We start from the raw sequence: 144,179 nt of genomic DNA, 5'->3' as shown, positions 1-144,179 counted from the left end.
TCAAAAATTAATAAAAAGTCAATTAAATTATTACAAGTGATTTTGATAAAAAAAAAAAACCTGAACTCTGTCTGTAAAGTTTCTTGTCATGTGATGTTTCTGCCATGTCATAATGCAGTAAGAAGTCCCTCATTAAAAGCTGACATCATGCTTTTGGACTTTCTAGTGTACAGAATTATAGCCAGATACTTTGGTGTGTCTTGCCTGATACCGCTAAAGCAGTTTCTCTCCCATCCACTGGTTCCTGCAGCCTCTTACAAAATAATCATTCAAAAGTTTAACATTAATTAGAATTGCCAGGATGATGGCTCGGTATTACTGACTAGCCCTCTTTATATATTAACCTATTTCAAATAATCTGTATATCGCCATGTGCTCTGTGGCTTACCAGTAATGCCCTGGCATCTTAGTCCTCCAGAAACTGTTGGTTTCTCCATAACTCAGCCTTTTTTTCTCCTTGTATCTCTGTTTGGATTCCCTGACTGGCACTGTTCTGAGTGGCTATTGTTCAAATCAACTTTGTTTTGAACCAATAGTAATATTCACAGCTTGCAGAGGACATCCCACATCACAGAACTATATGTGAAATAAGCCTCTAATTTTTTTTTATTTTTTAAACACTGGAAACATTTATTTATTTATTTATTTATTTATTTATTTATTTATTTATTTATTTATTAAAGATTTCTGCCTCCTCCCCGCCACCGCCTCCCATTTCCCTTCCCTTCCCCCAATCAACTCCCCCTCCCTCAGCAGTCCAAAGAGCAGTCAGGGTTCCCTACCCTGTGGAAGTCCAAGGACCTCCCACCTCCTTCCAGGTCTAGTAAAGTGAGCATCCAAACAGCCTAGGCTCCCACAAAGTCAGTACGTGCAGTAGAATCAAAACCCAGTGCCATTGTTCTTGACTTCTCAGCAGCCCTCATTGTCCGCTATGTTCAGCGAGTCCGGTTTTGTCCCGCGCTTTTTCAGACCCAGTCCAGCTGGCCTTGGTGAGTTCCTGATAGAACATCCCTATTGTCTCCATGTGTGGGTGCACCCCTCGCGGTCCTGAGTTCCTTGCTCGTGCTCTCTCTCCTTCTGCTCCTCATTTGGACCTTGGGATTTCAGTCCGGTGCTCCAATGTTGGTCTCTGTCTCTGTCTCCTTTCATCGCCTGATGAAGGTTACTGTTCAGGAGGATGACTATATGTTTTTCTTTGGGTTCACCTTCTTATTTAGCTTCTCTAGGATCACGAATTATAGGCTCAATGTCCTTTATTTATGGCTAGAATCCAATTATGAGTGAGTACATCCCATGTTCCTTTTCTTGGGTCTGGCTTACCTCACTCAGGATAGTGTTTTCTATTTCAGTCCATTTGCATGCAAAATCCAAGAAGTCATTGTGAAGATCTTCACCAACCCCGCAACTGACAAAGGTCTGATCTCCAAAATATATAAAGAACTCAAGAAACTAGACTGTAAAATGCTAATCAACCCAATTATAAAATGGGACACTGAGCTGAACAGAGAATTTCAAATGGCCAAAAGACACTTAAGGTCATGCTCAACTTCCTTAGCGATCAGGGAAATGCAAATCAAGACAACTTTAAGATACCATCTTACACCTGTCAGAATGGCTAAAATAAAAAACACCAATGATAGCCTTTGCTGGAGAGGTTGTGGAGTAAGGGGTACACTCATCTATTGCTGGTGGGAATGCAAACTTGTGCAGCCACTTTGGAAAGCAGTGTGGTGGTTTCTCAGGAAATTCGGGATCAACCTACCCCTGGACCCAGCAATACCACTCTTGGGAATATACCCAAGAGATGCCCTATCATACAACAAAAGTATATGCTCAACTATGTTCATAGCAGCATTGTTAGTAATGGCCACAACCTGGAAACAACCTAGATGCCCTTCAATGGAAGAATGGATGAAGAAAGTATGGAATATATACATATTAGAGTACAACTCAGCAGCAAGCCTCTATTTTTTTTAACGCCATATCTGGTCTCCAGTATTCTGTTACAGCAGCAGAGAGCAACATAAGACGACCATTGAGGGACCAGTTTGAAGGCTGGCACTCACACTAGTGCACACTTGATTTATTGATGTGGATGCATGCTTTGAAGTAGGCTTTTGGGAACCAGCATACTTTTGAATCAAGAGCTGGAAAGAAGATGTTTTAATGTTCAAATTTTGGGTTCCATTTTTCTCATTAATTAGTTTTTATTGTTTGGCAGTTTCAAACATTTATATAATGAATTTTAGTTATTTTCACAATCCCCCCCTCCAATTCTCCTCTCTCATGCAGGTAGAAAGAATGTAAGAGACAAAAAATAGGGAGCTGTACAGGACAAAAGTATCTTTTGGACATGAAATAGCTGGTGGACTCCAGAACGCAGTGCAGCAGTATCTATCTGTAATGAAACCTACACATGATTCAGTCCTCAACATTCCATTAAGGATAAGGGGAGGCCTCTTCCTGAGGGCCTATTGGGGAAAGCAAGCATCATTCTCTTCAGTGGCAGAGTCACTGATAAGCTGTTTTAGGGTCCAGTAAATAACTTCCCATCCAAGCTAAGACAAGAAACTAATAAAACACAGATGATCACGCACAAAAAAGAAAAAAACTGAAAGTAGGAATGGGACTTGCTGTGAAGAAACGATCAATTCTTAAGGATATGATTATGGTGCTTGCTAGTCTTTTATACTTTGCAAAGAAATATGGAAAACAAATTAGTTATCTGTTATATATAGAACAACATTAACTTTACCAACCAAACCTTTTGCTAATGTTCACTATGTTAAATAGAAAATTATGGTTTCCATTACCATGTACTTGTCATATCTTTCTTAAAGCCTGATCAATTAAAACCTCAGAGAGAGAAATTGGGGATCAACCTAAAGACCCAAAAAGCAAAGCAGCCAACCACTGGCTCTTACCTCAACCTCAGTCCAAAATGGCAATCCTGCCTCCAGGAATCTCAGAAGAGACTGTGTCTGAGAGATGTCCCCCCACAATCTTATAATATCTCTAGGGCTGGGACTAAAGGCATGCACCCCTCCCTGGTTTCTATGGCAACTAGTGTGAATACTGGGATTAAAGGTGTGTGTCACCACTGCCTGGCTGCAAGGCTGACCAGTGTGGCTGTGTTACTTTTGCTGTGATGAAGCATTGTGATCCAAAGCAACTTGGAGAGAAAAGTGTTTATTTTACTTACACTTTCACATCGCTGTTCATCATCAAGTGACGTCAGGGAAGGAACTCAAACTCTCCAAAACTCTTAAGCCAAGAAGTGATCCAGGAGACATTTAGGGTTGCTACATACTGACTGGCTCCCCATGGCTTACTCAGCCTGCATTCTTATAAGACCCAGGACCACCAGCCCAGGGATGGCACCACTCACAATGGATTTGACCCTCCCCCATCAATCACTAAGAAAATTTTCTACAGGCTTGCCTGCAGTATGAGTTTTATGGAGGGAATTTCTCGGTTAAGCATTCTTCCTCTCAGATGCACTGTGTCAAGTTCACATAAAACTGGGCAGCAAGGTGTCTTTTTCATTAAAAATCAGTTAACCATACCCAAAAATATAATTTTCAAATTTTGGAGGGCAAGGACACTTTATGATGTAGTCTAAATTAACAAATACACATGCATCAACACACATATTACCTATCCTCAATTATTGAGAAGTACACTACAGACCTCTTAAGACATCTGTGATTTAGACAGTGCAACTATGGAAAAGCTATTCTGGCCAATGACTGTCATCAAATGGGGCTCCTCATATTGGATGGAGTAATTTTCAAGAAAATTACTGAATACCTGCTAATAAATCATTTCTACTATTGGGACATGTTTCAGGAAAAAAAACATGCTCAAAATTTTCAGATCAAGCAATATTTAGATTACAAAGGGTTATTTTGAAAATTGCATGAGTTAATAATTTGAAAGCACTTAAGACACAAAGTGCATGGCATAAAGCAACATTATTAGTATGTTTTGATAGTGGTGATTTTTATGCAAGCAGACACATGCCTTTTCATGATTATCAGTCGTATCAAACACTGGGATATACTGACATCCATATTTATGTCCAAAAGATGAATTTACTCAACTTCTGGGAATACTTTGGTTCACAGTTCTCAAAATGTTAATTCCAAATAGGAATTGCCCTCAGTTTCAGTCAAGGTCCCATCCACTTCCTGAGGGCAGCCTTTCCAGTATCTGGCCCTAATAGTTATGCCAAGTTTCAGCATCCTGTCTCAAGTTGGGGCACGTTTGAGAGGCTATGTTAGGTTCAGAGCCGCCCACAGAGTTGTCATGCGCTTTACTATAACTGCCTTCCCTCTGTTCAAGACCGTATTTCTCCACAGTGTTGTGTCCAAGAATGTTTATCAAAAGATTTGTGCGTGTGTGTGTGTGTGTGTGTGTACATTTCAACCTCAAATTTTATTTCCAAGGAAACAGGATAAGATGCCAATGTTATTAGGAAATTTTAAAATTGCTTAAACCAATGTGTTTATTTTTATTGATTTAAAAATTACTATACCATGGTATAAGTTTGAAAAAAGGTATACATAATTAAAAGTGTTTAAAGCTTTCTTCATTTTGATTAGAAAATTTAATGCTAGAGACTAATGACACAAATTATTGATTGAGCTGTTTTGTATGTTAAGTACTTTTTGGAAAAGGTAATGATTTACATATAATTAACTGAGGCATGTTCATCTGAACTATAGAAGCACAAAAAGCCAAGAAAGCTTTCAAGTCTCAAGATAGTTAGATGTGAGAGGGACATATTTGAACAAGTGAACTAGGTAAAATTTCCCTAGAAATTTCCTTAAAAAGATTATTGTAAAACCTTTTTTTTAAAAAAAAAAGATAAACTGAGCTCTCCTTGATCAAATTCACTTCCATATTTTATCACTCACTCCTTTATGAATAAAAGGAATAAAACTATCCTGCATCACAACCATTTCACACATCCTTTGTCTTAGTTAGGGTTTCTATTGACGCTAACACCATGAAACACCATGACCAAAAGGCAAGTTGAGAAGAAAGGGTTTATTTCACTTATACTTGCAGATCATACTTCTTCACTGGAGGAAGTCAGGACAGGAACTCAAGTAGGGCTGGAACCGGGAGGCAGGAGCTGATGCAGAGACCATGTAGGAGTGATGCTAACAGGCTTGCTTCCTCTGGTTTGTTCAGCCTGCTTTCTTGTAGAACCCAGGACCAACAACTCAGATGGCACCACTCACAAAATGGGCTGGCCCCTCCCGGGCTGGGCCCTCCCACATTGATTAGTAATTGAGAAAATGCCTTAAAGTCGGATCATTTCCTCTTCCCTTTCTTCCTTCAAATCTTCCCATATACCCCTCCTTGCTGTCTTTCAAATTAGTGGACTCTTTTTTCTTTCTTTCTTTCTTTCTTTCTTTCTTTCTTTCTTTCTTTCTTTCTTTCTTCCTTCCTTTCTTTCTTTCTTTCTTTCTTTCTTTCCTTTCTTTCCTTTCTTTCTTTCTTTCCTTCATCCATCTGTCCTTCCTTCCTTCCTTCCTTCCTTCCTTCCTTCCTTCCTTCCGTCCTTCCTTCCGTCCTTCCTTCCTTCCGTCCTACCTTCCTTACTAAACTACTTTTTGTTTTCAATACATCCCAATCGCAGTTTCTCCTCCCTCTATTCCTGCCATTCCCCCACCACTCCATCTCTCTCCCTCCTCCATGTCTACTTCTCCTTCATTCCCCTTCAGAAAAGAGCAGGCCTCCCAGGAATATCCACCCAACACTGTATAACAAGATACAATAAGACTAGGCACAAACTCTCATATCAAGGTTGGGTGTTGCCACCCAGTAGGAGGAAATGGGTCACAAGAGCAGACAAAAGAGTCAAAAACACCCTAACTACCACTGATAGGGGTCCCACAAAAACACTAAGCTAAGAACCATATTATATAGGAGAGGACCTAGCACAGACCCATTCATGTTAATTGATTGCTGCTTCAGTCTCCGTGAGCACCTACAAGCCATACTTAGTTTACGTTGGTGGACCATGTTCTCCTGGTATCCTCGAATCATCTGGCTGCTACATTTCTTTCTCCCCAGGATTCCTCAATCTCCAGAGAGAGGAACCCAATGGAGATCTCCAATTTGGGCTCTCTCTGTGACTAATGTTAGCTGTGGGTTTAGCATGTCCTCACATTAGCTGCTCTTGGTAGCCTCTTCGATGATGATTTGGTTAAGCACCAATGTATGAGTATATAAAGATTTCAGTGGCAATCATTTTATAGTTTTTTTCTATCATAAGTTTCTGAGCTGTATAGCCTCCAATTCCTGGTCATCCAAGTAGTATTGGGCATGAACTCCATCTCATGGTCATGGTTCTCAAATTAGACCCATCATTTCTTGGCTTCTCCTACAAGTTCAGTGTCTATGTGTTCATTGCTCTGTACATCTTGCAAGTGGGATAAATCATAGGTCAAACGTTTGGTGGCTATTTTGATGTTCTAGTTCCACTTCTGGAAACCTTGCCTGGTTAGACACTAAGGCAGGTTCAAGCTTCAGATCCTCGGTAACTAGAAGTCCTCACTAGGGTCAATCTCACAGAAAAATGAGAGTTTCTACTAGACTAAGTTTCCACATAACACACCCTCAAATGTCCTCTAATTCCAGTACTTTCTACCTCCACACCCCATAGAACCCTTCTTGTCACTTAGCCTTTCAAGGTTTGTGGATCACAGCATGACTTAACAGCCATTATCTATGTGCTCTCTTTTTTTTTTATCAATTATTGCTAAATGTATGTATGTATCTACACACATACACACATATATGCTTGTCTGCTTATCTGTATGTGCATCATGTACATATGGATGTCCACAGGAACCAGAAAGGAGTGCCTAATCACCTGAGACCATAGTTTCAGGTGCATTTTTAGCGTCCTGATATGTGTGCTGGGAACCGAACACATGTCCTCTGCAAAAGCAGAAAGTGCTTTTAACCCCTGAGCGATGTCTGCAGCCCTCTCCTTTCTTTTGATTTCCACTATGAAATACATAGCTGTGCTCCATCATGTACTCTCAATGTGACGCTCTGCATCACTACATCCTAAAACCAATCAACCAACTAACTGTGCATGGAAACCTATGATTTTAAGTGCAAATGGATCTTTCATCCTTATAAACTTCCTTATATTTTGTTACAGAGTAAAAACCTAACAGAATTAATGAAAACAAAAGAGAACATGATATATTTCTTCCCCCCTCTTTCTCTGTACAAATATGTGTCATGATACCTACATATATGTAAGAGAATAATTCTCACAACCTTAAAAATAAACACATTGTTGACACAGTTTGATATATTTTATTATATGCAATACCATATAGATCACCATAATTAGGACACAGAACTATTTCATCATTCTGAAAAAACTTTCTTACATTATTTTTCTTTTATAGTTACACTTTCTTTCCAAATCTAACTTTGGGCACCACTGACTGACCTGTCCATCACTATGATTTTGTTATTTTGAGAATGTCTTTTAAATAGAATCATACAATATGATAAACGAGACTGACTTTTTAAAATCAGGGCAATGCCCTCAAATTGCTGTATGAATTAACTGTTCTTTTTCACTATTATCGCCCCATGATGTGAATGTGCCACAGATCATTCTTTTCTTTAACTGAGGGCCTCTGAGTTGGTTTTAGTTTTAGGCTATCGCAAATAAAAGCTGGTATGTAAATGATTTTCTGTGAGATTAAGCTTTCATTTCTTTACATACTTAGTAGTTGGAGTTCTAGACTACAGGAAGAATATACACTTACTTAATACTACCAGGTTCATTGTGCCCTCTTATACTTCCATTTGCAACTTGTGAGCACTTGGCATCAAAAAATTTAATTTTATGTTTCATTTTATCTTGTATCTGAACTTAAGTATTTATTATCTGTGGTCACACTACATATTACCTACACCCCCAGAAGGCCATGATTTATTAACTAGTCCACTTTAATCCAACAGGGGAGAGGTGTCATGATTGTCCAATGCCACACAACTAGAAAGCACAATTTCTGCACTAAACTTCATTGCTTTTTGTGTCCTGGATATTCTAGTATCAAAGGTCAGAAGAGATGCACAGAGCAGTACCACAGGCGCTATAATGTGGGTGTGTAGGCTTCTTTAAGGAGACAGGGACAACCAGAACAGGGAAACACACCCAGAACTTGACTCCTGTAGAGAATAGAAACTGTTTGGGGTGTCTTTGTAGAATGGGGGTTTGGCTTTGAGCTTGGAACTCTCCCAGGAGTTGGGGGATACTCTGCCTTTTCCACCCTGAGGCCAGAGGACTCTGATAGTGCTTACAACTGCTGTTCCACAGTCCGGGACTATTGATCCCTTTCATTCTTATTACAGCACAGTCCTTTCCTCCTTGTCAGCTCTGAGGCACTCTACAAATTGAATCGCAACTGAACTGGCATGAGTTGATTAAAACTCACAGCAATCATGAGATCTTGACTGGCCACTTCGTTCAAAGCAATGTCAGTATTAGTTTCTGGACTAGCTGGCATTGTTAAGAGATTGAGCCTGAGGTGTGGGGAGAGCTAGGACCATGGCCATCTTGGCCTTCTCCACTCATGTATATTTCCCTAGTGCTACAACTGGTAAGGGAGGTTAGCTCCCTCACCCACCACAGTTGACAGGGTCAAGGCAGGAGGGTATCTTTCCCTCACCCTCACCATATTATGCCTTTTAATATGTGTATAATAACAACTCACTAGGGTATTGTATTTTCTCAATGTCCAACTATATCAAAGTAGAGTGACACTATATTTATATTATGTTTTGCACTTTTACAAATAATATCTTGGTGTAGGAGGTCCTTTTGTCTTTGTGTTGCTTTCATTGGTTAATAAAGTAACTGCTTTGGGCCCTTCATAGGGCAGAACTTAGGTAGGCGGAGAAGACAGAACTGAATTCTGTAAGGAAGAAAGCAGAGGAGAGAGCCCCCATGGAACCGCCAGAGTCAGACATGCTGAATCTTTCCCAGTAAGCCACTGCCACGTGGCAATATACAGATTAATAGAAATGAGTTAAATCAAGATGTGAGAGTTAGAGGCTAGAGCTAATGGACCAAGCAGTGATTTAATTAATACAATTTCTGTGTGGTTATTTCAGGTGTAAGCTAGCCAGACAGCCAGGACAAACAAGCAGGCCCTCTCCCTTGCAACAGTATCTTAAACATTTGTATTCATTCTCACAAGTATAGTAGAATGTGCTTCAAGTGGTAGAGCTGGTATCATATATTGAACTTGTAAAAGGCAACCAGATTATGTCTAATTCCACCAACAGGGGCTCAAAACAATGTGAAGTGGATAGGAAAGGTGAAGTGAATTTTCAAGGTTCTCTGTTGCACAATTATGCAATTGTCATTTGTTCCAGAATGTGGTATGGTTTGTCACATGCTGGAAATCATAATAAACGCTCATGATGTTTGACTATCCTTGAGTATTTCCCATTTAATAGGTGGCAATTTCAGTTTGAATCTTTAAATTGGCTAGGAATCTACTCAGTTTTTTGCTCTGTACTTTTAGGAAGTATTTCTTGATACTGAATGAAATTGCCTATAAACAAGTGAACAGTGTAAGTATTTTGGCATTGAGCTAAAATAGCTTGCTATATAGGTCCTGTCAATAATCTCATGCAATCCTCTGAGACAATCTGATAGACATGTATTTCTTTCCACACGGCAGGAACTCAGACATTTGAAAACAGTCATCCTTACCTCTCAAACGTATCTCAAGCTTAACATTCACATTTCCCCTTCAACCATTCTTAAAGTCAACTTCTTCACCATGCTCCTTATTCTCATGTGAGGCAGTCCTAGATTTATTATTGGGCAAAATACTAAACAAAACATTTCTATTATTTGGTCTATCTGTATCTACAGGAGAATAAATGAAATGTGTTTTTCATTGAGAATATAGTTTATGTCACTCAGACATTTGGAAAAATAGTTTGTAATCTTCTCATTTTAATTTTTCTTTTCTTTTTGGTTTTCCAAGACAATGTTCTCTGTGTCACCTTGGTTGTCCTGGAGCCTGCTCTGTAGATTAGGCTGGCCTCAAACTCACAGAGATCCATCTGTCTCTGCCTCCCAAGTGTTGAGATTAAAGGCATGTACCACTGCCCAGCTATATTCCGAAATCTTAAGCAAAAAATCTTACCATAAATTGTCATTATTTTTTAAGTATTACATGAATATTTTTGAAAATTTGCTACATTAAAGAAGATATATAATAAAATACCATGCCCCCCTGTGTTCTAGTTGGATGGGCTGTGATGTGTTCTGTTTGATACTTCTAAAAAGCACATTTCTTTACATGAATATAGTATTGTTTTGCATCGTTATACCATCATCTTTTCTAAAAGTCATGTTAAATTATGTTGCAATTTTCATACATTTATACATATCACTTTATGTTTATATTTTATATTAATTTTAGATTCAAAGAAGAATATTGCTTCATCAACTAGCATTGGTTTGCATAGAACAGCTCTCCACACACACCATCTTATGTTTTCAATAGCAGCATGTAAGTGTTCATCTATGGCAAATTCTTCCAGCCTATCAAACTCTTAGCGGCGGTTCAAGTATGTTAATGCACATCCAGTCCATATAATTGAATGTAGCTTTTAAAACTTTTACTAAACTTGATGCCTTAGAATGTTGTGATATTTTAATTTTTACAAATCTGTTTCCATTACCAGATTTTAACATTTAGTCATTGTTCTAAATCTCAACAGAGATATATGTGTGGACTATTCAGTAAATGTATGGCATTTAAACGAGAGTGAAAATCCCTGCCAGCTTGTTGGATTCTATTTATAATTTGAAATGTTAGCTCTGTCGGTTTTGGCAGCTCAAATTAGGACCATTTAAAAGTATACCCTTCCTGACTTTGAATCAGGTGTAATTTGGGTCAGTATAGGTTCTATGTCTTCATTCATTAATGAAACACAATATTGTCCAAGAGAAAATGTAGGTCTGTAAAAATGTCCTCTGGAGAGGATGGCTTTCATTCAAAAGTCACTGTCCTCTGTTGTTACCTTTTTCTGACAGTACTATCATCTAACTTGTCCTCCCGCCCTCTGACCCAACTTTTATGTTGAAGAATACCAGAATCCTACTGGCCCCAGGGAAATACTGTGTACTTTTTACTATTTTATTTTTCCATTTTCCTAGTAACCTTATCATGAGGAAAATTAGAATGCAGTCAGTTATTACAGGTAGTCATACTGTATTACATTGATTAATGTGTTCTATTATTGTGTTGGCTGGTTTTATGTCAACTCAAGTCACCTCCACTGAGACAATGCGTCCATACGATTGTCTGCTGTGGGGAAGACTGTTAGGACATTTTCTTAATTAGTGATTGGTAGGAAAAAACCCAGACCACTGTGGGTGGTACTTCCCTCGGGTGGTGGTCCTGAGGTCTATAAAAAAAACATGAAAAACAAACAAACAAAAAACCAGGTTGAGAAAGTCATGAGGAATAAGCCAGTAAGCAGCACCTTTCATGACCTCTGTATCACCTTCTGCCTCCAAATTTCAACTTTGTGTGAATTCCTGTCCTAACTTCTTTCAGAAATGGATTTCAATGTGGAAATATAACAAAATAAATTATTTCCTCCCAACATGTTTTTGCTCATGTTGTTTCATCATAGTAACTCCACCTAAGACAATCCACATTAAGATTTTTGCCAAGGATCAACATGGTCCTATCTTGGCATTACAGGTTATCAGGAAATCTTAGCTGAATGAACAAATTCCCAGTTAAACAAATTGAAGGGACAGTTGGTAAGTGATATAATTTCCACTTTATACCACTTTCAATACTTTGTCTATAACTGTATATTTGAGGCTTAAAATATTTTTCAAGTATTTTATTTTATAAATACCTTGAATATGATTGATTTAAATATATATGCAGTCACAGATTTACTTCCTCTACAAACAAAAGAAACAGGCAGAAACATTTGTTAATCAAACACTCTTTCTCTGATTACCTGACTCTGGGGAACATTGGGCTTTGCTTTGCTGAAACATGTCTTTCTGCTGCTGGCATGCTAACCCCGTGGGTATCCTTTGAATCCTGGTAATCCATATCACCACAGAGACTGTGCGATCTGTGATATAAAACCTACATTTTGGTTCAAATAATCACCCTGAAACGTATCTCAGACCTTCTTTACCCTCCTGTGTCCATTTCAGTATCTGTTATTCCCTCTAATTCAACTCAGACTTTCTCACCCTCTGTTGCTCAGTTCATCATCTATTATTTCCTCTAAACCTGACTGTGATGACTAATTTTACGTTCCCCAGATTGGGCTAAAAGATACAGAGATAGCTAGTAAGTATTCGAATGTTTATATTTCTGTAAGAGATTAGTCTTTGCATTGTTAGTTTGCCCCATCAGTGCCAGCAGGCCTCATCTAGTTGATCATGGACATGCCCAAACAGGTATTCTAATAACGGTTTCTTTTGGCATTATAAAATTGGTGTCCTTAGCCTGTCCTATACCAGAGCTGGTTCTGAACATCTGGACTTATGCTAGCACTCACAGTCGTCATTCTTGTGCGTTGGGGTAGGAGTGACATCATTGACCCTATGGGTTTTGAGGCCTTCAACCTTCAGCTGAATCATGTCACTTACTTTGTTGTAGAGGAGAAACACATGTGTAAAACAAAGAAAATAATTATTTTATGTGTTTGCAAATAAAGCAATATTACATTATAAAGCTTAGCTTCTTTTTTGTTTTATTTTGCTCCAAGATTCTTCAAGCAACGTTTTCATTTTAATTATTTTTCTCTCCACTCCTTCCTTCCTTTCTTTCCTCCTTCCCCTTATTTTCTTTCCTTTACCTTTCCATTTGCTTTTCTTTCCCTCCTCTTCTCCCCACTTAAAACTAGGAAGACTGCCTCTCCTGGCATTCTAAGTCAAGACTCCAAAATCATAACCTTAGCTGTAAGAATTACACCTCTAATGGAAAGGTATCCTGGCACCCAGGGGCCAAGAAATATCACAATCACACCACACAGAAAATTTCACACAAGAAATACCACAACCACATCACACAGCAAAACTCATACAAGAAATAATACTACAATCACATCACACAGCAAACTTCACACAAGAGGTTTATTGGGAGGGGAAAAAAATAGGAGGATGGCTGCTTCTGCTCAGGTGAGAAACAGCAGCAGACTGAACAGGATGCAGGGAAGTGGGTGGAACTTTCCAGGATGGAGACTGATGGGATTTCACATCCAGAGATTGGGCTTTTTACTCTGTAAGATGGGGTCAGGGTCCAGCAGTTATGGCAGTTAAGAGCACACAGTGGGTGGAACCTGGCAGTTAGAGGTCCTTGTGGGAGGGGCCTGGCCACTCCTGTGACTCAAGGGGCTTACATTTCTAGGCGTGGAGTTTCTGTTGAGAGTCTAGGAGAACATGTTCTTAGTTTTCTCCATTTCTGGCAAACATCAGTGTTCTTTGATCTGTGGCCATATTATCCCATTCCCTGTTTCTATGGTTAAAATCTCTCTTTTTGTCATATAAAAATGTTATTGAATTTACAGCTCACCAAATGATCCAAGATAATGTCATCCCAAGATTCCTAATAACATCTCTTCCCAATGAAATAATGTTCACAAGGAGTAAGATTAAGATATGGATTTTTATCTTATGAGGGTCATCATCAACCACTACTTCCTGTATAAGGCCTCATGCTCTCTCCTTTTCAAACTACCTCTTACTGCCTTAATAAAATCAAGAGACCTGTTTTTTCCACAGCATTTTAGTTTCTAAGTATTAAATTTCCACTTAAACCTTTATTCAGTAAATGTATTCTTTTGTTTCTGTATATCTGGAAATCTCTGTCCCTTGGGCAAATGGACACAATATCATTGTGGAAGGAATTCACTAACAGAAGAAAACATAGGCTTGCATCACTTAAATAAAATGGGAGTGCATTCTGAGAATTGCATTGTGAGGTCCTTGTGCCATCATCCATCATAAGCTATACTTACCCAGAACTCAAAGACATAGGTCAGTCACCCAACTCTTCTTCTCGAAGAAATCAAGAGATGGGGTAAACACCTATCAGAGATAATTCTGGCTCAGCACCGTACATTGTTTTACAGTAAAATTTTTCTAATTATCTTAAATTTATTTATATTTGTATGTGAGGGTGTGGTGAATGCCACAGCCTGTGTATGATCAGAGGACAACTAATGGAATTTGGTACTTTCCTCCCGTCTGTGGGTCTCAGAGACTGAACTCAGGTTGTTAGACTCAGCAGCAAGCACCTTTACCAACTGCACTATCTTTCTGGCCCAGTAAAGTTTTTAAATAAGTAGAACTGCACTCAAATGTGATAAAAAGCCCCTTGAAATTGTTGGTGTTATGAACTTGACAGGCCCTAGGGTCAGCAATGAGTCAAGCCTCTGGCTATGTCAATGAGAAAGTATCTAGTTTGGGTTAACTGAGGTGAAGATCCACAATAACTGTGGGCCACACCATTCTCCTGTGTAGGGTTCTGGACCGAATGAAGAGGAGAAAGCAAACTGAGCATAGGCACTCATCATCACTCTCTGCCTCCTGGACATGGAGGCAGTGTGACCAGCTGCCCCTTGCTCCGGTCCCATACCTTCCCTTTCATAGCAAATTCTAGCCCCAGAACTATACGCTGAAATCATATCTTTCTTCCTTGAGTAGCTTTTGTCAGGTCTGTTGTCAAAAGGATATAAGAAACTAAAACACATAGCAAATACATAAACCAGTGAGATATCTGTTATCAAGTGTGGACTATACTTTTATACAACCAACAGTACAGTGTGTTTTCTTACACCAAACTACCACAAACATGTAACAATTTTCCAATTGTCCAAACAAGTTACAATTTTAGGATAGCTGACATCACACAGCTATAGGAATTTTTTCTCTATATAATAATCTGATTAGGACTATGATCATTTATATGGCATGCTGATGACCAAAATATCATTATGTGGCACATGAGATTTCCATTTCTTGAGCTGGAGGAGAGATGGCTCAGCCGTTAAGAGCATGTGCTCTTCCTAGCAGAGGACCTGTGTCTGGTTCCCAGGGCCCACATGAGGCAGCTCATACCTGCCTATAACGCCCGCTCCAGAGGATCTACCACTCAGGCACATGCAGAAACATTAATACGTATTTTTAAAAATAGCTTCATCTCTTAGCCTAAAGATGCACATCTGCTTAGGTTTGGTTTAGTTTGCTCCATTTGTTTCCTGCAATCCCTTCAATAAGGGCGTGGCTGTTCTCAGACCCTTTTAAGTTTCCCTCCAACGCCTGGAATGGAAACCCCCATAGAAAATGATGCGATCTAAGCTTGAATTGTTAGGAACTGTCAGGATGCCTCTCCCCTCCCCCGCCCACTATTTAGGAATAGAGTTGCTTTTCATCACCATTTAACTTCTCTCTTGAGGAGAAACAGCTAGTTGGAGTTACTATTTTTTAGGTGCTATTTGTGTGGTTGTTTGAGTAGGTTTGGCCCCACAGACTTTTGTCTTTGAATGTTTGGCTTATAAGGAATGGCACTATTAGAAGGTGTGGCTTTGTTGGAGTGGGTGTGGCCTTATTGGAGGAAGTGTGCCACTGTGGGGGTGGGCCTTGAGGTCTTATATGCCTAAACTAGGCTTAGTGACACAATCTCCTTCTGCTGCCTGTGGGTCAAAATGTGGGACTCTCATTTCCTTCCCCAACAGCGTGTCTGCCTGCATGCCAGCATGTTCCCACCATAATGACAATGGACTAAACCTCTGAAACTGTAAGCCAGCCAAACTTAAATGTTTTTCTTTATAAGGGTTGCCATGTCCCTTCACAGCTCTACAACTTTAACTAGACAACTTTTGAGCCTGATTCGGTGCTTTAAATGCATGATTTCCATTATTCAGGGAATTCCTATGAGAAATGGTATCTCCATCTTATAGATAAGAGAATCACCTACCTGGAATAAGAAAATTAATTGTTGCCAAATGTCAAAATCACAGCACATTTGTCTTAAAGACTAGACTGGCTTTTATAGATATTTCTAAAATTGGGTAGTGTCTCATTATATAATACAGGTGATCCAGTGAGCAGGGATGAGGGGTGGGCTTCAATAAGCAGACCAAGGCTAAAGAAAGTACAAACAAGGGATATGAAGCCAACTGGTCACTTCCAAGTTACTTTGCTAACAGGGCTGTGACAGAACGACCATATCCTTTATCATGTGTGTCACACTAGCATGTTTGGGGACGTGGATGCTTTCAGTTTGCTGATGGCCTTCTTTAGCAGCAGCGCTCTGTTTTTGCCTGGGTTGTTGGAGAAGCTCAGTATATTTTAATGGTGTGGACAGGAATTAAACACCGCAAACATGGCTCTTTCACCATGTCATCATATGCTTCCTTTGTCACAAACGCAGCCAGACAGGGAGCTCTGCTCTCTCTGTCAACACTAAAGCAGTATGAGAAGCTGCACATGGCTCACCCACGATTAGCTGGTTCTGAGCAGAATTGTAAAACATCCATTATTTGTCCTCTCTTAGATTTTTTTTTTAAGTCTAACCTCATTTGGGAGCTTTAGATTCTTAACACTATTTTTTAGTGTTCACGCTACTTTCTATAATTATCCTTGGTACGCTATTGCTTTCTCCCAAGGTTTCTGCCACTTTCAATTAGCCGAGCAATTCCTCGTTGTTGGTCAGAGTCAGGTTCCCCAGTTGCTGTGCCAGGATGCTAAATCATAAGAAAAGCACGTGAAAAACTTCACTTTGCTTCTTAAAATTTTATCTCAAGGAAACTTTTAAGGGTGTTCAGTTATTTGAATTTCCTTTTCTGAGTATGGCATGGCTAGCAGTATTGAAAAATTGCATATGCTGTATGGTAATGTATCAACAATAAGTTATTTTATGAAGCATAGGCTGTGGCAGTAAATGAGATAGACATAAAACCTTCTGTATCAGCCGCAAGCTTCCTCTTGTCTATATGTGATTTTGGTTACTCTAAAACTCACTTCTCAGCCCACAAATTCACTCATAAACTCTAATGAACTGAAGGTATTTACATATGACTTTTTGATATAATCTCAAGCCAGAAAGTAAGAGGTTTTGTTAATTGAGAAAAATATTAACTGCCCACTGTCTGCTATTTTATTTACATCAGGGATTAAACACAGGATCTGATACATACTAATCGAGTGCTCTCCCTATGTGAGTGGTACAGCTCTGGAGCTGCAAAGGTATCCTGACTTCTCAGGAAGCCAGGCTACACCTAGAGCTGCAATAGGACAGCTCAGCCCTGGAGGGAGAGGTGTCCTGATTTGTGGGAAGCCAGGCTACCTGAAGTTGGGGTGTGGTGGGGAATTTTCTTGGTGGGATATAGCAATCCTGCTCTTCTAGAGAGCCCCGACAGCTAAGCTGTGCTCTGTTTGCCTAAGGGAGAGTTCTTCTGAGGCCTAGTATGTTATTTCTTCTGATACACCCTTCTAAAGGGGAAACCCCTGCAGAAATATCTCAATCTCTGGCTATGGAGAAAAGTTGTTACATTTTCTGCTCAGCCTTACATCTCAGCAATGTTTTTCTGCTCAGTCCCCTAAAGAACGGCTCAGCAAGATTCTTCTATTCTGCACAGGTGAATTAAGGTCTTCACCCAAGACTCTTAAGAGAGATTTCTTTGGGAAAGAGGAGTCCAAGTGAGTGGCTGTCTCTGTCAGGGTGGGAAAGGACAGCCTGAAACTGAACAGGTAGAGGGACTTACCTAGTGCTTCTTAGTAGTGGAGTTTTCCCAGAGAGAAGTTTTCCTGCTCAGGGATTGCTTAGTCGGTCAGGGGCAGAGATGGCTCTGATTTCAGGGCCAAACTGTATTTATTTCTCGGCTCTTTTTAGCCTTTTGGCTCTAATCTTAGAGTCAGGGCATATTTCTTTCACTGGCTCTGATTCTAGGAATAAAGTGTGGGGGTTTGGGGCACTGATTTTAGATCAGGGTGTTTCTTTGGTTTTGAGTTCAGACATAAAGTGTTTATTTTACTGGTTCAGGTTTCAGAACCTGGGTGTGTTCTTTCACTGGCTCTGGGTTAGAGTCAGGATGCTCAGGGATTGATTGGTTTCCTGCTCAGGGATTGGTTGGTTTCCTGCTCAGAGATTGGTTGGTTTTCCTGATCAATTATTGGTTGGTTTTTCTGCTCAGGTATTGGTTGGTTTTTTTGCTCAGGGGTTGGTTGGTTTCTTTGGCCAGTTGGTCATGGGCAGAGATAGCTCTGATTTCAGATCCTAACTGTGTTTCTTTTGCTGGTATTATTTAGTCTTTTTGCTCTAATTTTAGGGCCAGGGAATATTTCTTTCTGGCTCTGATTCTAGGGACAAAGTTCTTTGACAATGGTTTCTGAGTTAGGATATGTTTCTTTGATGCTGGGTTCAGGGATAAAAGTGTTTTTAACAGGCTCAGGTCTCAGATCCAGGGTGTGTTTCTTTCACTAGCACTGGTTTTAGAACCGGAGTGGGTTTCTTTGGTCCCTTTTCCCTACACTTCCACTGACCCACACCATATCTGCCATTTCTTTATGCTGAGCATCAAACACAGGGTCTCAAACATGCTCACCAAAAACTCTCTTGCTGACACACATTTGCAATCATGTCTGCTAATGTTTTTATTCATGCTGGGGATCACACAGGATTCTATACATGCTAACGAAATGCTCTGCTAACTTCTAAGTAAAATCAAATTTCTTCCAATAGTGAATACAGACAAGAGATCAGTATTACTACTGTACTGGTCACTTTTTTGCCCATTAAAAGTTATATTTTCCTATCACATTATCATAGTTATGAGTCTTAAGATACAACTGATAGTTTTTACTCCAAAATTTTACAAGTAGATCTTCCATTGATTAATAAAATTAACTTAAAAGTACATGCATACACTTAACATATTTATTGCTCTATCACACACAATTGATTATAATCTGATGTATTTTATTTTAGTACTGAAAAGTATTATTCTAAAGGGGGATCTCTAGACTTTATCAGATGTCAGTGATAGCTATGGCATGCACAAAGAGCTAAGAAAGTGTACTATACTTTCTGCTATTATGGTTGAGAACATATAGTCTGGTATCACAATGCTTGAATTTAAACACTGCTCTACTACATGTTTTAATTTTGATAAAATTATATTCTTTGGACTTGGATTCTTCACACGTAAAATGTGTATACTAAACACTTAGAGATCTTTTCATAAAGATGATGTAGTTTCTTTAAAAAGTGTAATACAATGCCAGGGACATGTTATTTATAATATCTACATAGATGATAAAGGTTCCATTTAGATCAAATTAACATTTATTATATATACAGATATTTTGCATTATATTGTCACTGACTATGATCTAGAATTGTATAATTTCATTGACTAGTTCCAAATGAATATTTGTAAATATATGTAAGATTACACAGAAGAATAATTCAGTGAACAGCTGTATAGTCTATCTAATTTTAGGAGAGAGAGTGTTATGTTAAGAATAACCAGAAGCAGGAGAGAAAAGTCAGTGGGTAAGAGTGATGGTTGTGCAAACAAGAGGACCAGTATCCACATAAACAGCCAAGTTGGGCAGCTTGTACCTGCAACCTCACCATGTACCTGTGACCTCACCACTGGGGGTTGGTGATGGAAAACAGGCAAATCCTGGCAACTCAATGTCCAGCTATCCTAGTCCATCTAACAGCTTTGGGTTCAGGGAGGAACTTGTGTCAAAGATGGAGGACGATGCCCACTGTCCTCCTCTGGGTGAGACTATAACACATACACTATACACATGAAGACAAAGGAAAAAGTAAACCCAAATTGATTATCAAGTTTTTTACTTTGATTTGTTTTTGTTCCTGTTAAACGTAAGTAGAATACTTACATTAATACTTTGTTAATTCTTTTTTTTTGTTTGAGTAATTTTACTAATAAGGCTCATTCATGTTCATGCATGTAAAATTAATTTTTATATTGCTATATTCTACTATATAAATATTCTCAACATATTTATCTACTTTCCTATCAAATTTCAGTAGGATTATTCCCAATTTTTTCTGGTTTATATGATACCATTGAGAATGTTCTTTTCCTTCTATGGTAATTTTTCCTGGGCCACAGTTACTGCTTGTCTTTAACTTTATCAGGAATGCCAAATTGTTTTCTGATTTGTACCAGTGTCAACTCCTATTAGAAATGTATAAATGTTCCAGGGATATTGTCAATTTAAAATTCTTGCTTTTCTAGATATATGAAATCATATATATATATATATATATATATACTTACATATATATATATGTATGTATATATATGGTTTATTAACTTTGTGTTCTGCTGTCTATCTATCTGAAGTATTTCAAGCTAGATTATGATTTCAGGTTTCATACTGTTATCCATTCTGTTAATAAGTTTGCCAAGTTTTTGCAAAACTGGGTTCTCTTGTCATTTAGATGGCTTAAATAATACACTTTTAGTGTCCCTTAACCAAGAAATCTAAAATAGTGATCAATTTTAATTTTCAGAGTAGTACTTACTTCTTATATTTTCTTTGTTTATTCATTTTCAGACTATTTTTCCTATTAATTTTTTATTCTTTATGGATTTCATATCACACATCCTGACCCCATTCATCTCCTTGTCCCTTTATTTCTACCCTATGGCCTTTCAACCTCCCCTGGAAATGAAAATAAATTGACATTTAAGAGAAAAACAATCTTACCATGGAAGCTGTAGTGTGCCACAGTGAGTCACACAGTACACCCTTTAGTCCACACACTTTTACTTGCAAGTGTTCATTGAAATGAGTCATTGGTCTGATCTGAGGCCTCTGGCTTCTGCCACACTACTGGGACTCCTCCTAGATAACCTGTTGTTGTCGTCCTAGGTCATGGAGATCTTACAGCTTTGGACCTGCAGGACCAGTCCCTTCACGAGCTCCTGCAGTTCATAGATGAGGTGAATGTGGGATGGGCCAACTCACAGCCCTGGTTCTGGGCCTGGGGGGTAGCTGGGTTGGCCAGTCAGCCAGCTCTTCCTCAGCCTCCCACCACATTTTGCTTTCCAGCTAGCTCACCCAGTGCAACAGGCAGCAAGGGACAGGGCCGGTTCTCTTGCTTTCACCCTTGGGGGCAGCTCACCAAGACCCACACCAGCAGGGTCAGCTCTACTGTGTTGCCTGGGAGGGGCAGGGACCACTTTCCTGAATGCTATAGTTGGTGAGGGCTAGAACCAGCTTTTTAGCTCTCCTACCTGTGAGGGGTGAGAAGTGAGGAGGGCATCTTTTCCTCTTCTTTTTCACCACCTGGTCTACAAGGGGGTGACCCAGTTGAGCTCTCCCATTCTCATGCCCTACAGGCTGGCTCACACCACCCTCCTACCTTCCCAACCCCCATCACAGGGTCAGTTCTATTGTGCTGCCCAAGTTACAGGCCATTTCTACTAAAAGGTTAATTTCTGATCATAGGAAACACATCTGTCTGCTCCCCCATTTCTTCAGTATGTAACAGTGTAACACTTGATTTTGTGTTACATCCTTGGTACAGTTTGCTTGTCAGCGAGTCAGGCAAGGGCCTGGAGATTGAAAGAACACACAAAGAGACCAGGGTCATTCGAAAGGAGATCAGCCGAATGCCAGTTTATTTAGACTTGGGGAAGTCCTTAAGTACCTAACTGCTACACAAGGACCTCCGCCCAGGCAGGTGGAAAATTGCCACACCAACAAAGGAGTTAATGCCCTACAGCTAATCACCAGGTGGGGCAGGAAGAGCACAGGAACAAACAGGATGCTTAGTTACCTGACCAGAAACTGTCTCCGAAAATGCACCCCAGGAACAAGGGCAGACCCCGGCCCTACAGGTCCCCCTTTAATATAAAATTATGACTAGGCCTGTCTTGGGTGGCATTGGATGTCAGGCAATACCCCTTACCCGTCATGGGAAAGCATCCAGGTCAAAACACATTTTTTGTCTTAGGTTGAGCCAGCCCCCCAAAAATCTTTTCCGTCATTGACAGTAAAATGCTTGCTATTTAGGTGTGAAGGAAGAGTTTGATCCTAGGACCTATACTTAAGTCAAAAACAACCCCCCCCCAAACAAAACAACAAAACCATACACACATACACAAACAACCCAAAAACTCAAGGCAAAGTTGCTATTGGTTGCGGACCAGCCAGCCTAATCAAGCTAGCAAGTTCCTGACCAAAGAGAGAGACCACAACTCAAAGAACACGGTGGGCAGCTCTTGAGGAAGGATGGCTTTGCCCCGCCCACCCCAGATCCCATGAAAATATGCACTATACAACTTTTACAAATTGTAATTAATCATTCCACTTCTTAAGTTCTAAAAACAACTAGGGAAAGCAACACGGACATAAAGATTCACAGGAATGCTACTGAATTACTGAGGGACTGCAGTACATCTTTAATTTTGAGACCGTTTCATGCAGCCCAGGCTGGCCTTGGACCCCTGATTTTCCAGTCTACTCTCCAACTGCTGGTTTAACTTCTGAAGAACTTTTCTCTCAAATTAGGAAGGTAAGAGTAATATAGGTTTTTTTCTTTTCTCTTTTTGGTTTTTCGAGACAGGGTTTCTCAGTGTAGCTTTGGTGTCTGTCCTGGAACTAGCTCTTGTAGACAAGGCTGGCCTCAAACTCACTGAGATCCTCCTGCTTCTGCCTCTCAAGTGCTGGGATTAAAGGCATAAGCCACCACCACCCCTCAGAACTTTTTCCTTACATACTTTTTTCAAAAATTTCCTTAGTATAGGAAGGTTTACAAAATCCATGCTGAGAATTAATGAATGCATTCTGAATTATCTTTTTCTTTGAGTGTAGGATCTTTTTTCAGGTCAAAGCAATTATACTGAACAAAATTTTTGCGTTCTTTACTTTGGATGTTGTAACAAAACTATAATAAATTGGGTGATTTAAATCCCAAAATCGGTTCTCATAGTGATCAAAGGTGGATTTGAAAGGGGCCCTCTTCATGGAGTAAATGACTTCCTGCTCTATTCTCACATGGTGCTGACTAAAAGGGAAACAGCTCTTTTGTCTCTGACAAAGGCACTAAACAGATCGCAGAGGTTCCACACTCATGAACCCTCCTCTAGCTTAAAGACAGACATTTTCCACTATTGAGACTAGTGGCTTTTTAGAACAATTACATAATCTTCCATTAACTGTACATGACAGAATATGACCAATATTTTACTGTTACTGGAACACAATTGTGCCTACTATTGCCTATAAAGAATTTTAAGTACAATTTTACTACAGAACCAAAAGCCCAAAAAACAAGGACCACATAGCCACAACTCACAAAGGAATATAAATCACAGAATAAAGCACATAATCACATTTAGTAATGAGGAAACAATAGAACTTTTTAAAGAGGTGAAACAAATCTATACATTTTGTAAAAGACAGGGATTGGACTTTGAAAAAATGATAGATTTTAATAATTGGAAGAGTTTCAGATCAGAGTGGGCACCGAGAAGTAGCTTTCTGTTGATATTTACATATATTTGATATCAATTCTCAAAGAAGACATTTTTAAGTTTTCACAAATCCCAAGTAGTAACAGCCAAGACTTTTATGAGATTGTACCCATGACTTCTTTGCCAAAAAGATCTTTAAATTGTTATCATAACATCTCCCCTTTCCCTTTCATAATTCCCTGTATCTGAATCTTTATCAAAGATCTCTACTGATTTAAGAAATGGAAAGTGGTAAATTCATTTTTTAAGAACAAAAATAGATAGGTGATAGATAGAAAATACTGTTTTATAGGATAAAAAGACTTTATGTAGCTATAATGTAAACATACACAAACTAATCTTTAAAATATTACTTGTTTAATAATTTTGTAATTTTGTAACAGAGATAATCATGTGACATTAAAGGATTTTAACCAAGGATTGGCAATCAATGTGCCATGCAGAAAAGAAAGAGTATAGGCTATAACAGTCTATTCAAAGTGATGATAGCAAAAACTGGATGATTTCTTTTCTTGTTTTCTGGCAGGAATGGATTCTACCTTGTTAATAATTCCCATCATATAGGAGGAGATGTTTTGTGAACCTCCATGAGGCTTCCAGGTTTAGGACAGCTACAAGACCCACAGTGTCATAAATGAAAGAGTAAGACTTCAGAGAATGTGATGTCAATGACAGGCTGAGGGCCACTCTCTTCCACCTTTTCTTCCTCAACTGCTTCCCCCAAATACCCCAGCAGACAGCCCAATCCCTCTTTGCCACACTCAACAATCTGGAGTTGGCCCCGGGCGTATTTACAACCTTATCTCTGGAGAGCAGAAACAGAATCCTTGGGGGGAGGTTCTGGATTGATCATCAACAGAAATCTATTTCACAAACTACTCCCCAAGGCCACTGGAGTTGAAGCAGCTTGTGACATTTCTTATCCTTTCTCTATCACCCCAACCTTGACCCAACTGAAAACTAACAAGGTATAAACTTTGTCTCCTGTACCCTTTTCAAACAGCCCCATCTAACTTCTTTAGGTGGCTCAGAACTGATTCCTAGGCCCTTGGGAATCATTTATAGGTTGGGCCATTTATAGGTTGAACAACATTACTTCTAGGTACTCTGTCAGGATGAAAACCACATTATGGTGATATCTTGTGGATAAGGGTTAAGGTAGGAAAAGTTTCGATAAGGCTTCTCAAACGCCGGATGAATTTCTGAATCAAAGATGCTCTGTGTAGTTATTTCAAACTTGCCTCCAAGGCTAATTCTCAACACAATAGAGTTTGCCAGTACATATTGTTTTGCCCCCCACCACCACCCCCAAATATGTTTTGGGACACCCCCTCCATGAATGTTTGAGAATTTCACTCTTTTCCGTGTTATCTTTCCTGTTTATATTGGAATTAAGTAGGTAGGACATTGAATTTTCTTCTTGGCTCTGCTCTTGGTAGATAACCACTGGCTTCAGTTGGCTTCTGTGGACAGCAAAGAACTTAATAAGGGTCAAATTCCACTGCACTAAGAGAGGTCAGCAGGACCTGGGTTTTTAACCAAGACTCCAAGGTACCGCGTAAGAAAAACCTAGACAGAAAGGACGCTGGCTGAGCTAGACGATTTCTGAGCTACCTAAGAATTAACAGCCACGGGTCACGCTTTATCCTCGCCCAACCGAGAGGGTGGTGCGAGGTCAGCTCCCACCCAGAGGGATCCCCCAGCTCGGGGCAGAGCGCCCAGCCTACCTAGGAACCCAGCGGGCGCGGCACTCCGCCCCCCCCCACCTACCTGCGCGCCTGCGCCCTTGCACTCTCAAGGTCAGCCCCGCCCCCCGCCCCAGCCTGGCCCCCGCGGAAGTCGCTTTAGAGGACGCCTTGCGTCGCCTCCTCCCTGCGTGGCGTGGGGTCGCTGGCGGTCAGGAGAGGGAGGAACTTCCTGTCCCGCGCGGGCAGGACTTCCGGCAGAGCCGGAAGACCTTTTCCCTCGCGGTTTGGAGAGGTCCGTTCTGCCGACCCTGGACGGGGAGATTCAGGACGCTGCCGGCGGCTCTCGAGTGTCGGTCTCACGACCTGTCCCGGCGTTATGGTGAGTCCTCCTGTGAGGACCAGAGTGACGGCCGTCGGGAGGAAAGGGCGGGGAGGTCAGTCCGTGAAAGAGTCGGTTGATGCCGCTGCGCTGAATGGAACCTGCGGGAGCGTTGGGGTGAACCGGCGGGACCCCCACCTGCCCGGAGTGCGCGCGGCCACGGCATGGACCCGTGGGGTCGCGGGAGGGGCGGGTCTGTCGGAGTGCCCTGTCTAGGTAGCCCCCATCGCTCGTGGCCTGTGGCACAGGTGGCCCCCAGATGACCTTGCTCAGCTCTTCACCTGTCCCTGTCACCTTCGTCACCTTTCCCGCTGCGGACTTGTGACCAAGATTTTAAGAATATAGAAGTACCTTTTGAACACTGACTGTATCTTTCTTGGAGACAAGCAACGCTAGGCACGTAAGATGAAATTGGCTTTTCTTAAAACTCTACTATTTGAGAACTGGAAATAATGTCATTTCTAAAAAGAAAATATCCAAGTTGAGTATTAACAGATTTAATCGGAAAGAAAATTTGTAAAGGTATTGTTTTGAGAAAAGAGCAATTGCAGCAGAGAGAATAGCTTCAGCCATAATATTTGCAAGTGTCTTAAAGGTTAGGTGAAAAAGATTTCATAGAGAGCCTGGTGTGGGAAGATAGGATGGAAAAGAGTATGGTAGGCAGTAAGCAGAGGGTGTTTTACTGTGAGGTCAGCCATCCTCAGAGTTCCTGAGCTGTTTTAGGCTGAAAGCAGGATAAAGTTTAGGGACATAGAAGGAAATTTTCATCAACTTTAGTTAAGAAGCAGTGGGTGTTGACTGATCACACAGTTCGGAAGTTAACTTATGAAATGAACAATGGAATTTTGACAGGCCTAGGTTTTGCTTTCTAGGAAAATGGGAGGAGGGCAAGTGGTTCTGGAACATAAGAGGATTTTGAAAGCAGACTCGATGTTTCCAAGATCACAGGGTTCTGGGAAAGTTGAACAGACAGCTGACACGAAAGATTTCAAACCCTCATCCGCAGACACTTCCATGTTTGATTCTTGCTTCATTTGGCCATGTCACCTTCTGTGTCCAACAGACTGTCCTCTAATTCAGAGATATCTCTGCCACTGCTTCCTGAGTGTTGGGATCAAAGGCAAGTGCCACCACTCCCAGTTTGGCCATGTCTGTTTTTCAGAGTCAAGTATTGCCAGTTTTAGCTGTTGTGTGTGATGATTTTAGAAGGACTTTCGAACTTTCTTGAGAATAAAATCTCATCTGGTTCCTGTTGCACTCTACCAGGTGACTTACATTTCTTTTAGATTTTTTTTTTAAAAAATGTTTTGTACCTCTGCATAATATGACTTAACTTCCTTAAGAGAGTTCTGTTTTCATTTGGCATAATGAAATTAGAAAGGGAACATTAGAACTGGAAGGAATCAAAATCTAGCCAACCTTCCCACCACTTCAAATTTTTCAGAAGGAAGAATGCAGAGTGTAGAAACAGGCAATGATATACTTGAGGTGATGTCTAATGAACTTGGTCTCACTTTCTTAAATGTAAAGTGAGTTTTTGACTTCTTAATCTAGAAAGTTCACGATAGAATATCAATAAAAATTTTCAATACATTCTAGTCACAGAGAAGTTGGATCAGAATGTGTTCCCTGCATTCTGAGATCTGTAAAACTACTCTGCCAGCTACAAAGAAGTAGGTATATTTCCAGCTAATCTTACGGTGATTTTTACAATGTCAGGCTGGGTAGTTAATTGTCTTCACTGTGACATTGACCTTGTTTTTGAGTTGTTTGACTGAAGTTAGTTGTTCACAGCTATAGAATTGATCATGTTTGTGTATGTAATTGCAGTCAATGCTTGGAATCCTGAGAATTGAATTTAGTGAGGATGGGCTGAATTTAGGATGTAGCTTAGTTGAATTAACAGTTTTTATTTTTTAAATTGCTAACCATACAGTCAGCACCTTCCATGAACTCTGAAGACCCAGAGTCTTCCCATTAGTTATGTGATTTTGGTAAGATTCCTCAGCTCTGTAAGAAGTTCTAGATTCGCTGGAGAGATGGCTCAGCGATTAAGAGCACTGGCTGCCTTTCCAGAGGATCTGAGTACAATTCCTAGCGCACACATGGCAGCTCACAACTGTAATTTCTGTTCCAGGGTATCCAACACCCTCACACAGACATACATGCAAGCAAAACGTCAAGGTATATAAAATACAAGTAAAATACTTAAAAATTGTTATTATTATTATTATTTTTTTTTTTTTTTTGGATTTTTTGAGACAGGGTTTCTCCATAGCTTTTTGGTTCCTGTCCTGGAACTAGCTCTTGTAGACCAGGCTGGCCTCGAACTCACAGAGATCCACCTGCCTCTGCCTCCCGAGTGCTGGGATTAAAGGCATGCGCCACCACCACCCGGCTTAAAAATTATTTTAAAAAAATAATAAGTTCTAGATTCTTTACAAAAGTAGAGTTAGTCTTTCAGTCATCTTCTGATTCTTACATTCAATGATTTACTACTTTGTTTCATAATATATAGCTATTTCTGATTAAGATTTGTTTTCCTTGGCTCTTAGCTCCATTTTTTTTTCTTTAACCTCATTCTCTTTTTTAAAAAAATATTTTTATACATGATGTGGGTGGTCTTAGAACCTTTGTCTTTATATTTGGCTTTCAGTTTGTGAAAGTAGTCTATAGAAAATTTATTAAAGGTATACTACTCTTTGTCATGTTGGAAATTGTATTCATGCTGATTCGTGAGAGAACAGTAAAGTAGAGCTAGCATGTTGAGTTGTGCATGTTCCCTGGCTTGTTTATTCCATGTAGCAGTTTATAGTTATTAACTGCTGTTAGCTAGCTGTAGGGAGGGAAAGCTTTGCTATAGTCAGTTGGTGAGGACCTACTGATGGGCAAAGATAATGTGTTGTGCTACACGTTAGGAGAGAAATACATACAGCACAGATCAATGAATTGAGTCTAAATGGGGGAGTCATAGAATAGGTGGCTTCTCATGAAACTGGAAAGAGTGTTAGGATACTTTTACTTAAGAATGTCTAGGCATGGTGGTGCAGCCCTTTAATCCCAGCATGGCACCTGTGAGTTTGAGGCCAGCCTAGTATACAGTGAATTCCATGCTACTCAGGTCTATGTGGTGAGATTCAACCTCAAAACAAACAAATAACAAAAAAAAACCCAAACCAATGATTCTTAGTAAAAATGTATATTTGGACCCCACTATCGTGTAGTGAAATTTCAGAGTCTGTGCTTGCTTGTTTGTTCTTTGAAACATGTTCTTACTCAATAGCTTAGGCTGACCTACTATCCTACTTCAGTATCCCAAGTGCTGGGCTTATTGTATGAGCTATCACTCCCAACTCAGAATTTTATTTCAAATAAATTCTGTAATTAAGTCTTAAATAAGAAGTCTTCACGTCATACATAGTGGAAAATGGGATGTATTCATTAGAAGTTCTTATGCTTTTGAATGAAAATCAGACATGCAATTTGAAAGACAGATTCTAAGGAGGTTTTAGCATTAAACATGCAGTGCCAGAGATTTAAGTTTCTTCTGAAGTTTTCTGACTTACTTTTACTGAGATTCTTCCTTGCTCTTTTTGTCCTTCAAGAGACCTAGTGGATGCTTGTATTGAGACTTGTTATTTCCCCAGTTACTAATTGGTTAATTCAGCTTGTCCCATGAGCACCTTTGTAGAAAGAACCCTAAAACGTAAACTACTTTTCTCTCTTTATATACCACTTGTTTTATTCTCTTCTCCATCGCTAATAGTATGGCACCACATATTGTGTAAATTCTGAGAAACGGATGTTTTGGTTCACAGTCTTGGGCCAAGGTTGATGGACCTCATCTAGTGATGATGACTTTGCTGGCAGTAGTGAGGTGTTTCAGGTAATCATATGGCAAGAGATGGGCGAGAGGGGTGTGTGTGTGTGTGTGTGTGTGTGTGGTTTGTGAACGCATGCATTCTCTCGTTTCCTTCTTTCCTTGATTTAATATAGGGACTCTATTGTGATGACCTTAACTATTTGTAATCACATCTCAATGACAATACTCTGAAACATGAGTTCTGTTAAGCTTCTACCCTCTTAATGCAATGGAAGCTAAACTCTACCATGAATTTTAGAGAGGACAAACCATACTTTACCATCTGCTCAGGATTTATAGTAAAACAACAGTTTTCAAGTCCTTGTGAAGTGAATCTGAATCCATATGTGAGTGTTCTGAACCAATCTCCATCCTCTGAAGAGCAACAAAGTGCTCTTAACTTCTGAGCCACCTCCAGCCCCTTGAAGCTTTTGTTTTTTAACCCAATTAATTTTTAATTAACTAATTATTTTTTATGTATGTTGGTGTTTTTCCTGCATGTATGTGTATGCAGTGCCTGCAGAGGCCGTAAGAGGAGGTCGGATTCCCTGGAACTGGAGTTACAAGTAGTTGTTAGTAGTCACAGCTTCCGGGAATTGAATGAGGGTCCCCTGAGAAAATAGCACTCTCCTTAACAACTAAGCCACCTCTTGTAACATGAAGGCCAGGCTTGTTTGGGGTTTCCATCCTACCCAGTTCCCACAGCCAGTAAGCCCCCCCCCCCCAAAAAAAAATCACACAGAGTCTACATTAGATATAAAACTGATAGGCCCATTAGCTCAGGCCTCTTATTAGCCTATTGTTCTTATCTAATCTATGCTAGCCACAGGGCTCGGTACCATTCACAGCGGGGCAGGTCACGTGTTGCTTCTTTGGTGGTCTGGGCTGGACTGCAAAAGAGCTTCCTTCTCAGAATACTCCTGTTCTCATTGCCCCACCTCTACTTCCTGTCTGGTTGACCCGCCTATATTTCCTGCCTGGCCAATCAGCGTTTACTTAAAACATGATTGACAGAATACAGACAATTCTCTCGCACCAACCTCTCTGGCCCTGAAAGGTATTTTTAAAAAAGGAGCTTCAGATTAGCTTAGTGTGCCTAAGTTTCAGTTGTTTTACATGTCCTTCCCATTATCTGTAGCTTTCAGCATTGTGGTATATCTCCTCATTGTCTTAAAAATAATATATTTTTACTCATTAAGAATTTCATACAGCAGATTTGATCATATTTACCCCTTTTCCCTTGCTTTTCTCCAGATCGACCTCCACCTCCCTATCTGCTAATTGCATGTTTTTGTCTCTTTTTTAAACCCACAAGTAAAGTCTTATTTTTGCTGTCCAGCTGCTTTCAGGTATGGGTGTTGCCGTATGGTGTAGCTGACCTATCCTTTTTTAAAAAATAAAATTATTGTCGGGTGGTGGTAGCCCACGCCTTTTATACTAGCAGTTGGGAGCCAGAGGCAGGAGGATTTCTGTGAGTTCACAACCAACCTGGTCTACCGAGTGAGTTCCAGGGTAGGCTCCAAAGCTACAGAGAAACCCTCTCTCAAAAAACAAAACAAAACAAAAAAACATTTTACTTTTGGAGATAGGTTCTGGCTGTATAGTCCACACTGGTTTTTTTTTTTTTTTTTGGTTTTTCGAGATAGGGTTTCTCTGTGGCTTTGGAGCCTGTCCTGGAACTAGCTCTTGTAGACCAGGCTGGTCTCGAACTCACAGAGATCTGCCTGCCTCTGCCTCCCATCGCCCGGCGTCCACACTGGTTTTGAACTTTTGATCCTCCTGTCTCATTTTACTTTTGGAGATAGGTTCTGGCTGTGTAGCCCACACTGGTTTTGAACTTGTGATCCTCCTGTCTCAGTTTCCACTGTGCTGTGATTATAGGCATGTGTCACTGTGCCCATCTCAGAATCGTATATTCCGTACAATTGATATGTTATAATCACCCCGAGTCTATTTCCTTTTTTTTTTTTTTTTTCGAGACAGGGTTTCTCTGTGGTTTTGGAGCCTGTCCTGGAACTAGCTCTTGTAGACCAGGCTGGTCTCGAACTCACAGAGATCCGCCTGCCTCTGCCTCCCAAGTGCTGGGATTAAAGGTGTGCGCCACCACCGCCTGGCGCCCCGAGTCTATTTCTGTATTAGGAATCGTTTTTTAAAAAACATGTTTGCTTGTGTGCACTTCCACCTTAGCGTGCATATGACAGTCAAAGGGCATCTAGTGGGAGCTGATTTTCTTCCACCACATGGATTCAGGGGATAGAACTCAGTTTATCAGGTTTGATGGCAGTGGCAAGCACCTTTGTCTACTGAGTCATGTCACCAGCCCAGGACTCGTTTTTAATATACTTTTTGTGGGTTTGGATGTATTGATCATTCTCTGTCTCTATTATTATTATGTAAGATTATTTTAACTCCCCTGGAAGTCTCAATGCTTTACTAATTTATACTTCTTCTTTCCCTTTCTCTGGCAACCCATGATATTTTTCACTGTAATCAAAACTTTCCAGAATGTTGTATAATTGGAACCATAACCCTTGCAGACTGTCTTCTGCTCTGTAATAACTATTTAAGGTTATTTCCCCATGTCTTTGTGTCTTGATAGTTTTCTTTTTCCTTTCCTACTGTTTCTTCTATCCCTCTCTTTTCTTTATTCTAAGACAGACCCAGGGCTTGTACTTGCCAGTCAAGCACTCTGCCATCATGGTACGTGAATTTCAGGAGTGTGTTATGTGTCAAAACTTTTCCTGGGGAAACACAAGTCTTCTCATTCCAGATAGGGAGCCCATGACAGACCTAAATAGAGATAACACCAAAGTCCAACTTGGTGAGTTCTCTTGGGGTTACTTATGGAATATGGTGTGGGCTTGCTCACAGGAGCAGAAATGACTCTTAAGACAGTTGTATCACCAGACCCCTCCCCCAGCAGCATAGATGACAGTCCACAAAGTTGGGAATTTGGAGCACTCTTCACAGCTTGCAGACAGTTCAGCAGGTTGGGGAGTGTCTGTTTCAGGTGCATCAGTTGGTCTAAACCTTTTCCAGGCAGTGTGGCAGGCTTCTGTTTCTTCAGGCAGCTGTTGTGGGCTCAAGTCTTTGCAGTTTGGCTAGTCTGAGTCTTCTTTGAAGCCTGGCTTCCTTCTGTCTGAGGGGGACGCTTCAGCTTTATTGCCTACTCTGCCCAGGGGAGGCCTAGTGAATCTGGTCAGTTCCTGGGCTTTCTAAAGCTATTTTGAGTTGTTTACCTTTGTGTTTGAAAGTTTCTTCCCTAAAGAATGTAATGTTTCAGTATCTGAGGAAACTTTTACCCAACAGGGTGGACTACCGTACTCAGATTGACTAAATTATTTTTAAATACTTTTGTTGTTTTGGTTTTGAAATTTATGTTTCTGGGTGGGTTGTCTGCATGCATACATGTGTACCACATGCATGCCTGATGACTGTGAAGGTTAGAAGAGGGCCTAAGATTCTCCAGACTGGGGTCACAAACAACTGGGATCTGCGCTATGGGTGTTGGGAATCAAACCATGGCCCTCTGGGGCGCAGTTCTTGCTCTTCACCACTGATCCATGTCTCCAGCCCCCTCAACTACTTTTTTTTCTCTAATGAATGGACTTGGCCTTATTGTTAGGTCTAGAAAATCTGTGCTATACCCAAGGTCAACAAGTTGTCTTCTGTGTTGTCTTATAGGGACTCTAAGTTTTGTCTTTTACACCTATGATGTTTCAAATAAATTTTTGTAAGAGAGTAAGTGTATGTCTAGTTTCATTTTCAATGTGAAATAGTTGTTCTAATATCATTTTTTCGAAAAGACTGACTTTTCTTTTTTGTTTTTCTGATATTCTTCACTGTCAAAGTTCAGTCAAGTAAATTTTTGTAGGCCTATATCTGGCCTTCATATCCTATTGTGTTAATTTGTCTTTTTGTCAGGACTGCACTTTTTTGAGTACTAAAGTGTTATAATAAGACTTGAAATCTATTAATGTCATTCTTCTAACTTTTTCTTCAGTATTTTCTTTTTTGTCTTTATAAATTTTGGAATTAGTTTTTTAATTTATTGAATAATTTTCCATAATTTTGGAGATTTATTATTTTTAATTATTTGTCTCTGTATATGTGTGCTTGAGTGCAGGTGCCCAAGGAGACTGTTGGCATTAGATCCCTTCGTAGAAAGTTACAGGCCTATGGTCTGTCTGCAGTGAATACTAGAAACCACACTGTGGTTCTCTGCAAGAGCGTTGTATATTTTTAGCTACAGAGCCATCTCTCCAGCCCTTCTTCCCATGACTTTGCTTGGTGATAAGTTGGTGTGGATCATGCTGAAGAGGATTCATGTCATGACAATGTTTAGTCTTGCCTGGCCGTGAACCTGGAATGTCTTCCGTTTATTTTGCTCTCTGCTTTGGTCATCTATCTTTTAGTTTAGCTCATATTTTATCTTTCTGTTTTTAGGGCAGGGAGGGTCTCACACCATAGTCCTTGCTGGCTTGATGCTTCTTATGGAGACCAGGTTGATGTCCAGTTTGTGGTGATTCCTTTCCAATTTCTCTCAAATTGGGATTGGTGTGTGTCTGGCTTATCTTCTTAGACACATAAATCTTTTACTTTTTATGGAATACTGATATAAAAATGCTGTTGTTGTTTTGTTCGATGCTGAAGAATAAGCCTAAGACTTTAATAGTATGAAGGTGCTCTACCACTGTGATGTATCTTCAGCTAAACAGATAGTTTCAAAGGCAAGGTCTTGGTCTATGCTGGTGTGAGGTCCTGATTTTTGTATGTTAGATTGTATTCTGCAACCTTGCTATTATTGTTGGGTCCACAGTGTGACTGCCACAAAGTACTCTGCTTCAAGTTCTGAGAAAAATATACCTCAGGCGCCAATAATCTCAGTTGTACCTTCATAACACTTAAATTAAACTGAAAGAGTAATTCTATTATTAAAGTAGATGGGATATCATTTGTGGTTTTCTGGCATAAAGTGTAAGGTTTGGGGAAAAGGGAGAGCAATTTCAGTTTTTCCTAAGAAAATTAACCTTAATTGTGGTATGAAGGCCCCCCTCTCTGTAGGTGAAGTGTTCCACAGGAAGGAGAAAACAAGGTGATCGCTAGCCTGAGTGTGTTGGTTCCCTGCTGGGTGATCTTGACTTCACTTCCTGCCCCTTCCTTCTCTGCACAGCTAGACTGCAGCTAGAACTGCATGCCAATAAGCCCTGGCTTCCCCGAGTTACTTTTGTCAGGCTATCACAGCAGCAGGAAGAAAACTAAGAGTTCATAAAGTCAAAGACTTTCAAAGCACTACAGGTGATCAAAATTGACTTTTACTTTTCATCAGTAACTGTAATAGCTAAGTTTATTTAGCAGTTGGAATTTATCAGGTATTCTAAAAGTGAACTTCACGGAAATCCTTATGAAGTATGTAAGTTCTGGGGTTTTGTGTTCTTTTAAATTCCATTTTATAGACTGAGGCACAACAAAATTAGAGGAACTTGTCCGAAGAAATAGATAGCAGTGACAGAATTTGACTTCTAAGCCTGTTTTCCTGTTCCACTGTGCTACTTAGCCAGGCTGATTATTGTTTAATTTGATAATTTTTAGCTTATAAAAGAATTAGATTTCACAAGTTTAATCCAATGTTAAAGATTAAAGACCATTTTCTTATACAAATAATATTATAATATGAAATAATCAGATTATTTTTGTTAGTCCTGTTGGTTCAAACTTAAAATCCTAGCTACTCTAGTGATTGAGGCAAAAGGATCACTGATTCAAGCTAGCCTGTACTATAGAGTGTAAGGCCAGCCTGGACAATGTACTCTACCCAATTTCCACGTAGGCTGGAGATAGATAACTCAATGGCAGAGTACTTGCCTAGTGCAGCATGTGGAAGACCCTAAATTCAGGCCCTATTGTTATCATTCATGGTGCACATGACCCCAGGCTGGTCCCACAAGGGGTGGCAGTGGGCTGGTCCCATGGGCGGGTGGTATACAGATAGATGGGCCATGCAGAGAGTGCTTGGGTATAAAGTTTATTTTGGGGTTGGGGAGAAGGAGAAGAAAGAAGGGGATAGGGGAGAAGGGAGAGAGGCAGAAGCTGCCTCTCTAGAAGAATGATAGACAGAATGGTGGGAGATCCGTTTGCCTGGCTGGAGTGGGGAGATTGGGAGTGGACAGAGCTTGTCACTTAAAGGGACAGGGTACCCAGGTGACAGGCCAGGCCAGCAGATTTACTTTTATAACTTCTATAACCACAAAAAAAAAGTAGTAATTTTTATAGCTGTTATATACTTACTTTTGGAAAATCTTCCCAAGTCTAGTTGATAACATAACAAATAGTATTACAGGAATTAGTCATTACTGTTAGGCATAGTATGGTTGGCATTTCTAAGGCAAGTGCTCAACTTCTTTCACTGCTACAGTGAGTCACAGTGTAGATTCCATAGTGCCTCTTTTGCCTTAAATGTATCCAGGGAAGAGATTCCTTTATACCAGAGTATTAATCATTTAAGTCTGGGCATGGGCATGAAGTAAGGGTGATGAGTTAGAAGGAGATGGAGATGTGGAGCCCTGAACTGGAATTCCTTCATTACTGTAGGCTTTCTTTTTCACACTAGTTCCAAGCCTGTGGCACCCTGCCTTTTCCCCTTGGTCTCCAGCAGTTGTCTCTCTCCCCTCCTGTAGTAGGAGCTGCGGGGCTGCGTTCCTGCCACCCAGCTCCCGGCTGCCTCATATAAACACTGCTTGGCCCATTTCTATTAATGTGTGTAGCACCACGAGGTGCGCTTACCAGGAAGATTCTAGCCTACATCCATCCTGGGTTGAAGCTTCATTGCGTCTGCCCTAGAGAAGAGCGGCATGGCATCTGTCTGAGGCGTCTTACCTCACTTCCTCTTCCTCCCAGCATTCTGTTCTGTTCACTCTACCCACCTATGTTCTAACCTACCAGGGCCAAGCAGTTTCTTTATTAATTAACCAATGACCTTCCTCCATCACCCTCCCATGTGCTTGTAATGACTCTTGCTTACAGCTGAAACTTTACTTCCATGGGAGCTGTAAAATCTCTAATCTTCCCTTTCATATGGTCAGCCAACCCAAAGACCATCTCTCCATGTCACTTCTTCACCACCACTAATGCGTTAATCAGCACAGACATCTTTTTTCAGAGGAAAAATAGGACTTTTGATGAGATATTGTCTTTTTGTTTATGCTCAACAACTTTGTATTTGAGTTACAAGAGAAATCACATTTTAAAAACCTGTCATATTTTATATAAATTTACAACTGTTGGTTCATATTTATAGTTACTCTGCCGTACATGTCACAGGTTCGAATACCTGCTGAATGGCAGTGATAGTATCTTTGCAGCAAGTTCTTGGGTGCAGAGGTTTGGATGATGAAGAGTTGGTTAATGTGGATGGGCACTAGGAAAGAAAGGAAAGGAAACCCTTACCAGTGCAGCCAGCAAGCATGTCACGAGGAACCTTTAGCAGATTCTGTTTTATGTATATTTCATTGTAGGTTTTCAACAGTTGATGCCTGCCGTGTATACTTAGCACCATAAGGTTTTAGTTTTACTATGTTTGAAATGCTAAAGGAAGGGTTTGACTACTAAGATACAACTCTGTGTTTACCTTTTAAAGCAAACTTCACATTTTTATCTCTGTGATAAATAGTCTTTAATAATCACAGTTATGTGAATTATCTGCTTGTCCTTCACACTGTGTCGCGCTCAACTGGTGTTTGTAATCTTTATTTGATTATTGGCTCTAATGCCACGATCTACTTTTGAAAAGCAAGGTCACCTTCTGTTTTCTGCTTTCTTTCTTTCTTTCTTTCTTTCTTTCTTTCTTTCTTTCTTTCTTTCTTTCTTTCTTCCTTCCTTCCTTCCTTCCTTCCTTCCTTCCTTCCTTCCTTCCTTCCTTCCTTTCTTTCTTTCTTTCTTTTTTTGGTTTTTCGAGACAGGGTTTCTCTGTGGCTTTGGAGCCTGTCCTGGAACTAGCTCTTGTAGACCAGGCTGGTCTCGAACTCACAGAGATCCGCCTGCCTCTGCCTCCCGAGTGCTGGGATTAAAGGCGTGCGCCACCATCGCCTGGCTCTTTTTTTTGAAGGAAAGTCACACTGGGAGATTTTTTTTTTCCACCAAAGCCAAAACTCCATTAGCTTGTCATATTTAAAGATTTTTATCATTACAAAGACTTGAACCATATTTATGATAAGTGATTAATTACAAATACATCATATTCTTCAATCTTGTGGGAATGTCTGTGTAAGTGTTCTGTCACTAGAATTATTCCTTTCTGTTGTTTAGCCTTGTTCAAAGAGAAAACTAATTTCTTATCTTAAAGGAATTGCTTTATGCTTTTTGCCACCATTTCTTGCTAATTACTAAACTAGTATGGGACTTACTCTGTCCTTCCTGCTGCCTCGAGCTCTTGATCCCTCCACCACAGCCCTCCAGGAACTGGGATTACATCTGTATGCTACCATGTCCAGCTAAGTTTTTAATTTATTGTGGTTAAAATTTATATTATGTTCTTTAAGACAAAAAATGTAGAAGACTTGGGAACTAAATTTTGGAAGTAATTGTCAACATGTTTTTCTGATCATTAAAAACACAGAAAAAACCTGAAACACTTCACTACACTGTAGATTATGACCTTAATTTTAAGACTTTTTTTTTTTTTAGGATTGAAACTATTTTCTAGTATAATTTCAGCTAGTTTTTATTGGGTGCTTGCATTTTATTTTTATAATTTATCTATTAATCATTTTTCTAGAAGTGTTTGTGGTCATCATAGTTCTTATGTTCTCTGTGCCTCTCCCTCCAGTGTGGACTTCAGGCCGTCCTGGAACTTAACTCTGTAGACCAAGATGGCCGTGAACCCACCGTCCTGATAAATATCTCCCAAGTGCCGAGATTACAAATGTGTGCAGCCTACCCTCAAATATGAAAATTTATTTCATTTTTTTCCCAGTGCTATGTGATATCGCCAACTACTTTCTCTTCATACCCACTGATTAGAGAAAAATCTTAAATAAACAAAAAAGTCCAAGTCGTTTAAAGAGAGAATTGATTAAGTTTCTGCAATGGATTTCAAAAATAAAATAAAACTATAGGCTTTCGTAAGTCATAAGTCTCTTGTAGCTCAACTCTTGGTTTCCTTTTAAGCTTCTTATAAATTGTAGCTTATTCAGTCCTTTTAAGGAAAAGATAATTATGTATTACCACTAGCTGAAAACCTAACGTTTAACGTTTCTAAGTGCTAGATGTGTATTAAGTTAAAATTGCTACAGTCATAAACAGTAAGAATTGCTTGAGATCTGAGAGATCATTTGCCCGTTATTTTAGAGATAAGAAATAAGTCTGGGAGGGAAAACATTTCTAATTATTGTGTAGCTAGTACCAGACCTACTTGTACAATGTGTTTTGTTACTTAATTTGTTAAAATATTCACAATAGTTAATTTTGGGATATATGTTTAAATTTTCTTGGCTTTCCTATTTATCACTTTAAATTATAACTGAATTTCTTAATTTAAGTTTGTTTTAGCACTTAACATGGTTGTAATATACATGGTGTGTAAATGAAAAACTATTGCTCTATATTGAGGTGATCATCACACACCCTTTCTTTATTTTGCGGTATGAAAACTACCAGGCTAAGCTCCCGAGGTTGCAGTGGGGTGGAAGAAATGAGGGTAGTACAGTTTTAGTTGGGAAGCTCTTCATCAGTGGTCAGCAGTTTGGAGGTGTACTTACTAGTTTTAGTTAGAAAAGGGAAAATTATAGAAGGTTTCAGAGGAACTGAATGTTAAAGACTGAGTTGGAATTGTTTTGAGCAAGATGGTTTCTAAAAATCAAATATCTTTTGTTTTTGTAAATAGCTTCATTAAGTTTAGACACAGAGACTTATGTTCTGATGTGTCAGAAACCATTCTCACAGTTAAGGGAAGTGGGAGGATTTAGGATGTCTTCTTCCACTGGGCCATTTGTTGTTACTTTTAAGTACGATAATGGCTAGAGATGAAGTGTCTTCAGTGACATCTTCTGAGATACTTGGTTCTTTATCGCTTTTAATGTATTGGTGGTTTGGGGTGTCAACTTGACATAGGCTAGAGTCATCAGAGGAAGGAGCCTCAGCTGAGGAAACGCCTCCTTGAGATCCAGTTGTAAGGCATTTTCTCATTTAGTGATCAATGGGGGAGGGCCTAGTCCATAGTGAGTGGTACCATCCGTGGGCTGGTGGTCCTGGGTTCTATTATAAGGTGGGTTGAGGAAGCAAGCCATGGGCTCTGCATCAGCTCAGATCCTGCCCTGTTTCTGTCCTGACTTCCTTCAGTGACAAACAGCAATGATGACATGTAAGCTCTTTTCTCCCCAACTTGCTTTTTGACCATGGTGTTTTGTTGCAGCAATAGAAACGCTAACCAAGGCAGTAGTATTGCTTTCTATGAGGTATTGCACAATTTATTCAACCACTGTAACTGGACAGATATCCTTCAAAGTAAATATTAATTTCACCACCAATATGCTAGAATGGTTTGTAAATTGTATTTACTTAGCTTACTGTCTATTCTTGTAAAACTGTATCTTTAACCTTGCTGTCTTTCTTTCTCTTTTTTTATCAGCTTACATTGAACAAATGTCTTCTGTTATTTCTTAATTTAGTCAGACTTACAGTCTCTTGGTATTGACTCATCCATTTAATACCCGTGTTTTTGTTTTTGACTCAAATTCTTATAACATGTAGATGTTCCACCCTTTTATAGTTTATATTCTCTGCCCATTCTGATTTGTAGGAGCTAATTTGAAAACTTCAAAAAAAAAAAAAGCCTGAATTTTCAAAAATAACTACATGGTACCAGCAAAGTATCTAGAATCTTGACATCATTTATTTTTAAGATGTATTAGTTTTATTTACAGTGTAACCCACCAAGTTTAAAACAAGCATTAAAAAATAGATGAATCAGGAAGTTACATATAAAAGATGTAACTTTTTTTTGTAGAGAATTTCCCTAGTTTATACAAGACCCTAGGTTCAATCCCCAGCACAACATGAAATAAAAGATCTTTTAAATTATGAGGGAAAGGAAGTATAATGGAGAAAATGTGTTTTTTTAGGATTATTATAAAGGTTTTGACCTATTTGAACTAATTTCTTTGCTTGTTGAAAATCGGTCTTTTTTCATATGATATAGCTTGTTTATTTTCCTCTCCCTCTGCACCTCCCAATCCCTCCCCACCTCCCCTTCTCTCCCTATTAATTTCTTTTCTGTTTCTCATTAGATAAGAACAGGCTTCTAGGAGATAAGAACCAAACAAGACCAAAAAAAAAAAAAAAAGAAAGAAAGAAAACAAAGACAATTGAGTTGGGACAAAGCAACCCAACAGAAGGAAAAAAACCCAAGAGTAGGCACAAGAATCAGAGACCAACTTCTTTTTTTTTTCTGTATACACTTGTTATCTCTTTATTTCCAACACGGAAAAGGAGAGAATTGTCACTACTCCTGGAGATTTATATAAGGAAAACCACAAGTGGATCACAGCCCTGTCAGAGGGTTTGGGGGTAGCTGACATTGAACCTGATTGGTTATAGTGAGGGGAGGTACAGAATTGAAGAGTAAAGTAGTTAAAAATACATCAAGCGTGGTTGAGGTGTGTACTTAGTAGCTGCCATTAGCCATGTCGTTAGTGGCTATCATCAATCTTATCCTCATCAGTCATACCCATGGTGGAGTTCCACTCTTTTCTGAAATTTGGGGGAACTTGGGATCATGGAGAGGGCATAAAATGGGTGGTTAATAGTTTTGTTCAAATTTGGCCATCACAGTAGACTTGCTTGGTGACAAGGGATGGCCAGTAGGAACTTTATCACCATTATTAGGAAACCTCATTAGGATCCCCTTCATGTATTTTACAAAATTTCCACTATGTACCTCAAACATCCCTTAATTCTAGCTGTGTTGGAGACCAATTTGGACAAGGATACCGCTTACCAGGGTAGGGGCATGGGGATTAGAAAAATAAGTAAAGAGAATGAGGATATGAGTGAAAATAACAAGCAGAAGCATAGGATGGTATGGGAGGGAGTGCCAGTGAATACTGAAACCACCTGCGTTTAGTTTCCATTTGCTTAAAATATCCCCACCCTAAAAGGTAGGAGTAAGATTTAAAAAAAACTGTATTAGCATGATACAAGGAAATGAACGGACCAGTTGAAGGTTGTGGGCTACATTCTTAGTTAAACATTCTGTTTCTAGAACAAGACAAGTAATACTCATACCCTAGATCAAAACATTCTGTAGGCAAACCATTCCTAGGATGGAATCTGTTGTTATCTCCCTAAAGGAGTAGGAACTTAGTTGGATCTTTAGACTTTTGTTTGAAGTAGAAACAGATCTACTTTTTAATACCTGAAATCAAGGTCTAGATATTAGCCACACCTGTTGACAATAACCTTGAGAAAGCAGAACTCTGACCTAAATCAAGGCAGGGCCTTTGTTTGAGATGGAAACAGACTATAACCTTGAAGGGAACAGAAGTTCCAACTCTCTGACCTTTAGATGGGGTGGAAATAGGCTCACATTTTGGGGCCTCCACATAACAGTCTCTCCCCACATTCTCTTCCTCAACCTTATCTCCCTTCCCCATCCCTACCTGGTCCTCTTTTAGCATCTCGCAGTGCCCCCAGTCTACTCCTATTTCCTCCTTTCAGGGAGATCCACGCATCCCCTTTAGTTCCTGCCTCCATACTTAACTTCTCTGGGTCTAAAGATTGTAGGTTGCTTATCATTTATTTAATGGTTAATATCCACATATAAGTGAATACATAACAAACATATTTACCTTTCTGGATCTGGGCTACCTCACTCAGAATGATTTATTTCTAGTTCCATTCATTTGCCTGCAAATTGTCTGATGTAATTTTTTTTAACAACTCCATTGTGTAAATGTATCACATATTTAGGTTGCTTCCAATCTCTGGCTGTTACGACTAGAGCAGCAATGAGCATGGTTGAGCAATGTCCTTGTCATAGGATGGAGCATCCTTTGGGTATATGCCCAGAAGTGCTATAGCTAGGTCTTAAAGTAGATGGATTTCCATCTTTCTCAGGAACCACCATTCTCATTTCCATGGTGGCTGTACAGGTTTGCACTCCCAGCAGCAGTGGAGGAGTGAAGTTTCCCCATTCCACATCTTTGCCTGTATAAGCTGTCATTTGTGTTATTGCGTTGATCATAGCTATTCTGCCGAGTGTAAGATGCACTTGTATTTTGTTCATGAATCTTGCCTCTGTAGTTCCTGTTTCAGTTCCTAAACTTTTCATTCCCAGAATTCCCTTAGTGTGTGTTTTCTTTATTGATTCTCTCTCAGTCTTCAGGTCATTGAGAGTTTTATTCATTTTCTTACACTGTTTCTTTTCCTGTTGTCTTTTCCTGGATTTCTTTAAAGGATTTCTTAACTTCTTCTGGACCTCTATAATCTTCTTACAGGTGGTTTTAAGGTTTATTGTGCTTCAGCTATGTTGGAATATTTAGGGCCTGCTGTGGTAGAATAGCTGGATTCTAGAAGGGACGTATTGCTCTGGCTGTGTTGTTTTGATTGTGATTTTTAACACTGGTGTCTAGGCATCTGGGATTGGGTTGATTATAGGCATAGGTGCTGATTTCTGTATTTGGCTTTGTTGGGTGGGTGTTTTGTTCCTTGGTTTCTGTTTTTCTCTGGATTTTTGAGGGAGTGTCATACCTATGTGTTTCCTGGTAGGAAATTTTCTATGGACTTGATAGTTGTGGCCACTGGGGGTTCCAGGTAAAACGTTTTTTCTGGGTACTAGGAGCTGACACTTGGGAGTGGGCATAGGCTAGAGGTTGAGGAGAACAGTGGTCAACAAAGATATGCTCACTTTGTCTTCTTGGAATGGGGAAGTGGGTGTTCAGCGGTCACCACAGAGGCTCTGCTATAGCTCTAGGAATGAGACTGCGGGGTGGGTCTAGAGGAAATAAGGGGGAGGGGAAGAGCTACAGATGGCCTTCCTGCTTTCTTGATGGCTTTGAAGGGAATACTTGCTGGAGTTGGGGTCTGGGATAAAGCAACAAGTGGGGAGATGGAAGTTGGAGAGGAAGATCTGTGGGATCCATAGGAGATGTGGGTAGAGGGGAAGGAAGGCTGCAGCAGGTGATCCATTACAGAGCTGGGATTGAGGCTGGGACATTGGATCTGTGGAACAGAGGGAGAAGAATCTACAGGTAGCCTACCTGGTTTTCTGTCATGCATAGTCTGAGCCTGCTCGAGTTGGGGGATGAGATGGAGTGATGAGTTGGGGGAGGAAGTTTAGAAGGGGAATGAATACACAGGACATGGATCTACAGGACATGGGAACAGGAAGCAAGGAGTTCTGCTGCAGAGTTGGGGGTGAGACTGGGAAACTGGATTTGACAGGGAGGAGGGAGGGATGAAAGTCTTTAGCTGGCTTACCTGTTTTCTGGCCTGCTTAGCCCGTGTGTTCCCAGGAAATGTCTGCTAGTGTTGGAGGCTGCGATACTGGGGTGAGTTGGAGGAAGGAAGCTTTGAGGGGATGTTGTGATCTCTTGGGGATAGGGTCAGAGAGAAAAGGCAGACCTTAGCAAGTGTTCTGCTGCAGAGGTGGAGATGAGACTTGGGGGCGGGGGGGGGGCGCAGGGTTTAGGGAGAAGCGTAGGTGTGGATCTGCTGTAAGCCTGCTTGTTGCCCTGACTGGTGCAGCCCTCTGAGTGGAGCGCATTTTTAACCTTGTCAGACTAGGTTAGATAGCATTCCTTGAACCAGGCTTTCCCAACCACATTTGGTAGGCTTAATTATTCCTTAGGGTTACTGAAATGCTATGCAATGATGTTTATCTTATAGTTTATCATTTTTTGTTTGTAGGTGGTGGTATGGTGGCATAACATTTGGATGAAATCAATATACCAGGAAAGAAATATGTCCTTTCAGTATTGAACTTAGACATTGCTTGGCTCCTTGGCCTGCTGGCTCTAGAATAGCCATATCACACTTGTATTTACATGTCAAAAGGAGTAGTGTTTCATAAGTTTTTATCTAAAGAGCAGACAGATTTGTGTTATCAGTGGAAGTCTAAAGAAACAACAGTTTAAGTAGCCAAGTAAAACATATTCAGAACTATTTGGGGTTGAATATATTTTACACACTACAAAGATCTACTGTATATGCATTTTTTTTTATCAGTCTTAAGCATTGCCTAAGTGAAATGTCCTTCAGTGTTACTTGCTGTGTTCTGTGCTAAATTCACGAAGGATCCTGGGCTTTTGGTTTCTTGTGTAACTCATACATTAAGACAGTAATTGAATGGGTCCTTGGTAAATTTAATGCTTACCAGCTTACATTTTCCTGTAAATTAAGTCATAGCACTCTTCCAAACCTGATTTCCGTCAGTCTGCTTCAAGCAGATTGATTATCCTTACCACACCAGTAAACATGTATTTTCTGAAAAGCTGTGCTGTAGCCAAGTGTTTTTTGGGATGCCTCCCTGAGGCTTGTCAGCTGCTTCTTGGGATTCTTTCCATCGACCACTTCTTATATTCTACCATCCACACAAACGGAATCAGCTCGCCGAACTGTTGAGCCTTCCTCCGCTGTGCCCTTTACACTCAGTCATATTCAGTTTGATTTTTGTCTGGAGTGGTCTCTCTCTGTTCATTCCTCTTGGGTTCAACTGCCCTTTTGTCCTAGAGTTTCTCTTTAATTAAGCAGTTTATTAATGTGTCTAATTTTGTATATGCCATGTTCATTGCCTTATTTCTGATTACTTAGACTTCCAAAGTGATACTTTCATCAAACAGGAAATAAAAGTTATATATCTTCCAAGTTAGATGCTTTGTTGCCATGAAAAAAATACCTGACAAAATTGTTTTAAAAAAGAAAGGTTTATTTTGGTTTACAGTGTTAGAAGTGTCAGTCCATGTCAGCTGCTCCCTTGTTTCTGATGCTGTCATGAGGCAGGAGAACACATTTCATTACAGAAGATGGAAAGGCAGATGGGAAGGGGTTAGGAAAGTTGTAGCCCCTTTTTGTAGCCAAGTCTATCATCAAATTTGTAATCTTCCTGCTTCAGCTTGCTGAGATTATAGGCATGTGTTATAACTAGCAGGACAGTGTATTTTTGCTTTTTAGATTTATACTTACTTCTATGATGATATAATTTGATTCATAGTGCTTTATTATTGTTCAAAGTTATTAATTTATCTCTGTTACACTATACATGCATAGTCACAGACTTACATAGTTCTTGTCACTAAAGTATGAAAATGGTGCTTCCCTACTTCTTAAACGTTAGGTGCACTTCTCAGGTTTGAGCCAGTTCTCCTAAGTGCTGCTGGGCTTTCCTCGTTTGTTCTTTGTATCCAGGGGAATATTTCTGAACTACTCATCATATCATACTACTTTCCATGGTATTATAGCCATAATGTTAAATTTTAAATTCGATAGTCTACCTTTTAATATCTGGTTTTGCCTTCTAATCTTTCTCTTAAGGCAGTTAGCAGTGTTGATTGACCAAATTACTGCCTCTTGAATACTACTTGACCTCCCAAGGTAACTTTTCATAGCTTGTTCGTAATTTCTCTTTCCTTTTGTTGTGTTATCATAGACTTCCTATCCGCTTATCACTTTTGAATATAATATGCATCTCTCATCTGAGGTATGTGCCAACTGCTCATTAAAGTAAAAAACATGCACTAGTTGCTTCTAGTATTCTGAAGCACCATACAATAGCTTGTTCTTTAATGCATATTAATTAAGTGAATTTAGTAGACTTTAGTAGAAAAATCATTACATTTGAAATTAGGTGCCAAGTCTATAAGCAGGTAGTTGTATGATTTTGGTCATTTAAATTCTGCTTTCCTTTGCTAATTGTCTAGAGGCTTGTTTAAATGCTGAAAGTGTGAGTCCTTAAGTTTTTTATTAATCTAGGTTGAAATGGCAAGTCCTGTTTTTGGAGTAAAAAATTATTTTTACATGTTTAAGAAATATGCCTCAATCTGTCTTGATCTCAGTCACTAAAGTGCTTTAAACAGTTGAGAAACAAAAAAGAAAAAAAAATGGGAAGGTTGATGGGTAATAGCCTTTCCCTTTTTTTGTAAGGGAGATGATAATTGAAACCATTTGGGGTGATCTGAGTCCCAAGTTTATATGCAAATATACCCTCTAATAGTAAACAATGTATGTTTTCCTTTCAATTTTGTTTGTCAGCAGGAGAGCTAGTTTAATGAAACATAACAAAATGTCAACTCCACCAAGGGTGACATAATTTTCAAAGTTTGAAATTTAAAATTGCAGCATGTTTGTATTTCTCTATAGAAGTTTTGTTGACAAGCAGAAGAAACAGTTGGTATTTGTTATATATTTTACTTATTGGAGAATTAGTTTTCATTGGTAAGATTTTTAACCTACTCAGAAACTATTAATGACAAAAATTGAATGATCATTCTTCTAGATACTAAAGATGTAACTTTTCCTTGCTGTCCATGGCCTCAGGTTAGTAGACCTGTAAACTCAAGGTACTGTAGGTTTTACCCAAGTCTTGGGTCCCTGAACTATTTCATAAATTAATTTTCCCAGTTTTAGTTGTCAAGGGAGTCTGAACTTAGAGGCAGTGGATCCAGATAGGAACTACCTGTTTGGCCACGCTACTGTTTTGAATCATTAATAAAACCATTAAGGCCCCTCTGTCGTGGCATGCTGAGATTCAACTGTGATGGTCTTTGTAGCTTCAGTGTATCAGTTTATGAGTCTTTTGTTGTGAAATTTGTTTACTTCTGAGTTATATTTATTTAAGTATCCCTTGTTAAAGAAACAAGGAAAAATATTCAGGACATTTAAGAGACTTTAAAATGATCAATTCTGGGATGAATATTAAAATTGCTAAAGTCTAAGTTAGTACTAGTAAAATAGCAAATCAATGAAACATTTCTCCAAAACTTATAATTTGATAATGTACTCTGGGTGGTCTTCCTGTATGTGTATGAAAAAGAGTATCTGTGGTCAAATTTTTTTCACATAAATTTAAAATGAACTTTTAGGGTTAAAGTTAGATTTTCTTTTAGTATGACGTTTGTAGTCATCTAACAGTGACACACATTCTAGGAAAGACTTCTCTTAGAAAGCTGAACGATTACTGTTGTGTAAGAGTGTGTTTAGCAGAGCAGGTAGATGGAGTTTTGAAACCTATTTTCAGCTTCATTTCAGAAGAGGAAAGTGACATAGTAATTGAACAGATTAGAGTTATGCTTCTGCATTGATCAGTTTTTAGTCATACATGGACTAGAATACTGAGAATATACCAGCTTTCTTATAGCTAGTTCTAGGACAGGCCCCAAAGCTACAGAGAAACCCTGTCTGGAAAAACAAAACAAATAAATAAATATAAATAAATAAAAAGCATTTGCTTTTCTCAAGTTAAGTTCAAGTTAAGTTCTTAGTTCTCTTTTGTCTCCATATTTGATCAGTTTCTGAATTTTTCAACATCATCCCTAGAATGCTGGATACAAAGGTACAGCGTCATTATTTTCAAATCTAGATCATTAAAACTGTTTCCCAGATTTTTGTTGGATTATTTGTGTCTTACTTACATGGCCTACATCTTTAGCAGTCAAGCTTTTAGCAGTATCTCACTAGTTTGTGATTTGAAGGAAGAGGAGCACTATCTTTCCCCTAGTTTATCACATTCTGTCATATACACCTTCTAGATCAATCTTGCTGGAGTAGCTTTTTATAGTAGCGACTTTTATTAAATGCAACTAAAATATGGTTTTACTATTGGACAGATGACTGAACTGTTACATTGTCTGTGTCTGTGAAAGCCCGTACCACTGACTTTGAAGACTCTGGGCTACTGTCAATTTTCAAGGCCAGGTCAAGTGAGGCTCACTTTGTTTATAACACTTTACTAACTAAAAGTGGTTTGCTTTTTAAATTTATAATTTTGAGTAAGCCAATCTTCTGGCATACTGTTTAGGAGTTTTATGTGCTTATATACAGGGTTAAAAGATGCAGAACTTCTGTTATGAGCTGTAGGAGAAAGAGTGGAGAATGTGAAATAAAATAATGTAGCCTTGGATGTGAAGGGAATGAAAGATGCCCTATCTGTAATCCAGTTGCTGGAATTTAAGACATTGAAAGGTCTAGTAATAGAGTTGAAATAGTAATCCTGTTCAAGAACCACCAACTCCTTTGAGATCCTGCTTTTTAATGGTATTAATCACTACAACAAATAATAGTCATACGGACTTCTTGCTCTGTAAACAGTTCAGTGAACTAGATTGAATCATTATCTGTTTGTAGACAAGGAAACACAGATACAGAGGAGAGGGTTTAGATGATGTGCCAAAGTCACACAGCTATTAGTGAAAATCAAAGTTCTGCCATTACACTTCATATGTCTACTGCTCTTTAACTGTCCACTTTGATCAGTCTTTTAACTAAAGAGCTGCTTTGTTTTTGTCTGTTTCTCTCTCTTTCTCTCTCTCTCTCTCTCTCTCTCTCTCTCTCTCTCTCTCTCTCTCTCTCTCTCTCGATAGGGATATTCAAGCTTGACTTCTGGCTCTCAACGTTTCTTCTTGTTTCCTTTAGCCTTCACCACCATGCTCACTATAGGTCCCACTATGTAGCCTCTTGCCTCTGTCTCCTGAGTAGTGGAGTTAAAGGTATTGCCACCCTGTGCAGCCTGCTAGTTTTAAAGTTTGATGATGTTTCCATTATTAAGTAAATTGGAGAAAGTTGAAGAAATCAATACTTTCACCATATTTGATATCCTTATTTTATTGTTTTTCCTTTTCTTGAAAATAGGATGTTTTTTCTTACATAATATATCCTAATTACAGTTTCCCTTCCTTCTACTCCTCCCAGTTCCTTCTCACCTCTCCTTCGGTCTGGATCTACTCCTTTTCTATCTCTAACTGGGGAAAAAAAAGTCTTCTAAGTGACAATTATAAAGTAAAATGAAGTAAAATAAAATAAGAAAAGCACTAATAAAATTAAAAAATGCTAACACATTGGAATAGGAAAAAACAAACAGAAGGAAAAGTCACAAGAAACAGGTATAGATACAGAGACTCACTTGTTACTTAGAAATTACATAAAAACCTGATAAATTGGAAGCCGTAAATAAATACACAAAAGACATGTAGGGTAAAAGAAATATATATATATAATTTAAAAAATAAAGCCTTGACACAACATTATGAGACAAGGAACCTTCAAAGATGCTCTAGGAGTTTCCTTTGTATTGGCCATCTCTTGCTGGGCATGCAGCAAGAGTAGTTTGTTTCTTCCTGAGAATCCCCTAGAAAAACTTAAATTTTTATTTGCAAGTGGTTGTCACTTGGAGATTATTTCTGGGTAAAGGATAGGGCATGTGTCAACTTCTCCTTTCAGCTCTAGGACCTCATCTGGTGCAGACCTGTGCAGGCTCAGTGCATTCTGCCTCAGTCTCTGACATGTGTGCTTGGATCCTTTTGGTGTGGAAGACCTGTTTCCTTGGTGTCCTTCATCCCCTCCGGCTCTTGCACTCCTTATTATGCTTACAGCTTCTGCAAGATCTCCTGAGCCTTGAGGGAAAGGACTTGAGGCTGGTTATTCCAAGGTCTCTCACTTTGCATAATGTCTACCTCTGGGTCTCTGTATTTGTTCTTGATGTCTAAGAAAGAAGCTTCTCTGATGTTGGTTGAACTAGGGCACTGATTTGTGAGGATAGGAGAATGTTATTAGGAGTCATTTTAATGCTGTGTTCTTTTCCTAGATCAGTGTGTTTGATTTTTCCCTAGGTTCCTGGGCAATCTAGTCTCAGATTCTTGGTCACCCAAACAGTGTTGGGTAAGGGTTCTATCTCATGGAGTAGGCCTTAAGTCAAATCAAATATTGGTTGTTTATTCCCCAGATTTGTGCTCCTATTGCCACTAGCATATTTTGTAGGCAGGACAGCTTTGCTGACCAAGGATTTGTAGCTGTGTTGGTATTTTCATTTCCGCCTTTACCAAAGATGCTAGCATGTAGAAAAAGCTCTTTGTAGGCACAAGGTTGACTTCTCCATGTTTAATCATTAGAGTTTTGTAGGTGTTATCTTCAGTAATAGGGCCTTGTCATCAGTTTGTCAAGGACAACCTATAGTCTTGGCAACAGCCTGGGTTGTTTTCAATTGCAATAAATGGAGAAAATTAGACATTCCGTGATAAAACTAAATTTAAGCACTAAACTAAATTTGTCTATGAATCAAGTCCAACAAAAAAGCGCTACACACGACAAAACACAAGAAATAGTAATCCCAGACCAGCAAATCAAGAGAACACAAACACACACACGGCACTACACACACAAATTAATAGGAATCAACAAACAGTGTTCATTGATATCTCTTAACCTCAGTGGTCTCAATGTCCAAGTAAAAAGACATAGACTAATAGAATGAAAGCAAAAGTAGAATTCACCTTTCTGCATCCAAGAAACACACCTTAACATCATGGATAGACATCATGTCAGAGCAAAATAACAGAAAAAGATATTCCAAGCAAACAGATCTAAGAAGCAAACTGGTATAGCCATTTTAATATTTGAGAAAATAGACTTCAAACTAAAACCAATCAGAAGATAATAGGGCAGGACACTACATACTCTTCTAGGAAAAATCCACCAAGACATCATTTAAATTCATAGCATTTATGTAACAAACACAAGGGCACCCAAGTTAGTAAAAGAAACCCTACTATAGCTTAAATCACATATTGACCCTCACAACATGACTGACTCCCACTGAGTGGAAGATTTCACTACCTCACTCTCACCATTTGGGTCATCCAAATGAACACTATGCAGAGAAATACTGGAGCTAACAAGACATTAAAAAGCAAATGAGCCTAACATATTTACAGAACATTTCACAAAACACACACACAAAATACCTTCTAAGCACCTCAGAATTTTCACCAGAATTGACCAGATATCCTTAATTTATGTTGAGTATTTTATTGGGTATAAATTTTGAGTGTTTAGTTTATTTCACTTGGATTTGCATGCATGTGATACTTTGGGAGTCTGAAGAGGTCTATAGGAGTGACATCCCATACTGTGCTTTAAGTTTAAACTATGTATGTGGTCTTGGAAGCCTAAATGCCAAAGGAAGAGATTTTAAAAAAAAAATTATTTACTTTTCTATGTCTACATTGTTTTGTCTTCATGTGTGCCTACTCACCAGAAGAAGGCACCAAATCTCATTTTAGGTGCTCCACCAAGTGTTTGCTGGGAATTGAACTCATGACCTTTGGAAGAGCAGCAGCAGCCAGTGCTCTTAACGTCTAGCCATCTCTCCAGTCCATGCAAGAGATATTTTATTGTGAAAGTCAGTTTTTTTAAAATATAGTTTTCAAAATGTATAGAGAGTTTTCCAGCAGGGTCCCCAAACATTAATTAATTTGTTAAATTTGTTTCCTTTTTCACACAGGGTGTGATAGGTATACAGTTGGTTGTTACCATGGTGATGGCCAGTGTCATGCAGAAGATAATACCTCACTATTCTCTTGCTCGCTGGCTACTCTGTAATGGCAGGTAAGTAAGGGATAGGCTGTTTGTAATGGGCACTTTTCTGTTTGTTTTGAGAGAGGCTTCATGTAACCCAGGCTAGTCTCGAATTTATTATGTAGTTTAGGTGTCTTCACCTCCCTGTCTTTCTCTTTCTGCCTCCCAATTACCAGTATTGTAAGCATATACCACTTCACCTGGATAACGCCTGGTACCTGTGGTCTCCATTCAGCTTACCAGGCTAGTAACGTCTTCCATGTACTAATTCAAATCTGTTTCTAAAATTACAATGAAGGATTTTGTGAGAGAATCTTGCTTTCTCTTTACATAGTAGTTTATATGTATTGCACAAAGGCAACAGTGCAAGCAATAAGAATTCAGTTCCTATTTCCAGTCTTCCTTTTTCTTCTTTCATCAATTCTCTGACCACTGAGAATAGGAAGTTTCTTTTCTAGTTAAAAAAGCTGGTCAGCAAGAGGGTGAAAAGTTAGAAATCCAAATGGTGAATTAAATGTTTGAATGAAATTAGAAAAACTTCCTACTTTTGGTGGTTTAATTTAAAAAATTAGTATAAGAACTAATGTTCTTTGTTTTATTGTTTTAATGTCCTTAATTCAGTACGGACAGAGTGGAATTATGTTGTATTCTTTAAATATATCTGTTGTACTGCAAACTTAATACTGTTTATCTCCATTGCTTCCAATAAAAGACCTAGGTTGACATGCTAGAATTTGTATAATAAAATCAGAAGAAAAGAAAATAGATGATAGTATTACAGAAAATCTGTATAAGCCATATGTACTTCCTGTGCCCTAACGAAAGGTCAGTGATGAATTTGGTGCCATGACTACTTAAGTAGCTGACTAGATGCCGACCGTGTTATTTTGTTTAGACCTTTTGAGATTTGAACACACTGGGTGGCTCTCTTACTAATACTTTTAGGAAGCAAGACAAATACGCCTTTAATTTAGAAGGCTATTCTCTTTAAAAATTTAAGTTTAATTTATCTAATTTATGTTTTTTTATTCACATTTGCTGTTTCATACTTTTTGTGACAGTCAAATATAGGAAAATATTCAGGCTTAAAAGTTTTTTAATATTGCCCACTTATATATGTATATGTATACTGATAATGTATACTAATAAACTATTTAATGTATTTTAAATAGTGATAAAATATTTTGATAAAATTGAGAAGCCCATGTATCTATGCCTAAAATTTTGTTATGTAGATTTACTATACCTTCCATGATCTTGTTTACTTACTTTGTATTCCATAGACTATGAAAAAATAAAATAACAGTTGCACAATGGATCATTAGTTCTAAGTGAATGACTTAGAATAAAACATGCAAACCTTAAACTATATGAAATAAACTTGTTAAGTGGAATAATGTGTTATAGAGTTTTTTCTTTTTTTGTGCCGCTGGGAATTGAACCCAGGGTACTATTTATGTGAAGGGTTCTCACTGAGCTATCCCATCACTTAGAGTTTGATCTTTTACAAGAATGTGTCATATTATCTATTCTTGTTAACAGATTGTATTTTGTAATAATAAAGGTGTTTTTTAATGCTAAGTGAAGTTCTATTAATAGACATATTTTAATAAGATTACTTCTCTTTTCTTTCATACCCTTACTGTTTTATGTTTTAATGTTATCTGCATTTGTAGAATTTGATGCTAACATTTTGGAGTCACAAACGCCAGCTCTCAGCACTGTCAACTAACTGAGGATATGATCATTGGCTTTATAGCCTTCATCACTATGAGACAATGCTGTATTAAAATTGGAAAACACTAAAAATCTTCTTAGTGACTTATGTACTATTGATCATTTAAATGATAATTTTCATTGGAAGCCATTTTAGCAATTGAAAACTATTGTAGGATGATTTGGGAATGACTATATTTAATAGAACTGTTTAACAAGATCATTTATGTGAATGAACAAATGTATAAATACCACTAATCAACAGTATGCTAAAGAATTTGAGTGGATTCTTTTTTATTTTTGTGTATATCAGGCTATTCATTTATTCCATGATAACATAAATAAATTATAATTTTCTTAAAACTTAGGACTTGTGTTGGTGTTGACTTATGGCCTGTATCTCTTTGACCCTGTGCCTTTGAAGTGCAGAGGTTAAAGTGGCACTTGAGTCAAGCGACTGACCTCATAGAAGACAGTTTTCCAAAGGTGTCAGTCAGTACCTTCAAGCAATAAGCAGCTGTACCTAGCAAAATGAGCAGTTTTTAAAACTAATAAGACTTTTAATATTAAAAGTTCATTATTTTCCCAGTTTTCACTAAATAACATTTCTATAATTTTTAACAGTACTTTTTGTTTGTTTTTTTTTTTTAAAAACAGTATAAAGCCTTTAATCTGGCTTAATTCCATTGATACCACCTGACAGATCTTTTAAGATCTAGTGCCTCATTTGGACATTCTGAGTGAAGTAGGAGAAGAGACACAGTGGGACATGTTATCCCAGCGCATAGAAATTGGTGTAGGTTTGTTTCACTTCTGCCAGACATGAATGGGGTCAAATGGGAATCAGTGTGACTGGGCAGTTCTTCAGGTGAACTCTTCACAAGATGTTGATTACGAAATGTAGTTCTCTTTTAAGTGGTGAAAATTAGGGATCCTAGCTGTCTTGCTTGTGGCTTTTGTGTTCTTCTAAGACCTTAGTGACCACTGTTAATGCTGTGGTGGTTGGCAAATAAGAAGAGGGTGGATTATGGATCAAGGAGCTCCTGAGGTGTGAGGCTTGGAAATACTCATTCTTTTCATAAGCTGGGGCCTTTGGACTAGGGCTAGCTAAAGGCCACAGGGGAGTGTTTTCATTGTACCTCGGAAATAAAAACAAGATTATTGGATAACTATTTCATTTTTGGAACAGATGGCATTAGTTCCATTTTAACACGTGGGAAAACAAGTTGTAAGTAATTTACTCAGGTTCATATAATGAGAAATAAACAGCTCCAGACCTTCCTGTAGAAGCCCAAGTCACAGCCTAGTATAACAATTTCACCCCAAACCTGGGATTTTACTTTCCACTACAGTTCATCCCAGTCTGAAATACTGAATGGAAAAAGCTTCAAAAATAAAGTTTATCTTTTAAATTGCAAACCATTCTGAGTAGCGCAATGAAACTACACTCTGTTCCTAGCTGACCAACTACATGCTACCTACCTATTAGTTACTTAAGACCCGTGTCAGGGGATGAGGCTTACTTGTGTGGTATCAGAGTGCTGCATTCAAAGAATCTGTACATCGCATATTAGGTTGTCTATACCATGTACCCCTCACTTCATCTGATCACTCAGGCGTTATTTACCGCACCCCATCACAAGAAGGCTTAGGATAGTACAGTGAGGTTATGAGAGGCAATATTAACTACTTTTATTACAATTTCTTGATATAGTTTTGCTGTAATTTGGTATGATTTTGCTGCTTGTTATTCATTGTTGCTGCCTCTAATTTATAAATTAAACTTTACCAATAAGTATATATAAGGAAAACATAGCATATATAGGGTTTGATAGTGTCTGTAGTTTCAAGAGTACCCATTAAGGGTATTTTGTTACATACTACCAAATATAAGGGGTGAACCCCTGTATTTGCTTGATTGATGGCTTCTCTTATACTTCTCATCTTGTCCTGGAGCTGTCATGTGTGAACAGTGTTTAAAATGTGACATGTTTCTCTAATCACAAGTAGAACTGTGGTTTCTGTTGGCAGTTGAGTAATTTCAGATTATTTCTTTGCCTTTTTTTCTTGCAGTGCTTTGTCTTTTAGTATGTCATGAATATGTAGTAGTAGGAGCTGCAGGCTGTGTTCCTGCCGCCCCAGCTCCTGGTTGCCTGGCTAGCTTATGCCCCGAAATAACAACACACAAACTGTATTCTTTAAACACTGCTTGGCCCATTATATCAAGCCTCTTCTCGGCTAACTCTCGCACCTGGACTAGCCCATTTCTAATAATGTGTGTAGCACCCCAAGGTGTGCTTACCGGGAAGATTCTAGCCTACGTCCATCCTGGGTCTGAGCTTCATCGCATCTGCCCCAGAGAGGAGAGCTATTGAGTCTGAGCTCACTTCCTCTTCCTCCCAGCATTCTGTTCTGTTTACTCCACCCACCTATGTTCTAACCTATGAGGGCCAAGCAGTTTCTTTATTTTTTAACCAATAACCTTCCTCCATCATTTCCCCTTTTTCTGTTTAAATAAAAAAAAGGAAGGCTTTAACTTTAACAGCAAAATTACATATAACAAAACAGTTATCAAGCAAGAATTACAGTTACAATATTTACATCTACTTTATCTTTACCATAACAAAGGAAAACTATAACTAACTATTCTTCAACTCCATCAAAGACTCCAGAAAGATACAATATTACCTAAGCAAACAAGAAATAAGCAACTTTCAAACTCTAGAAATGACAGAGACATCTCGCTGCCTTGACAGTAACCCAAAGTTTCTCTGTACCGTTGGGGCATCCATCTTCGGCCTACAGGCCCATAGTTTCCAGCAGACATTTCTACGAAGCAGGAAATTTCAAAGGCAGTTCAGTCACTATCTGCTGTGTCCTGCAGAATGTCTCGCAGACTCTTTCAAGAATCAGGAACCCCGAAAGATCATTTTACTTTTAGGCAAGTTCAGCAGTCCTCTCTCTGCGGGTTCTTTGTGTCCAGTTTATGCAACAGTTCAGGCAAGAGCAGTTTCTTGCCCAAATGGCTATCAAACTTCATAAGGATCCTCTTCGATGCCCATCTTCTTTCTTCTTGAAGTAGATTGGTGCTGCCAGGAGCAGAGTGTCTCATTGTCATGAAAAATCCTAAGTTATTAAAACAGTTAAAATGCCATATTCTGTGTACATCTAGAAAATCTAACTAACATAACTACAAGCTTGACTATTATAAATGATTATCTATTAAGAACCTATATACATTACATTTTATATGAACTACACAATCACAATACCTTAATCAAGATCAGAAATACATACATATATATATATACACATATAACAAAATTGACCTTAAATTTATATCAACAAAGCAAAACTTATACCAATGTAAATTATCCATATCTATATCATATCCCCCTTTAAATGTAAAAGAACGTTTATAAACAATATTTGGTAACATGGGCGCAGCTTTTTCTCTCCAAACTGCTTCCTGCTGAATGGGGGCGCTGTTAATCAGGTCTTTCATGGTATAACCTGTGTGCTAGGTTCCTCTCAGTCGGCAGTTGAACAAAGTAATTTTTTGAAGGTGTTCACAGCAACCCTTCAGGAGGATGTGGTCCATCATACCATATTGGGATAAAAGCAATCCACAGTGTCTCATCCTCTGTGAAAACAAAAGAAGAAACTCTTTTCCAAAGTATCATATCCTTATATCCAAATTCTGAAGTCAAGGTATTTTGAAAATATCTATCTTGGATTAGTTCAGCAGCATTTATAAACAAATATCTTTTAGCATCTGTTGCTCCTTCCTCAGCATTCAAACAATTCAAAGAGAGCATAATAGCATACAGTATCAAGATTCTCTGTGTATTTTCCATCTTTGTGCAGCTTTATTTTAACTCTGTTTTGTTTATTTTTACTTTTTAAGATAGGTTTTCTGTATATCTTTGTTCTGGAATAACTCTGTAGATCAGGCTGTCCTTGAACTCTCAGAGATCCTTCTGTCTCTGCCTCCCAGGCATTGGGATTAAAGGTGTGTACTACCACACCCAACAACTTTCTTTCTTCCTTACTTTTTTTTTTTACTTTAAGAATTTTAACTTTTAGCCTGCATATATTTTTAACATACTGTAAACCATTTAGAAGTTTTCTTTGTTTTTGTCTTTATTGTATCTCTCTCTGTATTTCTAACCATATGAGTCTTTAATTTATCAAGCAATCTCAGTAGGACTAAAGCCGTGGCTTTGACGGCTGGATCCAGCCTATTCCTTAGCTTTCCAGCCTCGTAACTAAGGTACCAACTGTAGCCACGTTTATGGCTACAACTCTAGGCATTTCAAGATCCCTGCCAGCAAGCAAACTGCAACAGTTACTAAGCAACACTCAAAGAGCTCCTTAGTCAGGACCGCCTGCTTGAAAGAGTCAGAGTTTGCCCTGGCAGGACGGACCAGAAAGCCAGCATTTTAAAACAGCACAACTTTTTTCCTGCTACGGCTGAAAACAAACAAGCATGCAGCCAGCTTTTATCAATACCATTTAAGTGTTTCGTGGCAGGACCTCTTAATGAGCCGCAGGGTTTTGCAGCTAAAGCTGAGTCAGGAAGCCTCTCTTAGATGAGAGTGTTTGCTTGCCTCTAGCAACCAGAGCAGACCCGAGAAATTGCTGCTACCAAGAAAACATGCTTTACTTTATTCTTTCCCAAGCTTTCTCAGGCTTTCTGTAGATTCAGTGCCTCATGTCTGGGCATCATTCTGTAGTGGGAGCTGCGGGCTGTGTTCCTGCCGCCCCAGCTCCTGGTTGCCTGGCTAGCTTATGCCCCGAAATAACAACACACAAACTGTATTCTTTAAACACTGCTTGGCCCATTATATCTAGCCTCTTCTCGGCTAACTCTCGCACCTGGACTAGCCCATTTCTAATAATGTGTGTAGCACCCCAAGGTGCGCTTACCGGGAAGATTCTAGCCTACGTCCATCCTGGGTCTGAGCTTCATCGCATCTGCCCCAGAGAGGAGAGCTATTGAGTCTGAGCTCACTTCCTCTTCCTCCCAGCATTCTGTTCTGTTTACTCCACCCATCTATGTTCTAACCTATGAGGGCCAAGCAGTTTCTTTATTTTTTAACCAATAACCTTCCTCCATCATATGTAGTATATACTCACATGTGCACACACAGGTAGTTAGTTACAGGTAGTATATGATTTCTTTTCACTTACTTGTGGTTTTTTTTTGTTATTCTTTGGCATCTAGCCTTGTTATATTCTAAATCAAAAAGCACATCAGCACTGATTATTGATTACAGAATCGCACTATGAAGTAGAGTCTATTCCTCTTGTCATTTGAAATAAAATTTTTTCCATGTGTTTAATGTTCCATCCTTCCAATATTTAATAGAATACATAGTGACCATTCAGGATTGAAAATTCCCAAATCTAAAATTATCCAAATTCTGAAATGTTTTAGACAACTGTGTTTAACACCACAAGTAGTCAGTTTGACATATCATGTTCCAAGTAATAGTGAAAGTATATGTACATTGGAAACACTGTTAAAAATTGCCTTTGGACAGAATGTATGTTAAAACAAATAAATTCCACAATTAGATTTGTATTCCAACCTCAGGATACCATATGTATGTAAATATTCCAACCTTAGGATACCATATGTATGTAAATATTGCAAAATCTGAACCCTGAAACCCATCTGGTTCGGTTGCAGGTGTACTCAGCCACTATTATATGAAAAGTTAGTTGTATTTGTACTTTTTAAAGATTATCAGACTCGGTTAAAGGAATTTCTCCTCTATGAGAAACTGAGTAGTTTAGTAAGGAGCATCTCCTAGGCCAGTAACTTATAAAGTGTATTGCTGACCTTAGAAAGCAACTCTATAGAGCCTGGTCCTTTCAGTCTTCCAATCCCTTACCTTCAGAAGAACAATCCTAAGTTGCATTTTTTGTAAAGTTAGAATGAACAGCTGTCTATATAACCACTCACTTGAGCCAAAGAATTCTCTACTTTCTATTATAACAAAAGTTACTTTTTGTTTTGAAGTTTGCTTGGCTCCTCTTTGCACAGAGGTAAGTGATAGGTTACTGTCTTCATACATTTGAATAGTGGGTTTGCATGAACACAGAGTACTGCTGACTCATGATAGTTTCTTGGCCACCTTGCTTTTCATTTTCCTTGTTGCACAGCTTAAACCTCATGCATGCATCTCTCTTTACACTTTGGTTTTTCTAATCTCTCACTTTGGTTTGCTACCTTCCTTCCTGTGTCCCTCAGCAAAACTTTTTTTGGGGGGGAGGGGGGGCAGTAGTTGTAAGATGGCCCAGTGGGTAAAAGTACTTGACACATAAACACAAAGACCTGAGTTCAATCACCAGAACTCATGGTAGGAGAAAACTGACTCCCACATTTGTGCGGGGCTTGCATGATCTTGTACTATCTGTGCACTCTCTCCCGCTCTTTTTCTCATGCCTCTCACACATTAATAATAGCTTAAAATTAAATTATAATTTGGTCAAATGTACTCAAATATTGTCTCATTCCATATTGAGTAAGTAGGGTGTCATAATTCCTTAGTGTTCAATTGTTGGAATTTTGTCTGTTGTTGGTTGCATGTTGCCCGAGTCAACAATCTGGAAGTTCCCTTTTGTGAGAGAAACCTACTATTCAAATGCACAGTAGGTGGGACCTAAGACCAAGGGAAAGATTTAAATCTTTAGCTACTGCCTTTATGGAATGCTTGAGTCCTTGTTCTCTTTGCCTTAATAACTTCCAGGTCCAAAATGTTCATGATATTCTTTAAAATCTTTTAACAAATAGCAGAGAATTATCTTAACTCCACCTAATATAATTATGAACATTTAGAATAAAAACTGAAATTATGATTAGTTACTGCCTTTGTCAGTTTGGGCTGCTCTAACAAAGAATCATCAATTGAGTGGCTTGTGCAATTAGAAACCTGTCTCATGATATCAGGATGCTGACCTGTAAAGATTTATCACTTAAATTGGTTTAATAAAGCGCTGATTGGCCAATGGCTCAGGCGTATTCCTAGGTAGCTCTTACATCTTAAATTAACCCATTTCTATTAGTTTATGTATTGCCACGTGGTTGTGGCATTACCTCATTTCCTATATGTCTTGTTTCCTTGGTGTCTGGCTGGCATCTGCAGACTGAGCCTTTCCTCTTCCCAGAATTCTCCTAGTCTGATCACCCCGCCTATATTTCCTCCTGCGTACACTGCTACTTAATTTTATAGTAAAGTTCAGACCAATAATTCTTTAGTTTCTGCTTTTTGGCTTTCAGTGTTGCTGAATTGTTATAATGGTCAGATAATTATTTAAGTAGCTAATATGAGAATGACCATTATAAACTTGATTCAATAATTGAGTTAAGTACAACAACAGCTTAACTTTATTATCTGAAATGTTGCTACTAATAGAAACTCAACATAAGTGAGAAAAAGCACAGAGTAGCCAACCAAATGCATGGAAATTAATATATTTAAATGTGAAAAGTTCAGTTCTTAGTGAGAACCTTTTTAAATTTATTTTTGTCTCTTATTGTTTTCCACTTTAGCATATACCTACTATGTGAAAAACAAAGATGGCAAATTGATAAAAATGTTTTTTTTAAAAAAAGGTAAATTAAATGCCCATGACCCAAAGGTAATAATAATGTAAATTTTGTGTTATTTCTTCCTAATCTTTTTATTTAATTTCCCCCATTAGTTATGCCATAATATATGTACAAATTACATTATGCTTTTTGCTCAACATAGTAAACAGTTTTCCTCTAAGTACATTCCTGTAGCTCTGTTAAGAAGGCAAACATGCAGTCATTTTTCTGAGACAAAATATAGAAAGTGGGAACCATGTGGTATTGAATGAAACTGCAAAGTACTGACTATTATTATTAAGGGAAATTGGGCAAGCATCCATCTGAGTTTTGCCTGGTGAATTGCTGTCCAGAATACATCTTCCTGCTATTGTTTCTGGCCTCCCACTGATATACAGAGCAACAAAATAAATCTTAAAGCATAAATGGAACGACTCCCTCCCAAGTTTGAGACTGTTATTTTAGCATAAAGTCTATACTCCGTACTATTACCTAGAAGGCTTCGCACAATCTGGTCCTTTCTTACCTACCTCTTGAGTTTACCGCTTAGATTTTTTGTTGATGATACTGCCGTGTTGACTTTTTTGTTACTGCATTGTTATGTTTCTTTAAGCTTCTATGCTTTTTGGACATGCTATACTTGCTTGAAATGCCTTCTCTCCATTTCCTAACCATTAGGATGCTGGGTTTTATATATATATATATAAGCACTATTTTTATGTGCTATCACTACCTGCAATTATTTTTTTATTAGAAAATGGTTAAATTCTACTCTGACTAGAATAGAAGCATCAAAAATGCAGGGCTTTTGACTTTATTGGACTTAATTTTGAGTCAAATATATAACCAGGCCAAAATACCTCTAACATGATGGACTCTTCATTAATGCCTGTGAATGACTGAGAGGTAGACTAGAAATAGATGTTTCTAAAGGGTTCTAGTATCATTGGAGTTGAGATATAAAAGTATTCTAATAAAATTAATTTTTAATTATCTAGTAAAAACTATACTATATACTCTATTTTAGAAAAATAGACTTATATTTTGGGGCTAGAGAGATGGCTCAGTGATTGAAGCACTTGCTATGCAGCCGTGCAGACCTGAGTGTGGATCCTAAACACCCACAAAACAAACAAGGTGATGTCCTGTCACCTTGTTAGGGTGGTGGGCAGAGACAGCAGGAGCTGTAGGCTTACTGCCTGCCTGACAGAATACAAACACACTCAATTTGTAAGCTCCATCCAGGTTTCAGGAGAGATAATGGTGTAGGGCAGAAGTGATGGAGGGGATACCCAGTGCACTGCCCCACTAGTTCCTGTGTGCTTGTAAACATATACACATGCATACACCACATTCCACACACACTGGAGTCAGTATGTGAATAGAGCCTTCCTAGTGAGTCATGGATTTCTACAGGGTGGTGCAGAGTTTGTGTGGGCCTACACATATCTTCCCAGTTGGGGCCTAACAAAGATATTTTTCCTGCTTCTTTTGACTCTCATAGTATTCATCCTGTTTGTCTTGTCGAGGCTGCTTTTATTTCACTTTGACTTTTTTTGAATAGTTTTGCTATTTAAAAACCTGACCTTTAGGCCAGGCCCAGCTGTGCAAGCCTTAATCCAAGTGTTCAGGAAGTAATTTGAGACCAGCCTGATCTACATAGTGATTTCCTGGTCAGCCAGAACTACATAGAGAAATCCTGTCACAAGTAAAATAAAATAAAATGACCTCCAAACATAAGGCTGAGGTCCTTCTCTAATGTTCATAAGCTCACAAAAGCTGTAATGTAGCTCAAGATTATGTTGAAATGATTCGCAGAACACGGGAAAATGCCATATTGATGATTATAGACATTAGAAAGGCTATATTCAGGCATGAGACAGTACTACTTGCTGTGAAGTCAATGTTAATGAATCAACAATCTTAAATAAAACCTTTTAAAGTAGAAACACGTATAACAAGATTTTGTTGATCAGTTGATGAAAGCTGTTGTGACCAGAGGCTCGCAGGAACCTAACCCTGTATTTCCCCTAGGAGCAATGGTTCAGTGTTTCGCGGCGACTTAATAGACCATAACTACCGCGAATAACGAGAATCAACTGTAAGTTAAAGTTCTGGGCTTGATTAGAAATAGCAGGAAGTTCCTCATTTGTTAATTGTAATTTAGAGACTTGATTGGTGTGTGTGTGTGTGTGTGTGTGTGTGTATCCATTAAACTAAGAGGAAAACTGAATTATTTTGATTCAGTGATCCTTTTTAAGCACTTACTATATGCCAGTAACTATACTACCTTTGCAGCATACACACACACAAAGTAAAATAGTAAGTCAGCTTCAGAAAAGTTAGAGTACTGTTCTGTTTTTAACTGACAGCTGGCTGCTGAGTGACTCATATCATTCAAGAAACTTCTATACTTATCATTCTGTAAAAGATGCACATATGATAAGATCTGGGGAAAGGCATGTAGTTTCTGTGTCCTTCACATACACAATCAGATTATTACCAGAAAATTTGGGGAGGACTAGAGTCCACAAGCAGACCCCACCCCCTCTTGGGTTCTTAACCTCATTAATAAAAGAGTTTAAGAGCACACTCAAAAGAAACTTTAGGGTAATTTTATTGAGGGCAGGCAAGCTATAAATTTCAGCAATCACCTGGAGAACAGAAAGTGCCTTTTAAAGTTAGGCCTTGATTCAGAAGCAGGAAGCCTCAGCAAAAAACAGGGGCTGGAAAACTTTAGACAAAGAGTGAGAAAACTCAAAGCATCAGGTCCACATGTTTTCAAAAGAAATGAAGGAAAGGGAAAGAGAGCAAGTATCCAGAGGGTGGGAATTGTGGGCAAGGAGAGGTCTGTGATCTCACTAGAGGAGTAGATATTCCTCCCGGCATTAGGTGAAACTGCCTTTCACGGGGGTGACCCTTTAACCCTTAACCAATTGGCTTGCTCAACTGAATTAACTCCCAAAGGAAGAAACAATGGCTTGTTTCCACTGAGACGTAGATTTCACATCTATGACTTAAAGGACCTTTTCCTGCCACTTTAACAACTCTTCTCTAAAGAGGTAACCCTATAACTAGGAGATGGGTTAAAATTGGGGGAAATATGTAATACACTTAAAAGTTTAGACATCCAGTTCCAAAGCTGCTCACTAGAAGGAATTAATGTAGCTTTAGTTCTCCACTTTACACCTTTGTGTTGAACATCAAGGCAGGGGTTTGTAGGAGGCAGGAAAGCAGAAGTCCCTGGTTTTCTTGGACAGAGAGCTGAGGTATGAGATCCAAGTTCCATGCCAGGGAAGAAGGTGGGTCATGGGAGGTCTGGAAGTTTAAGAAGTCTGTAGTCCCAAGCAGGTAAGAAAGACATAGGCTATTCACTCCAGCAAAGGCCTCAAGGCACACACAAAACCATGCTCAGGAAGACATAGACACATGCAGACAGGCATAGACAGACACACGTGGACAAAGACCTCTCTTCTCAAGACCACATTTATATGAAGCCCATGTGAAAGTTGCATTTTGACCAAAATAGCCATGTAACGGATAACATCACTGTACCCTTAGGGTTCCCCTGACCTCTGGTGTGCTTGCTTCATAGCCCCTTGAATGTCTAGCATTAGCTTTGCTGGACATCCGTAATATCCGTAGCAATGCCATATTATCAAAACATACATTGTTCTTTGTGGCCATCCCTCTGCTGCCAATACAGGGACATTTCAGGAACTGGTGCTTTGGGCTCCCTATCCCACCTGACCAGTTTTCACTTCTCACCTTGAAGTTTTCCCCTTCTGGGTCCATCCGTGTGATAACCAACCAGAAGATTACAGCAAGCTTTGACATACAGAGTTGAGGGAGTTTCATCCATAGATAGAATTTTATGAAGTAGATTTTATATCATTGATTTAAATAATTGAACTCAAACTCTGGTTCCTTTCCTGTAACTGAAGGTTTAGTGATTGAAAATTCCAATCCTTTAATCTTTTGGAGTTTCCTACGACTAGATTCTATAACAAACTGTCACTTTGAGCTTTTGAAGCGTTGTCCAGAATGAGCAAAGAACAGATGATACATTCTGTATTATAGAATTGAAAGACTGCCTAGTGAAACAGGAAATACACTGCAGTATAGGTGTTTATAGCCAGAAAGAAGAGTGTGTGCAAAAGCACCAAAAGATGAAAGAATTTGTGAGAAATAAAATGTCGTTTTAGTCAAGGTAGCCTGTCTTTTTGAAGTAGGAAATGATTGAAAAGTTGAGAAGTGAGCTCTGAGCTCATCATGCAGGACTGTGGAGCAGGAAGTCACAAGTTCTGTACATGTTAAGGCCTTGGCATGTCTTTTAGGAAGTTTCAAACAGTAGACAGATGAATATCATGAATTCCTGTGTCCTCAGACATGTTTCTTCCATTCTTGGCTTCATCTACCCTTACCCCAACATATTGTATTGCAAATTTTAAACATTGTATTATTTTAGCCATAAATATTTCAGTATCTTTCTAAATGTAAACTTAAAAATTAACATAATCCCAATGACATCTCAAAATTTGTATCAAATTCTTCTATATCAAATATCAGTCATTGTTCAGATTGTCAGTTCTATAGGATTTTTAAAAGAGCAAGTTAGTTGTTGATATTTCTTTCCATTTAGACATGTCATATTATAATCTAGAGTTTTATGATTTAGAAAATAGTGCATAAGGTTTGTGTTTACCATTCTTTGTAACAATGTAGTGGCAAGGAACCTTGATGAGAGTCCTGGCATAGCCGACTCATTGCACTGCCTTGAGTAGCCTTGAGAAAGATTGCACATGCTAATGTACTTTGACGAGATATCCATTATGGAAAAAGAGCCAAGTGGGCTCTGATTGGGTGGATTGGAAGGCTGTCCTGGGGAGCACAGATCAGGGAGGGAGTTTTGCGATAGTCATACCACAGAAGACTGTTAAGTTACACTCAGGTTTGCAGTAGAGTGCAGAGAGTTTAAAACGTTGGGTAAACTGATAGCAACATTTGATTACCCCAAGAGTAAGATAATGATTATTAAATCTAAGTGACTGGTAAATAGTGAGACCACTCAGTAAAACAGGAAAGTCTTAGTGAGGCGGTTGGTGCTTGGGAAGATTAAATGGTGTGGATATTTTGTGTGGTAGAAAGGAAAAATAGAAAGATGACTTATAAATTTGAGGGAGCATTCAGTCTGCTCTTTTAAAGATAACTATCACTTCATTTAAATGAGGGATAGTGGAGAGTTAATGTGTCCAGTCTCCTGCAGAGTTCTTGTCACTTTGGTTTATGTCAGGACTCCATGCGGCCTGCCAGGGCCTGGCATCTAGTAAGTGCATTGAAGTGTTGCCTGGGTATGCATCTAAGCTTTGTAAGGCTTAAGAACAGTGTCTGCATTGCAGTTGTCACCTGGTTATTTCCCTACAGTGTCTTCACAAATTGGAAACTCAGTAAATATTTGTAGAATATATAAATAATCTAGTAAGTTTCAGTGATTTGTTTAAAAGGGCTTTTTTCCCCTCCCTTAGTTTGAGGTGGTATCAACATCCTTCAGAAGAAGAATTGAGAATCCTTGCAGGGAAGCAGCAGAAAGGAAGAAGTAAAAAAGACAGGTGAGTTAGCTTGATGTGCTTCTAACATGAAACATTTAACATCATTGTGCAGATACAGTTTATGCTTTGATTAAAGGGATGCTTATTAACTATGTTGTAAATAGTTGATAAATTCCAGATCAAACCCGTGCAAATTCCAGTAAAATAGAAATTAGAATATAAGCACAAAATAATTATTTTACTTAAAGAGTAGCTTTATTCTTGAATAGTTAATGTATTTGACATCAGAACCCATGTAAATCTCATTAAGTGAAACAGTATGTAAATGCAAAAAGATTGTTGTATTACTAAAAAGTAGCTAACTTGTTTCTTATTTAAATTATGAAAACATTATTTACAGATATTTACTTGGGTTGATTAAGAGAAGAGTTGCAATGATGTCTACAAATCTTTCAAAGATGTCATTTGTGAATCTTTGCTACTACTATTGCTAGATATCATGCCACTGCCTTACCTTGTGTTTCTGGGTAGATTGGACTATCGACTTAGTGTCCTCATATTCAGAAGAATATGACTTTGGAGGGTCCATTCATTGCTTTTCCTCTAGGTGTACTAAGCAGAAGCTCTAGCAGTGAGCTAGCTAGGTTAAAACCCTCAGCCCAGCGCTTTCTATTTTGAGTATATACTAATAACATGCCTCATTGTTAGTAGTCATTGTTGAATGAACTTTGATTGGACATAGTCATATCGAAGAGCTTTTCGGGCTTTAAAATTGCATACCTGTAGTTAATTCTGAGAAAGTCAGCATTGATGTCCTCTCCACGTTAGCTTTCGATTCCTCAGCTGGGCTTCAACTAAGGCTTTTTCTTCTTCACTGATTATAATATACACTGAAATTCATTGAATTATTAGTCCTGAACCTTACTCTTTTTAAATTTCAGTAGTTCTTCAAAAATATATCAACCAATGTTCTAGCTTCCAAAATACTTTATGTACAATTGCAACTTAATAGAGATAACCACCGCAATAATTTAATTGACATTTTTTCCAAGAGGACTGCATGTATGTGGTACACACATTCTGACAAAAACTCAATAAAACTAATTTAAAACGTATGAAATGTATTTCCCAAGTTTATATACTTAAGGACCAGAAATGTAATTGTTAGTTTTTAGTTGTTTTTGTTTTTAAGCACTGAAACTCTGCTGATGGCCATTGTTACCATGTCAAACAGTTGTGGGAATTAATTATGCAGTATATTATTCATTTTGTAAATATTTGGATTCTTTTTGCATGCCTTGTAATCTGTTGTTTTCCTTTTTTAGACTGGGTTTCATGTAGCCCAGACTGGTAGCAGAAGAAGACCTCAAACTTTTCGATCCTCCTGCTTCCAGTTCCCAGTAACAGCCATGTATCACCACTCTTGGTTTATGGCATCCTAGGATCAAACCCAGGGCAGGCAGGCAGTGTTCAGCTGCGCTGAATGCCCAGCCCTTACTGGATTTCCTGGTGTTGTAATTACAGAAAGATGCAGCGGTGATGCTGTCATCTACTCACAGCAGTAGTCATGGTTGGGTTTGCCTACTGAAATTTATCACCGAGATCCCCCCATTTTTATTTATTCAAGTAAATATAATATTATTAAAATAATAAAAATAATCTTATTAAAACTCAGCTTATTGCTTTCTATATTCATTTAATTGTCCTTACAATGTAACTTTAGGAGTGACACAAGTAAACTTAAAAGATCTTTGCTGGTTTTCTGTCTGTAAGTCTTTGTAGTCACCACCAGTGGTTGCCTTTTATGTTTCTGAATGTCTTACGAACATTCATTTTAATATTTCATTCATCTCTGGCCTACCTACAATTACAGCTGTGTTTGTGTGTATAGGTGTGTACATCATTTCAAAGAATTTTATTTTCTCTTCCATTCCTTCAATCTTGTGCCTACGAAAGAGATATTAGGTTGTTTTTAAATCTTCAAAAGAGAGTAGGAAAAATGGGTGTGAAACACTACACTAGCCAGCAGGGTTTGTTTCTCTTGTTAGCTTAGATAATTTTTTTTCTGGCCAATTACATAGTAACATAATTTACTTGAGCATTTTGTAGCCTCCTTGGAATACTGTTTTTGAGTATCTGACCTCATCTAGGTAACATTAGAATGAAACTTAAAATCTCTTTTGCATTTAGTAGGATGTAAGCACTTAGATAACTAAATAATTTGGTTTTGTGTCACTTGTCTAATTTTGCAGAAAATACAATGGTCATATTGAAAATAAGCCACTAACCATTCCAAAAGATATTGACCTTCATCTAGAAACCAAGTCCGTTACAGAAGTGGATACTCTAGGTAAGGGTCCTGCATGTGTTCTGCTTACCATCGATGGCAGCGAGTACCCTTTGTTGTGGCTATGGTTTTGTTTGTTTATGGGGTAAGATTTGTGTACTTTCCTAATCATGAGTTCATTCTACAGAGTGTGAAGTCTAACATATGAACTTAACAGCTCCAAATGACTTTACTCAAATAAAATTTTTCTTTTCTCTTTATATGGTATTATTTTCCCCAGTTCTGGAAAAATAATAAGTAGATAAGTTGCTCAGCCTTTTATAGCTTCTGGTTATTAGGCTGAAATCACAGTCTTGTAATCGTGACTTCCAAAACTTATTTTCTATAATATACTTTAATAATGCAGTTTAAACTACATTTGCATATTGAGGCATCTGTATTTTAATAATTCAACTATTGTAATAGTGTTAGATATTAAGTTGAAAAAATTAATGACAAATCAATTTTATCCATTGAATATATCAAAATAAATAATTTACTTTTCCTCCTCAGTTTCTATAATAATATGACTATAATGGTTTTAAGTTTACAATGAATTCTGTATGAAGCTAATTGAATCCTAGATGGGGAGACTTCTGGCATGATGTTCTTCACGCTAGTTTTCAAATCTTATATGTGCATAGTACTGAAGAGATCTTTAAAGATTCCTATTCTCTTTAAACATTCATTGACTCTAGAATAGGTCCTGGAAATTTGACTTCAAAAGTGAAAAAAAAATGATTTTGATATATAACTAGATGTGAGACCCACTAGGTTATATGAAAAATGAGAAAATAGTACATTCATTAATATTTTTATTGAAAAAAATGTCATACTGTAGTCTAATCAGGATTCCCCTCTAGGTCCTCTAGGCCCTCCCCACTTCTCCACCTTCTCAACTCTGTGGCCTTCCCCTCTTTAGAGAGTAAAACAAAACACCACCACCAATAACAAAAACAAACCAGAATTAAAAAAAAGTTACAAGAAACATACAGACACATCCCCACTACCAAACCACAAAAATTGGAAACTATAATAAATAAGCAAAAGATAATTAAGACAAAAATGGCCAAAACACTCTGAGAAAAAAGTATACCAAACTGCCATTGAATTTGTTTTGTGTTAGCCATCTCTTGCTTGGCAGGAGGCCTGCGTTAATATATTGGTTAATATACCCAATGAGACGCTATTGGAGAAAACTAATTTTTTTTTTTTTTTTTTTTTTTTGCAAACCAGTGTCAGTTGGAGATAGCCTTCTTCATTAGGGATGGATCCCCACGTCCATTACCCTCTCTCAACATTGGGACCCTATCTCCCTATCTGACATAAACCTTTCCAGGACTTCTGCATGTTACCATCGTCTTCATGAGTTCATATTTCTATCAGTGTCAGTTTTGTGTCTGGAAGACGCTGTTTCCTTGCAGTCATCCATCATGTCTGGCACTTAAAATCTTTTCTCCTCCTTCACCACATGGCTTCTTGAACCCTTTGGGGGGTATTTGATAGAGAGCAACCAATAGCCTGAGATGTTAGGGGGTTTTCATGGGGCTCCTTTAACCAACAATGCATCTAGATGTAACCCTGGCACTGAAGTTTTCACTTGGTGGTGAGAACTATCTAGTTGGGGTATTGTTATTGGTGACACCAACTATATTTCATTCATATGTGTGTATGTACGTATGTATGCATGTATGAATACACACATATACACATACATATGTACATACATGTTAGGAAGCTTCTATAGTTGTAGGCATCCATATGAACCCTCAACTAGCCCTTAGTGCCACTTTATCTGAATGATGGTGTCCTTTACCATACAGAAACTTTTCAATGTCATGAAGTTCCACTTAGTAATTGTTCTTGGTGCATGCACTATCAGTGTTCTGTTCAGAAAGCCTTTTCCTTTGTCATGTAGTTTAAGACAATTCCCCACTTTCCCTTCTATCAGATTTAGTGCTTGGCCTTATGTTGAAGGCCTTGATGCATTTAAAGTTGTGTTTTTGTGCATGGTGATAAATTGGAATCTATTTTAATTCTTCTATAAGCAGCCATCCAGATGACAAAGCATCATTTGTTGAAGATGCTGTCCTTTTTTACCATTGTATATTACTGACTTCTGTTTTCATAGGGTGTGGACTTATGTGTCGGTCTTCAATTTATTCTACTGATCAGTATGTCTATTTTAATAACAATATATCTTGGTGTTTTTTATTATTGTAGCTCTGTAGTACACCTTGGCATAGGATATGGTGATAGCAGCTCCTTTAGTTTTTATATGAAACTAAAATTGTTTCTCTCAATTTCCATGAAGAATTGCTTTGGAATTTTGATGGGGATTACATTGAATCTGTAGATTAATTTAGTAGGATGACCATTTTTTACTCTATTTCTACCAGTCAATGAGATATCTTTCCATCTTTTGATATCTTCTTCAATTTCGTTTTTCAGTGTCTTAAATTTTATTATACAAGTATTTCACTTACTTGGTTAGAGTTATCCTAAATGTTTGTGCTTTGTTTTGTTGTTTTGAGGCTATTGTGAAAGGTTCCCTTAATTTTTTTCTCAGTTAGTTTGTGGTTTGTATACTAATTTCTGTTTGTTAGCTTTGTATCCTGCTACTTTGCTTAAAGTGTTATCAGCTATTAAAGTTTTCTGGTAGAATTTTTAGGAATTTTTTATATATAAAAGTCTATCATCTGCCAATAAAGATACTTTAACTTCTATTCTATTTGTATACTATTGATGGTCTTCAGTTGTCTTATTACTCTAGGTAAGATTACAAGCACTATATATTGAATAAATATGAAGTGAATAGACACTTTTTTTTCTTGATTTTACTGGAAAGTCTTTGAGTTTTTCTCAGTTTAGGTTGGTTTCAGCTATGGATTTGCTGAAAATTGCCTTTATTATGTTGGATCCCCTAGTCTATTTAGGATTTTTAACATGAAGGAATGATTGAATTTTGTCAAAATTCTTTTCTGCATCTAATGAGATAATCATGTGGTTTTTGTACTTAAAAATGATATTTGATGGATTACATTTACGCAGTTACATATGCCTTGATGGTGTCTCATCATAGATTTGGGTGTATTGTGTTTTTATTTACATTCAGCTCTAAATGTTTTTAATTTCTTTCTGAATTTCTGTCTTGTGACACATTTTTTCATTCCATACTGTATTGGTCATTTTCTATGAATTTGTAAGCTTTTTGATATTCCTGTCATTGTTATCCATCTTTAATTCATGATGATCAGATAGAACGTGGGCTGTTATTTCAGTTTTCTTATACCTGTTGAAACTTGTTTTATAACTAGTATGTGCTCAGTTTTTGAGAAAGTTCCTTGAGGTGCTAAGGAGGTATTTTTTTGTGTGTTTGGGTGAAATGTTTTGAAAATATCTGTTAGGTCCATTTGGTTTATAATGTCAGTTAGCTTCAGCATTTCTCTGGTTTTGTCTGGGTTACTAGAGTAGGTATTGAAGTTGTCCACTATCATAGTTTGGGGTCAGAATGTGATTTTAGTTGCATTAGTATTTCTTTCATGAACTTGGATTTGGTGCATAGATGTCAAGGATTTCAATGTTCTCTTGGTGGATTTTGATGAGTTTGTAGTGTCATCCCTTATTCCATCTTTTGGTTTGAGATATATTATGCAACATATTTAAATGGCTATATTAGCTTAAACAATACTTCAGATAATACATAAAATATTATTTTCTAATTTAGTTTTTCCTAGGACTGAGTCATGCCAACTTCAACAAAAATGATAGCAGATTTATCTAGCATCTTATATAAAATTATTTTATGATATAAAGTAACATCAGAATCTTTACTAGTTGAGGACTGAGTATTAAACATATAAAACTTGCAAGTATCTGTAGGGGAAACCTATAACCCTCAAATGATAGTGAAGAACTTTGTAAATCAATTTCATGAGTTCATTTAAATATTGATAGCCATCCTTTTTCTTTTTACTTTCTCAATGTAATTTTCAAAACACCTTGTTATTTTGATCAGCCATGTCACGTTTTGATGAGTTCTGTATGTGTGTGTACTTGTATAAAAGTGTTCGCTGAGTTCTGTATATTGTTGCTGTTTTTATTATCAGCTAAAATTTACTGAAAATTTATAAGCTACTTAGCCCAACGTTGTGTCAGTGTTGTTATATTCAGATGTCTTGGGTAGATATCAGTACCAAGCCTCCTTTTTTTTTTCTAAACTTGTTTATATAAAATTTAATAACTTGGCAGTTATATTCTGTATGTTACATAACAAATCAATGAGAATGTGACTACTAACTTAAACAATGGACTTAGGTGATATAGCTTTCACATTGAAGCTTCTTAACATGATATCACAGACAGTTTTTAGAAGTACTTACAAATGGTACTAGTTTAGCAACTAGTTATTTAACATCAAGAACATTCTTGTTAACTAGAGAAACAGTGGCATATTGCTTCGTGATTGTGTTTTTGCGAATGTACATGCATGTGTATGATTGTGCAGATAGGTTTTGTCTGAGCCTCTTTTTTGTGGTACTCTTTTTGAACTAAGTGCCTCATACAAGTAACCACTTTACAGCTTTGCTCTCTGCCCTCTGATATTATTTTGACTCCCAGTTTTCTAATGAAGGGACAGATATGCTTATATTATTAAATAGAGATAAAAGAATTTGATCATATGGGTTAATATATGGCTAAGAATATCAATTTTACTTTAGTTGCCTGTATACATACTTGATAACTATCACACTCTGGAGTATATAAAACACACTATATTTTGTAAAAAGTTCAAATCAAATGAAATACACAGAGCAATAGAATTGCATGTATTGTCAGAATTTTTTTAAATTCTTCACTTTTTTCTTTTTTAAAATTGTTTTTATTGAGCTATAAGTTTTTCTCCCCTCCCTTACTTCCTTCTCTCCTTTTACCCTCTTCTGTGACCCCCCACGCTTTCAATTTACTCAAGATGTCTTGTCTATTTCACCTTCTATGTAGCTTCTTGTACCCCTCTCTTAGGGTCCTCTTTGTTGTCTAGTTTCTCTGGCATTGTGGCTTGTAGACTGGACTTTCTTTGCTTTATGTCTAAAAACCACTTATGAATGAGTACATATTATTTTTGTCTTTCTGGGTCTGGATTACCTCAATGTGGGTTTTTTCTAGATCCATCCATTTGCCTGCAAATTTCAAGATGCACTTACTTGTTACTGGTGTGTAGTACTCCATTGTGTAAAAGTACCACATTTTCTTTATCTGTTCTTTGAATAAGAGCCATCTGAGTTGTTTCCAGGTTCTGGCTAGTAATGTGTGAGTTACTGCACATAAAGAGTAAATAAACAAACACACTTCTTATTCTCTCTTAACGAAAAACTAATAGTATGTTGATTTTACATAAAACAACAACCCTTCAACAAATGATTCCATCATTCAAAATAAAATTTTCTGACAGACCAATTTTACTCACGAACATTGATGCAAAAATACTGAACAAAATACTGGCAAACTGAAACAAAAAAGACATCACAAAACTCATCTGCCATGACCAAGCAGGCTTCATCCCAGAGATGCTGGGATAGTTCAACATACAAAAACCTGCTAATGTATTCCACCATATAAACCAACTGAAAGGAAAAAACAAAACAAAACAAAACAAAAAAACACATGAGCATCTCATTAGATGCTGAAAAAAGTTTCGACAAAATTCAACACTCCTTCACGATAAAAAGTCTTGGAGAAAGGAGGGATATAAGGAAAATACTAGCCCTTCATCAGTGGTTTAAATCTGAAATGAATATAAACCTTTTGTATTTTAAACCAAATTGAATTTATTGAAGTTAACATAGACCAAAGAAAAATTATTTACTTAATTTTTATATAAATAAGCTGATTGGTTAAGAAAACACCAGTATATTTGTATTCATTTTTAATAATTTAAATAATTTATAGTAATCAGTTCAACGTTGTTTTTATTACTTAATTTATGAACTATTAAAATTAATGTTAAGTGTTGAAATTTTCGGTCTCCTGCAAGCATACTTAAGGTTATATGGATTGATCCTCATAAGCTTTAAATTTAACTGAAACTTTTCTTGCCCTTTTATTTTTCAGCATTGCATTACTTTCCAGAATATCAGTGGCTGGTTGACTTCACAGTGGCTGCTACCATTGTGTATTTGGTAACTGAAGTCTACTACAGTTTCATGAAACCGACACAGGAAATGAATATCAGCTTAGTCTGGTGCCTCCTGGTCTTGTCTTTTGCAATGTATCCTTCAAACCATCATGATAATGTTACGAACTTACTGTTTTTTGAACTTAGACCATTCAGTGTAACATGAGGGCCTGCTTCTATTCTTTTCTATCTAGAATTACTTCCCAAGCTCTCTCAGGTTTTATGTGGATGCAGTTGTCCACGTGGGCACCATTCTGTAACATGAGGGCCTGCTTGTTGGGGTTTCTGTCTGCCCAGTTCACCAGCTATTTATTCCCAGAGAAAATCACACAGAGGGTCTACATTAGATATAAACTGATTGGCTCATTAGCTCAGGCTTTGTATTGGCTCTGATAATGTATATTAGCCCATTATTCTAGTATATGTTAGCAACATGGCTCAGTACCTTTTTCAGCAGGGCAGGCCACATCTTTCTTCTTCTGTGGTCTGGGCAGGACTCCGGAAGAGTGTCCTTCTTCCCAGAATACTCCTGTTCTCCACCTCTACTTCCTGTCTGATTTTCCACCTATATTTCCTGCCTGGCTATCGACCAATCAGCGTTTATTTAAAATATAATTGACAGAATAGAGAATTGTCTCGCACCAATTCGACCTTGTGTTTAATTTAAAACAATTTTGTTAGTTGTTAGAGAATTTCCTTTGTTGAATACAGAATTTTTAGGATACACTAAATTTATTCTTCAACAATTTCTTCCATATATAGTATAATTTGATCATATTCAATGGAAATTCTTTATGTAGCTTCTTAAAATTTCAAAGTAGTTGCGTAGTTTAAAAATTTAAATATAGAGATAGATGCCACATCTTTCCATTCCTTTTTCATCCAAATAGAATGTCAGGAAGGCCAGCAGACATTTTAACCTCTTAGAGGGGTTTTTTGTGCTGGCAGGTAGGAGGCTTTCCTTCTGAGTGCTTAATTACTCTTTGAAACTGGGACATTCGATATTACCCTTTTTCCTTTGCTCTTACATTCACCCCAATAGAGATAACATTTTAATAAGTTATAGTTAGTTTTACAGTGCTACTTATAAAAATATTGTTGTAGCAAAACATATTTTATTTACCTTCCTTGAATGGTTTATTTTATTCTGTGGAGACTAAGCTTTGCTAGAGCAGTGGTCCATCAGTAGATCAGCACATCATTTCCATTTTGTTTCCTATAGAAGTGTCCTTCTGCAGCTCTCCTTTTTTTATTTAAACTGTACAGTTGTGTTAGTGCATTACTTTATGTGTGTGCACATGTGGGGAGAGCAGAGGACAGCTTGCAGGAGCCAGTTTTCTCCACCGTATTGCTCTCAGACTGAACTAGGGTCCTCGGTCTCAGTGTCTAGCACCTTCTGCTTGGCCACCCCCAGTTCTGTCTTCATAAACTTTTACATAGCTCATGTCCTGGAACATTGTTCACTGCTGTGTTCCTGAAAAATTCCGATTGCTTTTTTAGCTGCCTTGGTCTCTTCTTCCTTGACTCACTTTCTTTTTCAAGCTTGAAGATACTGCGATATCTTTAGAAAAGGTTTTTGAAGTTTTATGTGCCTTAAGATGTCTTTATTGATTGATAATTTGACTCGTTGGAAAATTCTAAAGTAGTTTTTCTGCAGAATTCTGAAGTGTTGGAGAACTGGATGCACTTTGACCTTCATATTGTACATCCTCCTCCTAATTCAGCCTCATGGAACTTGCTATCTTTGTTACTCCAGATTAAGCAGACAGAAAGTATATTCTGTGCTTGAGGAAAGAGCTGATCTTATTCTTGTAGAACTGCCAGTTTTGGAAATACATGTTCATGAGATCAGACAAGCTGTTATGTAGTTATTTGATGAGTTTCTTTTCATTTTGAACATTTTGAACATGTTTGCTCCTGGGGAAGTAGAATCTCCTACATTAGCATCTAGAATTGTCATCTGTATTTCATACATATAGTCATTATAATTTTAGGTTTCCTAGGAGATATTCTTAACTTTCCCAACTATTTTGTTATGTTTCTTGTTTACACTTTCTACTACAGTTTAAAATGCTCATGAGCTCTTCATTTTTTTACCCCTTCTATGAAACTCTGCTTGTTTTATGACTACATTATTTTGTATCGAAATATATTAATGATAGATATTTTTGCTTCTTTCTGTTACAGTTTATGCATGTATGGGAATGTATATGATTCTTATGCATATTATTTTAAGTGGTGTAGCCATTAGTATATTACTACCTGAAGCAAACACACACTTGTAATTAGCTACTCACATATTTTCTATCATTTTTCATTTTATTTTATAGTGTGATAGTGGCAATCATACAGTCTTTAGCAATGAACTACCTCTATGCCATTTAAGTAGTGTTCTTATGAAAGGTACCAAACAACTCCACCTTCCCTCAGGAATGTTGGGGTTGTCTGTGTGTTCATAGGAGAGTGTAGAGAAAGTGGTAGAGTTTATAATCCAGGTCATTTATTTTTCTTTGACTCTCTATGAAAAGGTTAGGGAAGAAGAAGGAAGTAGAATTGTATGGCTGAGTGTGTGAGATAATAACCTACTGTAGTTATGTGCATTCAAGAGACCAGAATTAAATGCCAAATATCTAGATGTGCAACAGAGTCCTGACAGCCTGTGCTTGTTCTAGCTGTACCAGCTGTTTTCAGCTTTATCTCTGTAAACTGAGTCTACTAGAATGACTTCTGTCTGGGGTTTCTTTATTTTATTATTGTATGCCCCTATTTATGAATCAAACTAGGTCTCTATTGACTTCATGGGACAAGAGTTCTGCTGAATTCCAAGCACATGTGCAATAATTGATTCAGAAAATCTCTGCAGTTGTTACTAATGAAATAGTCTTGGTTAAAGTAGTTCTCAAATTAGATACATGTAACTTAATCAACTCTGTGGATAGTCATGAACCAATTGCGTTATTTCCATAATCATTTTGTTTTCTTTTTTCAGTGTATTGATGTACTTACATAGGACAACAGAAATGATTTCTGGAGTATCTTGGCAGTCCTAAAAGGATGAGAATGACATTTTGAATGCATGATGTTAAAGCTTGAGTGTTGGAAGCTGGAAGTGTGCCACCTCTTGTCATTAGTTCTCTCTCTTGCCCCCCTTTCCGTCTCTCCTTTTTTTTTTTTGTTTGTTTTCTTTTGTGTGTGTGTGTTCTTTTTTCCTTCCTTCCTTCCTTCCTTCCTTCCTTCCTTCCTTCCTTCCTTCCTTCCTTCCTTCCTTCCTTCCTTTTTCTTTCTTTCTCTTTTTTTCTTTGAGACAGGGTTTCTCTCCGCAACAGCCCTGGCTGTCGTGGAACTCACTCTATAGACTAAGCTGGCCTCAAACTCAGAGATCCACCTGCCTCTGCCTCCTGAGTGCTGGGATTAGAGGGGATGCCACCACCTATCAGTACACTCTTACACTCCTACTAATTCTTCACTCCTCCCTCTTTGATTTGTAGCTCTGAGCACTATTGGTGACCCAGTCCTTTATGTTCAGTCCCGTTTTTTCCACCTGTTCCAGTGTAAGGAAGACAGCATGAAGACAAGGAAGCAGCTGTAGTAGCCGTCTTTACTTTGTATTGACATCTTAGAATTATGAGGAAATGTCTGTTACTCTTATGATTATAAAGCATATTATTCTCATTTATGAATAAATGAAAAGTAAAAAGGTAAAATCGTCATAGAGAAAAGCCAGTGATTCTAGGATACAAATAAACGGTTTAAATGTTAAAGTAGTTTACACCATACAGGTAGGATTTTAAGAAACTTTCTTGAGAGTAATCTGTGGCACTGTACAATATTGAGTGAATTACATGAATTTCAAGAAGAAAGCTATGTTGCAAAGAATTCTAAGTCTTCTCAGACCTATTTTGCATGGCTAAAGAACTAAATCAGTAGTTACATTTCCACAATGTTTGTATTATACAGTGTAAAAAGTGTAAGCTACAAAAGGCTAAGTTACGCATATTTTTACACTTCATTTTTAATTTGCCATAATTGTGGACATGCAAATTTTTATAAAACCAAAAGTTGTAAATAGTTTAAGTGAAAATAAGTTCTAAGGTTCTCCAGTTGAGTCAGTTTTATTTATAGTGCAAATGTATATAAATTAAATGCTACCTTATTTGCTTGGGAAATATATAGCTTTAGCAAAATAGTACAACTCAGTTGCTATTTCTAAATCCCTTAAAAGGTTGCAAATTACTATATTCTTCCTCTGTACAAATGTTTCTTCATTAAATTAATATGGAAATTGGAACTCTGAATTAGATTGCTTTATATGTCAAATCTAGTGAAAAGAGAATAACTGAATCGTAATCAAGGTACTTACTTGAACGTGAGGATCCCATATAACAGGCATGTTTAAGCTTGTTTTGTATGTATGTGCACATGTGTACGTGCACACATGTGAAGGTCGGGGGACATCACGAGGGAGTCATTTCTCCACCCCCCACATTGCCTCTTGGGGATCAGATTCAAGGTTGTCAGGCTTGGCAACAAATGCTCTTTAGACTGAGCGAGCTTGCTTGCTCCAGGCTTGTTTCTTAAACATTTCCAGGCCTTTTGTGACATTAGTCCTTTCAGGGTACTGTGATTCTGGCCAGAACCTCAGAATGAAATAGGGGAGCTGAATCTGAATAATAGGACCTTCCTTCTGTCTGTTGACTTATAATTAATATGACTTTCTCCTTTTACCTGGGAAATGATAATTTTCTTTCTGAAACTAAAAATTCAAGGGTGGCCTTCTATGTTTTATTTTAATCTAGAACCCTGGTCACTTTTGTTTTTAAAATAAAGCTCATATTTATTTATTTCTTTTAGATATATTTGGCTAGTATTTTCCTCTATAATCTGGTTAGATTGAGCCTGGCTAACTATAAGCTTATCTTGTGACATTGTTTAAAACATGCATGAAAATTTTACTAACATCTGGAAGAATTTTATGTTTCTTTTTCTCTAAGTAATAATTAAGTCTGCATATCAAAAATTAAGAATAAATTTTAAGGTAATGTTACAAACTTTTTATACCACTGAATAGAAACAATTGTCTTTAAAATGATTTTATTAAATAAGTCATGAATGAGTGTGCTTATTGTTAGCTTTAAATAAAAATCTGTAATAGAGTTTTAGTATTGTTTCTCTAGCTTTGTTTGTCTATTTGTTTTGTAGCGTAGAATGAAAAGTGTAATGTGTTTCAAGTATTTTAGTTTCCTTTCTAAAAAGAAAAATAGATGTGGGAAGATTAATCATTTTAATGGGAGTGGGGAGAACTAGTTTTTTTTTTATAATAGTCACAAAAAGGTATATATAATTTTGCTTTCCATAATTGAAAAAATTTCAATTTATATGAAAATCACTTAAGTAGAACATATTTTTAAAAATAATTTCAAATTTGTGAAACATGATGGAGACTATTTTAGGCTTATTCATTAGAATATTAATAACATTTGCATATTGACTAATATTTCTTCTTAGAATATAGTTTCCTTTTTTGTTCTATTTGAATGATTTTAGTGGTCACTTTATATTAGGTATTGCTACACGTGCCAGAATTAAGTATTTGATAATGACAACCATTCTTCCATTTCAAAAAAAAACTGGTAAAATATATTTGATTTAAGTATAACAAAAGCCTTGTTTTCTTGATAATGAGATTTGATCCTTTTTTAACTCTGTATTTGTCTCTCTGGATATATACTATGAAAGTGCAGGTTCAGAAGTAGGTAGCTGGTCCCTTGGAGCTGGAGATGTAAGTGGTTTTGACCTGCTTGGTGTGGGTGCTGGGAGTTGAACTCAGGTCCTCTACAAGAGCAGTGAGCACTCTTAACCACTGAGCCATCTCTTCAGCCTGGAGAATTGGATCTTTAAGACAGTGAATCATTTGAGCTGGCTCCTAGCAGTACCCCTGTATGCTGAAACTAAAGATGACGTAGGACTTCTATAACTTGAGCTGGCTCCACACAGTATCCCAGGGTGCCGAGACTAAAGATGACGTAGGACGTCTATAACTTGAGCTGGCTCCACACAGTATCCCAGGGTGCCGAGACTAAAGATGACGTAGGATGTCTATAACTTGCATCTATCTCCATGCGTACTTTAAATCCGGCCTCTTTTCTATTTTATCTCCCATTGTTGCTGTTTCTTCTCACTTTTAAAAAACAAGATATTTTAGAAGCCAGTGAGGTGACTTAGCAGGTAAAAGTACTTGCTGCTCAAGTCTGATATCCTATGTTTAACCCTTAAAACCCATGTAAAGTGGATGGAGAGAACCAGCTCCACAAAGTTACCCTCTGACCTTTTCATATACGTGGGTAGTGGCATACATATTGCATTCTTTCTCCCCCCCCCGCCCTGCTCCTTCTCTCTCTCTCTCTCTCTCTCTCTCTCTCTCTCTCTCTCTCTCTCTCTCTCTCTCACACACACACACACACACACACACACCATACATGTAATCATAAATCTTTGTATTTCTAAATAAAAGATTACAGTCCTATAATTTATCTGTTACAGCATATGAAGACTTTCTTCCGCTGAACTGCGAGTTCAGTTTTGTGTTTTGGTTGTTGTTTTAAGACAGGGTCTATTTGCTTGTCCCACGCTATCTTAGAACTGAAAATTCTTCTGTATCAGCCTCAGGCATGTGCTGCCCTGGCCAGAGAGGATTTCGTTTTCTTAGAGTATTCTATTCCCTCTACTTTTTTTTTATGTTGCTTACTAGCACACTTTGTAAACTTGTTGAAATCAGTAGTCACAGACTTTTTTTATACCCAAGGATTCAAGTGTGAGTATTTTAAGACACTATGTTTCATTTGTATGTTTTCATAAATTACTGCTCTCTGTAATATTTTATTATCCTTTGCATTTCTTGTTAATTCCATCAGTTTTTCCGTAGTGGCCTACCCACTCACTTGTAACTGCATTCTTGGTTATGCTTTGGCTATCTTGGGGTTATTTGCCTCTCAGACCAGAAGAGTAACTGTTATCTTGGAACTTAGTTTTATGGATTTTGTAAGAATTCCCTGTTCTCTTTTTCCGATCTTCTGATTTTTAGAAATCATTCCTTTTCTTGATTCATTCGAATGGTTTGATGAAACTTTCAGTCATAGTGCAGACAGTAGCCAGGTTTTGGACTTTGGGAATTTTGAAGGTGCCTTACTTCTGTGCTGTCATTCGATTGGGTATAGGGTTCTAGATTCTCAGTAGTCCTCCAATGCCAGAATATATTCCACCATCCATAGCTTTCAGATTAAGAATAGCATTCTTGTTGTGGTATACATATGGTTTATCCCCCTAACCCAGGAAGCAGTGATTATCTGGTTTGTCCCACATACCTTGATTGAGATCTTACGTCCTTGAACTAGGCTTCTTGAAGACTCCTTGACATTGTAAACTTCAGGTTTGGAAACTTTCTTTTTTTGTGTCTTTGAGGTCTTCAGGACTGCACCCCGGCCCCACCCCCTACGCTCAAGTACACTTAATTCCTTTTGTCTTTTGTTAGACAGTGTACCTCATGCATTGATACTCCTTTTGTTTTAAGCTTAATGAAACTTTCTTTAGTCTAATTTTTTCTTTTGTTTATCATATCTTTTATTAGCTAACCATTTTTATTGCATTTTGTTCTTTGAAAGATGAATTTACCTTTATGTAGCTAATATGAAATATATATGTGTATGTATACAGAAACAGACATAACTTACATATTTGAAATGTTTTGTGTTGCTGCTTGCATCTTTTCACCAAGTTAATTTTTCCTCAGTGATAATTTTATCTTTGATTAAATATGATACAGTACTGTAGAAGTAAACAGGGCCTATATTTACAGCTTGTTTTATATAGCTCTGGGACTAAGAATAGTTTATTAACAATTTTTAAAATATTCAGGGTAGGGAAAAGCATACAAAATTTATATACAGAAATAGACTGCATATGTTTCTCACAAAGCCCCAAACATTTACTATTTGAAAATTATTGATCCCTACCTCAGTATATAAGGATTCCTTTTATATTTAAAACTGAGAGTCTAAACTTTAAAGAGGAAAAATGGAAGTTCTGTATGTAAGAAGGGTTTGATAGTTTCACTGAAGAATAATTTGATAATATTGAAGTTCATTTTGTAAAAAGGCCATGATCTTTTGGAGTGATTTGGTTTTTGTAGTTCTCAGTCTCCTACCTGCTTGTGTGCCAACTCTTTCCACCAGTGATTCAGTGAATCCCTCACGTCTTCTTTCCGTTCCTTTCCTTTGAGGTTGTGTGAACATACTGCATTCTGGATAAACCACATTTGAAAGTTTGGTCTTTACTGGGGTTAGTAATATATGCTGCCTTATTCCCAGGGAGGTGGCCAGTTAGACTGCTAGTCATTGTGTGTTCACAATAACAAATAACCAGTCGTCCACAGTGCAGTGTTTCTTAGCTGCAGTGGTTAGTAGATTACGGATAATTTGTGCATTTTTGAATTTGAATATTTTCAGCTTATTTGTGGGCTTATCAGTATGCACCTTTCACTGAAGTTTAATTGAATATCTTTGGTGTCTTTGCATATATCATTTAACCATTCTGCTTATAGTATAGTGACCTAATCTAAACTCTGTCTCAAATTCATTTTTTCTGCAGAGGCAGTTTTTAGTTTTAGAGTTACAGTGGGGTTAGTTCCCTGCGTTCACAGGAAGTTTTAACTGCTCTCTATCATGGAGGTCAGTTCACCTCTATTTTTAGCTCACAACGTGGCTATTTTACTTTGTGGAATCTTTTACCTCTTGAAATTTCATGGGAAAGCTTAAAAAGTTAAAGCATTATGTGATCTGTCAGTTCATGTATACGTTATCCTTTCCTTCCTGTTATCAGAGTTCAGTTGCCAATTTAGTTATCTAGAAAACATTGATGTATTGCTGAGATGAGAAAAAAAATCTGGTTTTCAAACTAGACCTCTGAGGTCTTGACTCGTGGCTGCACTTCACAGGGGAGGAAATAGGAACTCCGAGAGGTTAATGGAGACAGTCACATGTAATGTGGGAGGTGGCGAGAGTAGAAGCGTGATTCATCCAGGCCCTGTGGAGCAGTAGAGTGCTCTTTACAGCTTTGTTACAAAGCAGTCCTCATCCTACATGGCCACCTAGTGTGTGCATTGTAGTCAGTGCTGTCGTGACTGTGGAAGAGAGTGGTGGGGTGTGAGTCTTCACTTCAGTCAAAGGGAGGTGGGAGGGAAGAGGACAGTAGATTATAGATTATGGCCAGATTGTAGATTATGGCCCAAGACAGTGTGTGGGTTACTTCCAGAAGATGGTGGATTTTAATTCAAGAGGAAGTTTGGGGATTGTTGAAGAAAACTTGAAGATGTGAATTCACCCAGATTGTAGCATTGCATTGCAGAATATTTTTTGTGTATTTTATAGTGAGTTATGAGGAAGGTTTATTCTAATCTGGTATAAATGATTTTTACCAGTACTTGGTTTTATAACTTATCTAGTATGCAGTGTGAATTGATTCAGGGATTATTATGTTTTAAGCATCTGTGGTATGGATTATATTTATTAATAGATAAATTGTGTATGGAAGGCCATGTTTAATGCCTAGGTCATGTTTTGTCTAGTATTGTTTGCTTTCAGTGTGGATGTGTTTTGTAATTTATTCAGATCTATAGTTTGGCATTAGATGTAGTCTTTGGAAATGTCATTTTTGGTCATTTGACATCACTTTGGCCAAGACTTGCCCCCCACCCCGTGTCAATAGAGGAGTTGGAAATTGTCTAACTGGAAATTCTAGTTTCTGTTTTCAATGAAATGAAACAGTTTTTTTTTCAAATCAGGGGTTAGGCCCCTGAGTTATTGAAAGATGGTAAAACTGTATCTTGGAAGTAGTTTGGGTATGGGTTTGGAGATTTTATAGTCTCTGCTTTTTACCTTTATTCTCTTTTCTTGTACATTCCAATATAATGTCAAAGAGAAGGAGTTGTAGTGTTTACTTCTGTTAAAAGAAACCAATGGATTTTCTTCTCTAATTTTGTTTTAGAAAAGATAAATAAAGGAAATGTAGTTCAGACTCATGTGGAAAGAATAGGGAGTAGTTTGAGCATCTGTGTTCTAAAACCCACTGTTGCTCTCAAACAGAGCCTTAGCTGGGTGGATTCTAGCTAGTATGTTAATTAGGTGAAGAGTGTTTAATGTATTAATTAAATAAAACTTCTTTTAAGACTTAAAATGTTTCCTAATTTGTTATTGTGGCTTTCTCTTTAATTCAGTACTCAAATTTTTAACTTCTTTTTTCCCCAGACAGAGTTTTGCTGTGGGACAATGGTCTTGTACCCTGTAAAGATTTGTTACTTGTATTTTAATAAAATATTGATTGGCGAGTAGCCAGACAGGAACTATAGGTTGGGCAACCAGGCAGGAAGTAGAGGTAGGATGACCAGAACAGGAGAATTCTGGGAAGAGGAAAGAGTCAATCTGAAGAAGCAAGATGTGAACACCTCACTGATAACGATACTAAGCCACATGCCTAACACAGGCAAGAATAATGGGCCAATTTAAGATGTAAGAAAGAGTTAATAAGAAGCCTGAGCTAATAGGCCAACCAGTTTATGATTAATGTAGTAGACCTCTGTGTTTTTTCTTTGGGACTGAAAAGCTGCATGACCGGACAAGACAGAAACCTCGGTCAATAGGGTTTTTCTGTGTAACAGTCCTGGCTGTTCTGAACCTCGTTTCATAGACCAGGCTTGCCTCAAACTCAAAGAGATCCACCTACCTCTGCCTACCAAAGGCTGGGCTTGCACCACCACCACCCAGCCATATTCTTAACGTTTAAATGGCAAATTATGATTCGTATGCATAAAAATTTCAGTACTTTTCTGAAGTACTAAAAATGTTTTTGTTTTTGTCTGTTTGCTTCCACGTTTTCCACCATGGGTTGACGTTCAGTTCTATTGCTAAGTGTTTAATAATAATGTCCTGAAACAGATAGTTTAAAGACTAGTTGTGTATGAGACGTTCATATGTACGTTACACTTTGCTTTCTTGAGTGACAAGCTAGAAAGTCCAAACAGAGAAAAGTTTACTTTGCAGTTTTCTTTAATTATCCTACTAAAATAAATGTAAGTTACAGTATGTTTATGATTTGTTAACTATGAAGTGGCTTCAAGATCTTAGACCATGCAAGATGCTTTAAAATTTAGATGAAAACATTTGACTTTTCTTCTGACACACAGCCAGCTGCTTCCAGTCCATATCATATTTTACTTTAAGCTATATATTTTTTAGATTTGTCTTTAGATTTTACAGTGTGAGGAACTGAGCCCAGAGTCCCTTATATGCTCCCCAGACTCTACCATTGAGCTGGAAAGTGTGACTTTACAGTAATGTTAGGATAGGCACTGCCTGTAGTGTCACTGACTGGCCCTTCTCTACTTCCTCCCTTCCTTCCTTCTAGAGGTTCATACATGTATACGATGGATTATTATCATATCCTTCCCCATGCAACTTCTAAACCTTCTTCTAACATATTTCCCCCCAAACTTCATGTTCTCTCTCTCTTTTTAAACAACCTATAAGACCATTTAATGCTGCCCATATGTGTATAGGCATGGGGCCATTCATTAGAACATGGGTACCAGAGGCTACTTCCTTGAGGTAGAATGATTTTTCCTTCTCCAGTAGTTGTAATTGCCAATAGCCTTTCACTAAGGGGTGGAGCTTTAAAAGACCTTCCCTTGGGTGTGCTAGAATTTTGACTGGCTTGTTCTGGTGCACTTTGTGTACAGATCTGGAAGTGTGTGATTGTGATAGCCATGCCAAATCTAGAAGACAGCAATTCCCAGCACTCCTTCCCATCCTCCAGATCTTTCTACCTCCTATTCACTGGACCTCTGGAGGTGTGGGGAGGGCAGTCAATTGATGTCCCATTTAGCCTGAGCACTGAGTAAGTTATTAGCTCTTTGACTAGTTATGAGTTTCTGCTTCCTGCTCAACAAGGTTGAACGTAACATGAGTCTATAGGTATAAACATGCTTAGAAGGCCATTTGACAATATGATCGTTTTGTAAAATAATATCAGGGTCCACCTTAGGATCTCATGAGATTACAATACCATGAAGTTTTACTATAGAGCAAGCCTCAACTCCAATTAAAAGGCAGGTAGTTACACTATAATAGCCTTGCTACTATTGCACCAGTGGGCACATATAAATAACCTGCCACGTTGGTGCAGCATGCAGGGTCCAACTCTGAAAAGAGCATTGCTGTCTTTTCTCCTGTAGTAGTCCACATAGCACTGTGACTAGCTAGTTTTCAGATAGGAAGTTTCCTGTTTGGTCTGAGATTGATTTCTTTGTGTCCCGTAGCCCAAGTATGTGGTGTCTTCCACAGTAGGATTTTACCATCTGTCTATGAAAGGTAACAAGTGCAGTGGCAATAGCCTGTGTTGGTTTTTGAGACCTCTTGGCTTCCCTAACTAATAACTCATAGGGAATCATCCTGTGCCTTGCACTATGATTTTCATTTAATAGCCGGTGTCTCCTGAGAGTGGCATTGTCCATCTATGCAGGGATCTTCTGCTCAAACTACTGTTTGTAAATTAGCTTGCTAAACTAGTAGGTTCCTGTAATGCTATTTTATACTTTATTAGTTTTGGTTAACCCACCTATTTTCTTTCCTCTTGCCCATTTCCCCACCCACACCCCCCCTTTAACAATCCAAACTTCTTTCTTTCATTTCACATGTATTTTAATAAACTTACATTTGTTTTTTCATGCACGCTTCCGTACATGCTCCTACCTGCTTAAACCTCCTCACCCACAGTCTTTCAGTTCTCTGCTCTTTTTACCTATAATCTACTTTTCCCTCACCTTTAAAATTTCCTGGCTTCAACTTGTGTTCCAAGTTTAATACACAAAACAAAAGTTTGCACCTAGGATACAACTATGAGGGAATTTGGGGTTTGAGATACCAGTTTTCCAGTTCTGTTCTTCTACCTGCAGATCTGTTTTGTAGTTCTTTGTACCCGAACAACATTCCACTGTGTATATACCACATTTTCCCTATCTCTTTACCTGTTGATGTATTCTGATATTCTACAATTTTCTTGCTATTGTGAATAGAGGAGCAAAGTGTAGCCAGCTTTCTTTTGGGCCACCAACCAGCTCCCAAGTCATGACATAGAGACTTATTATTAGTTATGAAAGCTCGTTTATTTCGTACTGACTCTTATAATTTAGCCTGTTTTTCTTCATCCACATTTTGCCTTAGGACTCTGTTCATTCTCTAAGTCCTACTTTATGTCTGCTGGCTGGCTTCTGGCTGGCCCTGGGCATCTCTCTCTTTTTCTCCCTCATTTTCTTCTCCTACTCAAGCCTAGATTCCTCCTCCTACTTAATCTCTTTGCCTGCCAGCCTCACCTCTCCTGCTACTGCCTAGCTACTGGCTGTTGAGCTTTTTATTAGACCAATCGGGTGCCATAGCAGGCAAAGCAACATTTCTTTACATTATTAAACAAATCGGCATAAACAAATGTCTTTACATATTTAAACAAATGTGGCATAAACAAATTTAACACATCTTTGCCTAGTTAAAGTAATTCCACAACAGCAGGTAACGTGGTTGTGCAAGTGTTTCTCTAATGTAGAGTAGGAAGTGCTTCTAGTGTGTCAAGGAGTGGTATAGCTGGGGCATATGGCAGTTTTATATAGAACTTTCTGAGATGCCTTCAGACTGATTTCCAGTTGTTTATGCTTCCACCAACAATATGTAAAAATTCCCCTTGCCACGTCCATGGCAGCGTTTGTTGTCATTTGTATTACTGGCGATGACTGTTTAGATTGGGGTGAGATGGAATATTTTTAAGTATGCATATTCTGAGTTCTTTTATTTAACATAAAACATTTAAAATCTGACCTTTTCATTGCATGATTGTAATTTTTATTTTTATTCTTTAGTAGTATTTAAGTATACTGTTATACAACACTTTCAAATAGTATGTATATTTAATTAAATATATCTGAGTTGTGCCAGTTTGAAGCCATATAGTTACTATTAATACTTATAGATGGATATTTATGTGAGCATGAGTTTTGTAACTTTTTCTTAAATAATAGCGTGAGATTTCCATACAAATTGAATGTCCAAACATATTCGAACCTGGAGAAGACTTCAAAATGATTCCCATTTTTGCACCTTGAAAGTACTGGGGAGGTGTTGTTTACAGCTCAACTATCTGATACTGTCATATTTGCTTTTCTATTTTTTATTTTTATTCATTTTACATACCAGCCACACTTCTCCCTCCTCCACTACTCCCATCCACTCCGCAGAGAGGGTACGGCCTCCCATGGGAAGTCAACAAAACCTGGCATATCAGATTGAGGCAAGACCAAGCCCCTTCCCCTATATCAAGGCTGAGGATGGTATCCCACTCAAAGGATGCACATTCATACTACAATGACACTTGCTCAGCTATGTTCATAGCAGCATTATTCTTAATGGCCAGAAAATGTGGCACATTTACATAGTAGAGTATTACTCAGCTATAAAATGCAATGGCATCATGAAATTTGCAGACAGATGGATGTAGGAAAAAACTGACCTGAGTGAGGTAACCCAGACCCAGAAAGACAGACATGGTATGTACTCACTCATAAGACCACACCTATTCCAGCAAGGCCATATATTCTAGTAGTACCACTATGGGCATTCTTTTATTTACTTATTTATTCTTAAGCATTTTGAGTTTATTTTATTATGGCTATTGTAAAGGGAATTTTCCTTTTCCAAGGTGTTTGTCATTGGTATATAGGAGGGCTACTGTTTTTTCTGTTTTGTATTCTCCCATTTTGCTGATGGTGAGTTTATTTTTGGCTAAGTTTTAGGGTCTCATATGTAATGTCATCTGCAGAAAGGGATGCTTTGTCCTTTTTCCTATTTGTATCCCTTCTATTTCCTTTTTTTGTTGTTTGTTTGTTTGTCTAGCTAAGACTTCAAACTATTGTATAAAAGTAGAAGGGGGTGTTATTTTTATTTAGTGTGAATGAGTTTGAGTTTTTCTGCATATGATGGTAGTTATAGGTTTGTTGTATATAGCTTTTATTATTTTGATGTATGTTCCCTCCATCACTAGCTGTTTCATGACTTTTATCATGGAAGGATGCTGAATTTCATCAAAGATTTTCTATTGAGGTGATTATGTTATCTTCGTGCTTTGAAACTACATGATGAATTACATTTATCTATGTATGTTGACCTATTCCTGCATTGCTAAAATTATTGGAGATTCTTTATTCTTGTCAGGGTCATAGTCTCTCAGTATATGTAGTGTTTTTAAATATCCTTTCAATTAACATGTAATTACACTGCTTCCCCCTTTTTCTTCCTTGCCCCTTTCCATATCCTATCCTACTTCCTCTCAAATTGATTGCCTTTTCCTCTTAGTGTGTGTGTGTGTGTGTGTGTGTGTGTGTGTGTAGAGATGCAGAAATGCATAAATATAACCTTCTGAATGTTTCTGTTTTTTGTATGAATATAATTTCAGTGCTACAACTGTGTAGTAGATTTTAGAGGGCTCATCCTTTGGAGAAACTAATTCTCCCTTCCTCAGCCGTCATTAACTGGCTGTAGATCTTTGCCTAGGTTTTAGACCCAGGAGGTTTTTCCCTCTTCCACATTAGCATGACTACTGACTGATACTGTCATTGTTCAGGTGTTACATAGGCAGTCATTTCTAGGGATTCAGTAGACTTTGTGATCCCCTGGTTCTTACAGTCCTTCTACACCATAGTCTACATTGTTCGCTGAGCCTTGGGTAGCAGGAGTTGTATTGTAGGTAGGTGTATTAGTTGGGTCTGAATTTCCCATAGTCTCTGCATTGTGTCCTCTTGTTGCTTTCTGTGATGGTCTCTATCTTCTGTAAAGAGAAGCTTCTTTAATGAGGGATGAAAGCTGTGTGTGCTGGTCTAGTAAAGTTTGTAGATCCTCTTCTAAGATCCATGACATCACCAGCCCCAGACAGTTGGCTGGATTTCTAGTACCAGGCATGATTTCCCTGCTGTTGGTTACTTCAAAAATATAAATGTCACTATTGCACTGTACGGATAGCTTGCAGTGTTGATCGTTGTTGTGGTTCATATGCATCACAGCTATGAATATTGATCATCCAAGTCCTGTGTCTTTATTATTATTTTAAAAAGAAAACTATTTTTTCATTTTACATATTAATCCCAGACCCCACTCCTTCCCCTCCTCCCATTCCCTCCACCTTCCTTCCTCCCCATCGGCTCATCAGAGAGAGTAAGGCACATTGCTTTGGGGAAGGTTCAAGACCCTCCCTACTCTATCTAGGCTAAGCAAGGTATCCATGCAAAGAGAATGGGTTTCCAAAAATCCTGGTGCTACTGCCAGTGGCCCCGCAGTCTGCCCCAGCCATACTACAACTGTCACTCACATTCAGAGGGACTAGTTTGGTCCTATGCTGGTTTCTTCCCCTGTCTGGCTGGAGTTTTAGAGCTCCCATTAGCTCAGGTAAACTGTTTCCGTGGTGTACCCATCGTGGCCTTGACCTCTTTGCTTGTATTCTCACTCCTCCCACTCTCCAGCTAGACTTTGGTAGTTCAGCCCAGTGCTCTGCTGTGGGTCTCTGCCTCTGTTTCCATCAGTTGCTGGATGAAGGTTCTATGGTGATATTTAAGATATTCATCAATCTGACTACAGGCAAGGCCAGTTCGGACACCCTCTCCTCTATTGCTTACACTCTTAACTGGGGTCATCCTTGTGGATTCCTGGGAATTTCTTTAGTGCCAGGTTTCTTGCTAGCCTCATAATGTTGCTCTCTATCTCTGTCTTTCCTCCACCTTGACTTTCCCCTTCTTCCCTTTTCTTCCCCTTCTGCCCTCCTTTCTCCCCCGACCCCCATGCCCCCAATTTTGTTGGGTGATCTTGTCTATTTCTTCTTTCCAGGTGGATCTATATATGTTTTTCTTAGGATTCACCTTGTTACTTAGCTTCTCTAGGATCATGGCCTGTGTCTTAAGTGTGCAGTTTCTTACCTTCAACTTCCAAGACACAACTAAGAACCATATTGTTTTATGAGTCACTTAGAGAACCCAGACCAACAAGTCAAAATAGATTTCTCATCCCTGGTACTGGGCTTTCTTTTAGTTTTTAGTTCTTGTGGGGAACATTATCTGTCTAACTGGTAGAATTCTGTTTATATACATACATATGTGAATACACACACACACATATAAATATATACTTTAATTTTAAGATAAATATAAAATAATATGGTTCCTTGAGGTTTTATAAAAAAAAAACTTGGTATCTTAAGAGTCTTTTCTGTAGCTGTAGATAAGAGCATATTTGGTAAAATCTCCTTATATATAAAATTTGAGAATAATATATGGTTATATGCAATGGGTTTATGGAAGAGAAACTAAAACAATCTTAAAATAACATGAAACTCATGCTACTGATAAACCTCTATGAATCATTTTAATTGAAATAGGGTAATTTGGTTAAACTTGATAGCACAGAGTCATGCCAGAGTTAGAGTGCCATAGTATACTCTTAGCTGCTTATGAATGATTGAGTAGATGTTAGTCAGAGTAGGAAAAGATTGACTACTATGTTCAGGTAAGATTTATTTAGTAATAGGAGGGATTTTAGAAGAAATGAAACAGCAGCACAAAGTACTGCACCACAAGATATGTGTGTCGGTATTGCTTTTTAAAGTCTTTGTACTTTAGATTGTCAGCTTTCTAGAGTCAGAAGACTTGAAGATTTATTCTGTGCTATAAAAATAATGTAACAGGATGTGCATATGTCTCTGTGGCCCAGCACATGCCTAGAAAGCAAAAGGCCCTAGGTTAGAACCCCAAAACCATTTACCCTTTAATTGATGGGTTAATTAAAATAAAATACAGAAAAAATTAACTTCAGCTTTAGCATAGGCCTTTGAAAAATATAACAAGAATGGTTAACTAGTTTGAAATGATTCCATCTTTTATGTCTGAGCTGCAATACATAACTGTTAGGTGCTTTGTATAATTTATGGAGGCAGATAAGTGAGTGCTAAGTGCCCAGGCTCTGGATTATGATGGCCTAGGTTTAAATCTAAGTCATTTCAAATCTGTATAACGTTTAGGTCTTTCCTTAGCCCCCACCACAGGTTTGTTTAAATGTGTTTTGTTTTGTACGTGACTCATACTAAGTAACAGCTCCTTGTTTCTAGTGCTTAGCATTCGTATTAAAGTTGCTTGTATCTAGATTGGTTTACTGGCTTCATTATTTCGTGTATTTGGTTCAGCCTTTCAAGAAGCATGACTTGCATACATAAGGTTCAAGTTCTAGGTTTAGGTTATATTTGATTTGATCTTAATTAAATGGGTGTGGTTATGTTCGGCTCAGGTTACATGATATTTTAGGTTGATTTTCAAGGTGAACATATTGAAACTGACTGGTTTGGAATCTCAGGTAGAACTCACCTTTGCTTAACCCTCCTAGTTTTCATTTGACAGGCTACCAGCAGCTATTAGTAATTTTCAAATTTTATTTATTAAATGGTTACAAATTAGTCCTGTGGTGTTATATTACGTATCTAACTATAGATGTAACAATAGATATAAATGTGTGATAAATATGCCCAATAAGATTCAACTGCCTAAAATCTCTATGCCTTTTTATGCTGCTGTTGTCATAAACCTGCTAGCATAAAATTCTGTCGCCACCCCCGTTATATTTGAGTCATATACGTAAGGAATACATTCCGTAATTGTCGCTTAATTCTAATGTACTTTTCTATAGCTTAAAATATAAACTCATACTAGATTTTCTCTTTATATCTGTTCTATTTCCATTAAGGTTTTCACTTCCAAAGTACTTCTGACAGACAAACCAATAGAATCAAAGTGAATCATGTTTGCTTTGGGGGCATTTACATCATGTAAAGGTGTTGTGCATAGGTCCCACAAGTTATTGTGGTTTTTCCTGAACTTTTCCTTCTGCAGCAAAGTTCTATTTTCATTAACTACACACTATTTTAAAGTAGAAGACGGTGGTGAAAGGTCAGTTTGTGTCACCTTTGGATTTTTTTTCTTCGTTAAAGCAATGGCAGTTTTGATCGTAACAGAGAATTACCTGGAATTCGGGCTTGAAACAGGTAATAGTTTTACACAACCTTAAAAATAAATTTTACTTGTGTAGTATATTTTGATTTTAGTATTTATCTTAATTTTATGTCTAATACATACTTAAAATTGACATTGGTTTATGTTCTAGTTAACCGTTATTAATCTTCAATGAGATCTTGACTGTTGTTTAAGCTAAAGTTTTTATTTACCTTTTTCCCAAAATATTGCAACCTGAGCTTTTTTTCTTAATTTATATAATGCTAAAGAATTAATTCAAAATTTATGTACTTGTAGAATATACAAGTATCTAAGGGCTGTTCTTGTTAATAACTGATTTTATTGCATTATAGCTTACTAGTTAACACACACAAAGCTAGTCATTAGCCTAAAAGATGCTCTGCTGTAGGAGTCTGTATTTCATCCTCATGATAATCTCTTTTTTCCTACAGGGTTTACAAATTTTTCAGACAGTGCGATGCAGTTTCTTGAAAAGCAGGGTTTAGAATCTCAGTAAGTTTTTGAAAAGTTGAACATTATTTAAATTTAACATTTTCTATTCTTAAATAGATCAATTTTTACTGTAGTTTTTACTATATATATTTTAGTTATTGTCATTAGTAAAGATAATCCCTTGTAATACCCCCTTCTCTCCCTCCCTCACTGCAGTTTGGGGAACAAGCCCAGGGGCTAACCCATGCAGAAGAGCAAGCACTTACCCCAAGCCGCCTGTCCAGCCCTGGGTCACCACTGCTAGGAACAGCTTACTCGCACTTTTACCGCTGTGAAGTTAGAGTCTTCCATCAGATTCTTACCTGTATTTGCTCTTATAATCCGACTATCTCCATAGATGGAAACAATTTATATTCAAGCCATATATCATTTGAAAATACGTTGCTTAGATTTGTGGCTTTCATTTAAGAAATACCTGGTTTAGTTTATCATTCACCAAGATCTATTATGAATAAGATCAGTATTTTTGTTGATATATTTTTTGATGTTTTAATATTATTGTGATTTGTAAATTAATTGAATGGGGAAAATGGGTTCTTGGTAAGTTAAGTAAATATTTATCTGCTTTTTTTAAAACTTTATTTTTAGGGGTCCTGTTTCAAAACTTACTTTCAAATTTTTCCTGGCTATTTTCTGTTCACTGATTGGGGCTTTTTTGACATTTCCTGGATTACGACTGGCTCAAATGCATCTGGATGCCCTGAATTTGGCAACAGAAAAAATTACACAGTAAGCGGAAAATGTACATAAGCACATGCAGATAAATATATGTTTTCCATCTTAATTAAGGTATATTATTGTGATAAATAATAAGTTATTTTATTAAAATTACTATTAGTAAATATTTGATGTCACACCACTTCCTCTCAGCTATAGGTAGTTTCTCTTTTAAAATTTCAAACCTGTGTTTAAGATGTATTGGTTGTTAAACATATTTCTACTTGAAATACCAAAGTTTATGTTCATTCTTTTTAATTCAGAGATTTATGATATCGGTCTCTACATTGGAACTAAAGAGCTGTGGAAATTTCCCTTTTAAAATTTAAAATACTTAAAGTTTATGTGTTATTCAAATATTTTACTTTTAAACCTAAGAGTTATGTTTATAAGAAATGTTTTCCTTAAGTTGATGATCTGTGGGTTAGACTTAAAGTAACTCACTACTTTGTTTTGAGATGGCAAGTAATGTGCAATGTCTTATAGCAGATTAGTTTTAACCATCAAATTCTTTTGGTTCTGAAGTGGAGATAACATATTAAACTTCTGCCTATAGTTCCAAGCCCTTATTCACTGTTTTCTTTATAGTTGGGTTTTGTTTTTGTTTTGTGTTTTTTTTGGGGGGGGGGTGTTTATTTGCTTGTTTGCTTATGAATGGAGACGTTGTAACAGAAAGGTGGGCTTGTGTATACTTTCCTTTAGTTCCACGTTCTTTTCTTACCTGCAACCCTGCTTGAGAATATTTCTCATATACATTGTGTGTGGTCATTAAGCTTCTCCAGGCAATCAAGAGTTCTAAAATTACTCTTCTGTAAAGCACTGTATTTAATGATACTGACTCTCCTGCCTTTGCATTCTTATTTCTTACCTGTGTTCTTTGGTTTTCATCCTCCTCCTTGACTTCATTTTTCTGTTTGTTTAATATGTATTTACTTATCTTAACCCCACCCCCATTACACACTACTTCATCTTTGTGTTTGTTTTTTAACTCAGCATGCTCTTTCCTATGTCCTGCCTTTTCCCACCACTCATCTCTCTAACAGCTTCTTTTAAGACAAAACCTGGTTCCCCTCCTCTCTGTACATACACTGCAGCCCACTAACCCCAGTGTTATGATTTAAATAAGCTGAAAAGGATGGGTGGAGGGGTGCCCTTCACAAGCTACCGAAACCGCTGTGGGCTGCTCCTTGATACTGGTGTGTTCCCTAGCAACACTGCATACCGAATACTGCTCTTTCTTCCTGCCCTCGATGGTTTACCAAGGCTGTGGGATGAAAGATTCCCTTTATAAAACATAAAGCGTTTAGTGGTGGTTAGAGAGAGGGGTAGCACATCTATCTTCAGTAAAATGTGGCTTCTTTGTAAGCGTTTCCCTTTGGGCATTTGGGATTTTGTTTATTTCCAGTTTATTACAGCCTGATGCTGTAGTACAGCACTCTGCTGTGCTGTACCAGTTGGGGCGTGCTCGTTCTGTTGTGGGTAACTTGGGTGGCAAAGGAGCGGCTTTGTCTCTACTCCGTGGCAAGGGACTTACATAGTAATAGGGATTGTGGCCAGCTTTTCTTGGAACATCACTGTCCCCGACTCAGCCCTGTGTCCTCACACCCATCACTACCATTTCTAAGTAGTACTGTGTTAAAATCTGTGGGTTTGTGTGTATGTTAAAGCCTGTAGTTTAGCCCTGTCTGAGGTTTAACTGTGTTTCTTGATCATGAAATTAATTAATAATAAAATTAAGCTATAATTTCTTGATAATGGAAACAGTATGTTGCAACAAAACAGTCTGTTGAGTTTCCCTTGTTCTTCTAAAACAAAATTTTTAGCAACCATGTGTGTATGTGTAGGATACAAATTTAGATTCTACTTAACAATGAGGTATAGCTCAATCCTGAAGTCCCCTTTCTGCCTTAGGAATGTAGCCGTGTCTTGAGTAAAGCAAAGCTGAGTGCCACCGGTGGCTCATGTCTGTAGTTCCAGCCTTTGTGAGACTGAGAGTATCATGGAGTGGAGTGGAGACCAAAATTAAAATTAAAAATAGAAACAAAAAGTAAATTACCTTTATTTCAATATGATGAAGATTAATTTCAATTGTGTTTGTAACAGTCCAAGAAGAAATACAAATTTTGAGTCACTTATAATTTTGGCAATATAATTTTAACATTATAAATGATCATGATATATTGCAAGGTTCCTCAGTCATAAGTTGTGTTTCATTTGCCATATGCCTTCTGGTATTATGACTTTGCTAATCACTGTCATTTATTTGTGAATTATTAGCAAGCATTTTGTTTAGCTGTGCTGACAACTATTAGATGACTTCTGCGTATCTACCATTGGAGTTACTGACTCTGGGAATTAGAGAATCATTAAAATATCTGTTTGTTGAGTCATGGATTTAAAAAGGAATTGCCAAATGCATCTAAAGTAAAGTGAGCAAATCTCAATTGTAATCTTATCTTTAATCTTTAGTCTAACCTACTAAATGGCCCTGAGCAAGCCACTTTCCACATTCCCAGTTGAAAAACTAAGATAATAGCCTTTTTTCTTAAGGACTTGGATTAACAGTAAATGATTAAAACTGTAATATACAAGTACACTATACTAGCACATTTTATTTCTGGATCTTTGTGTTTATTTCCGGTATTCTTTCAGAACATTACTGCATATCAACTTCTTGGCACCTTTATTTATGGTTCTGCTCTGGGTTAAACCAATCACCAAAGACTACATCATGAACCCACCGCTGGGAAAAGAAAGTGTCCCTTTGTAAGTATGGAAACTTGAGCCCTGAGTTTTGTTTTGTTATAAATCAAAGCTGCTTTCCTAAATGCCACTTAACTGTATTTTTAGATAGGTTTGTTTGCTATTTCAGACAGGGTCTCGGTGTGCAGGCCTGGCTGAATTGGAACTCACTGTGTGAACCAATCTGGTCTTGAACTCACAGAGATCTGATTGCCTTTGTCTCTTGAGTACTAGAATTAAAGACATATGCCACTACCATGCCTGGTTTATATCTAAGTTTTTGTTTATTTATTTATTTTTTGGATAAATTGAAGTTACTTGCTTGTTTTTTGGTATTTGAATATTAAAGAAATGCTAAAAAGTTTTTGAAGTTGAAGCTGCAGGCCATCATGTTTGATCTTTTTTGAATGAATACTAATGATTACTACTGCACACTACTCTTAGCCTGTACACACCTTGAGATTTCTCTCCCAATAGCCAGTTGTCATCTGACATATTCTTGTTATTTTGTTTGTTTGGATCCTTGTACTTGTTGTCTGCTCTTATTATTGTTCTGTTGTGGAATTTATGGAGGAAAGTGCTGTCAGTGAAAATGTAAGTGGTATTTACTTCTTTGCTTATGGAAATTTTTAACATCTCCTTTTGTTTCATGTCTGTTTTGAATAAAATGTTTTTCAAATAAATTAGAGACATTTTTATACAGTAAATACTGCAATTTCCATCTCTACCAAATGAGTTACATACTTAGAAAATTAAAAATAATGTCTTAACATTATGATTAATACTTGTTCAGATAGATAACTATACTAGATAACTGTTTTAACAGTATAAGATGTCAAGAAAATATAGAAGCAGTTTATAGAAAGACATTAATGACTACTTTGTGTATTAGATGCAGTGTTGTGGAATTATGCTACAGCTGTACAAAGGTTTAGACAGCTGGTTTGAACTCTAGCTTTGCTCCTCCCCAAAATTATCACATGAGGTAGCTTATTGAACTGTACTAAGCCTCTGCATCCCAGTTTGGAAAATGAAGTGGTATGTACCTCACAGGGTGATTGCTGGAATCAGTGAAATAACACACATAACACAGTCTTTGAAAATGAGTGCTGAGTAATATTGTTTCCACTGTTGTGTCGTCAGAATTAAAATAGAAATGCCTGACTAGTCATTGACTCCAAAGTGTGCATTGCATAGTATGTAATTCTTTTCAGTTCTCTGTATGTTTGTTTGTCTTGGAGAATAGAACCAGTAAAACCATGACATCTCTTTTTACTTCATATTCTTGAACTAGGGATATATCCACTCTCAAGAAGTAATGTTTATCCTCCATATAACTAAACCAGCTAAATAATAGTTTTAACTAAACAGATTACAAACAAAATTACTGAAAACAAGGAAACTAGCATTTGGCATAAACCAGTTATGCCATTTATCGATGATCTGGACATTTTATCTTAGTCTTTTGCACAGTAATCGTTTGTAGTTACTGTTCCTATTGTCTGTATTATCCTTATCTCTTCTACCCCTTACTCCGCTGTGTGGTAGCAGGACATTTAGTTGATGTGCAGCAGCCTGGGATCTTCTCACAGAAACCTTTTCCTTCTTTCCTTTTTTGTCTCATCTTTGCTTCTGCCCTAGGGGTTTTTTGTTAGTCCTGGAACTACCTCTGTGGACCACCAAGGTGGCCTTGAACTCACAAAGATCCACCTGTCTCTGCCTCCTGAATTAATGCTGGAATTAAAGGCGTGTACCACCATGGCCCAGCCCAGCTATATTTTATAAATAGTCAATCAATAAGTATGCTTCATCACATTCTTTAGTTGTGATTTAATAATTCAGTTTAAAATTTCTATTTAAAGCCGGGCGGTGGTGGCGCACGCCTTTAATCCCAGCACTCGGGAGGCAGAGGCAGGCAGATCTCTGTGAGTTCGAGGCCAGCCTGGTCTAGTTCCAGCTATTTCCAGGACAGGAACCAAAAGCTACGGAGAAACCCTGTCTTGAAAAATCCAAAAAAAAAAAAAAAAAAAAAAAAAATTCTATTTAAATTCCGTTGTCCATGATGTGATAGAAGATGAAATAACTATCTACCAGTCAGAAAGGAAATGGTAGATATTTCTGTTTGATAACAAATTAGTTTATGGAAAAGTGTGATCAGAAACAGAGATGTGGTGCTGTTCAATTTTGAAATGTACATTAATTTATGCATATAGTCTCATACTGTACTGAAAGAGTAAAATGTGGCTATGTGCAGCCTTTGTGTGTTTATAGCCCGAGAAGAAAATCAGTAGTTATCATAAAACCCATCATTACCTTGGAATCTGGGAAGAACCTCTTCTTTGCGTTCTCTCTGATTGAGACAGCCTCTCACTTCAAGCCTGGCTGGGTTGAAACTCACAGAGATCACGTGCCTCTGCCTCCACCTCCACACACCTCATACCTGGGTTTCTTTTTCACTTTTTGATAGTCTCAGACTTGCCAGGAACTACTATGTAATGAGTGAGCTACCACACTTAGCTTCTGCCTATTCTTGACCTGCTGTTTTATTCTCCTTGAGACACCCCATCTGATCGAATTATCATATATTTGGATTACCTTAGTATGAGTTAGAAGATACTTAATAGCCGTTATACCAAATCTAGAACTTGTAAAATGAGTCAGCCATTTTTTCTTCCTTCCTTCCTTCCTTTCTTCCTTCCTTCCTTCCTTCCTTCCTTCCTTCCTTCCTTCCTTCCTTCCTTCCTTCCTTCCTTCCTTTTTCTTTCTGTTTTGTCTTTTTGAGACAGGGTTTCTCTGTAGCTTTGATTCCTATCCTGAAATTAGGTCTTGTAGAACAGGCTGGCCTCGAACTCACAGAGATCCTCCTGCCTCTGCCTCCCGAGTGCTGGGACTGCCTGGCTGAGTCAGCTGTTTTCTATTTTAGTCTAGTAACTTTATGTTTGTTCTTCTTGATGCCTATGAAATAGCCATCTTCGTTGTGCTACCAGTCAGTTCTTGTTCCCACTCCAGGGAACAGATTTCTTTATGTCCCTTGGAAAGCTTCAAGGCTGCAGAAGCCCTTACATCCTGTATTCTGTTACTACTATGTGGCTGGCTCATTTGTTGCTTATTGTAGTGAAAATGTATTGTTAAAATATTATGTGTTTTTGTTTTGTAGACAACAGTGCCTTCACACTAGAGTTTTATATCCATGTGCATTCATAACCTTGAAAAATGAAACAAAAGAGTATGGATTAGAGAGTTTCTGACAAACAGCATCACACTTTGATATGGTCTCTGCCTTTCTGAGTCCTTTCCTGTTCCACAGCACCTCTATTGAGCTCTAGTTCATTGCCCAGGTGCGTGCTGTCGGACAGAGGGACGGTGTGATGACGCAGCATGTTTGCAGGAGAACTATTGTGAATCACTATAGGCTGTTATTATTATTTAACCTTTCCGGACTGGAGAGATGACTCAGTTGGTAACATTGACAGCTGTGTATGCAGAAAGACCTGAGTTCAAGTCCCTGGACCCCACATAAAAAGCCAGGCCTGACAACCATACTCTAAGGACATCTTGGCAGAAATTAGACTACTCGGAAAAGTTTAAAATATTTAGTACTAAAGACAGACTTTCTGATCCCGGTTTAAAGGTTTCAATATTTTGTATGAACTGTGATTTCTGCTTCAAAGGGACCACCATGTGAGTAATTTGACATAGTAACTGGATCCAACGTGTTCAGAATCTAATCTGTAGCACGGATCCCAGGGTACTTAATGTGACTGGTGACATGCACACACTGATTGCCCAAATAGGAGCTGGAACTAAGAAGATGCTTCCTGAAATAGATGGTAGAATGGATAGAAACACACATATGAAGAAAGTTGTGGGTGAGGGTATGTGCATGTATGTATGCTGGGGGGGGGGCAGGGTACATGTGTGTGAGATATGTATGTAAGCATGCATATGGAGTGCCAGTGTCAACATCAGGTGTCTTTCCTAGATCACAGTCTACTAGCATTTTTCTGGGGCAGAGAATTGTTGAAACTGATTGGTTTGATTGGACTGTGGCCTTTGAACTTCAGGAATGCACCTGTCTCTGCTTCCCCCCAGCCCTCTCTAGTCTTGAGCCAATAGATGTGCTAAAATTGTAAACTCAGTGTTGTGGCATTGCTTACAGCATAATAGGTTAATTAAGCGACTTTTAGAGAAATCTGAGGTATCTAATACCTTTGTATTATGTAATTTATAATATGTGAGTATGGTTTTAGTTTTCAGTGGTCCTAATTAGAAACAGAATAGACTGAAATCCCCCCAACCAAATAAGTATATAAACAGACAAAACTGTAGCAAATTATAGATTAGTCGTTGATTTGCTTAGTTCCTGTGGTCTCCTTAGGGATTCTCATCTCTAAGAGCATTGAGACTCACTGCGTGTTAGAGCTTGTATTTCTTCCATAGGTACAGGTAGATAGAAAAAGGAAAAGAAGGCTCTGTTGTGACTTGTACTTTCATTATACATTTATCTACTTAATTATTTTGCACAAGTGAAGCTATTAGATAAGTTATTGGCAGAATGGAACTCTTGTTCAGGTCTACCAGTTGACTCTGGGAAAGTGTAGATTTCCTGTATTCTACATGGTGAACCGTAGCATGACTGCTATGTTAGTATGTGATGGTCCCTGAGAGCACCATGTCAACTTTTTGATCTATAGAATGACAGAAGCCACATTTGATACTCTGCGACTCTGGTTAATAATCCTGCTATGTGCTTTGCGGTTGGCCATGATGCGAAGTCACTTGCAAGCATATTTAAACTTGGCCCAGAAATGCGTGGATCAAATGAAGAAAGAAGCAGGCCGCATAAGTACAGTTGAGCTACAGAAAATGGTACGTTTTATAACGGTCAAAATGAAAACCAAAATAGCACAAGCTGTCTCGTGTCCTTAGAGTAAACAGGTGTGGAAGCTGTAAGCTGACATTTGTCAGAGAGCTAGTCTGATTCTGGTGCCGAATCAGATCTGACTTACCATCCTGCTCTCAGTGCTCAGTACAGGGGGCTACTGCAAGGCTGTGACAAGCCTGAGCCAAAACCCATCTAATGATCAGGAAGGCGTTGGAGAATGTTGTCCAGACCTCATGTCTAAAAGGGTAGGAAATTCAGTGCCTTGGAGTGCTCCTTTTAACGTTCTTCCATGTGCTTTCGTGTGAATTTTAAGTACTTAGCAGAGATTTTAGAGAAGAAAAGTATAATCTATCACCATTGCAGCTGGCCTGTAATCCAGTCTTTTTTCTTTTTGGATTTACTATGAAGTTGGCCCCTATTTTTGTCTTGTGTTTCACATATTACGTGTTATTCAAAACTCGACCTCAAATATGTTCATACAGAATGAAGATTTAGTGTTTCTATTTATAAGGAGTTCCTGTTTGTACATGCCTGCTTGTCACAGTTATTTACTCTGATGTTTAAGTAGCACTCCATACAAGTTTTAGTATTTTATTCTACCTCTGAAATGTTTCTTTGAAATTTTTTGTAAGATTTTCCAATTCTAAAAGCTTATCTTTGGGTTGAGCCTTTCTGAAGTACATGTATGATAAAATGTAAATGAATGATATTTATTTTTAAGCATTTCAGTTAGGTAATTTTATAAAAACTTAACTCACTCGTAACATGTCAGCTTTATTAGATACTTAAGCATGTTGTTGGTTGCAGGTGGCTCGAGTCTTTTACTACCTTTGTGTCATTGCCCTGCAGTATGTGGCACCTCTGGTGATGCTGCTTCACACGACTCTGCTTTTGAAAACACTAGGTAGGCATGCCATGCAGCTGGTAAACAGCCCTTGCTTTCTACCTATAGTTAATTCCTTTTCTGTTACTAGCACAGAAATACACCTCTTGATGTTGCTGCTGTTGTTATTGTAGCTTTAGGAGGAATCGGGGAAAGTTTTATCTGTACAAGTTGATTTGTTGATTCTAGAAGCCCAGGTGTATATAGTTTTCTTATTTGTTGATTATAAGGGTTTTCATTTTAATGTTAATTTCCACATTTCCCAAGTAATGTGGGTAAGCACTTGTTTAGACATTGGGTAAAAGCAGGTGAATTAAAGGTTTGCTAGTACCTAACCTTGAAATTATCACAAAGTCAATAAATTTGGCTAGACTGCAGGACTGTGTCGAGTTTGTCTTTAGGTAACCTGTATAGAAAGGGTGAAGGGTTTTCAGGGAATAAGGAAGGTCTGGACTGTCAAGTCTCCTTGGGTGGTAGTATCCAGGAACTGCCATTGTTGCCCTGTTTCTCTTTTCTCAGATTGGGCAGCGTGCCATTGTGCAGGCTTAGAAGCACCAAGAAACTCTTTTAAGTATGATCTGAGTAGCCTCACTCATATCAGGGAACTGATGCTAAGTGTGTTTTTGCCTTAGAACCTGTGTCCATACTGGGCAGGGAGCTCAGTGAGCATGTGTGAGTCACATCCTGTGCAAGGTAGAAAAGCTATGATGAAACCAGTTAGAAAAGCCACTAGTAGTCGCTCCCGTTGACATCCTAGCAGTTTCTCAGAAAGACATTTGTCGTGATACTGTAGAGGTAGAAAGCATTTCTAGGAAGTTAATGAATCTGTTCTGTCAGTAAAAGCAGTCGATTCATAGCTTATGGATTTCCAGATTTTACTGCAGTGAATGAGAGTCTTATCGGGCTTGTTTTTTTTTAATACTTTTACTTTAAAACCATTCTGTGATATTGTTCAATTAATCATGTTCTTTTAACAAATAGCAAAATTATTTTCAACATACAATGGTTCACTATATCACTAACTTTTTAGTTTCTAATATGGATTGGGGATTTAAGGTTTTCTTCTGTTAGTTTGTTTTTATCAAGTTTTGTATCTTAAATATTCTAGGTAATCATTCCTGGGGGATCTATTCAGAAGCTGTCTCTGTCTCCCCAGTGGATAACCTTCCTCCCAACTCCATCTACTCTGAACTGCCGTCAGCTGATGGGAAGATGAAGGTGACTGTCACACAGATCACGGTGGCACTGAGCAGCTTAAAAACCATCTTCACCCCTCTCCTTTTTCGAGGACTTCTGTCTTTTTTGACATGGTGGATTGCTGCTTGCCTCTTTTCTACAAGCCTTTTTGGGCTTTTCTATCATCAATATCTGACAGTGGCATGAATTTCAATCAAAAATGGATATCCAAGTCACACTTTAAATTCAAGTATTTATGCCCTTGAAGGGTTGACAAAAGAAGAATACAAATAGAAAGGAGAAAGAAATTCTTGGAGTGTCTTGTTTGGAATGCTCCCTCTGTACTCTCAGGGTGAATCCTTGTTGTAATATTTAAAATCCCAGGATAGGTTGTTACACTGTTACACTGTGCCATTGGAATCGTAACTCACTGTAGTAACTAATGGGAGAGGGCTATTTGCAGGGGTGATCCTTCTGATTACCTTGGTTTACAGTGCGAATCTCCAGCTAGGACTCCAGTTACTGGTTACTCTTCATGGTGTTGTGGTACTGTTATTGCTCTAGTTGCTGCCTATAGAACAATCTTCAAACTGAGCCATGCTCTATGGGAGGGAAAGGAACTAAAATCACTTCTGTTGGTAATGCATTAGTCGTCAGACAAACAAAATCCAACAGAAAGAAAGAGAAAGCTACTGTATATTACAGTAAGAAAAGCTGCATAGTCATTTTAAATTGAATGGAGATATAAATATCTAATGTCTACAAGTACTGCTACTTGAAAGTAGCAAGAGTATTGTTTTAAAGTGTATGCCACCCAGGTTGAAAGTTTCGTTCAAATGATTAACCATTTGAACATTTGCAGTCCTTCTGTTAGTGTTGGGCCTGCTGTATTTTATTTCTGTGATTCTACATAGTTAAGTTTAATCTAAATATATTTATCAATACTGATCAAATTTTAAAAATTACTTTGTAATCCTGCTGACTATGTGTATGTATTGTTTATATTATATATTAAATATATAATATATGGAGGCTATAAAAGATGAAAATATTGAATCCTTATAATATTTTTAAGTTGCAGAATGTTAAAATGATTTTAATGAGATGTATTTGAATCGAGAAATTTTGTTTGGAATGAGATTAAAATACGTTTTTTAAAGCTCTACAGAGTGTAATTTATTTGTTGTGTATATATGTTTAGATTATGTGATTTCGTCCAAATTAAGTTTTTTTCTTTTTTTGCCTTTTTTAAACATAATTTCTTTTCTCATACAGTATGATCTGAATACAGTTTCCCTTCCCTATGCTCCTCTCAGTTCCTCCCCACCTGCTCTCCATCCAGAGCCACTCCCCTTCTGTCTCTCATTAGAAAAGAACAGACTTCTGAGAAACAGCAACGAAACATAACAAAATAAAATATAAGATAAAATAAAAGCCACTGAAGTTGGACAGGCCAAGCAAACAGGAAAATAAAGAGTACCAAGAGCAGCCCAGACTCAGAGGCCCACTCTTCATACATTCAAGAGCCCCATACAGTGCTAAGCTGAAGCTGGTGTACATGCAGGGGACCTGATGCAGACCCGTGTCGGCCCTGGGCTGCTGCTTCAGTGTGTGCATGCATGTGTGCCTTCCTGAGGAAGGGGTTTGTTCTAGTATCCTCTGTCGCCTTTGTCTCCTCAACCAACACCGTCTGTCTTTCCTGAGGAGTTCCCTGAGCTCGAAGGAGAGGGATTTGATGGAGACATCTTGTTTTGAGCTATGTGTTCCAAGGTGTGCCTCCCATGACATGCAGCTATAGGTCTCTGTATTTGTTCCCATCCGCTGTAGGAGGAAGCCCCTGTGATGATTGCTGAATAAAGCACTGATGTCTAACAGCTGATATCCAGATTTAAGCGAATCATACCATATTTCTCTTTCTGGGTCTGGATTACCTCAGGATTACTTTTTTTGTTGTTGTTTCAAATTCCATCCATTTACCTGCAAATTGCATGATGTCACTTTTTTTAAAAAGCCAAGTAACACTTCATTGTATAAATGAACCATGTTTTCTTTATTCATTCATCTGTTGATGGACATCTATGCTGTTTCCAGTTTCTGAGTTAGAGCAGCAATACTAGAGCAAATACATCTCTGGTAGGATAAAGCATCCTTTGAGTATATATGCTCAAGAATGGTATAGCTGGATCTTGAGGTAGATCAATTCCCACATTTTGAGGAATCACCATACTAATTTCCATGATGGCCGTACAAGTTTGTACTCCCACCAGCAATGGAAGAGTGACCACCTTGCTCCACATCCTTGCCAGCATGAGCTGTGGTGATCTTAGCCATTCTGACAGGTGTAAGAGGGAATCTCTTAAGTAGTTTTGGTTTGCATTAACCTGATTTCTAAGGATGTTAAACATTCTTCAAGTATTTCTCAGCCATTTGAGTTTCCTGTATTAAAAATTCTGTGTAGAGCTTTACCTTATTCGTTACTTGGTTTGTTTTTTGTGTTTTTTTTCTTTTGTTGTTGGTTTTTGTTTTTTTTTTTTTTTTGCTGTCTAGTTTCTTGAGTTCTTTGTGCATTTTGAATACTGATCCTCTATCACATGTGGAGTTCGTGAAAATATTTTCCCGTTCTGTAGGCTGCCGCTTTGTCCTGCTGACTGTCCTTCGCCTTACACAAGCTTTTTCAGTTTCTATTCGCTAATTGTTGACCTTAGTGCTTGTGACAGTAGTGTTCTGTTCAGGAAGTTGTCTCCTCTGCCAACGAATTCAAGGCTCTTCCTCCTCACTTTTTCTTCTACCAGGCGCAGTGTATCTGGTTTTGATTCGGTTGATGAGTGTGTATATTTTTATGCCATTGCTGTGCTTTTTATAAATGTTACTATAGCTTTGTAATACAACTTGAGATCAGGAATGGTGAGACCTGGTACTAGGTCTTTTTGTTGTTGTTGTTCAAGACTTTCTGGTATGCAGGGCTTTTTGTGCTTCTGTATGGAGTTGAGAATTATTCTTTCAAGATTTTTGACGAATTGTGTTGAAATTTTGATGAGGATTGTATTGAATATGTAGATTGCTTTTGGTAGAATGGCCAGTTTTACAATGTAAATCCTACCAATCCATGAACATGGGAGATTTTTCATCTTCTGATATCTTCTTCAGTTTCTTCGTACAAGTCTTTCATTTGCTTCATTAGAGTTACCAAGATAGTTTATATTATTAGGCTATTTTAAAAGGTGTCATTTCCTGATTTCCTTCTCAGTCCATTTGTCATTTGTATATAGGAGGACTACCAATTTTGGTGAGTTAATCTTATATCCATCCACATCATGCTAAAAGCTGAGGGAGTTCCTGGTGGAATTTGTAGGGTCATTTACTTTATATCATATGCAAATAAACATATTTTGACTTCTTCCTTTCCAATTTGTCTTAATTCCTTTAGCCAGTACTTCAAGAATAGATATGAAAAGAGTGGCAGGCCTTGTCTTGTTCTTGATTTCAGTGGAATTGCTTTGAGTTTCTCTTCATTTAATTTGATGTTGGCTGGCTGCCGGCTTACTTTTATTATGTTTAGTTATGTTCCTTGTATTCCTAATTGCTCTAAGACTTTTATCATGAAGGTATTGGATTTTGGTAAAGGCCTTTTCAGCATCTAATGAGATTATCGTGTGCTTTTTTTTTTTCAGTTTGTTCACATGGGAGATTATGTTTATTGATGTTCATACGTGGAACCATCGCTGTACCACTGTAATAAAGTCTTCATGATCATGACCTGGAACTCAGATCCACCTGCCGCTGCCTCTGAAGTGTTATAATTAAGGTTATATGCCACTATGCCTGCCTACCAAATGATATTTTTGCATCCGCCAATTAGACCAGTATAGTTCTTTGTAACGCTTACATTAGACTCTGATCATCAGAATATGTTTCAAAGGCCAAGTATTTTATTTTAATCTATTTGACACAATAAATGGGAAACTTTATAACACTTCCTTGTACAATTTGTAGAATTCAAGATGGGCAGTAATGGCACACACCTTTAATCCCAGCACTCCTGAGGCAGAGGTAGGTGGATGTCCGTGAGTTCAAGGTCAGTCTGATCTATAGAGCAAGTTCCAGGATGGGCACCAAAATTACAGAGAAATCCTATCTCGAAAAACAAAACAATAAAAACACGCCACAATTTGTAGAATTCATTTCACAATTTGTAGAATTCATTTGACAGTTTTGGTCCTGTTTCCTCTTCTTCCCACATTTCTGAAATGAAAAGCATTTAACTTTATTGTAATATTTGTATGTATTTTTATTATCTTTTCTTCAAATCCCAGTTGTGCTTGGAGTGACCAATGCATGAAAGCATGGTCCCATTGTCTTACTGTTTCTCAAATAAATATCATTGGTAAAAATATCGCCGTTTCTTCCTAGAGTCATGATTCAGAAGAGATAATCATCTATTGATGGAATTATTAGGTCCAGGAAGCAGTGAGTGAAATTCATTATAAAATAAATTAGAATATCACTAGATAGATTTTCTTCTTTTCAATGGAAACTTTAAATTCTCAGTATTTGGAAGCATAAAATATCAATATTCTCTGAATTTGTACACATTTTCTGAGCCATCACATAATTGAAAATATTCTTGTAGTATATGACTGTATTCAGCAATAAGCAAAGTGATTTTTTTTTAAAATGTGGTTCATTCTGCATCTTCACAGAACTTCAAGTAGCTTGAAGTATCGGGTTTTAAGACCTGCAGCTGATAAAGTCTCCCTTCCTCTACTTTCCTCGCTGTGCATTGTGCTGCTTACAGACAACACAGGCACGACTGATGCTTACCTAGAAGGCTGCTGCCAGCCTTTCGTTAGAGTAGTAAATGTTCTCAGTCTCTGTGTTCTCTTCCTACAGAAAGGAAAACGAGGCAGAGCCTCTAAGACTACCTTCTGTTTCTCTACTTGTAATAGCACAGATAGTTTTTACATTTTGTATTACTTCCATATAATTCCCATTTGCCAGAAGATGGTTTATTTTCTTGAATGAACTAACATGATTTTTCAGAAATACTAATCTAATAATAAAAATAGCTCATTCCATTTCTGTTTATAATTAGCCTTTTTGTCTTCTTGTTTTTGCATGCACAGGGTCCTCAGTTCCTGCTAATTAAATACAACTTGTCTTGGAGGGAATCTAGTGAGGGATGCAGAAAGTAAGCAGGTGCATAAGACACTTACAGGATATGTTCAATAGGTCTGAGATCTGGTGAGGTCAGGGTAGAAGGATAAACCATGAAAGGGAATGTGCAGTTGGAGATAAAGTTTAAATTTTCAGCAAGATAGGAACAGAAAGCATCACAGAGGATGATTTACCAGGACTTGAAGGAGATGAGTGCATAGAGGAACATAGATTGTTAGTATCATTATTGCAGTGATTCACTACAGCTCAAACAACCTGATTGCTGGATCTTTGCTTGCTATGAGACTAAGGAAAGATACTTTTATGTCTTATTTTAATTTATACACAGTGTATTAAGTGTCATAAAAATGAAAGACAGCACTAGTTGGGAGCATGAGCAAGTTGGAGCTCCACTACTTTTTTAAAGAGAAAGAAGTTTTATTGTTTTTGATGTTATCTACCAAAATTAGCTTTAGAACATATTTTGTGTAATAGATTTTTTGTTCTTTAATTGTACACTGAAGTAATTCATACTTTTGAATAAAAATTTCCAAAATTAGATATATGAAACTATAAATTAGCAATGAAAAGTTACAGGAATTGTTACAGTTATTGTTATGTGAATATGTTTATGCTTACTCTTGCCTTCGTAGTTTTAATAGTTTCTTCAAGCATGAAATAAAATATTTACCAAATGTTCAAATTTCTATCATTATGATAATAGGTTCTTATACCTATTTTGAATAAGTGGTATATAGTTAAAATTAATGTTCTGTTATGGCTAGAAATCAGAGGGCTAGGTTACTAAAAAATAAAAATTATCTTAAAATTTTAATTATTAGTTTTAAAAGCTTACTCATAAAATTTGAAAAGTAATAGCATTGTGGAGGAAAAGGAAAAATAATTTAAATGTTAACTTTTTCTGTATTCATATAGTTGAATTATTTGAATCCTCCAGGTGAAGATCCTGCCATCTGCTAAACACATATACATGCATATATACATCTCAAGTATGTGTTCCTAAGGTGCAGGGGGGGAGGGGGGGACTCACGTAGACTCAGAGAGCCCCCATTGAGCCCAGTGTATGACAGATCTGAGCTAAAATTCCATTGAAAAATGTCTTCTAACATGGTAGCACTTTCCTGAAGTCCCAGCACTTAGGAGGTGGAATCAGAAGTTGCAGGTCATCCTCACTGAATTCGAGCCCAGCCTGGCCTATAGGAACACTGTCTCAGAAGAACTGGGAAGGATGGTGGGACAGGTGCTGCCTGAAGGAGTGTGAATAAGGAAGCAAACCCAACTCGCACAGTGCTTGCACAGACTGACTGACACTTGGAAGTCCATATATTAGACTCAGTGTCTGCATCTCAAATTTTCCTCAAGGAGATCTTGCCTCTCCTAGAAACTGACTAGGGGGCTGTGTCTCTGTGTTAAAGTAAGTATGAGAGTTGTGTTATACATGCTTTGTAGTTTTACTCGAAACTTCAGAACTTCTGGTTTGATTTTTGTACTACTCACAAGGTAAGTGAATTTCAAAATAAGACTCACTTAAATTGGGTCGCATGATTAAAGGTTATTTTATTATGCTGGTGTGCCAAATGAGCTCAGGTATACTAGAAATGCATGCTAGTGTATAAACCCCTCTTAACTATTATCAATACTGCCCAGTGTAAAACTCTATAATGTTCTTACATGTTATCTTCTAATATGACTTTTTAAATTTATTAGTTCTTTGAAAATTTCATACAATGTATTTTAATCATATTTACTTCATCTTCCCTATTTCTCAGATCACTTCATACAACTTGCATTCTCCTTTTTGTTTATCAGGTTCGATTAGTGCTACCCATACACTCCTGGATGTGTGGACTTCCACTGAAACATGGTTGACCTTTCAGTTATTTCATCAGTAACAACTGACTTCCTCTCCAGCATCTATCAGTTGCCAGTAGTTCTTAGCTATGGGTGGGGCTTCATGCCCAATTGTCCCCTCTCCATGCTGGAGTTTTGTCCTGCTTGCTGTCCCGTAGCTTTGAGTTCATATGTGTAGCTGCTCTCCTGTGGTTGGGAAACACTGCTTCCCTTGGAGTTATCTACCAACCCTGGCTTTTAGAATCTTTGTACCCCTTCCTCCTCAATGATTCCTGGACCATGGGGAAAGAGTTTCAATGTGTACTAGAAATCATTAGTACTTTGCATATATTTGCAAAATTACTAGTTTTAACACTGGCACTTATTTTTTGGAATTTTAATATAGAAAGCACATGAGGCAAGAATTAGTCTGAAGTTACATGGAGGATATTTTCAAGAAAAAAGCCATCTAATACCTATAAATCTGAAAGTGGTGCTTGTGTGTTTAATAATCAGTTACTTGTTAGAGTACAAGTTTGAGGCATCTGGAGTCACTGAGGAGGTTTTCAGCAGTTTGTCCTCCAGGGGCACCGCAGGCATATTCAGCTAGTGAAGTCCTTGGCAAACAGTGATGCATTCATTCCTCTTTCTGACTACATTTCAAAGATCAAGGGGAAAGATTTCATAAGGTATTTTTAGAATAGAATTTAAGTTGATTTATTTTTCAATTAAAAATGCAACAAATGTAATTCCTTAGGATCAGTAGTAATAAATGGGGATTTCCAAGGTCTGAGAAGAGTTTATGCACCTTGTTGGGAATAATATGGCTTTGTTCCTCAGGTAACATTGCTCTTTTTTTTTTTGGCAATTCCTCAATAAAATGCTATTTTGTACATTTTTACTATAAGATACTGTTAATAGAATGTGCATAAATTATGCTACATATTTGTTTTTATCCTTTTTTTGGTTTTTTGAAACAGGGTTTCTCTTTAGCTTCAGAGCCTTTCCTAGAACTAGCTTTTATAGACCAGGCTGTCCTCAAACTAACAGAGATCCACCTACCTCTCCCTCCTGAGTGCTGGGATTATAGGTGTGTGTCACCACCACCCATCTGTTTTTATACTTTTCTTATAACTTCGGATAATTTTAAAATAAATATCTGGCCAGTTGTAGGTAGAATGAATGCAAATGTTTTTCTCAGTCAATAATTTGATGTGTCAAAGCTACTCATTTCATGACACTATATTAATCATAAGTAAATGAAACATTAAATTATTTGGTCAACTAAAAGGTTTTTGTTTAAATATACAGATTATCGCAAGTCAGATTGGCAAAGTAACGTTATATCAGGTCTCTACAGCCAATCAGTGGATAAGACTGTGTGCTTCAGTAGTTCATAAATACAGCTAAAACTTTTGATGGAGCAAGGAGAATCTTGAGAGCTGCTATTAATGACCATATGTTCCAGTTATCTATTGCCCCAAAACTATGACAACAAACTTGTCACTTCAGTCAGATACGTTATTACCTGTCTGTTGCTGGGTCGTAAAGTCTTCCTAGGCGGAGGGGGTGAGAAGGGGCAACATCAGCGAACACAGATGCCTGGAGTCGGGTAGATGTATACTAGGCTTGATTATTTAGCGCTGGGGGAAAACATATATTCTTCCAGCACCCAGGCATTCTGATCCGTTGACAGTTGACATCACATGGTCACCCCTTATTGGCTAGGCACAGTCAGGAACTCTTGACAGCTCCTGCTGTTAGACCCTGAGGCAACATTGCTTGATCATCTCTCATTGGCTAGGTGTGATCAAGAACAAACTCCAGGTTTATTCCTTTTGGCCTGGTAGGCTTTAACTTCCTACATATCCACCCTTTTTTATGTATTACATGGGTTCTCAGCAGGAGCCAGAGTTCTTTGCTCATGCCTTGTTTTCTCTGCCTCAGGTGGGCTCAGCAACTAGACCACTCTTGTCTTAGGTTGACTGGCCAAACAAGCTCTTGCCTGTCTTGACTACCATCCCTCAAAGAGCATTCATTCCTGGAGAACTGCCATGATAGTGGGGGTGATGACTAGGCAGCAGCCTTTTGAATTATAAGTAACCTAGCATGCATAGCATTCTGTGGGGGACTGTGAGGATGCCTATGAGCCTTAAGCATCTGAAGAGACGCCTTAGTTGCCATCTGCTGATTTTGGATCTGCTGCAAGAGACATTTTTTTTTCATAGTACCCAGTCTGATGACACCATTTTAATGATATTACAAACTATATTAACAGTTTTCTTAAATCCAGTCTTCAGGGCATAGGAAAATGGGAATACATAGACAAAACTGCCCTAAGGGACTGGAGAGATGGATCAGTTAAGAGCACTTGCTGTTCTTCCAGAGGACTCGGGTTCAGATCCCAGCACCCATATGGTGGCTCACAATTGCCTGTTAATTCCAGTTTTAGGGATCCAATACCCACAGAGACATTTAAAGAGAATAAGGTTTAACAATGCCACCCCACCAATTAATGCATATGTGAGCATCCAGGAGGGATCCAATAGCCTTTTGATATTATGCCAAACTTTTTCAAAAAATGTGGAGTCAAAGGCTTCAGTTTGTTCCTCCTTGGTGGAAGCAGGCTGATTTATGACTGTGCATACATCTCACAGGATTTATTTTGCAGCAGGATTAATTTTGCTGTCATGGCTATCTGAGGAAAAACACAAGCATACCCTCTCCTGTGGGTTAGCAGGGGAGCTGGCAGCTGCCATTAGAGGGAGATAGGATCTCTCCATTTCACCAGGGGAAGGGACATGTTCCTTGGCAGAGATGCCCAGTGCTTGTAAGCTGGGCTGAGCCCCTTGTCATCAAAACTGATGAAGTTCATATGGAAAAGGACCTCTGTTAAGGCCACATGAGGATCTCGCCGAGCCTCTGGTGAGATAGTCCTGGCCAACAATACCTTAAGAGCTCTTGGTTCTCTCCACAGTGGCTTGTCCCTGTGGATTGTAGGGGATGCCAGTGGTATGGGAAATTTTCCAGGACTCCAGAAAGGCATGGAATTGTTGAGAAGCATAGTCAGGGCCATACATGCAGACACATAGACACACATACACTTACAAATAAGATAAATATGTTAAAAGTATACTACTTTAGTGAATTTATATATCACATCTATCTATCTAGGTTGCTTCTTTTGGCCTGGTATGCCTTAACTTCCTACACATGTTCTGATGTTGTGAGTTATTTTCAAGCAATACGATGATTCCTCCTCCACGAGGCACAGATTGAGGTACTTTGTGGAATTCAGCTGGGCTGGAAGGGTCCGTCAAAGTGAGTCAGTGTATACTCCTGTTACACTGTCATGACAGATTGGGTACAGGGTTTGGCCTCCCTTACCAGTGCCTTTCTCAGACACTGTTCCTGTGGTCATTGCAGTTGGTGTAATCACTTGGTTTCCCAGAGACCAAAGAGAATCTACGTTTTTAGAGGTAGGACTGGATTGAGCACTATTCTCTGCTGCTATTCTCTACTGCTCAGTGCAGTGAAGGACCATCCTTGAAAGGGTGGGAAACACTACTCAATGAAGAAATGTCAGATAATTACTTCAACATTCCTTTCTTCCTTTCTTTCTCTCCTTTTTTTAAAAAGATAGGGTTTCTCAGTGTAGCCTTAGCTATTCTGGAGTTCACTCTGTAGATCAGGCTGGCCTCGAACTCACAGAGCTCTGACTGCCTTTGCCTCTCGAATGCCGGGATTAAAGGCATATGCTACCATCAACTAGCTCAACATCTCTTTACAAAAATACTAACAGCTATATTACTGCAATATAGAAATTAGTTACTGAAACTACTGAACAATTTTGAGCATTTCTATCAAGAAGGTTTTTTTTCATGATATTCATTAATTCCTGCAAGTATTGTTCAGTGATCATTATCCACTAAATATATTAAACTAGAAGTCAGTTTAGGATATAATTGAGCACAGCCAGACCCTTAGATTTACAAAAAGAAATTTCTGTTTTGTTGGTTTATATATAGCATATATACATATATGTAATATAGTATATATTGGTTTATATATAATTTCTATATGTAAATTAGGTCTGCTGGACCAGTGGTTGAAGGATACATTTAAGAATAGTCAAAGATTTAAGTTCTAGGTTATAAACCCTGATAGTTCTTCTGTACTTATATTCTTATTTCAGAATGGTGACTTCAGGTCCAGAGATCCTGGATTAAGCTATGGTGAAATGACTACCATATTACTCCTATTTTCAAACTTAGAAAAAATCTTTACCAAGTAAGTATTTTAGGTTTTTTTTTAAAAAACAAGCAAAATAAACCATAGACATTGGATTAGTATCAGCATTATTCAGGCCGGGCAGTGGTGGCGCACGCCTTTAATCCCAGCACTCGGGAGGCAGAGACAGGCGTATCTCTGTGAGTTCGAGGCCAGCCTGGTCTACTAGAGCTAGTTCCAGGACAGGAACCAAAAAGCTACGGAGAAACCCTGTCTTGAAAAATCAAAAAAAAAAAAAATATTCAGCAGTTGAAATTTAATTTGGGCTGTAAATATGAGACTTTTCTCTCCACCACTAGTTTGAATAAACTAATTAAAATTATAGTATTAACATGTACATGAAAACAAATGCCAGTATGGTGTATATGTGTGTTCCTTATAATGATAGTATACCCATGATGTGTATTTAGGGACCTCAATTTAAAAGTAAGTGTGTATGGGTTCTTCCCATTTGAGTTTCAACGTTAAGATTTGGTGTTTCCCAATGATAGCTTATGCTGGAGAGGCTGTGGAGTAAAGGGAACACTCATCCATCGCTGGTGGGAATGCAAACCACTTTGGAAATTAGTATGGTGGTTTCTCAGGAAATTGGGAATCAACCTGCCTCAGGATCCAGCAATACCACTCTTGGGCGTATACCCAAAAGATGCTCAATCATACTACAAAGACACATGTTCCACTATGTTCATAGCAGCATTATTTATTAATAGCCAGATCCTGGAAACAATCCAAATGCCCCTCAACCAAAGAATGGACAAAGAAAATATGGTACATTTACACATTAGAGTTCTCAGCAGTAAAAAAACAATGACATCTTGAATTTTGCATGCAAATGGATGGAACTAGAAACACCATTTTGAGTGAGGTAACCCAGACCCCAAAACATGAATATGGTCTGTACACTCATAAGTAGATACTAGCTATAAACTAAGGATATTGAGCCTATAGTTCATGATCCTAGAAAAGCTAAGTAACAAGGTGAACCCTAAGAAAGCATATATAGATCCATCTGGAAAGTCAAGATAAACAAGATCACCTGACAAAATTGGGAACATAGGGGTAGGTCGGGGGAGAAGGGAGGGCAGAAGAGGAGAGGTGAGGAGAACTTGAGGGAACAGGATAGTTGAGATGGAGGAAGGACAGAGATGAGAGCAAGGAAAGAGATATTTGGATTGAGGGAACCATTATGAGGCTAGAAAAGAACCTGCTGGCACTAGAGAAATTCCCAGGAATCCACAAGGATGACCCCAGTTAAGACTCTAAGCAATCGAGGAGAGGGTGCCTAAAATGGCCATCCCCTGTAGTCGGACTATCTTAAGTCTGACTACAAGTCAGAATATCTTAAATATCACCATAGAACATTCATCCAGCAACTGATGGAAACAGAGGAAGAAACCCACATCAGAGCACTGGACTGAATTCCCAAAGTCTAGTTAAAGAGTGGGAAAAGTGAGAATATGATCAAAGATGTCAAGACTATGATGGGTACACCCACTGAAACAGTTTATCTGAGCTAATGGGAACTCACCAACTCCAGCTGGACTAGGAAGGAACAAGCATAGGACCAAATTGTTCCCTCTGAATATGGGTGACAGTCGCATGGCTGGGGCAGACTGAGGGGCCACTAGCAGTGGCACCAGGATTTATCCCTACTGCTTGTACTGACTTTTTGGGAACCTATTCTCTTTGGATGGATACCTTGCTCAGCCTAGATAGAGTAGGGAGGGTCTTGGACCTTCTGCAAAGCAATATGCCTTACCCTCTCTGAGGAGTGAATGGAGGGGTGAAGTGTGGGGGGGTAAGTGGAGAGAATGGGAGGAGGGAAAGAAGTGGGAACTTGGATTGGTATGTATAATGAAAATAGCTAGTTGGTTTTCTTTTTTAAAATAAATAGATAATAATAAAAAAAGATTTGGTGTTTAGATTTCATGCTTTATTTTTTGGATAAGTAAAGCATGGTTCAAAAGACAAATACTTGCAAAGAAACAAGGCACTTGGGGCTGCTGCTTGTGACTCCATTGTCTGATGTAGGCGGTGTATTTCATTCTCTGTTTCCCCAAGAAGAGTCTGAGTTAATTTTTTCCTAGGCAGTCAACTGAGCTCTGGAGAGACTGGGGACCGTGTGCTGCAGAATGTCATCACACTTTCAGTGTGGTCTCCTGCTCACCAGGGTTACAAGAAATCAAGCTGGTTTCTGTGTTTCTCAAGAAGTAGTTCACTGTATACTGATGACCTGGTACATCTCCGGGTTGGGGAAGAAGGATTTGGGACTTGATACTCTGCTGTTTAGCTGTTGTCACTCTCTGTTTTGGAATTGCTACTTCAGTGTGTTAATAGAAACACACTAAATGCTGATACAAGACACATAGAACACTACTCTATAGATAAAATGCTTTGGTTGTCTTTAGAAAGACAGTCTATGGTCAACAGGACTACACTAAAATAACATAGAAATTCTGCAGGATGAACCCTTGCTAAAGAGGGAAAAGTGACTGAGGATACGAAGACAGGAGGCAGACACTAAGAGGGCATGTGGCTTGATATTACAGTTAATAGTAGCACAATCAAGTATTTAACTCATTATTTTCCTTTCTGGTACCTTGCTACTTATTTGATTCTATAAGTTTTTATTTAATATATGTTTGTTTTTTTTCTTTTATTTATTTTTTATTCTTTTTTAATTAAAATTTCCACCTGCTCCCCGTTTCCCATTTCCCTCCCCTCCTCCCAAATATTGCCCCCTCCCCCCACTCCCCTCCCCCTATCCCCACTTCTCTTCTCCTCCCCCCACACCATTCCCCCTCCCTCTCGATACTGAAGAGCAGTCCAAATTCTCTGCCCTGCGGGAAGACGAAGGTCTTCTATCTACGTCCAGGAAGGTGAGCTTCTAAACAGGCTAAGCTCCCACAAAGCCAGTTCATGTATTAGGATTGAAACCTAGTGCCATTGTCCTTGGCTTCTCATCAGTCTTCATTGACCGCCATGCTCAGAGAGTCCGGAATCAACCCATGCTTATTCAGTCCCAGACCAGCTGGCCTTGGTGGGCTCCTAATAAATCAGTTCCACTGTCACAGTGGGTGGGTGCATCCCTCGTGGTCCTGATTTTTTGCTCTTGTTCTCCCTCCTTCTGCTCCTCATTTGGACCTTAAGAGCCCAGACCGTTGCTCCAAATTGAGAATCTGTCTCTACCTCGATCCATCGCCAGATGAAGGTTCTAAGGTGATATGCAAGATATTCATCAGTATAGGATAGGGTCATTTCAGGTTCCCTCTCCTTAGTTGCCCAAGGTACCAAACCGAGGGAAGGATGGAGATGTTTGTGAACTTTAGTTTTGAAAAGTAAAGGAGTATATTTGGTTTCCACTAATTTCTTTTTTAATGGGATTGGAAGAAATACCTAGCTCCTGGTTTTAATTTCAGGTTGGAGAATATTTGTTTCTCATCAGTATTCACAGACAGACTTTCAGTTCATGTATTATTTTAAAAGTTATGCCACTTGAAATCATTAACCATCAGAGAAATGCCAATTACAGCTACCAGGAATAACCACTAAACTGATGAAAAGTAAGAAGCCTGTCATCCCCAAACGTTGAGAAGCATGCAAAGCAGCCAAGACTTTATGTTTTGATATAGTTATTTGGGAAATGTTATCCCCACTCTAAAAAAGGTACCAGTATTTTAGTTTTTATTGGAGTTTATTCATTATACACGGTAATCAGTATTATAGCTCAAGTACACCATGTACTTTGACTGTCTCCACCCCTCTTCTTTCCCCATTCTCCCTCTCCTGCTTCTACACCTTCTTATGTGTCATATAGGCAAAAAGGACCCATGACAAAGTTTAGCATCTCTTTGTAGTAAGGAGACAAGCAGGCCTGCTTTTTGTCCCACCCAGCTCCCGCATGGCTAGCTTTACACCCGAAATAACAACACACAAATTGTATTCATTTAAACACTGCCTGGCCCATTATTTCTAATCTCTTATTGGCTAACTCTCCTATCTTGATTAACCCATTTCTAATAATCTGTGTAGCACCACGAAGTTGTGGCTTACTGGGAAAGATTCTAACCCACGTCCATCTCGGGCCTGAGCTTCATGGCAGTTGCCTCATTGCCTTCTTCCCAGCATTCTGTTCTGTCTTCCCCACCTACTTATGCTCTGACCTATCAGGCCAAGCAGTTTTCTTTATTAATTAACCAATGAAACAACAGATAGATGGAAAACACTCCTACATCATTTCCCCTTTATCTGTTTAAACAAAAAGGAAGGCTTTAACTTTAACATAGCTAAATTACATATAACAAAACAGTTATCAAGCAAGAATTACAGTCACAATATTTATATCTATTTTATCTTTTATCATAACTAAGGAAAACAATAACTATCTATTTATTCTTCAACTCCATCAAAGACTCCAGAAGGATATTATACTACCTAAGTAAACAAGAAGTAAGCAACTTCCAAAACTCTAGAAATGACAGAGGCATCTTGCTGCCTGGACAGTCACCCAAAGTTCCTCTGTACCATTGGGGCATCCATCTTCAGCCTACAGGCCCATAGTATCCAGCAGACATTTCCATGAAGCAAGAAATTCCAAAGACAGTTCAGTCACTTTCTTTTGTGCCCTGCAGAATGTCTCACAAACTCTTTCATGAAGCAAGAACCCTGAAAAACCATCTCACCTTTAGGCAAGTTCAGCAGTCCTCTCTCTGTGGGTTTTTTTGTGTCCAGTTTAGGCAACAGTCCAGGCAAGAGCAGTTTCTTGCCCAAATGGCTATCAAACTCCATAAGGAGCCTCTTTGATGCCCATCTTCCTCTTGAAGTAGCTGATGCTGCCAGGAGCAGACGCATCTTATTGTCATGAAAAATTGTAAGTTATTAAAACATTTAAAATGCCATATTCTGTAGTCTTTGAAAGATATGAAGAATGCCTGTCTAACTGAAATATATCTCTATATATCTAGAAAATCTAACATGACTACAAGCCTGACTGTTATCAATGATTAAACAACCTATATTTTCTAATTATACCTTGCATTTTTAAATAAACTACACAATCACAATACCTTAATCAAGATCAGAAATACATATACATATAACAAGATTGACCTTAAATGTATATCAATAAGCCAAGATTTATACCAATGCAAATTATTCATATCTATATCATCTCCCCCTTTAAATGTAAAAGAATATTTATAAACAATATTTGGAAATATGGGTGCAGTTTTTTCTCTCCAAACTGCTTCATGCTGAATGGGGGAGCTGTTATTTAGGTCTTTCATGGTATAACCTATGTGCTAGATTTATCTCAGTATGCAGTTGAGCAAAGTAATTTTTTGAGGGTGTTCACAGCAACCTTTCAGGAGAGAGTGGTCTATCATACCATATTGGGATAGAAGCAATCCACAGGGCCTCATCCTTGATGAAAACAAAAGAAGAAACTCTTTTCTAAAGCATGATATCCTAAGATCCAAATTCTGAAGTCAAGATACCTTTAGAACATATATGCAAGTTCAGCTTAGCAGCCCATTTAATGAAATGTCTCTCTGTATTTAACTTCTTCACAGTCAAAAATTTTAAAGAAAACAAAATAATACACAGAATCCAGGCTCTCTGAGAATTTTCCATTTTTACGTGGCTTATTTTTCTTTATTTCTTTTCATCTATAACTATCTGTACTCTGTGTCTTTAAAGACTTAACCCCCCCCTTTTTTAAGGCATTAACTTTATTCTCTGTATTCTTTTTCTTCTCTCTCCCAAGCCTACATACACTCATCCAACATTGTGACACATTTAGAGGTCTTTTATGTCTGAATCTGTCCTATTGTGAATCTGTAATTTTTTTACTGTCCAGGAACATTTTTGATTTGCGGCTTTAAATTGCTAAGCACTTAAGAATCTAAGCTGTGACATTCCTAGGTCAAAAACAGGTACTGCGGTTTGCCCCACCCAGTCCAACATTGTGGAGCCACTTGTGACTGCAGAGGGCTGCTCTGGATGTTGGCTCCACATCTCTCCAATTTCAAAATGGAGGACATACCATTTTCTACTAACTCTGGGGCTGCTAGGTAGGAGCCACACTAAGCACTTTAACTTGGAGACTGAGTGCACGACACAGAAAGTCTTTTCATCCAAGTTACAGCCAAATCTGACAGGCAGAGCACTGCATAGCCTGGAAATATCTCTCTGTATGGTGGCAGAAATCTGCCATGCTCTCCCACCTGCCTAAGCTTGATCCTGCCATCTGCCCAGATGCAGACGGGGAGCACTGAGCCATTGGCATGGTCTCAGAGTACTTTCTTTCCGATCCCGAGCAGGAACACAAATATCCAGTCCCATAAAAGCCATTGAAATGCTTTAAAGCCAGAGTTTGAACTGGCGGCACAGCCCCAGGGTGCCACTCTGTAGTGAGGAGACAAGCAGGCCTGCTTTTTGTCCCACCCAGCTCCCGCATGGCTAGCTTTACACCCGAAATAACAACACACAAATTGTATTCATTTAAACACTGCCTGGCCCATTATTTCTAATCTCTTATTGGCTAACTCTCCTATCTTGATTAACCCATTTCTAATAATCTGTGTAGCACCACGAAGTTGTGGCTTACTGGGAAAGATTCTAACCCACGTCCATCTCGGGCCTGAGCTTCATGGTAGTTGCCTCATTGCCTTCTTCCCAGCATTCTATTCCGTCTTCCCCGCCTACTTGTACTCTGACCTATCAGGCCAAGCAGTTTTCTTTATTAATTAACCAATGAAACAACAGATAGATAGAAGACACTCCTACATCATCCCTTCATGATAAAGCCCTAAAGAAGCTCACAAGAGAAAGAGCAAACCTCAACATGATAAGTAAACCAATAGTCAACATTTTTTTCCTGAATGCAGGCAAACTCAAGTATTTTCTCAAAAATCAGAAATAAAGAGTGTTTATTTTTTCCATTTTCATTCACTATAGTGTTTAAAGTCCTCACTAGAGCAATAAGACACGAGAGAGAAAGGGGGAAACACCAAGGGATGAAGTTATATCTTCCCTATTTTCACATTATAGAACCCTAATCTTTTTTTTTTTTTTTTTTTTTTTTTGGTTTTTTGAGACAGGGTTTCTCTGTGGTTTTGGAGCCTGTCCTGGAACTAGCTCTTGTAGACCAAGCTGGTCTCGAACTCACAGAGATTCGCCTGCCTCTGCCTCCCAAGTGCTGGGATTAAAGGCGTGCACCACCACCGCCCGGCCCTAGAACCCTAATCTTAAAGAAACCCTAAAACTTTCAATAGGAAACTCTAGAACTTTTAAACACTTCCAATATAATATGAATTAAAAATTTTTAAAATGAGTAGTTTTCCTATATGATAATGATAAACACACTGGAAAGAGATTAAAGGTTTCTCTTAAAATGTTCACCTATCCCATAGCCTAACAATTGTACATGCATGTGCTTACCTAAGAGGAAAACATTTTTTTTATTTATTCTTTTTTAATTAAAATTTCCGCCTCCTCCCCATTTCCCATTTCCCTCCCCCTCCTCCCACACATTGCCCCCTCCCCCCCACTCCTCTCCACCTATTCCCACTCGTCTCCCCCTCCCCCCACTCCAATCCCCCTCCCTCTAGGTACTGAAGAGCAGTTCAAATTCCCTGCCCTGCGGGAAGACCAAGGTCCTCCCACTTCTATCTAGGTCCAGGAAGGTGAACATCCAAACAGGCTAGGCTCCCACAAAGACAGTTCATGTATTAGGATTGAAACCTAGTGCCATTGTCCTTGGCTTCTCATCAGCCTTCATTGTCCACCATGTTCAGAGAGTCCGGTTTCATCCCATGCTTATTCAATCCCAGTCCAACTGGCCTTGGTGAGCTCCAAATAGATCAGTTCCACTGTCACAGTGGGTGGGTGCACCCCTTGTGGTCCTGACTTCCTTGCTCATGTTCTCCCTCCTTCTGCTCCTCATTTGGACCTTAAGAGCTCAGTCCGTTGCTCCAAATTGGGTCTCTGTCTCTATCTCCATCCATCGCCAGATGAAGGTTCTAAGGTGATATGCAAGATATTCATCAGTATGGCTATAGGATAGGGTCATTTCAGGTTCCCTTTCCTCAGTTGCCCAAGGTACTAGCTGGGGACATCTCCCTGGACACCATGAGCCCCTCTAGAGTCAAGTCTCTTGCCAACCCTAAGATGGCTTCCTTAATTAGGATATATATTTCTCTGCTCCCATATCCACCCTTCCAGTATCCCAACCATCCTATTCCCCCAAGCTCCCCCCATCCTCCCCTTCTCACGTTTTTCACCCCATTTCCCCTTAGCCCCATGCCACCTCACCCGCAAGTTCCCATCTTTTGCCCAGCAATCTTGTCTACTTCCCCTATCCAGGTGGATGACTGTACGTTTTTCTTTGGGTTCACCTTCTTATTTAGCTTCTCTAGGATCACAAATTATATGCTCAATGTCCTTTATTTATGGCTAGAAACCAATTATGAGTGAGTACATCCATGTTCATCTTTTTGGGTCTGGGATACCTCACTCAGGATAGTGTTTTCTATTTCCATCCATTTGCATGCAAAATTCAAGATGTCCTTGTTTTTTACCACTGAGTAGTACTCTAATATGTATATATTCCATACTTTCTTCATCCATTCTTCCATTGAAGGGCATCTAGGTTGTTTCCAGGTTCTGGCTATTACAAACAATGCTGCTATGAACATAGTTGAACAAATGCTTTTGTCATATGATAGGGCATCTCTTGGGTATATTGCCAAGAGTGGTATAACTGGATCTTGGGGTAAGTTGATCCCAAATTTCCTGAGAAATCACCACACTGGTTTCCAAAGTGGTTGCACAAGTTTGCATTCCCACCAGCAATGGATGAGGGAACCCCTTCCTCCACAACCTCTCCAGCAAAGGCTATCATTGGTGTTTTTTATTTTAGCCATTCTGACAGGCGTAAGATGGTATCTCAAAGTTGTTTTAATTTGCATTTAGAGGAAAACTTTTTTTTTTTTGGTTTTTCGAGACAGGGTTTCTCTGTGGTTTTGGGGCCTATCCTGGAACTAGCTTTTGTAGACCAGGCTGGTCTTGAACTCACAGAGATCCGCCTGCCTCTGCCTCCCAAGTGCTGGGATTAAAGGCATGCGCCACCACCGCCCGAGGAAAACATTTTTAAAAGTTCTGAATAATGTTCATAGAACTGTAGTCATAGTAGCCTCATGAAGCAGTTCAGGAATCCAGCAGTAATACAGTATGTAAAGACACTGATGTATATCTACAATAGAATATACTCAGCAATGTAAAAACACATAGTAACAGTTCAAAAGCCTACATTAATATTTAAAACAATATGTTGAAAGATAAAGCTTTATAAAGTATAGCATACTGTACCTTCCATGTATATAAATTTCTAGAACAATTAACATAATCTATGGAAAAAGCTATCAAAAGAATAGTTGCCTCTCCAGAATGTTGGAATTAGCTATTGCCTGTAAAGATCGAGAACTTTTGGGGAGAATAAGAATGTTCCTTATTGTATCAGTTATAATGTAATTCCGAGGCCTTCAATACACTTCTAATCAGTAATCAATCAATTTATGTATTACCTTGTGCTGGTAGACCCATATGGGATCAAATGTGTGTTATGTGTATGGAACAAAGCCTATTCCTGATTATATCTTGAACTTGTATAAATAATGAAGTTAATTATGTATCATCTGGTATAAATTCAGCAGTTTCAATATGCAAGACAACTCTTTCTGCATATTGTGAATCAGTAACTATATTAAGAGATTCTTTAAAATCCCTTAGCACCATGAGAATAGCATATAATTCTACCTTTTGGACAGAATTATAAGGGCTTTGTTCCATCTTAATTCTCCTGATTTTTAACCTGCCTTCCCTGATTTATTTACAACAGTATAAAATGTATGGGCTCCAGTTATTGGAGCATCATGTACAATTCTGAGAAGAATCCAAGAAGTTCTCTTTATAAGGTTAAGTCTATCACTTTTGGGATAATTGCTATTAATTTCTCCCCCAAAATTCTCACAAGCTTTTTGCCATGGTTCATTGTCTTCCCATAACTTTTTTATTTTATCAGTAGTAAAAGGCACCATCACCTCTGCTGGGTCTATACCTGCTAATTGACAATGTCTCAATTTACTATTTATAATTAATTCAGAGACTTTTTCCACATAAGTTTTTAATTTTTTACTTGGTTTATGTGGTAAAAAGATCCATTGTAAGATAATATCATCCCTCTGCATTAAAGTTCCTGTAGGAGAAATTCTAGAGGGCAATATGACTGGATTACTATTAAGATTTGGATTCACCCTATCAACATGTGCCTCCTATAATTTCTTCTCAACAGATGTAGAATTCCAAGGTCTGGTTGATTCTTCAATATGGAGAGCATCTAGTTGCTCCTGTATCAGCTGTTCTAAAGCCTGGTTTATCTTCTGTTATTAGCCCCTGTTCAACTCAAATTGGTTTCTCAGTTAACCATTTTAAAGTTAGAGCTGTTGGTACCTCTAAAGGTTTACTAGTTACTTTGTGTTCTTGTACAGCCTGAATGGCTGGTGACCTTTGTGTACAGTACCCTATAATATCCTTCCCTGAATTATGAGTTTCTGGGACTGCAGGAATGTTAATCTGGGAATTCCATTATTGCAACAGGTCATGACCCTATAAATTCATTGCAATATTAGTCACATATGGTCTCAGCTTTCTTCTCTGCTGTTCTGGCCCTGTGCATTAACCCATCTCGTGCTTTGTTTCAGTTGAGATATGTTTCCAATTCCTAGTAATTGAACATCTGCCTCTTGAAGGGGCCAATTTGTATGCCAGGATTCTGGAGTAATAATACTCAGTCTGCACCTGTGTCTATCAAACCCACAATTACAATGCCGTTTATACGCACTCTTAGTTTTGGTCTTTGATCGTTTATAGAGGTCTGTCAGAATATACATTTCCTATTGGAAATTTTGATTTATCCTTCATGTTTATTCCATCATGTAGAACAGTATGTTTTTTGTTTTTTGTTTTTTTTTTACAGAAGGCTCTAGAATTTTTTATTTTTCCTGGTGAGACATGTCCTCCACAGTGACTGGGAATGACTGGACCTCTTTTGATTTGGGGGCTTGTGAGAGGCCCTCCAAAGAGTTTCCTGATGGTATCAGGTTGCCTTGTCTGTCTTTTGTTAATCTGCATTTATTGGTCCAGTATTGGCCTTTGCCACACCTTATACATATACCTGAAGGCTGAGTCCTCATATTCTTGCCACTCCCAGAAGAAATATTATTCCTAGGAATTCCTTGTCTACAATCCCTTTTCAGATGTTCTATTCTACCACAATGTAAACATTTGGCATTTTGACGTCTCCTCATTTTTTTTGAAATTGCTTCTTCTTCCCAAGATTCAGTATTATAGTCAAATGTCTCAATGTTCATTGTATGCAGGATCCATTTATTCATTGGTGCTGATCTAACCTTTAAAGGCCCAAGTATCTCTTTGCATTTTAAGTTGGCATTTTCAAAAACCAGAGAGTCAATAAATACTCGTCTAGTATCTGGGTCTGTTACTCCTATTTGAACAGTTTTAGTTAGTCTTTGTAAAAAGTCCTAAAGAGTTCTCTGTGACCATGTTTAATCTGGTATATAATTCCATTCATTTTCCTAGTTCTTGAATCCTGTCCCAAGCATTTAAGACTGTTTTGTGGCATTGTGACAGGATTTGTTCATTGTAGGGAGCTTAAGCTTGTGGGTCAGCATAAGTGCCCTCACCAAGAATTTGAACTTGGGAATTCTCAAGTCCTTTTGCTTTTCCTATTGTTCTAAAATTTTGCCTCTTCTCTGAAATAGAATTTAAACATCAGTTGAGGCCCATCATCAAGGACTGCTGAAACTAACGGTATCCATTCATGTGGTGTTGCTTTGATGCTAGAAGCCCATGTCTTTACCATCTCCCTAACAAATGCAGAATGCAAGCCGTAAGTTACAACAGCTTGCTTAATTTCTTTTAGGTCATTCATTCCTATACGTATCCATCTACCTTCTTTAGATCCTTTTGGGCCTTTAGAACTTGATGCTTTGTCAGAGTAGATTACAGGGTAGGAAGCTAAAACCCTGAGTAAGTCACCTCTGACAGCTACTGGTGATGTTGAATTTTGTCCTTGTACCTTCTTTCCCTGCTCATCAGCTCCAAATTTCCTCAATCATTTCAAATCTTTTTACTACTCTCTTTTGTAAAGCCTGAATCTCCTGGCCTGTATATATTTCTAGTGATTTCACTGAGGCACCTAGCCTCTGGTCCTCATTCTGCACATGTGATTCCATGGTCTGAAGTTTTTCCTTTAAAGATAAAAACCTCACCCTTGTAAACTATTTGGATAGCATGCAGATTGCCGTCCTGGAGAGATACTCTATCTGCTAAGCTATCATAACTTTTAACAAATTTTGATTGTCAGATACAACAGTATGAATTCTTTCAGATAATTTCTCAGTATCCTTTGACATAGATTCAATTTTGTCTGTCAAATTAATGTTACCCTTTTCAATCATATTATTTTTTTCATGTAACTTTGATTTTTAATGGTATTGGTTCTGTCAGCTATCTGATCATTATTAGTCTGTAAAGACTGTATCATTTCTAGAAGTGCCTCATTCTTGGCTCTGTTATCAAACCATTTTCTTTAGGATATAATATGAAGAAAAAACTGAGTCCCAATATCCAATAAATGGATGTATCACCATAGCCATATAAGCCTTGCAGAATACAATCCATAGTATTAGCGAAAAAAGTTACTAAAAGTTTCAATGGTAATGTTGTCTGCAATTATGTAACCTTCAAATTTATTGATTTATTAATTACCTGTTATGAAATCCAGTAAATTGTTTTAGGTGTAATAGTCTTTATCGTCCAGTAGGTGTTGTGGTTACAGAGTTGTGATTAGAGGTGCAACCTGGTGCTATGAACAGTCTTGAGCGGCTTTGGTTTCCCCACTTTGGTACTGGTTAAAACTGAGAAATACTCTTTGTTTGACAAATTAAGAGCAATTAAATAAATTCCGTACACAGAGCAAAAAGCCTAGATCTCAGGAGCTGGGAATACAAACTAGAAGTCACTCAAGTCTCCACACCACAGTCTTTGTATCTTTAGACAGTGTCTTTCAGATTGTGTAGGATCCTGGACAGATGCTTGTGCCCATTCAAGTGGTGCATATGTGCACACAGAGGGAGGGATGGGCAGCAACGCAGAGAGGCATAGAGAGACAGAAAGAGTGAGATACATCTTACTTTGAGATATCCAAAAGAAATATATCTGTACCTCTCAGAACTTTCTACAATTTGGTTACTTAATACTACTGAAGAATGAAGATTTTATGTGCTTATGACAAATTTTTGTTGTTTTGTTTGGGGTTTTCTTTGTGTTTTGTTTGTTTTGATTTTAGTTTTGGAGGGTTTTTTTTGCACTTGATTTACAACAAAAATATAAGAGAGAGAGAGAAAGAGAGAGAGAGAGAGAGAGAGAGAGAGAGAGAGAGAATTTTAATGTCTAAAATTGAAAAAGTTTATTACTGTCATTTTGATGATGTGCCTTTTGTGCATCTGCAGTGGTTAAGAAAGACTTTATAGTTTGGAGAATGAGCACTTTAAAGTGATTCAGTTATCGAAGAGCCACAAATTTTAAAGTGCTTTGTGAGAGACTAGCACGGCAACAGAAAGACTCAACAGAGCTTTTAGGTCTTTACACAGCTGGCAAACACTGTCATACTCTCCTGAGTGTCTCTCCCCTTACACCTGGGAACTTAGAACTCATGACACAGAGACTCCCATCACTAGCAATAGTGGAGCATCTGTTCTCAGAGCTGGGATAAAGCAGAAGCCCTACTCTCACACAGGTGTAGTTTGGACTAACGCTGTAAACCCCTCTGTCTTAGGGTTCCTATTGCTGTGAAGAGACACCAGGACCACAGCAACTCTTATAAAGGAAAACATTTAACTGGGGCTGGCTTACAGTTTCAGAGGTTTAGTTCATTATCATTATGGCAGGAAACATGGCAGGATGTGGGCAGACATGGTGTTGGAGAAGCAGCTGAGAGTTCTACATTTGGATCCTCAGCCAACAGAAGGAAAAACTGTCACACTGGCCCAACTTGAACTTGTAAGACCTCTAAGCCCACCCCACAGTGACACAATTCCTCCAATAAGGTCACACCTACTCCAACAAGGCTACACCTACTAATAGTACTATCCTATTGGGTCAAATATTCACACGTGAACCTATGAGGGCCATTCCTAGTAGAAAATCACCACACCCTCTGTTATTATTTTTGTTCAGAAGAAATAATTACTCTAATAAGAACAGAGGAAATAATGGTGCAGCTATCCCACTCTGTGTTTGGTACCTGGAGGGGTGCAGGCCGGGGTGAAGTACATAAAACACCAAACAGCTGAAAGTTGATGCTTCTAAGGTGCTTTGTAAAAGGAAGGTTTAACTGTTTCTTTCTGCTTTGTAGTTAGTTAAATGTTTGACCTTTGATTTGAATGTTTAAGTAACAATAAGCCCATTTCTATAAAACTGGAAAAGTAAGACACAATCTCTGACATTTAAAATGAGCAACTGAATTAACTATTACCTTGTAGAGTTCAACTTTAATGTGTTGATGGCTTTTGCTTCTTCATATGGTTTTACAAAGCTGTGACACATCCTGAGTGCTATGCCACCCCTTGGTGTGGTAACTGTAAGCAGTACATTTTACTCTGTAGAATGACAATTGTGGAATTCAGTTAGTTATGAAAAAGAGACATCTTCAATCAGAACAAAGATGAAGACATAGGAATTCAAGATGTATCCTATTGGGAGGGGTCTGCCAGCTCTCTAGTATGGAAGTATCTAGTATCGCTACAAATGTCTGTGAAACTTGACTGTGTGTGATTGCCCCAACTTGACAAAGTGTTTCTCAGCTGAGACTGGAGTCCACATGTTCCAACACTTATCTGTGTGATATTTATTACCATGATGTTTGCACATTCTTTCTATTTAAAGTTCAGAATGCACCTCTGTAATATAAGACCTATGTTATAACAACATATGTAGATATATTAATATAGTTTAAAAACACGCCACCCGAGATTGTATTCATTTTAGAGGAATTGCTTGTGTTAAGATTATTAATATAATTAATCCAAGTGACCACAACTCAAAGTTTTAAAGCTCCTGAGCATTTTCCCCATTTAGCTGTCTTGGTTGCATTTCTAGTCTGTGCCTGTGTATATGCTTTCTCTATCCTAAACTATAAAGTTGTATGCTGTTTCACAAGACCTAAGACGTAAGAGCCACAATAGATAAGACAGAGAAACCAACTCATTACAGACAACAAAGGGAAGATCATATGTCATTTTAAGGAAAGGCTACACTCTAAGAGAATAAATTCACTGCCCCCAACCCTCCACACACCATTTCCTTGTGTTTTTTGTCTCCTTAGATGAACTAATGCACGTAAAGAACCTAGGGCAACTGAACCTTCATACCATCATTCTTTCTCCCTTTCCTTGCTGGTCCCATTCTTTCTTCAGGCATGGACATCTCTGTTCTTGTTGAGATGCTGTTTTCTCTTTTGGGAAAACTGGAGCTGTTGGCTGACTTCCATTCAGAAGGAGGTCCCGTTGTAGTGTGTGTGGGAACCACAGCCAGAGCCACGATCTGTCCAAGTCAGCTCAGTTACTGAATTTCAGCCAGATTCATTTGCCTCTGCCAAATTCACTGTCTAGTGCGTTTGGTTCAGGGAAAGCACCTGAATGTTTGTAAAATGTCTAGGCATTTTGTTCTCAGTAAAGGAAATCTAGAGCCATGAGCTAAAATTGTAAAAACTTCACAAACTAATCGGGAACTGTATTTTCCCTTACTTCCTGAACATCCAACCACAAATAAGAAATTTTAATATTGAACTAATTGTATATTTTAATCTATGACCCAAACCAAGCATATATAGTGGGAAATCCTTCTACTGTGCGATAAGAATGTGGTTTTTATATGACAATTTTCTTTGTGTCTATTTAAACTCTTCATATACTAGATCGAGAGGTGAAAACAAACCTCTGTTGTCAGTGATTTGTAAGGGAACTATTACTTTAAAGTTTGTTACTCGGGCTCCTGTTCTTTCTGTTTTTAGTTTTTTGTTTTTTTTCATTAAATGTGGTGAATGAGCATAGACATCCCACATGTTAGATATTACTCTGACATAAGTCCTTTTTAAATTGCAAATCTTTTCCCTGCTCTTTTCAACTTACCCAAATTCTAGCCCTTATTTTTCCACCAGGTATTCAGTAATTTTGGTTTAATGCACTCTTTCGGTGTTTGAATGCCTATGATTGCACTCACCTTAGGTGACCCATGTGACACTTCAGTGCTACAAATGCATATTCGCAGCTCGCATGCATCGGAGTTCTAATTCCTGCATACCAGTTTCTGAGCCTTGCCAGGATGCGTGTTCATTCAACATTTACTAGAGTTGCATTTCCTACTGACCACAGCGTGCAGCAGTTTTGCCTGGCACTGGAGGTGTAAAGGTGAGAAGCAGAGATGGGGCCTGTGAATTTGTGAGTCAGTGGAAGAGTGCTGCCCATGTAGGGTTATATTTGGTGCTCTGAGCACCGGATGGCATTGCTAACACTTGTGAGGAAGACTAAAGATCCCCTTTTAGTTGTAAGCAAACTTCCACCTACTGTTAGATTGTTACTTGTTGGCCCAAACTATTGTGGCACAATCAGGATTTCCTAGTTTCTTAAGTTGCTTTTGAAAAGATACAGGCTTTAAATTAATTAAAATAAACTTGAAAAAAATTTCTCTAGGCTGTTAGCAGTAAATGCAGGACCCTAGAAAATGAAACATTCCACATTTGTTTTATGTTATCAACAGAAATTTGAACATTGTGAGAGATCACTAAAATAATCAAACACTATCTTAGAACACAATCAATGTCCCAAATTGCACAGTAAATTAATCTCAGACCCATGACTGGTTACCGTTTTCAATAGAAATTAATTAAAGGTGTTGTACTAAATAAGAGAAAACTAAATTTAATGTTTTTAAAACTTTAAAACAAATTTCTGCTTCAATATGACTCAATATGAGCTTCCTGAAACATGAATAAAATATCAGAAACCATATAAAATTCATAAAACACTCAACACTGAGAAATGGTAAAAGCAAGAGAGTCACTTTGAACAGTACTCATAGTTAAACAAAAGTACGATGAACCTGAGCCCAGTAGTGAAGGGGTGACCTTGCGGAGGACCTGAGTTCAGTTCTCAGCATCCGCAGGAGACCACTCACCAACACCTGTAACTCCAGTTCCAGGGATTCTGACAACCTTTTCTTACTTCCAAAGGCACCTCACTAACAATACCCCTCCAACATACATAATAAAACTAAAGATAATCAATCTTTTAAAAAAATGAATGGGAAAATGGCAACAATGATGACCTAGGACAGAAGCAACTGCTCTTTGGAGCTCACCCGGAGGTGGCTCCAGAGGGAGGGAGCACTGTGCTCCTAGGACATATCAAAGCTCGCAGCTCAGGATAGAGAGACAAGGGACCATGAAGGTGAAGTTGTGATGAAAATCTGTCTTTTAAAATTGATTTCATGTGAAGAATCGATATCCCTTTTTATGGATGATATAGGCCAACATACAGCTTTCTGGGCAAATAGAAGGTCTTCTGTAATGTGAAAAAGTGAGGCCAGGGCTTGCGCAGATATGGCTTCTCCAGAGCAAAGACTTGCAACTTACGGCATGTACTGGTGTTTCATACATAGCCAACTTCCCCTTCAAATATCACTGCCTGAATTCCCAGTGAATCTCCATGCACACTCAGAGAGCTATGAGTCAGGATTACTATTGTTATTACTATGTGCTTATTTATTGTTTTACTATAACAGCGTCGCGTTATGTAGTCTGGATGGCCTCACAGAAGTCTATCTGCCTCTGTCTTGTTAGTGCTGGACTTAAAGGTACGCACTAACCTTTCGTTATTTCTTAATTATAAAAGAAACGAAGTATTTCTAGTCATTTGAAGAAAATCTGTACTATCAATGAGAAAGGTCAAGAAAATAATGTTATAAGAAAAACAGAAACAGAGAAGAGCACAGCACTGCCACGCGGGAAACAGACACAGCACAGCACTGCCACGCGGGAAACAGACATAGCACAGCAATGCCACGCGGGAAACAGACATAGCACAGAAATGCCATGTGGGAAACAGACACAGCACAGCACTGTCACGCGGGAAGCAGACAACACAGGGATTGCAACAACACATCATAGCATCAAGGATAGGATAGAAACAGTGCTTTGCACTGTGAGGCAAGTTACAGGAAGAAGGGAAGTCATAAAAGCTTATAATTTTTGAATTGGCCTTGTGACAGTTCATAATAGAGGTAAAGAAAATTATGACAAGAGACTGGCTGGGTGATTGTGGCACACACATTTAATCCTAGCACTTGGGAGAGAAGGCAGATCTCTGAGATTGACTCCAGCCTCATGTACAGAGTGAGTTCCAGGACAGCCAGGGATACACAGACAAACCCTGTCGAGAGATAGAGAGAGAGAGAGAGAGAGAGAGAGAGAGAGAGAGAGAGAGAGAGAGAGAGAGAGAGAGAGAGAGAAGGTTTCAATGTTATAAAGCCATGCATATGCTTTATCTTAATACAATCTAAAATCTTAAACATGTAAAGCGTCCTGAACATGGAAATCCTCTCCCACTGAGAAAAGAAATGAATAGAAAGTCTGTCAAGTTCAATCTCAAACTATCCTACCAGAGGCCTTTTCCAGCTGGGCTATCACACAAGACAGCACTTTCTGAGGAGCACAATGAAGGCAAGTTTACCTCTGAAATACAAGAGCCTCTAACTGCTTCGTTTCGTATTTAGTGTAACAGAAAACTCTCTCAAAGTAACAGACCAGGAAAGATGGAACCAGCATGTTGTGGAAGCAGTCTGGGGAAACCCAGCCTAACCTACCCAAATTAATCTCTGTCCAGATAGCATGTATCTCATGTATTGATAATAATAATAATAGTTTAAGTATATATGTATATATAATAGTTGTAAGTCCATAGAGTTAACATTTTTACTGCCAGTGAATAGTAGAAGAATTGAGGCTTAGGAAAGCCAGCTTTTCCAAGGCCTCATCGTCATGGGTAATTACTGAACCCGGTTCAGTACACTCTCAGCCCATGCCACCATGCCATGCCTTATTGCCCCTATTTCCTTTCCAGACCCCCTCCCTAATCTCCCTACTAACAGTACAACTGTTCTCTTTTAATTCTTCAGAGCGTTAGCTAATCCACTGAATATCATGCTCACATACTTCTTCCAACAAATAGTATAACCACCTCTTTAACACAGAGCCCCATCTCTGGAGCTGGGATGTGTCCATTGAGTTTAAACCCCAGTGTCGTATGATGCTGAACATGGAGTTAGACTCTCCATGTTGGCATTGGCTTCTTACCTGTGAAACGGTCACAGTGAAGCCTCAGAAGGTTCTGCCAAGGGATGGAATAAGATACAGCAACAACGCATGGAAGCATTCCCCAGTGTTGCAGCTTTCTAGATTTTACTAGTTGTTTAGTTTTCACTTCTGTATTGCTGAACTGAATAGTTCTGAGAATTGTATAATAACGAACAATTAAACAATCTAAGTTCAGATTTGTTAACTGTGTTTAGTGCTTTAGTGAATGCAGTTCATATTCTCCAATTTAAGAAGACATCTAACATAGAATCATGCTAGTAATCATGGAAGGCTGCTGAGGTCCCCACTGGTCCACACAGCCATGCAGACACATAGACACTGGTGCCCTGAAGGATTTCAGTCACTCGTTAATTTACTCCATCCTCGGCCGTGTGTCCAGCGGGCTGGAAGGAGTAAGACATTGCCTAGTAGATGCTGGTGCTCTTACTGTGTCTGGTACAGGACTGGGAAAGCAAGGTACTCAAATTGGTGTTGGAACATCTCCCCTGTGTGAATACCAGGTGAAGTAAGATCCAGATTGGTACCTGGAATTCTGTCACATGTCAGCATTTAACATTAAGGTCGTGTGGATAGGTATTGCAGAGTGAGCCAAAAATCCTATCCATGAATGGAAGAGGATCTTTAGCAGCTGACTGAAGGAAAATGAACAAGCACGTGTGAGTGAGTGAATGTGTGTGGAGTGTGGGGGAGGGACACAGTTCAAAACTCCTGTTCAGTGTTTATTCTGTGATGTGATAAAAAGTGCCAGTGTGTTTGTGGCTAACGTGGCTATCAGCAGCATTCCACCTTCTCTTTGGGGACTTTTAGGGCCAGGAATCCACTATCCTGTGCCTGTTTGTATAAAAAAAGGAAAAAGGACTTGGTGAAAGAAGCACATCTGCTGGCACAGTTTAAACTGAATACCTTGTTCCAGTTAAACCATTACCAGATCACATTCACATGATGGAGGACCTTCCTACGCTTTATCAGTCTGTGGCTGGTGTAATCACTGACACTTCCAAGGGAAGCCTTTTGATTATTGAAATGGAAATTAATCTCATAGACTTAGGACTGAAATGGGAAAAAGAGTCCATGGTCATCTGCTGCGAATCCCGGAAGTGTTGCTGAAGGTAAAAAAGCTTGGTCTGCAAGCAGGGGCTTTGGTGAGGGCTGGGCCTGGGGAGCAGAGGTGCCTAGAGACTAGGAAACAGAAAAGATTCTGTTAGTGGAGAAAAAGACAACCTCAAGGACATGATCAGAGAGCGTATTTTCAATATAATTCTTGCTTCTTATAATTGTCGAGGTGAACCAGCTGTCTCCTAAAGAAAGTTATAAAATTACCAAAGGGACTGATTCGCCAACTTCAACAGCTGACGGGAAAATTCAAGCTCTTTTTAGACTCAGAATTTTTACAGATAGCGTCATCCTTCAGAACTTCATTTCCTCTGACTAAAAGTAGCACTATTGGAGAAGTTCGCATAGCATTTGGTGCCCTTAAATTACTTTAAGAGACAACCTTCTTATCCATGCAAAGGAAAAACTACATCGAGGAGCAATACCAGTCACGAAGAAGTGAAGCCTGCAGCGTGGACTTCTTGTCATGACCGTTGCTCTGAAAACTGCTAGGTGGTTGCAGACCTTCCTGGGCCCTCATGGATTGCAAACCTGTGGACTGCTAGGACTAGATGGCAGGTGGACCTTGTCTGGTTTGGCTTCTGATTTGTTCATAGATGGAACAGGGCTCATGAGGATAGAGGTCTCTCAAGGTCACTCGATATTTAGAAGAGGATTTGGGATTCCAGATTCGAATTCTCTAATGCTCACCTCAATGCGCTCGTGCGGCCACGATGTTTAGAGCACAGATTACTTGTATCCACAGAGGACAGTGACAGTGCTGTGACCATTGTTATGGTTTGGTCTAGGCACGTCTGAAGTACCGTGGAACGGTTCTTAAACACTCCCTTGTATACAAGTAGATGTGTGTGAAGCTACTGAAGTCTCCCTGTCTGGGCTGTGTTTACACAAACTAATAGAGTGATGGGTGGGAGATCTAGTTAGGGAGTTCCTGCAGAGGGCTAACACACAGAGAATAATCGGTGTTAATTACATAAAAATATAAGAAAATGTTAACCTTTTGGCATTATTACCTTATCATTTTATGTAATTGAAAAATTCACTGGCGTGAACTTTTCAAAACTTTAAACTTTCAAAGCGTGAGTTTTATTTAGTCCAAGCTCCTAAATTAACAAAACTGGGGTCTCTGGAAGACAAAAGGTGGTGTAGCTCATCAGTAATATCCATTCTGATTTGCATACCAATATAGTGGGCATTATGAAGAAAAGGGGATTAAATTATATATACAATTGTTTATCTCTACTGAATCAGAACATTTCATTACCATAAATATTATATATATGTATACATATATTTAAATATCCCCTACTTCTAATTCAATTTTGTAAAAAAAAAATGTGGTCTATTTCCTCTTAAAAAAACTTTTCAGGGAGAAATTTTATTATTTCTAGGGAAAATTATTTGACAATAGAAATATTTTTGAATTGATAAATTTGTTAATAATCAAATGGTTTCAACTCATGTGTCAGACACAAACAAGCAGAACAAATGACTAATAGATCAGGCGCCCTTGGGAAGGATGTCTGAGATTGCAGGCGGCACTGAAAGCCGCCTGGGGTGGGGTTGTGGCATCTGCCTGTGCTGGGGGCAGTTCATCTGGGTCTCACTCTGGGAAGCCCAGGCCAGGTCTTCAGTGATCCTGTGGGGGCTTGACTACCTCCTCTTTTGTTTTGAAACAACAGTGACAAGCACAAGGACTGTCCCCACTTCTGCACTCCTCCCCCACTCCTTAGAAGGGAAATGAGGTTGATTTTCAATTCTGTCTATAGGGCTGACTTCTGAAAGAGCATCATTGTAGAATTCCTTTTCTGGAAGGTAGTTCTCCCCTGTAGGGGTCTGTGGTCAACTCCTTCCAGCCTGCCTGCCCCCGGGGGGGGGGGGTCTGTGTGTGTGTGTGTGTCTGTCTGTCTGTCTGTCTGTCTGGGTGTGATCTTTGTTTCTGGGCCCAGGGCTTGACTCAATGTACAGCTTTCTCCAAGTTCACTAACCTTATCCAGGAGTCTCAAGGTTCTGCTTCTGGGCGGTTAACTTTTGAGCAGTACTCACTTCCCCAGAATTCGGATCCTGAAGCCAAAGGGATTAAAGTCTACCCATCCCCCTTCCTAGACTGGGCATCACTGCACCGTTTCCTAGAAGTTCGGCCAACTTCACCCTGGTCGTAGCTCTCTTAGGAGAAAAAATAAAAATCACCTGTGTGCAGGACCCGGAGTCTTGGTGCAAAGAAGAGTGTGCCCAAGTCCACCAGTGAGTTTCGGTTCTCTCGGTTCCCGCTCTCAGCCCACAGTGCGCCCAGACTGGGAGAAAGGGAAAACCTAAGTGCCAAGTTCCACATTCTCTTATCCTCTGGAGGACATCACTTGGACTCGTTTTTTTCTTTTCTGTCTTTTAGTTTGACCTTCCTCCCTTCTGTTTGGACACAGTGCACCTGCATTTGTTAACCCCTTCTTCTCAATACATCGTCTTCACTTTTTCCCCCCCTGCACTTCTAACCTCCAGGACGATTCGTGGGGGTGATGGGGTGATGGGGTGGTTTTTCTTGACTCTCCTCCAATGGTTAGAACACACCTCCCCCGTCTGTTTCCCCAGACACACTAGGGCCCCAGGCTCTAACCCTAGTCCCAAAAAGAAGTCCTTAGTCTCCCCGCACTCCTCCAGCGCTTCCCTGCCCAGGGAAGTTGGAATCAGGAAACCAAGGGCTGGGTCGTGGCCACAGCTATAAGCAAAGGAAAAGCTGTACCAAGTCCTACCCAGACCTTCGTGGTCTTTTAGAGAATCCAGTCCTTTTCCGTCTGAGCTTTACATTTCCCTTCTGTTATGAATACCCCAAAAGCAGACAGGCAAGATGAGAGGGACCCCGAGGGAAAAGGGAACAAGACACATTCAGATTATGTATTTATTTTATATAAAGAAACGTTACATATGTAATTTTAGATTTTCCTCCAAATTAGAGTTCTGAGGCTTTAGAAAACCTATTTTTAACACCTTCTTCTCTCCTACGGTCTTGATTGCCTAAATTGCTTCTAATTGGGTGGCACTCATTACTGAAAACGGAGAACGCATGACAAGCAGCCTTCATTCTTAGGCAGACTTAGATAATGTATCCAGATGAATATCTCATCTGATAAGAGAAACTAGAACACCAGCCACTGTGGCAGTTTTCTAAAGGCTGGAGCGATAGGGGGACCATCACAGGGCCCTGTAAACCCACACATTTTAAAGAACGCCCCTAAGGTATACAGTGCCTGCGCTCTCTCACCTCTAACGGGGCACACAAAGGAAACAGGCTTGTGTTTTTGTTGGTTCTGAATAAGTTTCCATGCCCTTCTGCAAGCGTAAACATTTTTTTGTTTGTTTGCAAACCGTTTAAACATATACACGTTATCCCTTTGCTCAAGGCTTCGGTGGCCCTGGGAGTTGTTGGTGCGGGCGTGCTAGCTCCGACAGCAGAGAGCAAAGTTCATTGCCACACAGAAGGGAGCTCTTTGAAGCTTTAAGCGACTGCTTGGGGCGGGGGTGGGGGTGGGGGGAGGTCTGAGGACAAGAATTTCTTGGACCACTGACAGGTGTGATCCCAACTTGAGTTTGCTGAGGGCAAGCATCGGGTGAGGGCTGTTTGCGAGTTGCCGGCTGGGTCACCTAACAGGCTGAAGGACCTCTGAAGTTATTGGAAACTGGTATGCACCAGCCATTGAATAAAAGGCACGGAAACTGATTTGACTGTCTCAGCAAACCACACTTTCATTGTTTCACGGCCTCTGGAATAAAGCAGACAACAGATTATAGATAAAGTTATTCTTTTTAGGTCAGGGGATATTCACCAAGAGTCAGTCTCCTTTCAGGAGGGGAGTAGCCTGTCAACTTTCCAGGAGCCGTTTTTTTTCCCCCCTTGCAATTCTTTGAAACTCTCTCCTCACAGTGACATGGGGCAGCACCTTCAGGCCATTTAAAATGGTTTCACCCGAGCGAGTCTTAGGTGAAGCAGAAACATCCTGGGTGTGTGTGTGGGGGGGTGTCTGTGGGTCGATCAAAGGGAACCCTTTCCTGGGCTGCCGCCTGCGGAGCTGGGTGCAGGTAGCGTCGCCCTGGAAAGGGGAGGGCCAGTTTTACACTCCTCTATGGCCAGGCTGTACCCATCTACATAAGGACACCTCCGTGTTTGTGAAAGTTAACGCCTCTGCTGCAATAAAGGCCCACCACCATATAACTTTGCATTTTGCTCTGCCACTTACAATGCATTGTTTGACCCTTAGAGGAAGATTTAGGTAAGAAGAAATTCTCAGCGGTGGCGGTCCCACTAGGTCCCAACAACCAAAGTGAGCCTTGTCCCTGGCCTTGGTAGGTCACGACACGCTGACAAAAACTCTCGGAATGTCTTTGGAAGGTGTCTTTTTGTGCACTTGGCTCTCTACTCGTCCCTTGACAGAAGGGAGGTGAACCAAAGAAAGGTACATCACCGTGAAGAAGGTGTGAACAGAGATAGAGAGGAAGTAAACTCCCTCGAATTTAGGCAAGACCTTTCTGAGGAGCTGTTGCAAGTACCTCAGTGCTTCTACTGACAAAAGAATCTAACTGCTGAGTCAAACTCCATCTCTGGGATGGCACGAAACCCCCACAGTTGTTAGGACACCAATTCGATCATAAAGCAGTATCTGGTGGAGAGTGTGACCCAGCAACACCCAGGACTCCAGAACCCGGCTTTCTGTGCCTTTCCTTTTAAGAAAGAAAAAGAGAAAGGAGTGGAGGGAGACAGACAGGGGGGAGAGGGAAGAGCGAAAGGGAGAAGGGAAGAAGAGGGGGGTATTTAGCAAGTTAAGAGGTTAAATATTTGAACAGATTCGTAAATATATAGACAGCCCTTGCAATTTGGGGTGTTTAATAATGCCTTTTGTGGTGCTGTCTGGCTGGGAGGCTGAGCAGAGAACCTTCCCTGCTGCCTTCTTCACTGGGCAACCAACTGGAAAGAAAGCTCCTGGGTTCACAAAACAAAACCAGCTCCCTTCTTTTGGAGAAAGAGAAAAATACCGTCTCTTCTTTCAAAAATAAGAAAGAAAAAATAAACCAAGAGAAAACATAGCAAATGAAAGAATTGTTTCTTAGGATTTTTTTTTCCCCAGAAGCATTCGGAAAGCAATCTTCAGGCTGTAGTGATTTTGAAGTATTGTTTGGGCAAATACGTTCCAGCACTCAATTATCTTAGAGGCGTCAATTATTTCTTTGAATTCAACTCACTTTTGTAGCAAGAGTGTATTGGTGTGGGCATTAGAAACCCTTGGCGCTCTAACATGTTTGGTAGTGGAGTAGGGTGGGTTTCTTTTTCCGACAATTGTACTGAGCGCTGCTGATGGCATCTGTCCTCTGCCTGTGCCCATGGGCGGGGGACACAGGCTGTGGGTGTGTCCCGCTCACAAACGCGCGTGCCTGCGTGTGTGTGTGTGTGTGTGTGTGTGTGTCTGTCTGTCTGAATATACGTATTCTCTAGTGTGTGCCTCAAATGGAGCCATTTCCCCCCTTTCGGAGCCCTGTGTATATTAATATTATGCAGATAAAATAATTCTGCTTGAGTATGTTTGGAGGGGGAGGGGATGAACCATTATAATTCTGCTCTAGTATTTCCTCTGCAATCTTTTCACTGTGTGTGAAGTCATGTGAATGCCTTTTCTGGTGTGTGTGTGTGTGTGTGTGTGTGTGTGTTCGCGCGCGCGCGCGCCTGGGTGTTGGTGAAGAGCGTGGGCTTGTCAGTGGGTGTGTGTCTCTGCATGTGAGCCTCTAAGGACCTTGGGAGCAGCCCATGTTCTCCTCGGGTGTCCTGTCTGTCTCTGCCCTCGTGTTTTGTGTTCTTGATGTGATTATGTGCGTTATTTACATACGTGCGCCTATTCTCTTGCTTTCGTGTATCGCCTTTCTCTACAGTCCACACATTCCAAATATATTCTTTTATCTTTTGGCAAAGTGCCTTTTTTGTTCCTCGAAGAATATTTATTGATGTGATGATCTGAAATGAAAAGTGGTCTCCCATGAAGGAGATGGAAGAGAAAGGAGCGTTCATCTTTCTTAATAGACGGGGCAGTGCCAGTTGACTGGATCACAGGGTTTCTCTGCACTTTCTGCGTGTGAGTCTGCGTGTTGGGGTGGGGGCGGGGACGGCTGAGGAAAAGAGCCTTTGAGCGGAACAAAGATAGGTCATCGCGCCTCCTTGCGGCGTGATTGCATACTGCATCGACCCGGCTGTCCGGACTTTCAGAAATAAGAATTCAGAGATTTCCTTGTTACACCTTTCAGGGGCCGCCTCTCAGACCCAGCCCCCGGACCTCAGCCAATCACTGGGCGCCATGCAAATCACCTTTCGGTCTTCCAAACCCAAGTCCAGTTTAGCGGCAGTTCCAGCTGCCCCGCCCCATCTCAGCCCTTCCCTACCCCTCCCCCTTCCTCCTCCGCCTCCGCCGGAGCAGCTGCTCGGGAAGAGGGCAGTGCTGGGTGCTTCATGCATATGCAGACAAATCCATCCTCCCCCCGCAGCCCCCTCCTCCTGCCTCCTCTCCCCGCCACCTCCTCCCGCCCAGTTCCGCCTGGCTCCTCAGTCCCCAGCCCCCACTCTGTCGCCCACTAGCGTCTCCCGCCTGGCCTGGGCGCCTAGACGTGCCGCTCCCAGCTCTGGTGCAGGCAGCTGCTTCCCACAAGGATGCCCTGGCGCGCCAGAGAAGCCCACGAGGGAGAGGGAAGAAACCACCGCCTTTGAAATCCCCTCGAAGGTCAAGTTTGGGACCTGCAGAGCTCGAGCCAG

The 144,179-nt window shown here is 38.7% G+C and overlaps 1 protein-coding gene across 5 annotated transcripts; it reads left to right on the top strand.

The window, feature by feature from the left end:
• Positions 1-25,513: 25,513 nt before the first annotated feature.
• Positions 25,514-109,820, top strand: Tmem161b (transmembrane protein 161B). Of its 5 annotated transcripts, XM_057789634.1 has the most exons (14): positions 25,531-25,644; positions 51,990-52,093; positions 59,808-59,833; positions 63,414-63,480; positions 66,905-66,988; positions 69,181-69,278; positions 75,366-75,522; positions 94,442-94,593; positions 95,014-95,074; positions 95,663-95,803; positions 98,444-98,557; positions 103,228-103,402; positions 104,226-104,322; positions 105,410-109,820. In XM_057789634.1, exons 7-14 carry the CDS (start codon positions 75,458-75,460, stop codon positions 105,682-105,684), a joined length of 1,080 nt encoding a protein of 359 aa, XP_057645617.1. In that variant the 5' UTR covers positions 25,531-25,644; positions 51,990-52,093; positions 59,808-59,833; positions 63,414-63,480; positions 66,905-66,988; positions 69,181-69,278; positions 75,366-75,457; the 3' UTR covers positions 105,685-109,820. The 5 variants fall into 5 exon arrangements, with proteins under 5 accessions (XP_057645613.1, XP_057645617.1, XP_057645615.1 ...); XM_057789632.1 differs by lacking the exon at positions 59,808-59,833; XM_057789631.1 differs by lacking the exon at positions 63,414-63,480.
• The last annotated feature ends 34,359 nt before the right edge of the window (positions 109,821-144,179 follow it).

Source organism: Chionomys nivalis, chromosome 15, assembly GCF_950005125.1.
Source record: "Chionomys nivalis chromosome 15, mChiNiv1.1, whole genome shotgun sequence".
Lineage (NCBI taxonomy): Eukaryota > Metazoa > Chordata > Mammalia > Rodentia > Cricetidae > Chionomys > Chionomys nivalis.
The sequence above is the reverse complement of the archived record's forward strand: the minus strand, read 5'-3'. Positions and strand labels throughout refer to the sequence as shown.

Bases quoted from the DNA above. Each gene is read 5' to 3' on its own strand.
- Tmem161b (XM_057789630.1), top strand. The intron at 95,804-98,443 runs GTAAGCGGAAAA...GTATTCTTTCAG, and splicing joins GCAACAGAAAAAATTACACA to AACATTACTGCATATCAACT. The intron at 104,323-105,409 runs GTAGGCATGCCA...TAAATATTCTAG, and splicing joins TCTGCTTTTGAAAACACTAG to GTAATCATTCCTGGGGGATC.